Source organism: Acinonyx jubatus, chromosome D2, assembly GCF_027475565.1.
Source record: "Acinonyx jubatus isolate Ajub_Pintada_27869175 chromosome D2, VMU_Ajub_asm_v1.0, whole genome shotgun sequence".
NCBI classification, from domain to species: domain Eukaryota; kingdom Metazoa; phylum Chordata; class Mammalia; order Carnivora; family Felidae; genus Acinonyx; species Acinonyx jubatus.
Genome location: NC_069393.1, coordinates 10,779,032 through 10,890,607, shown reverse-complemented (window position 1 = coordinate 10,890,607; position 111,576 = coordinate 10,779,032). Strand labels below are relative to the sequence as shown.

At 46.7% G+C, this 111,576-nt stretch overlaps 2 protein-coding genes across 3 annotated transcripts; one reads left to right on the top strand and one right to left on the bottom strand.

Annotated features, from left to right (window-relative positions):
* Nucleotides 1–5,164: 5,164 nt before the first annotated feature.
* Nucleotides 5,165–53,715, top strand: STAMBPL1 (STAM binding protein like 1). 2 transcript variants are annotated; one of them, XM_027049856.2, is made up of 11 exons: nt 5,165–5,438; nt 29,560–29,642; nt 33,752–33,969; nt 37,177–37,252; nt 39,021–39,116; nt 41,598–41,955; nt 43,989–44,113; nt 46,342–46,479; nt 51,142–51,254; nt 52,143–52,242; nt 53,392–53,715. In XM_027049856.2, the coding sequence occupies exons 2-11, from the start codon at nt 29,613–29,615 to the stop codon at nt 53,446–53,448; spliced, it is 1,311 nt and encodes a 436-aa protein (XP_026905657.1). In that variant the 5' UTR covers nt 5,165–5,438; nt 29,560–29,612; the 3' UTR covers nt 53,449–53,715. The 2 variants fall into 2 exon arrangements, with proteins under 2 accessions (XP_026905657.1, XP_014934551.2); XM_015079065.3 differs by lacking the exon at nt 5,165–5,438 and adding an exon at nt 20,926–21,040.
* Nucleotides 53,716–61,923: 8,208 nt separating this feature from the next.
* On the bottom strand, nt 61,924–79,870 carry ACTA2 (actin alpha 2, smooth muscle). Its single transcript, XM_015079066.3, has 9 exons — nt 79,738–79,870; nt 75,796–75,950; nt 73,964–74,092; nt 71,354–71,464; nt 69,233–69,317; nt 68,261–68,422; nt 66,638–66,829; nt 65,061–65,242; nt 61,924–62,218 (listed from the first exon to the last, which is right to left on the bottom strand). Exons 2-9 carry the CDS (start codon nt 75,922–75,924, stop codon nt 62,075–62,077), a joined length of 1,134 nt encoding a protein of 377 aa, XP_014934552.1. The 5' UTR covers nt 75,925–75,950; nt 79,738–79,870; the 3' UTR covers nt 61,924–62,074.
* Between the last annotated feature and the right edge of the window lie 31,706 nt (nt 79,871–111,576).

The window sequence follows — 111,576 nt, the reverse complement described above, 5'->3', positions numbered from 1 at the left end:
GTGTTTATTTGTGCCTCTGAAAACATAGTGATATACTATGATAGAGTGACCTGTGATGGCAAAGTTTGACATTTAATCAGAGAAATTGAATAAATTATTGTGTACAATGACATATTCCTGATTATTTTGTCCCTTGGAGTGCAAAGAATCCTGTAGTTTCTTTCTTTTTTTTTTTTTTTAAGTTTGTTCATTTATTTTGAGAGTGAGAGTGGGAGCAGGGGTGGGGCAGAGAGACAGGGAGAGAGAGAGAATCCCAAGCAGGCTTTGCAATGTCAGCAAAAACTATGATGTGAGGCTCAATCCCCCGAAACAACAGATCATGACCTGAGCCAAAATCAAGAGTAAGACACTTAACCGACTGAGCCATCCAGGCGCCCCTAGAATCCTGTAGTTTCTAAGAGACCCGTATGAAGCTATGTGGTTTCATTTATGACTTATTGTGTACTTATTTTCAAAAAGCAAACAAGTTCTATGGACTGAACTGAGTCCCCCCAGATTTCACATATTGATAGTCTAACCTCCAATGTGACTGTATTCGGAGACAGGACTCCCAGGAGGTAATTGAGGCTAAATAAGGTCATAAGGTTGGGGTCCTAATCCTACAGAATCCTTATCCTAATCCTACAGGATCCTTACAAGAAGAGGGAGAGACAGATCCCCCCCTGCCCCTCGTGGGAGGACACAGCAAGAAGGTGAGCACAGACAGGCCAGGAGGAGAGCTCTCAAGAGGAAACGAATCAGCCAGCCCCCTGACCGTGACTTCCAGGCTCCAGAGCTGTGAGAAAAAATTTCTGTTGTTTAAAGCCACCCAGTCTGTGGTATTTTGTTATTGCAGCCTAAGCAGGCTAAGACAGAAGTGTTATCTACAGTATAAGCCTGAGTTTTAAGCCCAGCAGCACATGCCTAAATATATATTTATAGATCTGCTATTTTTACTATTTATCCTTGGAAAAGGTCATGTCTTTGCTTATGTAGCCATAAATTTAAGAATAGTATTTTAAAACAGTATTATTCGCTACAGAAAAAACGTCAGTGGGCACTTTTTCCCCCCATAAACAGAAGATAGTCTCTGCTGACCAAAGAAATTTTAAATTTAAATAACCAATATAATGCCAACTTGTGTTTTGTGCTTTCTCTTTCAGGAGGATGCCACTCAAACCTGCCGAGTAGCTGTTAAATAATAGAGCCTACCACGGAAGGATTTCTATTGCATGGAAGCAGTCCCAGGAGGGATGTGACTGTTAGAAGCTATGTTTTGGCAGTGAGAATCAGATGGTATTCTACAGTTTTCCCCCTTCCCTTCACCTTCCTACCTTCCACACACACCCTGCAAAAAAAGGTCTTTAGAAAAAAAGTCTAACAGGGGCGCCCGGGTGGCTCAGTCACTTAAGCGTCCATCTTTGGCTCAGGTCATGATCTAGTGGTTTGTGAGTTCGAGCCCCGGGTTGGGCTCCGTGCTGACAGCTCAGAGCCTGGAGCCTGCTTCGGATTCTGTCTCCTTCTCTCTCTGCCCCTCCCCTGCTCACACACTCTCTCTCAAAAATAAACTTACAAAAAAAAAAAAAAAAGGAAAAGAAATAAAAAAGAAAAAAGTCTAACAGCACCCAAACACTACTAATATTTTTTTAAGTAAGCTCTGTGTCCAGCGTGGGGGTCGAACTCACAACCCCGAGATCAAGAGTCATGTGCTGTACTGACTGAGCCAGCCAGGGGCTCCTATTAATAATATTTGTTTCACATTTAGCAATGTCTTACGTACCTAAAGCCAAGGGAATTTACATGTTCACCAAATGTCTGCCTGGGTGTTGACATGTTTGAAAGTAGTAAGTCTTCCATCCACAAAGCGCAGGACGGTTTTCAAAATGCTAGCATACTCGTTAGCTTCAGGACTTAAACCTTAAGAGCTGTCTGAAGCTGTCTGAAAACTAGGCTCCGAAAAATAAGTGGCAGGAAGACAGGGTTCCAGGAACGCCAAGCCTCGTCGAGTGTACTGGCTACGGGAACGTAACAGACACAAAATTCCCCGAGCCTAGAGTAGCTAACAGGAAGAGAGCACCAAAATAAATCTCACAAATGGAAAAAGTCAAATGTGCCTGCCGTTTCTGTTTTTGGAGCTCTTACTTCCTGCATTCAGTGACACAGACTAGTTGCCATAGTTATTGTGCAATTCCTCAAATGAAGAATAGGTCATTTAAAACTTACTAGCTTTGTAATAGCATAGACTGGTGGTTTGCAAACTTTTTTGGCCTCAGGACTCCTTGACCCTCTTAAAATGATCTTAAAAACTGTTGAGGACTCTGGAGAGCTTTTGTTGATGCGACTTCTATCTGTCCATTTTTGCTACATTAGAAAATAAAATTGAAGAAATTTTAAGTATTTTATCAATTTATCAAAAAATAATATACTGGTCTCACGTTAAACTAAACATCTCAGGGCGCCTGGGTGGTTCAGTCTGTTAAGTGTCCGACTTCAGCTCAGGTCATGATCTCACGGTTTGTGGGTTTGAGTCCCTCATTGGGCGGGCTCTGTGCTGACAACTCAAAGCCTGGAGTCTGCTTCGGATTCTGTGTCTCCCTCTTTCTCTGCCCCTTCCTCACCCCCTCTCTCTCTCTCTCAAAAATAAATAAGCGTTAAAAAAAATTTTTTTTAAACTAAGTATCTCATTGTCATTACAACATAACTATGTTTTCCCAAACAAAACAAAACTTGGTGAGAACATTGGCCGTGTTTTATAGCTTTAGAAATCTCTTCCACATCTGGCTTCAGAGATGGCTGTATTCTCCTAGAAGGCTTCTGCCTTCTGGCTGTGACGATATCACTCACATAGCTCCAGAAAACTGCAAGCCCTGAAAGAATGAGAGTGAAAAAGTCAAATGATGGGTTCATATTTTTAATGTTTATTTTATTTATTTTGAAATGGCAGGGGAGAGGGGCAGAGACAGGGGGGAGAGAGAGAATCCCAAGCAGGCTCTGAGCTCTCAGCGCAGAGCCCAGCGTGGGGCTCAGTCCCACCAACCTCGAGATCATGACCTGAGCCGAAATCAAGAGTCAGATGCTCAACTGACTGAGCCACCCAGGTGGCTCACTCACCACCTGGCTGAACACCTAAGGTATTCATGTTTTTTTTATCAAAATAGTCTTTGGTCTTCAAGTCTGTCTGAAAGGACTTCCAGGGTCACTGGGCTATACTTTGAGAACCAGTGGAATGAACAACAGCAAACCCCTTAATTTTAAAAACACATGTTTTTAAGAATATGATATTTATTTTCCTTTATGTATACAATAAACTAGACTCTACTATATTGGATATATCCCTTCTAATAGGATCAGCTGAGTATTCTAGTTCTTGTCTTTCCCTTGGCTTTACAGATAATCCAGAGCCAGGAAATTCTAAACAATGAACAAGGACTCCAACCCATAGAGTCTCAGTGAGGATCCCCCCGTGAGGGCCGTGATTACCCCAGGGACTATTGCTTTTTGTGCAAACACCAAACAATTACAGGAGTACACGAATGCAAAAGTGGGTTCCCTGATTAATGTGAATTCAACCAGGCACACTTAATCTTTGTACTGTGGGTTGTAACAAGTAAGATTCAATTAGGATGTCAACAGATGTGGAGACGAGAGGCTGTCCCCAACTCTCGGACTTTGGGTGCCCCAAAGAGAGGGGCAGACCTCCACATGGTGGCCAATCAGAGGCAAGAGAGGGCCTCTTTGTCTAGAACAGCAACACCCTGGTTCTTCCACCTTCTCAGATCTATCTCTGACAATGTGGGGCAAGGAAAGCTCTGAGCACTGGCTCCATATTACCCATCCAGTGAGAAAGGCATTCAATGTTTTGCCACATGCCACAACTGGGAAACACTCAAATGCACCATTACTTAATAGAGCAATTTAGAATGTACTGTCTTGGGGGCGCCTGGGTGGCGCAGTCGGTTAAGCGTCCGACTTCAGCCAGGTCACGATCTCGCGGTCCGTGGGTTTGAGCCCCGCGTCGGGCTCTGGGCTGATGGCTCAGAGCCTGGCGCCTGCTTCCGATTCTGTGTCTCCCTCTCTCTCTGCCCCTCCCCTGTTCATGCTCTGTCTCTCTCTGTCCCAAAAATAAATAAACGTTAAAAAAAAAATTTTTTTTTTTAAATAAAAATCAAGGCTGCCTCCAGAGTCAAATCTTTACATTTCATCTTGCACTGCCTTGTCTCGGCAGTCACATCTCTGTCTCGGAAATCACCTCCTACCCAAATTCGGGAGAAGTGGAACAGTGTCTGTTTTTCTTCCAGCAGTAGCCGCGTTTGCAAGACGTTTGGAAATGAACAGAATCTGCCCAGCCCGCAGAAATACCTTTTTAGTGTCTCGGATGAGAATTCACACCTTCACTTCTGCTACTTCCTAAGTGGGTAACCGGGGACAAATTACCCGTCTGTGTCCCAGGCATGGGAAAAGTTAGAAGGCCTTTCCATAGGCCGGGGCGACGATAAAATGAGAAGCCATAGTTAGAGTACCTGGCGGAGCGCCAAGACCACACTGAAAACACTGCCCAAGATACTAGACGATGCCCAGGAGGTATCTTCGGGGTGCACAAAGCCAGAAGCAAGGAGCGGGGGGGAGTCGGGGTGTGGCGCACAAACCCCAAGGCAGAATTCCGAACACGAGGAATAAGTGGGGTTCTCACCCACATCCCGTCCCTCTCTGACTCCGGCGCGAGTTGCGTCCAGCCGCCTCAGGCCGTCTGTACCCCGCAGCCTTCAAAGGCACCCCCTGGGGCCACCTGGGGTGGGGGTGGGGAGACCGACGGCGCAGCCAACGCGGGTCCCGGCGGTTCCGGGCTGGGAAGGGGACGCGCGGGGTCTCAGATGGCAGAGTGGCAGCCGGCGGTTTCCCAGTCGCGCTAGGCCCGCCGTGGGGACTCGAGGCCACCTGCGAGCTTTCTCTGCAGCGTGCGCGCGGGGGAGGGGCGGAGGCAGCGGTGGAGGCGGCACCCAGGGGCCGCGGCCGGGGAGGCCGGGACCATCGCAGTGACAGTTTCTTTCCTGCGGTGGCGGCGGCGGGGACGGCCGGCCTGCGCGTGGCTTCCCCAGGGGCCTGGTCGGCGCGGGTTCTGCGGAGCGCGACCGCCGAGGGGCACAGGAGGGGGAGAAGGGGGAGGAGGAGGGGGAGGAGGGGGAGGGGAGGAGGGGAGAGGGGGAGCGAGGCGCGGGCCGGCGCCAGTGCAAGGAGCAGAGCCGCGCGCTGCGCGCACGAGGAGCGGGGCCGGCGCGGCCGAGGCCGGCGAGCGGGCGCTCCACGCTGGGGGCCGCGTCACCCGGCCGCAGGGCCTTCTAGCAAAAGCCACCGCGGCCCGGGCTGCAGCGGCCAGACGGATGCCAAGGCCACACGGCAGGCGCGGGGACAGCCGCCGCAGCCGCCGTCCCACGCGGGCTCCGGACCTCGGGGGGCTGCGGGTGAGTGGCCGCGCGCGCGCGTGAGTGTGAGCGCGCCCCGGCACGGGCGGGGGCGCAGGCGGGGGGCAGGTGCCCGCGGGCCCCTCTGCGGGGCTCGCTCGGCGGGGAGCAGGCGCGCTCTGCCGCGGCTCACTTCCTGCCGGTCCTGTGCGCGGCTCCCGCCGGCCCCTGGGGGTTGCTTTCACCTTGACCGGGGAGGCAGGAAGCGGTGGCTGCCGGTGGCGGGGCGGGACTCTGGCGGTGACCTGTGCGCGTGTGCTTCTCGTTCCGACTCGGGGTGCAGCCTTGGGGAGGGTGCCGGCGTGCGGGAGGACCACCGCGCTGCTTCTGGGGTGCGCGGCGTGGGGGCTGGAGAAGCAGACCTTGACCCGCCCCTGCAGGGCGAGTGGGGCGCCTTCCTAGATGAGGTTGACTTTTATGCCATTTTCCCCTCCCCTGAATAATTCAAGCCTTAACCGAAAGCACAGAGAAGTGGATAGTCAGCTGAAACGTCATGTTCCAAAACTCTCTGAAACAACCCACAGTCCCGATCCAAGAGCCTAAGGTGCCACAATCACTGGGGGGTTGGGGGGGGGGTGTGTGTGTATTTAAGTTGTATAAGTAATGAGTAACTTAGGAAACAGAACCTCATCGAGAGGATCGAAAAAGTCTCCTATCTGGTTGGCACTGGGGGTGGGTTGGGGACGGCTTTCTGGAAATCAGTGTCTGATGTGAGTAAAACAGACATCTTTCAACGTAAGCTCCAGTGAGCACCCTGCTTTGCAAACATCCTGCTAATCACGGAGAATAAAACGAAGTCCTGGGTTTTAAGGCGTGTCCAGAATGATCCTGGATATCACTAGGGTGCCGTTTGAGGATCTCATGAGTCAAGGCCCGTCAAGGTCAATATGGCAGATTTGTTCTAACAGTTAAATTACACCTGGATGTTTGAGTTCCTGTTCCAAGGGGGCGGGGGTGCTTCCTTTTTCTATGGTTGTTTTACAACAGAGATGAAACCACTGTGTTCTGTTTCTTTCCAGACCTTGTTTTGGTTGGCAGTCTTACATTTGTGGGGTGGATGTTCAATTAAACTTCAAAAGTTTGGGGATTGCACTGTAGTGGGCATTGTGTAGGTGCACTAGAAAAATCTGTATTTTTCATACAAGTCAGTGTCTTTGAGAAAGAGGTTCCTCTTACCATGTGCTCCATTACAGCGTCTTCATTCAAAGACACAAAATGTTGGAGACCTAGAAAACGACCTGGCTGCTTGCGTCTGTCCAAGTACATATACGACAATTTGTTGGCCTCTTGGGATATACTTGAGCTGTGATTTATGTATCAGCTGGTTCTTGGGAATTTTAAGAACTGCGTTTTCTTATACTCCTTGCTAAAATATGCACCATTTAAATTACCAGGCAGATGATTCTAGTCCGTTATTCATATTGCCAACTTTGGGGCTAGTTTCTTGCCTGCTTTTGTGCCTGTTTCACAGGAGGCTTGGAGGGAGAGAGCACAGAACCATGGCCCCAGGGTATGTTCCGCAGAGAGGCTTCTCCTGGAGAGAAAAAGGTCTCTGGGGCTGCTTCCTGAGAAGACTGATAAAAATAGTTAGAGAGTTGTTCGTGCTAGCTGCCTCTTTTTACTCTCAGCACAGAGGACGTAACCGACGCAGCTTGGTCGTCGTGTTCCTCCGTTAAGGACTCTTCCCAAGCCAATTTACAGCTGCAATCCAGGAAGTGAGGTTGATTTTTACAGGGAAGCAAAGCCTGGTGATTCTTGCACAAACTGTGAGGGAGTAGGAGGAGTGTGAGAGGTGCCCCCAAATCCCAGCTGCCTACCTGGAAGGATGCATTTATAAATTGATCCATTTTAATCCACTGGGTTCGTGATTCTGCCCAACACTAGCATTTTTTGTCAATCCTGTGAGAGGTGTGTAAGTAACTTCGGTTGAGACCAGGAGAAATGACTCACGGTCATCCTGGAGAATATTTGAATCAGCTTTTGGTCCCTAAGGCTAATGGATTACAGCTGCTCCATAAAGATTTGTTACATGAGTACCAATTCTAAAATGTGTATCTTCCCAATTTAACTACATCATCACCTCTTCTAGTATGGATTCTTTTTAGCCATCCCTTGGCATGGATTACTAATCATTCCATCCAACTGAAGCCCAGTTGATACATTCATATAAGAAGACTGACTTCCTCAAAGGGACTGTAAGAATCCCTCCAAACAAAACATAAACACACAGCACTGTGTTTGTACCTGTTGACCTGCTCATTCCAGCTGTCCGAACATGTCAGTTGTCCGGTCGGACATGTGAGTGTACAGTCAGAAGTCCTGAGTTGACATCAGAATGCTCGGCTCAGGAATGATCTGGATGTAGCCACATCTAGATGTGGCTTTTGTCAGAAATTATTTGCACTTCTAAGCAAATCAGATGAACTTCTAGTCAATCCTGTGTCTCCTCATGCTAAGTGGAAAAGCCGGTTAGACATTTGGCAAGTTGCTAACTCTTCAAAGCACATGTTGTTTGATTTTTTTACATTTTAAATTAAACCCATGTTATGTTTGCCCATTGATGTGGTTGCCTTAGACACATTAATTCAGACTGCTGGTTACTTAGTAACTTGTATTTATTAAAAGCAGCCCCTTGATCTAAGTACCAATAATTCATATGTTTTGATTTGCTCTAGTTAGCCTTTCAAAGTACTCTTGGAAATGGGTGCATTGTATGATTGAGAGTGTTATACCTTCTTCTTCTTCTTCTTCTTCTTCTTCTTCTTCTTCTTCTTCTTTTTAATTATTCTGACTTTCCATCCCCAATCACTAGAGGTTTACCCTGTGGCTCATGATCTAATTTCAGGATGAAAGATTAGAAAGCTGTCTGAAATTTGCCCGGATATTAACATTATAGTGCATATTAATAATGGAATTTTTCTCTTGCATAGCCTTCCTTTTATGTGTTTCAGTCAAGCTTGTTTCATTCTGAACAAAAATCAGATGAGATCCTTAATCACTGAAATTTTTTTTCTGTTGGGTGGCGTTGAAAATAAATATGTAAAATTAAAAAATAGCTCATCGCTGTTCTGCAGTGACATAAACACTGCTATTCTCTGCGTAACGAAACATGGCCATTCTCATTAAGTAGTTGTTTGGGAAGTAGGCACTCGAGCACTTGAACAGGAGTTGAAAGCATGTTCCTGCCATGTCTTAGTAAGGCCCTTGAAAGCCAGGGTGTGCAATTTTGATTGGATGAGGTAGCCAATTCAAGGTAGGTTCCTTGAAAGCAGTAAGTGATGAAGGCATTCTTTCAGAAGAGTGTTTGGCACTTGAGTGGATTTGTAGAAGGGGGAGGGGGTGGAATCAAGTGTCAGTAATGACGGCCTGATGGCATAGCCTCCCGGTGACACTGAGTGGACAAGGGAAAATGCCAGGCAGTCAGACCTCATGTGCAAGAGGGACGGTGAACCTGGGCACGAGCGTGACCACCCATTTGTTCCATATCTGGTCGGTCACAGCATCCTTGAGCCCTGGTGTAACCTCAGAATCTTGCAAACATCTGGCAAATATTTATTAATAACTATTAATAAATATTTAACATGTGCAATATGCCAGACACTGGACAAAACCTTACGTGTGTTTTCGCAGGGACAATGGAGTAGTTAGAAGCATGGATTCTTTTTGCCATTTACCAGCTGTGTGTCCTTGGTCAAGTCACTAACTTCTCTGAGCCTCTATTTCTTCATTTTTCAATTGGGATATTAATTTCTGTCTCATAGGCTTTGGGGCAGGGTTGAGTAGATGTAAATGAAAGTGTTTAGAAGGTCCTGGCACCGAGTTAAGTGCTATATGTGTTGCTGTTGTTATTATTAATTCATAAAACAACCTTATGGAATAGGTATCATTTTGCAGATTAAAAAACGGGGGTACAAAGAGGCGAGGGAATTGCTCAGGGTCATAGGCTGCTAAGTGATAGAGTTGGGAGTGAAACCCAGGCAGTGACTCTGGTGCCTGCTTCCCGAACGTGTGTGTGTGTGTGTGTGTGTGTGTGTGTGTGTGTGTGTCTCCTGTAACCCATACCAGGTGCTGGGAACACTACAGGGAGCGTGGAAAGTGGGGGCTTGTTGATGGAGACTGAGGGCTCCAGTCATTTCCACTGTGGAATTTGCCATCTCCAAAAGAGAATACATACCCAGATTGTTGCACAAAATTTTTGCTGGTTTTCCTTGATATTTTGGTATTTTGTAAATCCTGTGTTTCATTAAGTTCTTTATTTATAAATATATATTTTTTAATTTTTTAAATGTTTATTTAGTTTTGAGAGACAGAGAGAGACAGAGTATGAGCAGGAGAGGTTTAGAGAGAGAGGGAGGACACAGAATCTGAAGCAGGCTCCAGGCTCTGAGCTCCGAGCTGTCAGCACAGAGCCCGATGTGGGGCTCGAACTCAAGAACCGAGAAACCATGGCCTGAGCCGAAGTTGGACACTCAACAGACCGACTGAGCCATCCAGGTGCCCCTTAAGTTCTTTATTAAGCATGGTTCCAATGTGTGTTTTCACCTGTGCTTGAAATACTGGTTATTTTTGTTTCTAACGGTTAACATATGCAGTATATATTCATTTGTTACATCTCCTTACATTCAGTGATTCTTTGCTGGAGGTAGAGAGGATAGGTCTCCTTAATATATACTATAATGTATACATGATCTATTATTTACACAATGCATAATGTGATACTATGTGTTTGTATAATATAGGGTATATAAGCTTTATGCAATGTATATAGTATATATATCATATAACATGTATTATATACATCTGTATATGTTATATAATATATAATATATAATACATTATATTAAGGAGACACATTGTATATAAGGAATCACTGAGTACAAGGAGAGATGTTACAGGGGCGCTTGGGTGGTTCCATTGGTTGAGCGTCTGACTCTTGGTTTCAGCTCAGGTCATGGTCTCGTGGTTTGTGGAATCGAGTCCCACATTAGTCTCCATGCTGGTGAGCCTGCTAGGGATTCTCTCTCACTCTCTCTCTCTCTGCCTTCCCCCCACTTGAACTCTCTCACTCTCTCAAAATAAATAAAGAAACTTAAAAAAAAGGAGAGACATTACAAATGAGTATGTGTACATTATATAGTTGGGCAGATACCAGCATGCTGGACCACGTCTATGCCCTTCACCTCTCTCTACACTCCCAGAGTCTTGTCTCCCATTTGTGAGCCACAGTGAGTTTTTAATGACATTTCATAACCATTTTTATTCAGAATATTTTATAGAATAACAGCCAAATAATTTTAGGTGTTTTTTTTCACTTGTTGAAGTTATTATGTTTAATTAGAAGAGGCCAGATTTTAATTATAGGTGGGAAGACTGCCATAGCAACAAAGAATAAAAAATCCTTAATTTCCCCAGAGCTACTTTAGAATGGAATATGTCATCACCGATTTCAATATTTTACCATTACGTTAGTCCTTGTAATTCTTTGTTCTGATAAATAACTTTCAGAAATCTGTAACTGGTATTTTTTTTCCTAGGGAGGCAAAAACTTTCCTTAGTCTTGTATAAAGTTAACAGGTACTATTTTGTTGAGGAAAAGTTTTAAATCTCATCTTAAAAGATATCATCTGTGTCCTTTGACTTAATTTTTTGTATAAATTGCACATTATTATTTAACTCAAGTTCAATTCCTTTTAAAGTGACTGTTTTAAATTTCTTTAACGTTTGCTTATCGTTGAGAGAGAGAGAGAGAGAGAGCGTGAGTGGGCGAGGGGCAGAGAGAGGGAGACACAGAATTTGAAGCAGGCTCCAGGCTCCGAGCTGTCAGCACAGAGCCCGACATGGGGCTCGAACCCACAGACTGCGAGATCATGACCTGTGCCGAAATGGGACACTTAACTGACTGAGCCACCTAGGGGCCCATGAAGCAACTATTTTCAGATTTTGAGAATTTAAACCCGATTTTGAAAGAGCAAGATGGTATTTACCACAGGCCACCACCTGTGGTCGTGATGGGCCCTGGAGGCTTCATACCCTGGATCCACCCCTGGGAGCCTGCCTGGGGTTGGGTTGGAAGGAGGAATCTGCTCACTAGTACTCTGTTTCTGACTACGCCTCCCGCCCTCGTGCGTCTAGCATCTCTAGGTTGGAGTGAATCAGGGGCTTACACGGCCCATCGGTTCCTCTTTCAGTAGCCTGGGTTGTCACCACGGCCCCCAGGATGCCAAGCAAGGCAGGAGGTTGAACGAGATGCCTCGTGGCCCTGTTCCCAAGAGAGAGTCAGGGCACGCGAGAAACACGTCTTCTGAATTAAACAAGAAAACCTCGTTAAGGATGAAAGAGTTTGAGTTTCGGTGGATTTGGTGTTTTACTGGGTAAACCTTTGCTATGCTTTTGTTGCGATGGAATCACAGAAGCTGAACCAAAGATCCCACTCGGGCTCATGCAAGAGAAAACTCTACGGGGACCTGCCAGGAATGACTCATTTTGATGGACTTGATGACTTTCTGGGTAATTTGGAAACAGGAGGCCAGCGATGACTCATCATGAACCCTTCCTGGCTCGGGGTGAACAACGCCTGCCTCTCTTGCCTTTACCCGTGCTCAGAAAGTCACTGTAGTGTGGGGGCCTTATGGGAGTGTAGCACTTCAGATGTGAATGGCTGAGGCGCTGACTGGCTGTGCACCTGTTAGTTAAAAGCAGAAAGAAAACTGTAATATGAGTAATAGCGGTTAGGGTTAAATGCAGCTCCTCCAAGGACCATGTGATTTTATTCGTCCTGTTGCTAGAACTGTAGATTTTAACGCCAGAAAGGTGCATTTCAGCCACCAAGAAGGCATGGAGACAGGTCTTCATGGCTGTGGGTTCATGCTTCAGCCTTCAAATTTACTTTTGAGTCTGTCTGTGAAAGGCCGGTTGATGAGCTGTTCCTCAGTCCAGTCGTCTTTAACAGGAGAAGCAGACAGACACGATGGGTGGAACGAAGTTAGAAAAGAGAGGCCTGAAATAAGCTGTTTCTTGTAAAAATGGGGCAGAGAAACTGCTCACTGAATCTATATCGAACGGCAAGCAAACAAAACAAAATGGAAAAGATAGAAATCACTTGGAATCCTTGGTGAGTGCGAAGCTTTGTTTTCCTGATTCATGAAACATCCAAGAAGTTAAAATACATGTTTTTAGGAAAAGTCTTTTAATGTTTATTTATTTTGAGAGAAAGAAGGCATGAGTACGGGAGGGGCAGAGAGAGAGACTGAGAGAGAGAGGGAGAGAATTGCAAGCAGTCTCCGCAGCACAGAGCCTGACGCAGGCTCGAACTCGTGAACCGTGAGATCGTGACCTCAGCCAGAGTCAAGAGTTGGAGGCTCAACCGGCTGAGCCACTCCAGGCGCCCCTGAAGTGTGGGTTTTCAAAGAAATCTTCTTTCCAGCAACTACATATTTCGTCTTCCTGTGTGACAGCAAGGCCACCCAGCTCGGCCATCAGGCTGGACCAGCTTCTGTGCATTTAGAAAGCCTCTGAATACCACCACTGCCTTAACAATATCGTGGAGGAAGAAAGGCACAAGTAAACTCTGACTTCATTCTGGAGAAACTTGACTCGGAGAGTAATTTACCAAAATCCACGCATCTGGGAACTGGCAGGGCCAGGATTAGCATCTGGAGCTACCTACTAAATTTAATTTAGTTTAATTTACCTACTAAATTTATCGACTTAACAGAAGGATAAGTTGTCTGATTATGAAGTGATACCTACTTGTGACAAACTGTACAGACATGAATGAATTGAATGCGAAAAGTCCTTCAGGATCCCATCGTTGAGAGAACAGCCTGAGAAACATTCAGCGTATGTTGGTCAGACTTTTTTTCTTGCAAATGCCCATATATATCAACTACCCACTGATGAGTATTGCAAGCATGGAGTCCTACTTTCTGTTACTCTACAACTTGCTGTCCCCCCCCCCCCACTTAATGCTATAACTGGGACATCTTCCTGGTTCCGTGCATATAGATGTAAGTCCTTTCTAATGGCATCCTCCATTCTACAGATTCTTTATTTTAAGTAACACCCTTTTGATGGCTATTTTTACTTCCTAAATTTTCATATTTTTAAACCATGCTGCAATGAGAGAGAGAAGGAGGAAGGGGTGTGCGTGCGTGTGTGTGTGTGTGTGTGTGTGTGGTATATTACTTGGTCTCAGGGGAAATCTTAGAATCGGAATTGCATATTATAAACAGGAATGCATATTATAAAAAACTGCCAAGTTTTCCAAGTTTTCCTCCGGTCCTCATCAATATTTATTCTGATCAATCATGAAAATGTTATTAATCAAATAACTGAAGATGTCCTGCTCAAATCTGTAGTTTCTTAACTATTAGTGAAATGAAGCATTATTCACCTTACTTGGTATTCATATTTCCCTTATGACTCGTTCATTCCATTTTCCTGCTTTTATTCAACTCTTTACCTCTTTCTTACTGCTCTGCAAACAGTAAGAGGTAATAGATGTTACAGGGTCGCAAGGGACGCAAACTCTTGTCCTTCTGTTCGTTTCCTTTCAGAGGGATTGTTAAGGTACTAATTGAACCTGAAAAACAATAGTTTAAAGTAATGTCAGACTTCCAAAAAATTGCAGCAATGTAATACATGGAATTTTTGTACGTCCTGTAGCCCGTTTTCCCAAATGTGAACCCATTTCATTATCACAGTAGTTGTCACATCCGGAAAGTAATACTCTCACGTTGCTCTGTCTAATGCACAGATCTCAATGCACATTTCTTCAGCAGCCTTCTGGCCCGGAGCCCCTGCAGAACTGTATTCTCTTTCAGTCTGAAACAGTTGCTCTGTCTTTAATCATTGTGACCCTTTCTTAAGAGCGATAGCTGGTTGTTTTATGGAAAATCCTTCCATTTGGGTGGGTGTGATGTTTCTTCATGAGAGAGAGAGAGAGAGAGAGAGAGAGTGTGTGTGTGTGTGTGCGCGCGTGTGTGTGCACAGTGGCAGATTGGCTGTGGAGTTCAGGGTGGCCATTTCCACGTTTCACCAGGTTTTGTGCAATTGACGAGATGTGGGTACCATTCACTGAGGTGGGGGAGACGTCTACTCTTCGCAAGTCGAAAGCACCAAGGTCTCCGGTTCCTGGAGATGTCACATGTACAGCATCTTTGCGTACTTTTGTTCCCGTGCTTCACGAAGTCCACTTACCTCCTAAGGTCTATAGCTTTTCCTCAGAATTTCTCCCAAGTGCTATTTGTTCTCCAGTCTTCTTACCGCTCAGCCCAGACTTGGGGGTACCTCATCCACAGCTGCATATCATCCTAGGGGGTGCCTTTTCCTCTCCTCTGGAATTTTATCCATTGCTGCCAGACTTTCTTCTTTCAGCTCTATGGAAGTGTAACTGGTAGAAATTACTTTCATTTAATAACTATGTCCTGAGTGCCTAGTTGGGGCAGATCACCTTATGGGGCAGAGTTGCGAGTTAAATAAGAAATTATGCATAATCGAAGGGTTCCAGGGCCATTTTGCCTAGTGGTGAAAAGCAACCATAGCCTGGACTTACTCCTCACAAAAAATTAATTCCACACAGATCAAAGGTATTTTTCCAGAAATACCCAGTCAGGAAAGTACTGGAAGAAAAGATGGGTGGACATATTAAAAAAATTTTTTTTGTCATCAGTGAGTTTGAAGACTTTCTAAAAGATGATGAAAAACCCAGATACCATAAAGAAGAGATGGAACCCCTTAACAGAGTAAAGTTTAAAGTTTTTCGTACAAAAATTAAAGGCCACCTAAACTGATAAATGTAGAAGGGAGGATGGAAATAGAAAAGTCACCATTTTCAAACACCACAGTAACAGCTGTTCCAGGCAAGAATCATCTGTGGATGCTGAAATTAGTGGGCAGACGCACGTTTGTATACTCCCGAACTCCCTACAAGACACTTTATTTATTTTTAAAATTAATTTATTTTTTAATTCACATCCAAGTTAGGGTTTGCACCAAGTTATGGTGCAACAATGATTTCAGGAGTAGGTTCCTTAATGCCCCTTACCCACTTAGCCCATCTCCCCTCCCCCACTACAAGATACTTTGTAACTACAAAGGGAAAAATGGTATCTTCACAGGGGAGAAGCCTGGCACTTAACCAAGAGATCAAAGTTCGCATCACGGATAAGGGGGCAAATCAACGCCTCCTGATGCATTGAGGAAGACACACTGTCATTTCTGAGGTCGTTTTTGCCCCCAAAAATGCACAACTCTCTGTGTTTCCTGTATTTTGTCTTTGTAGCAGTTACCACAGTGACCACACCTCTCCGCCTCACCCCTGCCCCAGCAGAATGTCAGTGTCATAAGATCGGGTGTTATCTCTTTGGTCACCATTGTATCACTGATTCTTAGCACAGACTATCGGCTTATAAATAATACTGTACAAACAAATGAGAGAGTTTACTTGGAGCCAGTGATATTTGTGGGAAAGATGCCTTTAGCCTTGGAACGTGGTGACAAATCCCAGTTGGAGGTCCCGGTGGAAATGGATGGAGAACATTTGAACCGTGTTGCTAACACTCACGTTAAGCTTCAGTTCGAGTCACGAAAAATAATACGTCCTATGGAAGGAAAGCACGTTCACAGAAAAGACAGAAGGTTAATAGTTGAGAGGCACGGTGAGGGAAGACGTAGGGGAACTTTCCGGAGGCCAAGGCCGGGGCTGGTTCTGCAGTAGGGAATGTTTGGCTGACGAAGGCCAGACTTCCACAAGGGTCTTTGTAACTGTCTTGGGGCAGTTTTATCGGTTTTTGATGTGCATCGAGGGCTGCGGGGCTGCTTAGTGAGAATAGAGATCTGTGGGGCCCCTTTCTCAGGAATTCTGACTCGGTGGGATCTAGAAATCTGTTTCTTGTGACAACCACGCTCCTCCTCTACCGAATAACTACGGTGCAGGTGGGCCGGGCACCACACTCGGAGGAGACTTTATGCCAAGGTAGGGGGATGTCAGCTACCGGGCAGGAAAATAGGAAGGGAGCGACTGGTGAGCAAACAGGGCCCTTGCCGACGACTCTGGCAGCACTGGGTAGGGGGGCAGCTCTCGAAGCATTTTTAAACGGACTGCGATGGAGGAAACGGAAAGCTATGGAGGGGAGGGACTCGCCTGTTTTGCTCGCGTTCGCCGCATTGCAAACCAAAACATGTGAGCGCAGCTCTTTGCAGGAACATGTTGAACAGTTACAATTTCTGTGGTCAGGGGCCATAGGGAGAGGCGCGCTGAGAAGTATTCCAGCCAGCACAGCTTTTGAGTAGTAGTGCTGGGCTCAATTCGTCTTGGTCAAGTCCTGTCCTTAGGAAATTGATGAAAATTAAATAAAACCGATTAATGATGCCCTAGGACTGACCTTACCTCTGAGCTTCAGGCAACTGGCGGGCAAGAAAATGATGTTATTTTTGTAATGTATTCTGACTCATTATGCTTCATTGAATTAGCTAACTCCTGGGTAGTATTCCGTTCCAAACTTATGGCAGCAAAAAAAGGAAGTATGTGAAAATATACATTAAAGTTTAGTGGCTTACGGATGGCCTATTTTTAGAATGCATCTATTTCCAGGAAATCTGAGTACCTCAACAGCAGAAAAACAAAATTAACATGCTCATATGGATTTAAGATGACGAAATAATTGGGTACAGATAGGAATTTCCCCCTGACCCTCCAATTCATTTTCTAAATGAATACAAAATGTTTTATGATGCATATTAATTGGATCATCTCATTAACAAGAAAACATACAGAATCCTAAATTAGCACATGTATGAGCATATGAAATGCCTTTTGAATACCACGATTTAGAACTTACACTGAAAACCAGCAAATATTTTGAATTGGTAGAATAATTATGTATTTGAATTTCTCGACTATGTCTTCCAGTTGGTCGGTCCACAGACACCGAATCATTCTGCCTAAAAAATAAGCGAGTGAATGAATGCCCTTTTATGTATTTGGCAGAGAGAAGATTGTGAATCAGAGATCTGTGATGCTGAACTGAAATTTCATTTCTTTTTTATTTTCAATGCTTAAATACATTTATTAAAAAAATCATAAATCATAGAAAACAAGGAACCATCCTCAAGAAGTTAAAAATGGTGCCTTAATTCTAAACATGGTGAAAGGGATAAAGTGGTCCAGATAAATTAATAAAATAAGGTTGCAAGGATAAACCAAGCCCAAAGCTGATTCTTGGGAAACATCAATGAAAACCTCATTTCTGACAATATTAACCCAGAGAGAAAGAAGAAAACCCTCCAATAATTAACATTAGGAATGAAAAGGGATCCCTAACCACAGAACCATTAGTAACTTAAAACCTCTGAAGAGAACACCATCTGCGTTTGGATAAAATGGAAAAAAATTAGAAAAACTACTAACATCGACTCCAGGAGAAAGTAGGAAACCTGAATATTCCCAATAACCATTAAAAAATCCAATCGGCAGTTAGAAGTTTCTCCCCAGATGCCCCAACTCCTTCCGCACCACCGACCTCCTCCATTTTTATTCCCGGATCAGTCGATTTTCAAGGAGTGACATTTCATTTCCGCAGTAAAGCCTGTCATCCTTATCCATGCCCCAAGGGTTTGACCTTCTCCCGATTTCACCATTGACCGCCCGTCAGATGCTATTTGAGCCTGAGCTCAGGGACCCTGTGCACCTGGTTCTGAGTCCCTGCTCTATCATTGGCTCACGGTGCTTACCTGTCCTGGGCTCTTGTTTCCTCCTCTGTCACACGGAGATGATGGTGGTCCTTTGTTGACACCAAGAGTCATGCTCTGTGTTCTTCTACAGGCATCATCTCACCTTCGCTCCTCAACAGCTTTTTCCTGGTTACTGTTCCCAAGCCCACTTCGCCGTCTGAGAAGCCGTGATCCTGCAGTGAGTGGTTGGAGTCAGAATTTGAACCCAAGTGGTCTGACCCTGGAGGTTGCCCGTCTCCTCTCGGTTCAGCTGCCCCCTCCCTGGGAAGGCTCTGGAGAGGCTCGAGATCCTGTGTGTTAGCCCATTCTAACAGTTAACCAGGGAAGGAAAGCTTTGTGTTACTAGTACTTATTCTGATGATGATAGATAGCTCCTTTGCTGTATTGAAGGTGATGTGTACTCCTACAGTCATACCTCACCTGCCCAGAACTTGGCTTGCTCTTATCTAGAAGACAGCGGAGGAAAAAAAAGAAAAGTAAGAAAATGCTCTTTGCACAGCCTGCTTGGAAATCATGGAGCACATTCACTGTGATCAGCACATAGTTTACTCACAGGGAGACTCCTTGAGATCTGTGTCCAGTCTACACTTTAATGTTACAAGTGAGTTTAAATTATTTTATCAGTGATCTAAGACTAAAAGGACAGAAAGACTGGGGCGCCTGAGCGGCCCAGTCGGTGAAGCATCTGACTCTTGGTTTCAGGGTCCAGGTCACGATCTCGAATTTCACGAGTTCGAGCCCCGCATTGGGCTCTGTGCTGGCGGTGGGGAGCCTGCTTGGGATTCTCTCTCCCCCTCTCTCTCTATCCCTCCCCTGCTTGTGATCTCTCTGTCTCTTTCTTTCTCTCTCAAAAGTAAACAAACATTGAAAAAAAAAAATAAAAGGACAGAAATACTGAGGTCAGAGACATTTCATAAAGAAGTTCTTTTTAAATTGATTTTCTACACAGGTGCCAATTAGAAATGGAGGGAGGCGTTGCTGTTGGTACGTTGAAATAGAGTGGAATCATCAACAGTTAAATAATATTTATATTTTAATCAAAGAAGAAAGTAATATCGTGGCGATCTTTCCTTCAAAAATGGTTAAATCTCACAAATTTCTACTGTTACTATTACTTTTAAATTTTTTAAAATTTTATTTCTGAAATGTAATAGACATCAAGACTGGAGGACAGAAGCAATTAACCTGACTTCTCTGAGAACTCAGTGTGAGAAGGGACTGCTTTTCTCTGATGTTTCTCCTGCACGCCAGGAACTATAATGGAACTTTTATTTATTACCTTATGTATTACCTCACATATATCTGCCTTTTATGTTTAAGCTTCCTCTGGAAAGGTGTTCCTCCCTTCCATTTCATAGAGGAAGATAAAACGCACAAAAAAGATGTCACAGCCCTCCCAACTCATACGTGGTCGAAGCTGGATTCTCCTACAAGTGTATTTGGCCCCAAAGCCTAAGCTGTTGGTGCTGAAGGGCTGCAAGCACTCCATTCTGGTGGCGGCGTAAAAACGATGTTACGCTATGAGAAATAATTACTTTACGGCCCACGGGAGACTCGATAGCTTTCAAGGTAGCCTAGACTTACCTCGGAGTAATTTCAAACATGCGTCGGGAGTGGTGATTTATTTAATAACCTTTCCTGCAGCAACCGCATTCTTGCTGATTGATCTGGTCTAAAGCCCAGTGTTGTGTGGTGTGTCTAACCCGGAATATCCCTCCCTCTAGGGACTGGAGATGAATGCCTCGTAGGTACTCATAGGTGGTACTCACGAGTAGAGGGGGAAAATGCAACCAAAGCTGTTTCTAATTTTCTTATCAAGTCTCATATTCACCTCATCGGTGCTGCAGTACAAATAAAGTGCCCTCTTATTTGTAAAGACATGTTTATCTGGACCAGCGCATTTCTGATGTGCAGATACCTACGATGAGTATAAAAGAATCATAGTAATCTTTGGTTTTCAGGTCTGGAATTTGTATAGCTTTTGAAAAGGACAGCAAGTGTGGGCCTCGGTCCTTTTGTTCCTGAAGCAGGTCCCAATCTGTAAGAGAGTGACTGACGTGGGGGAGGCATCCTTGCGTCTCTGTCATTTGAGGCATGCAAATGACAATTTACCCCCTTTTATCTGAATCAGGTTATGACCCTGCCGCTCAAAGCCTAGGTTGTGGTCGTTTCCTTTATTTATCTCCAGCAAAGTCAATGGCGCCATGTTCTTCCTGCAGGGGAGGGGCAGGGAAAGAGGGAGACACGGCACGTGAACTCTAACCCAGTGGGGACAAGAAAGGCTGCCGGCTGGCCGACTGGGAATGGGAGTCCAGGAGGTGGCCGTGGCATGGGGCTGCTCCGGCCTCCCTCACCTGCGGGCAGGACACCCCTGCTTTTCCAGTTCATACCACAGCCCTCTGGTCGCCCGCTGCGCCCCGGAGAAAACGGCCCGCTTGGGAACTCGCCTCACTGGCTCCTGTGCCTGCCGGGTCTCTAAGGAGACTGCTCAGTGCCTGGTCGACTCCTCTGTGTTCTGGAAAGTATGGTCTTGTGTGTGAAAGTGGGTCAGAGTTCTGAGCTTAGCCGCCTAAAAAGGTATTAAAAAAAAAGAAAGAAAAGAAAGGAAAGTTAAGGGATGGGACATGTCACAAAATACACACTGTGCTAGGTCAAATATTTTCTTCTTCATTCTTGGCATTATTTGCTGCTGGTTTTCTCTTTTTTAATGTTTATTTATTTATTTTTAATTTTTAAAATTTACTCATTTTGAGAGAGAGAGGAAGAGAGTGCACATGGAGGAGGGGCAGAGAGAGAAGTCATCAACAGAGAATTCCAAACGGGCTCCGCTCTCAGCACGCAGCCTGATGCGGGACTCGAACCCACGAATGGTGAGATCGTGACCTGAGCTGAAATCAAGAGTCAGATGCTTAACTGCCTGAACCACCCAGGCACTGTTTATTTATTTATTTTGAGAGAGAGAGAGAACGAGCAGGGGAGGGGCAGAGAGAGAGAGAGGGAGAGAGAATCCCAAGCAGGCTCCGCACTGTCAGCACACAGCCTGACACAGGGCTCGGTCCCACGAACGGTGAGATCATGACCTGAGCTGAAATCAAGAGTCAGATGCTTAACTGCCTGAACCACTCAGGCATGTTTATTTATTTATTTTGGGAGAGAGAGAATGAGCAGGGGAGGGACAGAGAGAGAGAGAGGGAGAGAGAATCCCAAGCAGGCTCTGCACTGTCAGCACGGAGCCTGACACAGGGCTCGGTCCCACGAACGGTGAGATCATGACCTGAGCTGAAATCAAGAGTCAGATGCTTAACTGCCTGAACCACCCAGGCACCGTTTATTTATTTATTTTGAGACAGAGAGAGAGAGAGAGAGAGAGAGAGAGAATGAGAGAGAATGAGCAGGGGAGGGGCAGAGAGAGAGAGGGAGAGAGAATCCCAAGCAGGCTCCGCACTGTCAGCACGGAGCCTGACACGGGGCTCGGTCCCACGAACGGTGAGATCGTGACCTGAGCTGAAATCAAGAGTCAGATGCTTACCCGCTGAGCCCCCCAGGCGCCCCTGCTGCTGGCTTTTAATTCAAAGGCAGAATTGTAGAGCTGCTTCTGCACCGTGTTGGGGAGAGTTGGGACTTGGTGACATCACATGGGGACCCCCAATTCCAAAGGACTCTGCTACTGGGCTGTAAAACTGGGGACGCAGGGAGAGTAAACTCTCATCACCTCAGAGCTGTGCAGTGTCACTATGGGGAGGGCTCCTGCCTCTCACAGGCCACCCTCTTTCCGTCCCATCCTCCCTGGGCAAGCTTGGGAGCCGTTCGTCGGTTCCACGAGGTCCTCGTCGGCTGGGACTGCTGGGACGGGAGTTGGCCTTAAGCTGTTCCGTGTGAATAGATGTGGTTCTGACCAGCTCCCCAAGCCCTTGTGTGCCAGGCTTCCCAGAAAGCGGACCCTCCCCTGACTCCTCTTTGAAAAGGTCTTTGTAAGAGGAAAACAGTGTGTGTTGGGAGGTGACCGCCAGGAAAGGGGGCCGGGGGTGCAGGCAAACAGACGGGGGCTCTAAAGCAAACAGAACTCTCGAGAGCTGCGGCGCAGGTCAAGTGGATCTCTGGGCTGCGGATCCGAGGTCGTCAAGTGGTGGGAAGGCAGGGTCCCCTTGGGGGTGGCTGGGATGGAAGCCGGCTTTCCCGAGGGGTGTTTGCAGTCGGCTGGGGGCCGCTGTGAAGTGATGGAGTGGGGCCACGATGAGCGTGGCTGTGGACGAGGGAGGTGACCCTGGGGGGGGGGGTGTCCAGGAGAGACGCCAGGCACGCGGACGATGCAGCCAGGCTGGCCCCAAAGGCCGCCCCTGCCCCGGGGCCCTCCACCCATGAAGGGAGACTCCATGTGCTGGTGCGTGAAGGTGACCACCGCCTGCGGCCTTCTCGGCCCCTCGCTCCGCTGATGTCCGGCCCTCCAGCCGCAGCGCTGACTACTCTTTAGCGCCCACGGTCATCTTTGCCCGGCTTCCCTCCGTGGCGGCTGGAGGGCGAGGAGCTGGACCGCACAGTGTGGCCGGCGTCCTGCCAGCCTGCCGTGCCGTGCCGTCGTCACACGGGTCGCTGGCTTCCCCCAAGTGCCATTTGCTTCCAGCAATGACGCTTCTGTTGTTTGCCCGTCCTCGTGGCTTCAGTGTCCTCTGCAAGGACTCCACATTCTCCTGGCTTCATGCGCTGTCACCACCTCCCCGTGTCACCAAGACACCATCACCTCTGCCCTGGATCCCTGCGGTGGCCCCCTCACTGACCGCCGGCTTCTTCCCTGGCACACCCAAGGGGCTTTTTAAAATTATAATGCCGGGGCGCCTGGGGGGCTCAGTCGGTTCATGCCCGACTTTGGCTCAGGGCATGATCCCACACGGTCCGTGAGTTGGAGCCCCACGTCGGGCTCTGTGCTGACAGCTCGGAGCCTGGAGCCTGCTTCGGATTCTGCGTCTCGCTCTCTCTCTGCCCCTTCCCCGCTCCTGCTCTGTCTCTCTCTCTTTCTCTCAAAAATAAATAAATACTACAAATTAAAAAACCCCACTTCTAAAAAATATAATGAAATTATAATGCCGTTTGCATCACGTCTTCGCTGAACCCCCTGAAAAGTCCCCCGTTTCAGTCCAAGCAAGAGCAGAGGTGGATATGAAGACCTGTATGCCTCCTCACCTTCCTTGCCCCTCTGGCTTCATTTCCTCCGCCTCCTCTCTGCTGCCGCCAAGCTTTCTCTCAAGCCTGCTGATGCGTCTACCCCAGGGCCTTTGCACCATCTCTCTCTTTCCTCTCCCTCACCTCCTTCAAGCCCTTGCTTCATTTTTGGATTCAGAGTGAGACCCCCTCCCCTGCCCTCTGCTGCCCAGTCGACCCCTCCCCAGGGCTCCTGGTTTGCTCTTTTTCTTTTTCCAAAAGCATGTGTTATCTTAACTTGCCGTACAATTTATGTAAGAGGTTTATTATTTATCTGTCTCTCCCGGCTAGATTGTAAAGGCCACGAAGGGCAGGAATCTTTGCCAGTTTTGGTCATGTCCCGCATGCCTAGAACAATGCCTCGTGCATCCTAGATGGTCAGTGGATGTTTGTTGAATGAATATATGACTGAATTAATGAACAGGTGTGTATTAAGAGAATTAAATGAGCTGCCCGCATGTTCTTGAAGGCTGGGGCATTTGGGGGACGTATTTTAGACCTTATTTGAGCCGAGTATTTACTTTTGCTGTACGTCTGGGAATGTGATGGGGGGAATACTGTAAACTTTGCTTCTTCATTCACTCAGCAAATACGCATTTGTAGCAGGTGCTGTCCTAAACTCAGGATAGAAGATACAAACAAATAAATGTCCCAGGTACTGGGCCTAACGATGCCAGATCCTCTGATATTTTATTTTTAAGAGCAGCTGAAACCTGAATTTGTACATGAAATCTCCCAACTTGTAAATATTGTCAACTCACTTAAAAATTGCTTAATTTACCCTAACAACCAAATGAAATATTCATAACAATCGAATGTTGCCTTTGGGGCTGTAACTTGTACTATCTGTTAGCTAACAGAAGGTTCGGACCTTCTAGAACCTTCTAGGTACGTGGGATCTCACAGGCTGGGCAGGATTTGGGTGAGCTGTGAGGACAAGAGGAGGAAGGGGGGATGTTTCTGCTACTCCCTGTAGCCAGGGCGGAGGGGTGGAGGCAGGACAGGCCCAGTGAGTAGGGGGCTATGACGGAGGATGTGTGTTTCCACATCCGCACTCGTCACAGTCTCCCCTGGGCTATGCTGAGTCATCCTTTCCAGGTAAAACTCGTTGCATCTGTCAGGATGCAGGCCCAGCTGCCTAAACAAAGAAACAGGATTGCACAAGACAGAGATGCGTCTCTGTCACCGTGGTCTGAGGGTCAGCAAGCTGCAAGGTTCCTTCTCTTCTGGCTTTGCCCTGGCTCTCGCTCCTGGCCGTGCTGGCTCACCTGCCCCTGTGCAGCCACATTCCAGCCGGCAGGAGGGGCAGGAGGAGGCGGCCCTTCCTCCAAGGGCGGGATCCAGACTGCGATCCCAGTACTTCTGGTCACACCCCCTTGGCAGGGCTTGGGGACACGGCCACGTCCCACGTCGAAGGCCAAGACAGGTTGGAAAATGTAGATTCTACCCGGGTGGCTACATATCAGCTAAACATTATATTTTCCTGTGAGGGAAAGAGAATGGGTCTCACAAATATCCAGCAGCCTGTGGCATCTGTTCTTCTGGGTCTCGGGTTCTGTGAGGTCGGGCACCTCTCACTGTGCCCTCGGTTTGTTTGTTTGTTTGTTTGTTTGTTTATTTTATTTTATTTTTCACTTGAGAGAGTGAGAGGATGGGGAAGTGGCACAGAGGGAGACAGAATCTTGAGAGAGAGACAGAGAGAGAGAGAGAGAGAATCACGCCCAGCGTGGAGCCCGATCCCGTGGGGCTCCATCCCCTGACCTCGGGATCATGACCTGAGTCGAAATCAAGAGCCGGATGCTTAACCCACTGAGTCACCCAGGTGCCCCCGTGCCCTCAGCTTTTTAATTATTTTAGCAGGACCCCAGCAGCACAAGTGGAAGGTGATACTCGACATGGAGTTTCTCTCTTTTAGATTCTTCTGGCCCACTGCGTTTCTGGTTAGATTCAAGGAGCCTGGCGAGCTTTGGTTTTGTCTTGTTTGTTCTCACGGCTGGTCTAGAGCGGCCGTCTCCAAACTTCTTGGTCTCGGGACCCCGCTGCACTCTTGAAAATTACCAAGGATACCGAAAAGCTTTGCTCACGTGGGCCATATTGATTTAGGTTTACCGTATTAAAAATTAAAACAGACATTTACAGGAATATGCAAAGAAGTATTCCATTCAGTTACACCGTCTGAAAGTCTCCAGCGCAGAGTTGTGAGCGAGCGATGGTAACGGAGCAAACAATGTTTTCACGGTATTATGAAAATAACACTGACCTGGCACATCCCTTACAAGGATGTTGGGGACCCTACACTTTGACAGCTACTGGTCTAGAGAACACAACCTGGTTATGCAGACTTGGGTAATTGTACTGAAACTGATGAGTGCTAGGGTTAGAGATTAAAAAGCATATTAAGACAGGAACGCTGCCACTGAGTAGTTAATGGTGCAAAAAAAAGAAAAAAAATATGTTGACCGAACAATCTATAAACGTCTTTCATCTTAGATTGAGGGGAGTTGGTTTCTATTTATGAACTAGAAATAACTTTTCACGTGGGACTTAACAGTGATCGGTTTGCATCTATGAGGAGTGACTAGATTCTGGTGTTTAAGATATACTGCATTAAACATCGGAGACATTGAGAAGCTCGTTACAGAGAGGTTGGTCTGAGTTTTGTGCGCGCTGAGCATTGTTTTTGGCCGCCCAGCCCTGAATTTACCTTTTCTTTTTCTTTTTTTTTAAATATAATTTATTGTCAAATTGGCTAACATACAGTGGGTAGAGTGTGCTCTTGGTTTTGGGGGTAGATTCCCTTGGTTCATCGCTTACATACAACACCCAGTGCTCATCCCAACAAGTGCCCTCCTCGATGCCCATCACCCATGTTCCCCTTTCCCCCATCCCCCATAAGCCCTCAGTTTGTTCTCTGTATTTAAGAGTCTCTTGTGGCTTGCCTCCCCCCACTCTGTAACTATTTTTCCCCTTCTCTTCCCCCGTGGTCTTCCATTAAGTTTCTCATATGTGAAACAAGTTTCTCATATGTGAAAACATATGATACCTGTCTTTCTCTGCCTGACTTATTTCACTTAGCACAATACCCTCCAGTTCCATCCACGTTGCTGCAAATGGCATGATTTCATCCTTTCTCATTGCCAAGTAGTATGCCATCGTATATATAAACCACATCTTCTTTACCTGCTGAATCTACCTTTTCTCCCAGTGGAATCTGCCTTTCTCACTCCTATGGAAATGTCAAGTGTCAGATATCTGCATTTTCTGGTGCCAGGCTGGAAACCTCATGAATCAAATATACCTGGGCCACATCTTAACAATCAATGCCTGTTGGAGGGCTTAGAACTGATGGATTCAGAATCCTTGTGGGTAAATCCTAGGAATCTGCATTAAGAATTTTTTAAATTTTTTTAATGTTTATTTATTTATTTTAAAAATTTGTTAATGTTTATTTATTTTTGAGAGAGAGACAGTGCAAGCCAGGGAGGGGCAGAGAGAGAGAGAGAGAGAGAGAGAGAGAGAGAGACACAGAATCTGAAACAGGCTCCAGGCTCTGAGCTGTCAGCACAGAGCCCGACGCGGGGCTCGAACTCACAAACCATGAGATCATGACCTAAGCCGAAGCTGAACACCCAACCAACTGAGCCACCCAGGCGCCCCCTCCCATTTTTTTTAATGTTTATTCATTTTTTGAGAGAGAGAGAGACAAAGCATGAGCCAGAGAGGGGAAGAGAGAGAGAGAGACAGGATCTGAAGCAGGCTCCAGGTTCTGAGCTGAGCACAGAGACTGATGCAGGGCTTGAACCCAACAACCGTGAGATCATGACCAGACGCTTAACGGGCTGAGCCACCCATGCGCCCCCTAGGAATCTGCATTTTAAACCAGCCTCAGGTTTACATAACTTTTAGAAACAGTAAAGTTTAAGAACTGCTGTTCTAATGTTTTTAACTATCAGAATTATTTGTTCTCCCTTTAAGGATCTGAGTAACCCCTAAAAAATAATTCTAGGCTTTACAAGACCCTAGTCAATGACTAACTAATAATATTTCCTTGTCCCTTCCCCCCTTCCCCCCACCCAGTCCCAAATACCCCATAAGCCTTTTTGTTCTGTTTCTTTAACTCTTTTAATCCTTCCTTCCTTCCTTCCTTCCTTCCTTCCTTCCTTCCTTCCTTCCTTCCTTCTCTCCTTTTCTTTCTTTCTCTTTCTTTCTTTCTTTCTCTTTCTTTCTTTCTCTTTCTTTCTTTCTTTCTTTCTTTCTTTCTTTCTTTCTTTCTTTCCTGGTTTATTTCTTCTCACTGAGGACTGGTGATTCCCCAAATGGGACTGCCTACATTCAGTGGCACCAGAATTAATTAGGGTTTTAAATGACACTGAGGCTGTGGCACTCTCCCGGTCAGTTCTGCAGCCTGCAAGCTTAGATCCCAGTGTTACCCCAGGCATCACTGGAGAGGATGAAAGGGAAACATTAGAACCTGCCAACCTGACTTTCCTTGAAGGATTTCTCGGGCATGGATTCGGGACAGAAAAAAGGCGCAGGAGGGTTGAATGATCTACGTCTGAGATTTCTAGAACCACAGAATGCTCTAATCTGAATGAAGATAGGCTAAGCCCCTCATACCATAAATGAGGAACTGCAGAAAAGCTACATGTCCAACATCACATAAACGATGAGTGGAGTAAAAGTTCAAAGTGAATTCACAAGTGGGAAGTGGTGATGCATTGCCTGACCCAAAGTAGCACAAGAAGGAAGGAGGCTAATGTTCACTGAGTGACTGTTTGAACTTGAGCACATTCACGTAACATCGCTGAGCCTCCGTTTTCACGACTGCAAAATAAAGATTCTAATAATAGCTAACACTTCTATAATATCGACTGTGTGCTAGGAACTCTCCCGAGCACTTTCTGTGCTAACGCATGTAATCCTTGCCCCCACTATGTGACATAGGTCAGTTTATTCCCCGCCCCCTCCCCCCCCCCCGGTCGGTTTGCACAAAAAGGCTGTAAAACTCATGTGCAGGCACGTAGCTGGCATATTCGTTTTCTGTTCCTGCTTTACACATCACCACAAGCTTCGTGGCTTGAGACAACGTACATTTATTGCCTCAGAGTTTTGTGGGTCTGGAGCCTGGGCACAGCAGAACTGGGTCCTGTGTTCAGGGTATCACATAGCAGGAATGGCATTGCTGACCAGGTAAGAATCTCATGAGGCTCCAGGTGCTCTTCCAGACTCACGTGACTACTGGCAGAATCCATGTCCCTGGGGCTGTGGTACTTAGGGCGACTGAGTCTTCAAGATCAGCAGGGGAAGATCTCACTCTTTGAAAGGTTTCACCTGATTAGGTCAGGCCCACCCTGGATAAACGTTCTTTGGATTAATTCAATGCCGACTGGTTAGAGCTCTTAATATATCTGGAAAACCACCTCATCCTTGCCATGTGACATAACATAAACATGGGAGTAGTATTCCATCACCTTTGCTATGTACAGTTGATTAGAAGTCAGTTACAGGTCCATCTACACTCAAGGGTACACAAACCCGTGGATACCCAACCGCAGGGGCCACAGGGCTGTCACAGTTCCACCTTCCAGAGCTAGTAAAGCTGAGCTTAGGCCCAGACTGACTCCAGGTGTAGAAGCCCACGGCTCCAGGGTCCATGCTGTTAACTCTTATGACCTTTCTCCCTTTGAAGAAAGTAAGAAAACACCCAGGGGCGCTTGGGTGGCTCAGTCAGTTAAGTTCAACTCTTGATTTCAGCTCAGGTCACGATCTCACGGTTCATGAGTTCGAGCTCTGCGTTGGGCTCTGTGCCGAGAGAGCAGAAACTGCTTGGGATCCTCTCTCCCTCTCTCTCTCTTTGCCCCTCCCCTGCGTGCACGTGCGTTCTCTCTCCTTCTCTCAAAAATAAATAAACATTAAAAAGAAAAGAGAAAAGAAAACACTCAGAAGACACGCCGGGTACTCTGCAATAACTCTCTTCACACCCCCACTTTTAGAGGTCTGCTTTAAGAGAAACCATAACCACCTGCAATTTTGTAAGTTCAGGAAGAGACTTCCAAAGTCTCTCCAAACACTCAGGTTATATAAGTCATTTCGATTTGTTTATATTCGGAGCCGGAAATAACCCTGGGGTTTGAGATTTGAGACTCGAATTCTCAAAAAATAACCGGGGCTCTGCTTTTTGTCTTTGAAACAGACGAAGTGATTGAGGAGACACCGTCAGCACCTTCCTTCTATAGTCCGGACAGCATGGATCAGCCATTTACTGTGAATTCTCTGGTAGGTAATGCCCACCGATAGCTTACATATGGTCTGAAAACCCAAAAAGAAGAACAGAAACATAGCGAATGTGAAATGAGTCACAATTACTTCAAGAAGTTTTGTGCTTGTCGCTTTTCATCCATCTGTGTGGTCCTCGCCTTTGAGGAAGTGACTAATAAAGCCATCTTTGCTGGAACTAAAAATAATGCCTTGGTCCACAAAAGTGTGAAATTTTAATTTCTCTGGTCAGACTCCAAGAGCGTGGTCCTTCAGCAGAACACCGGGGAAGGAGAACTACAGAGTTGACTTTGTAGGAGGGACCTCAGCTTCTTTCCAGATAAAAATGGGAAGCTTACCTTGTGTGGTAGGGACCCAGGGAAACATCCTGTGTGTAACACATAGACACTGCTTTGGAGTCTTGCGTAAATGGCTGCGTACTTGGAACTTCCTTCTTCTCTCACGTTTCCCCTCACAGCCCAACACCGTAGGCACCTTCTCCAGGTGCATCTTGGAAAGAACAAGATGGCGGAGAGGAAGTAACAGGGGCCCTGGGATCACCGAGGCATAGTCTGTGTCCCAGATCGTTCTCTGGGTGAGAATGTAGGCACATTATATAATCTCCATGGCCCCGTTTTTGTACTTTGTGCCTTTCGACAATTGGGAACAATATTTTTAACGTTCCCAGCTTGTCATGAGGGCTTGATAAAGGGGAGCCGTTAGGACCGTCCCCCTTCTCCTGATGAGCCTCCCACCCCGCTCACCGCAGCCCCGTGGCCCCGTGGACAGCACTAACAGCCGCAGTGGACTGAGCGCCTGACATCTGCAAAGCTTTAGCCCCAGAACACAGAGAAAGGCAGGGCCTGGTTCTTGCTCCAAAACAGGTTGGGACCCAAGTCCTCTGCCAAGATCGCCCTCACAGGTGCTTAGCTGCTCGGACAGGGTGAGGAGCAGAGAACTGTAGGAACTTCTTCACTTTCCGACCCCGTGTGGTCCGGGCACCGTGGGGGAATCGAGACGGCCCCCCTCATCCTTTTCGAGGGTCTTGTGTGTTTTCTAGAACATTATGTAGAAATGATTAAAATGTTAGTGGACGCGTCAGTGTAAAAATGAACAGTGAGGCATTTTTCAGCTGGGGATTTTGCGTTTTCATCCAAGAACCCCACACGCAAACCCAACGTTACAGATTGACGAAGGTGCCGGGCTCTTCCCGGTTTACTTCTGAAATCAGTTTTGCATTTGGGAAGAACAGGACCATTCAGTAGAGGAAAAGTAAATCATATTTTTACTTTCAGGGGAAAAGATAGTCTAGGTATAATCACATTGCAGCTTTTTCTCTCTTTCTCCTTTCTTTGGTACATTTATTATCATCTGTGCCGCAAGAAATACTCTACATCCTAGGCAAACAAGGCTGGATGGACAATGATTCTTGCCCCTCCAGGAGTTCCCAAGGAACTGAAAACAGTATCCACAAATAAATATAATTCAGTGCGGACTCTATAGTAATAAAAAGTGGACAAATTGCTTTTGCACGCCCAAGAGGCTGGAAACCCCCTTTGGAAAGCGTGCTAATTTCCACAGAGTTTTCTTTCTCCCCATCATGTTCTGACATCACTGAAGCCTTTATCTGTGGTCGAATGGTGACATTTTCCTTTCGTGCTGCTGAGCACTGCACTGAGTGGCTGTGCTGCTGGACTTCTCACCTAGTGACAACATGGCACCCAGTCAGGCACCTGAGGCTCGGACTCCACAGGCTTCCATTCCTGCCTCTGAGGAGCGGAAGCCTCTGACAGCTTCTCTGAAATTAGAAAGTCTTTTTTTTTTTAATGTTTGTTTATTTTTTGAGAGAGAGACAGAGCATGAGCGGGAGAGGGGCAGAGAGAGAGGGAGACACAGAATCCGAAGCAGGCTCCAGGCTCTGAGCTGTCAGCACGGAGCCCAACACGGGGCTTGAACCCACGGACTGTGAGATCATGACCCGAGCCGAAGTCGGACGCTTAACCGACTGAACCACCCAGATGCCCCTGAAATTAGAAAGTCTTTTCAAAAATGAGAATGGCACAGCAGGGTTTGGCTAGAAGGAAGTGTGCCTTAATTTAAGGTGAAGTCTCTTAGGAAGGGCTGAGTTCACTCACACCTGTCTGATCTCAGAATCCTGGGCCACGTGAGAGTAGATTTAAGGTGCCACGGTCACAAATCCGGTGTCCCAGGTTTTCTTCATAACTTGGACCCAAAGACAGGCTGTGGGAGGCTGATAAGTCTTATTTCTTCTGTTCTTTTTTTTTTTTTTTTTTAATGTCTATTTATTTATCTTGAGGGAGGTGGGGCAGAGAGAGAGAGAGAAGGAGGGAGAGAGACAATCCCAAGCAGGCTCTGCACTATCGGCCCAAAGTCCGATGCACAGCTCGAGCTCACAAACTGTGAGGTCATGACCTGAGCTGAAATCAAGAGTCAGACACTAAGCCGAATGAGCCACCCAGGCGCCCCTGTCCCTTCTGTTCTAAACTGACCTGGGCACCCAGTCCCGGGAGCGATAGCTGGAGACCTTCAAGGCAGAGAAGCCCAGGCCCTGAGTTTTCTCAGGGAGAAGGAAACAGAGAGAACGTGTTTGTGCTTCTCTGGCTGGTTATAGAGCATACTTTCTGGAAGAATGATTCCAGGTCCCTGGGGTCCTCTCTGCTTCAAAACTGCCACCAAAACAGACCTCAGGCCATTGCAAGACCTGCAAACGTCCGATTCATTGCACCCAGTCCTTGAACCTTGGCTCCGTCACTCACAGCCAGACGGAAACCATGTCTAGCTCGATTAATTGTTTAGCTGTCCACATACCTTTTCATCACGTGCTCTGCCCAGACTGTAGTCCACCGACCCTCGACTGACGGAGGCAGACTTGGAGACCTAATTCTGCTCTGGGCTAATTCCATTCTTGTTGCATCGAAGGGTGGTAAGCATGGTGAAGTGGTCTAATCCAGTGCTTCCTCGGCTGCGGCATGCGCGAGGACCTCTGGGGACATCAGTTCAAACACGGGCTCTTCGAGCCTGACTCCAATCTCTAGATGCGGACAGAGGCCTAGTAAGAATTTGTACCAGGGGCGCCTGGGTGGCTCAGTCAGCCAAGCATCTGACTCCTGCTCAGGTCGTGATCTCACAGTTCGTGGGTTTGAGCCCCGCGTCGGGCTCTGTGCTGACGGCTCGGAACCTGGAGCCTGCTTTGGATTCTGCGTCTCCCTCTCTCTGCCCCTTCCTCTCTCTCTCTCTCTCTCTCTCTCTCAAAAATAAATAAAAACATTAAAAAAAAAAAAAAACCTCTCTTCAACTGTGTCCTTCAAGGACAGCAGTACAATATTTTCTTTCCAAAGTAACTAATACAAAAATCTGCAAAGGCCATAAATTCATTTATAGGCTATGATTTTCATACAGGCATGTCATTAGATTCTTTCCATTCTTTCTTTCAGTTCTTTCCTGAGCTATTTTTTTATGGTTTGCTTTTACTGTCCCGCCGGATGCATTATCTTGACCACCCTTTCCTAAAATGATGTTTAAAGACCTGCAAACAAATTTTATTGCATAAGGCACTATTCATGACACAGAGGTTGGGAACTGCATATAAGTAGCATTGGAACAAGGCTTACAATCATTGCATTTTTAAGTGTTACATACACTTGCCACACAAAGGCTTCGCTTTTGTTGTATCGTTAACTCTTTTTTAAAAAAAATTTTTAATGTTTATTTATTTTTGAGAAGAGAAAGACAGAGCATGAGGGGGGGAGGAGAGAGAAAGAGGGAGACACAGAATCCGAAGCAGGCTCCAGGCTCTGAGCTGTCAGCACAGAGCCCGACTTGGGGCTCGAACTCACAAACCGTGAGATCATGACCTAAGCCGAAGTCGGACGCTTAACCGACTGAACCACCCAGGCGCCCCGTCGTATCGTTAACTCTTACGGAACTCTTTATCGTTAACTTACGGAACTCTTTATACGGAACTCTTATGGAACTCTTTATACGTTAACTCTTACGTTAACTCTTTCTCCTTGGGTACTGGTGTCAGGTACTTAGTACAGAAGATACATCCAGAATCGCAGTCCTATTCATTTCTTACCATAACCAGAGATTCAAATTTTGCTTTGCAGAGAAAGCTAGCTGCCATGCCTGACCACACGGATGTTTCCCTCAGCCCGGAAGAGCGAGTCCGTGCCCTGAGCAAGCTTGGTTGTAATATCACCATCACGGAGGACATCACCCCACGCCGCTACTTTAGATCCGGAGTAGAGATGGAAAGGATGGCTTCGGTGTATATGGAAGAAGGAAATTTGGAAAATGCCTTTGTCCTTTATAATAAATTTATAACGTAAGTCTTTAGTTTCGGAGGCCTTCAAAACGAGAAAGTGGGGAAATGTTCACAAGGTGTTTTGGTGAGACGGTTTGGATGCCGGGAATATTTTCCCACTCAGACCAGTTTTGCAGTCTCCAAAAGCGTTACGTGTCCAGGCTTTTAAGTCAGAAAGGAATGTATTCAAAGGCGTCCCCACACCATTTCTGAGGCTCAGGATGGAGTGAGGTTCGGGGACAGGAGATACCTTCTCTACAGGCCAGTGCAGTGACCTGCGTATCTTTCTCTTTGACACTTCTCACAAAGGAAATGTCTTGTTTTATGCCATTCTCCCCCACAGCAATGTAAGTTTTTTGTGCGAGTAGGAGCCAGATTGTAGCTCTGTCTACGGTGCCTAGAACATGCCATTAACAGGTTTTTTTTTTTTAATTTTTTAACGTTTATTTATTTTTGAGAGACAGAGAGAAAGCATGAGCAGGGGAGAAGCAGACAGAGAGGGAGACACAGAATCGGAAGCAGGCTCAAGGGTCCGAGCCGTCAGCACAGAGCCCGACGTGGGGCTCGAACCCACGAACCGTGAGATCGTGACCCGAGCCGAAGTCGGACGCTTAATCCACTGAGCCACCCAGGTGCCCTGCCGTTAACAGTTTTAAAGTTTGATTTGATGGGTTGCGACTGGGGGATAAGTTGGCAGTTATATGAAGGATCTGATTCAGGGATAGAAAGGAACAGTCAGTTTCTCATTGTAGTTTGTTTTGTTTTGTTTTTTTAAGCAATGGAGAGAGCTTCAGCAAATATGGAGCCTACCTGGCTCAGAGCAGAGCTATTTTTTTTTTTTTTAAGTTTATTTATTTATTTTGAGAGAGGGAGCACGTGCACGAACAGGGGAGGAGCAGAGAGAGAGGGAGAGAGACAATCCCAAATCCCAACCAGACTCCTCACTGCTAGTGCAAAGCCTAATGTGGGGCTCAGTTCAGGGATCTCGACATCATGACCAGAGCCACAATCAAGTCAGAGGCTTAACCGACTGAGCCACCCAGGCACCTCTAGCGTGAATGTTTTTTTTTACAAAAGCAATTTATTTAGGTGTGTAATAACGTTCTGTATAAAAGAGCTTCCAAGGGGCGCCTGGGTGGCTCAGTCGGTTAAGCGGCCGACTTCGGCTCAGGTCATGATCTCGCAGTCCGTGAGTTCGAGCCCCGCGTCGGGCTCTGTGCTGACAGCTCAGAGCCTGGAGCCTGTTTCGGATTCTGTGTCTCCCTCTCTCTGACCCTCCCCCGTTCATGTTCTGTCTCTCTCTGTCTCAAAAATAAATAAACATTAAAAAAAAAAAAATTTAAAAAAAAAAAAAAAAAAAAAAAAAGAGCTTCCAGAACGTTGAGTGGAAGTGGCCGCCTCTGAACAGCCGTGTAGAAAACAGCATCCTTCCCGTTAGACACTTTTTAGTAATGTGTCCCGGCTTAAGAATTAACAGAAGTGAGGTATGGAGTTTCCTCCCTCATTTGCCCGTTTACTGGTGGGAGGATCTGTTACCAGTAACTGTTCAATCTAAGCTGAAACTCGTACTTTTATTTTAACTGAAACTCACATGTTGGTTGATTTCACTAGTTCCGTTGGGGACTTAACCCGAGGACCTCTGAGAAGTTAGTGGTTCACAACGCTCAGCCTACTGGGGAAGACCATTAGTTTCTAGAGCACCAACCAATAAATGTGAAATTGGAGGCCACCAGGCATCATGGATAGTGCACGTGTTCCAAAAGTCTTAATTTCTGAACTCTAAGTTACCGATCGGCAATATTTCTTGTTTTGCCTTCTCCTTGCGTGTTTGTACACATTTCTGTGGAAACGTTAAGTGTGGTAAAACCAAAAAGCCACTATACTGAGTCATCAGAGTGTGTGAATTCCCTTCTGTCATTAACCACGTGACAACCTGTAATTCACTTGTCCTGTGCGGGCCTCAGTTCCTTATCTACAAATGGAAGACTTACGGGCAGAAATCTCTAAGCTCTCTTCAACTCTAAACGTTTGTGACTTTATTCTATTTATAAAGCTTTAGGCAACTAACACTTTACATAGTCTCTTTAAGCCGTAATTTTCTTGTTCAAAGAAATGAGAGTTATGGGCGCCCGGGTGGCTCAGTTGGTTAAGCGTCCGACTTCGGCTCAGGTCATGATCTTGCAGTCGTGGGTTTGAGCCCTGCATCTGGCTCTGTGCTGACAGCTCGGAGCCTGGAGCCTGCTTTGGATGCTGTCTCCCTGTCTGCCCCTTTCTCTGTCTCTCTCTCTCTCTCTGAAAAATAAACATTAAAAAAAAAAAAAGAAATGAGAGTTATTTTACCATTCCACTGTCGCCTGTAGGCAGCATGACGAAGGCAAGCAGGTGTGATCTATAAGGAGGAGAACACCAATAATGATAAGGTATCATATATTAGCTGATCAAAAATAGTGTTTATAGCCCACCATGATCCATCAAGGAAGGACTATTTCTTTATTTAACAAATATTTATTGAGCACACATTATGAGCTGGACACTATTCTACCAGTAGGGATACATCAGTAAGAAAAAAAAAACACACCCAAAATTCCCTGCCCTTGTGAAACAAAATGTTCATTTACCCTGAAAGTGATGCATCTGGTTTGCTCTTGGGATTTCCCTTTACGTCCACTGTCCCTTGTTCCTCAAAAAGGTGATGAAGAATGAACTCCTAGTGAGCACCTCCTAATCCACTAAGGATTCTGGCTGTTATTTCTCTTAGTTGCAAGTTTTCAGAGAAGAATTTTTGGTCAGTAGACACCATGGCACTACGGATTCATCAGTGGTCCTTTGAGTCTTTTTCAGGGGTGAGAAGAGATTACATTGATCTTTTCAGACTCTTAACGTTTTTCCACGACCCTCTGTATTGCCAGCCCCACAAGTGAGTAAGGTGGCGCTGTGGCGGGATTGAGCACCGCGCACCTTGAGAAGGACCAATGTGACACGGTCCGTCAGGGAGCAGCCTCACCCTCGTAACCTCAGTGCTCCGTCCGCTGAGCTTACCGCCCTGTAATGCCAAAATCATAGGTTCGTGTCCGCCTTCGGTGAAAAGGCCGATGGAAAGGATGTTGGGTAATAATAATGTAATAAACATGTCCATTTGGAAAAGGAGTTTCTTTCTCATACTAGAAACCACTGCCCACCTGCTGCTTCTGTTATATCATGCTAAGGATGTGCTTTCTCTTTTTCTAGCTTGTTTGTGGAAAAGCTTCCCAGCCATCGAGATTACCAGCAGTGTGCGGTACCTGAAAAACAGGATATTATGAAGGTATCGTGGGGTCGATTCTCTCCTGAGGGATCAAATGCTCCCCGAGTCTCCGTTATTGATCTGCCCCTACCTCCTTTCCTCCTTCGTCACGTCCTCTTGAGAGCTTGAGCGCAGAAAATTCCATTAGCCAAGATGTTTCGATTTCTTCTTGGACCTTTAATCATCGTTACTGAGCCAGTGTGGGATGTCTAATTGAAACTGGGAGGCGGGGGGAGAAAAGAAGATCAAGAATGTGTTCAATTTGCCTTGTGGCGTGACGAGGAAGTATTCACTGTTCTTCCCAGAGACTGTCAGAAAGCGTGTCCAATTCCCCAGATTCGTTTCAGAGTCATCTTGACCGGTTTTGATTATCCCATATAGTCCCGAACCCCAAAACTGTTTGAAAATCAGTGCTGATTGTTAAGGCGGCCACAAAGTTCTAGCTATTTTCTTCTTGTAGGATTAGCCGAAGGGCATAATAAAGTGTTTGTGGATAGCCTGAAATATTCTCAAGGAAAAGGAGAGAGTTGTTGAAAAGTTATTTATTTACCATCAACCTTTGCAACTGACATATCAAGCTTCAAACAATTTTAGCTGGAGAATATATCCTTTCAAAGAACACGTTTTTAATGTTTCTCCTTTGCCTTAAGTAGTTTGGGATGAACTTACTTGGAGAAAGATGAAACCGTATATAAAAAGCCAATCACAGCCTGGAATTTTAAATAACTCTCAAAAGATACTTGACCATATAATAGAAGAAAGGCTCTCTTACCAGTTACATCTGGCCTGAGGTGGCCTGTAAGAACCCAGATTTTGTCATACAACCATCTACATTTTTAAAAATCTCTATACACACTTCTCCGAAGGGGCCCTCATTGCCACACCTTATGTAGCATTTCTCTCAATCCTCTTGCTCTTTCGACCTCAGACGGTTCTATAGGGGACCCAAGGGCCCTGCCACCAAGCTGAGCCTTTTGCTCTGATTTAGTGTTATTCTTATTTTTGCTTATAGGAAAAAATTCTCTGAAAGCATATACGTTTTCTTTGTGTATGCTTGTTGAATAAATGGATGGATGGATGGATGGATGGATGACAGGCAATTAAAAGAAAAGACATTTTAGTGGGACAGCCTGGCCAGAGTTAGATTCGGATTCTAGTAATAATGGGGCCACCAGCTAGCTGCATGATACTGGAGAAGACTTCTCATCTCTGTAGGCCTTTGTTCCCTCATCTCTGAAAAGGAGGGTGGTGCTTGGACTAAATCAGATTTCCCGGATTTTCCGGCCACTAAAAATCACTGACAAGTTGTTTGAGGTCCAGACTCCCCAACCCTGCCCCGAAACACGTTGATTCGGGGAAACCGGGCGTAGGCCTGGGAATCTGTATTTGTACACGAAGCGCCCCGGTTGCCCGTTACGGTCTGTCAAGCCCAGCGGCCCCTCCCTACCACGCTGTCCAGTGTCTTAATCATGATGCCGCACCGTTGGCCTGCTGTGCGGTGTGCAGTGACAAACCTACCACGTAAACACGGGGTACCTAACTCAACAGAGCCCTTGTCTACCTAGTCGAGTCAACAGAGGCTCTTACAAAAGGGATAAGCCTTTCCATTTCCTACTGAAAAGTTGTGTTTTGGAGCCACGGCAAAGAGAAGTTTCTATTTCCGCCATCATCTTTGGTTACTTGTGTCTTGATTTCTAATACGCATACCAGCTTTTCTTTCTCAGCTGATGATCTGAAAGACTGTACTGAGAATCCCACTAATCAATATGTATATATATATTTTTAAAAGAAACTGAAGGAGATTGCATTCCCAAGGACAGATGAATTGAAAAAGGACCTTTTAAAGAAATATAACGTAGAATACCAAGAATATTTGCAAAGCAAAGTAAGTTCAATTGGTACATGTATTTCGCGACTGTTTTCTGTGCAGCTATTTTTTGAATTTCATTTTCATGTGAGTGTTTCAAGTGTCATGTGCCTTTCAATTAAAAATTACAGATACAAGGCTGTAAAGCCACTAACGAATTCATGTTGATATACAGGTTAAGCACTTGCACCAAAGAAGTGGTATTTTTATTTCCTTACAACTCTAATAACGTTGAGAATGACTTAGAATATGGATTTCTTATGGTGATTTAAATAGAGCTTTTTGACCAACTCTTGCCAGTGGAACCTTGAGGCAGATGACCGCTTTTTGGTGATGAATGGAGCCAGTAGGAGGTAGGGAAAACAGTGTACAGTTTCTGATTGTTCTGATCTAGATTATTCTGATCTAATTATGTAGGCCTTGGAAATGTAAATTCGATTCTTGAATATTACAGTCAATATTGCACTAAGAGAGATGAATAGCTAACCATATGAATGAAATGTAATCGTATCACCAATGGACGGTGGCTTCTGGATCATTATTATGTAAAGTGAGATCATGATAATGATGTCTAAGAGATTGAAAGGCACTGGAAGAAGAAATTGACCAGTCCATAGGGCCTCCAGTTCAAACCTTGAATTCTTCCTGTTTTTAGCGTTGTTATAAAGGTGGTGTTGCTTTTTTTGTTTGTGTGTTTATGTGCTTTGGGATTGTCGCTTGTACTGACTTTCGCTTCAGTTCAATGTCATGAACTCGGCACATGGTCGCAGAATGTCTCTGCTTCCTGGGGGCATAGCCAGGTTTGAGTGCTGAGCTTCCACTAAATGACAGCAGGAATGTTGAAATCTGAAATGTTGAAACTCCTCAAGTGTGCACATTGATGATTTGACTTGAACTATGAAAGATAAGAATGATTTGGGGGACCCAAAGGAGAGAAAAGCCCAATCCGGTCTTCCTTCATGTCAACGATGCATGTGGTTGCCCCCTCAGGATCTCCCAGGGAGGAAAGGCCTGGTCTGCCTCTGATGATAGCAGTTATATCACAGGCCACAACAGTGTCCCAAAGTAGATGTCATGTGGCAATCTCGGTGGAGACCAAGGGGCAGCCTTTATGCCTAGGAGAGAGAGAGAGAGAGGAGGAGAGAGGAGGAGAGAGAGATGGGTTTACCCATCAGTAAACCCTCACTGTAGGCAGCCCTGGAATCATCCAGAAGCTTGTTAGAAATGGGAATCTCGGCCCCTAGCCCACAGCTGCCAAATCGGAATCAGCCCTCATAACAAAACCCCGGGTGATTCGTGTGCACCCCAAGTGCTATTGGAAGCTGTGTGCGCCACCCCACCCCTATCAAAGTTAGTTGGTTTTCTTTTTGTTTTTTTTTTTTATACATAATTTTTTAAAAGTAATCTCTACCCCCAGTGTGGGGCTGGAGCTCACCACTGAGATCAAAAGTCGTGTGCTCTACTGACTGAGCCAGCCAGGCAGCCGGCAAAGTTAATTTTTTTTTATGTTTATTTATTTTTGAGAGAGAGATCCAGTGTGAGCAGGGGAGGGGCAGAGAGAGAGGGAGACACAGAATCCGTAGCGGGCTCCAGGCTCTGAGCCGTCAGCACAGAGCCCGACGTGGGGCTCGAGCCCACGAACCGTGAGATCATGACCTGAGCTGAAGTCGGACGCTTAATCAACTGAGCCACCCAAGCATCCCCAAAGTTAGTTTTTATCAAAATCATTTGAGGAACTTATTAAAGATTTGTATTCTCTGACCTAATAATGCCTAATAATGGATTTTTTTTTTTTTTTTTTTTTTTTTTTTTGAGACTAGGGAACCTGGGATTCATCATCTTAACAAAATTCCCCATTCGTTCTGATAGAGATGGCTGGACCGTTTCCTAGTGACTCCCCTTTCTCCAAAAAGCCCCAGAGTTCTCGAGTCAGAGGCAAAAACTTCTACGGCAGGGACTGTCCAGTAGAACTTCCTCTGATGATAGACACGTTCTGTGTGGCGCTGTTATGGGAGCCACTAGCCACGTGGTGCTGAAAAGGTGGCCGGCGTGACCGAGGAACTAAATTTCCGATTTCATTGCATATAACTTCATTTAGATTTAAGTAGTCCATGTGGCCAGTGGCTGTGATTTTGGACGGGGCGGTCTAGGGTGATGTGACCATTTCTGAGATATTTTGCTTTGGTCCGTCGGGCCACGCCGACCATCCTGACCTTGATTTCCTAATTCTTTTTAAAAGCGCGGGGTATGGAGGGAACTTGACTGCCATAGCCCGCCTCTGGTAAAACGCGGGTGGCTTTGGGACTGCCCCCTTGGCCAACGTAAGGGGCCTCGGCCGTGATGGTTGACATTTTCCTCGCTGTCGCGTGAGTGTCCCCGTGGGCGGACCGCGGCCTCTGTGTCTCTGCGTCTGCTAGAAGCCTGCAAGTGTCCAGTCCCGCTTCGAGGCGGCTGCCTTGGAAACTAACCTCTTCTTGTGGCCGCCACGTTTTTTTTCAGAACAAGTACGACGCCGAGATTCTCAAACGACTGGAGCATCAGAGCCTGATCGAGGCCGAGAGGAAGCGGGTGGCTCGGATGCGCCAGCAGCAGCTGGAGTCGGAGCAGTTCCTGTTTTTCGAAGACCAGCTCAAGAAGCAGGAACTGGCCCGCGGGCAGATGCGCAGCCCGGAACCCCCCGCGCTGTCCGAGCAGATCGACGGCAGCGCCGCGTCCTGCCTGTGCCCGCGCCATAGCCCTTCCCTGCTGCACGTCTCCGCGGACCAGCCTGGCAAAAGCGACGTGGCCAATTCCGCCAGCCACTCGCCCCCCGTCAACAGGGCTCTGAAGCCCGCGGCCACTCTGAGCGCTGTGCAGAGTAAGTGATGAAACACATCCCCGCGAGACACGGCTTCTCTTCCGCTGGAGCCACGGCCCCTAACCGCTGGGAGGTGCTCCTCCTTTCTCTCTTTTTTAAATTGTTTAAAATGTTTATTTATTTTGGAGTGAGAGAGAGAGACAGAGTGTGAGCAGGGAGACACAGAGTCCCAAGCAGGCTCCAGGCTCCGAGCCATCAGCACAGAGCCCGACGTGGGGCTCGAACCCACGAACCGTGAGATTGTGACCTGAGCTGAAGTCGGAGGCTTAACCGACCGAGCCAACCAGGCGCCCCCCTCTTTTCATCATCCACTGGGGTAGGGCCCCCACACGATGCGGTATGAAGGGTGCCATCCGGCTCTTCCTGTCCGTAACCTTAAAATTCAGGAAGCATGATTTGCCCGCCCGGATAGAACAGCACGCTGTAATCAACAGGACTATATCTGGTCATGGTATAGAGATTTGAAATGAGAAGAATTCCAAGCATTTATTTTTCTTTCATGCATTTTAGCCAAGAAACACATGAATCTTAAAGGTAAATACTTACACTGGAGAGGGAAGAAGATGCTAAGAAAATCGTTTGCTCAAAAATGTAAACATAAATGTTATGGGGCGCCTGGGTGGCTCAGTCGGTTAAGCGTCTGACTCTCGACTTCAACTCAGGTTGTGATCTTGCATTTGTGATATCAAGCCCCACATCGGACTCTGTGCTGATGGCACAGAGTCCGCTTAGGATTCTCTCTCTCTCTCTCTCTCTCTGCCCCTCCCCTGCTTGCTCTCTATCTCTCAAAATAAATAAAAATAAATTTTAAAAAACCCTGCATTTTAAAAAATGTTGGGGCACGTGGGTGGCTCAGTAGTGAAGCGTCTGACTTTGGCTCAGGTCATGATCTCGTGGTCCACAGGTTTGTGCCCCACATCAGTGCTATAGCTCAGCCCCTGGAGCCTGCTTTGGATTTTGTGTCTTCCTCTCTCTCTGCCCCTCCCCTGCTTGTGCTCTGTCTCTGTCTCTCTCTGTCTCTCTCTCTCAAAAATAAATAAAAGCATTAAAAAATACAAATACAAATGTAAATGTACACGTTTAGCATGTCCCTGCCCAGGAGGCTCTCCGACACACAGGTCGTTACCCTCCAGATGGATTATAAGCTTCTGCCAACAGTTACTTCTGCTTGGTGCCCCTCCGTCGGCACTGGCAAGCTCCCAAAACCAAATGGGGTGGATTTTCCCCACAGACACTGTCGGATTGCAGTCTGCGTTTCCATTTATTTTAAAAGAGTTACGATAGGCAACTATTTAATAAGTTACCCTATCACTAATGAGTTCTGAAAACAGTGCTTTTACTTAACGATCACCAACTTTCATGAAGCTATCAGAAACATACGGAAGACACAGGAAAGAATATCTATCCTATGCCTGATGGTCCGTGAGATCCATTCGCTGCAGCCTGTGCAAGTGAAGGTGTATTTGCTTGGTACCCTCCAAAAACCTCACACATCTATGCAGACAGTTGATCTGAGGCACAAAGATGGAAAAATGCTTGCACCTTCCCACTTGTTCACAAAATAATTTATATGCAAAGTGGAATTTTACCTTCCTTCTGGTCAATGTGTACTTTTAAGAGTTTAAAAATAAAATATAGGAAGTGGAACACCTGATAATTTCACTATATATATACACACACACACACACACTTTATATATATAGTGCAATTATATATATATATATATATATATATATATATATATATATATATAGTTTATTTTGAGAGAGACTGAGTTGGGGAGAGGGAGAGAGAGAATCCCAATCAGGCTCTGTACTGTGAGCGCAGAGCCCCATGCGGGGCTCGAACTCATGAACCATGAGATCACGACCCGAGCCAAAATCAAGAGTCAAATGCTTAACTGACTGAGCCTCTCAGGTACCCCTCATTTTTTATATTTATATTGCCCGGTAGTTGCTTGTCAAAAATAGCTCTGATGGATGGGATGGAAGATCTGGGTTTTTTTAGCTTTTTCTGCCTTTTCTGTTTCTTAGATTTAGTGGTTGAAGGACTGCGCTGTGTAGTTTTATCCAGAGACCTCTGCCACAAATTTCTGCTGCTGGCAGAATCTAATACAGTGAGAGGAGTAGAAACGTGTGGAATACTCTGTGGAAAACTGGTATGGTCTTTGTTTCATATCTTTCTGCCCAAGATACACGTTCAGTAGTAATGGCTTTCTTGCGATAAGCAGAACAGAATAAAAGCATCCTAAGAGCGGCAAAAATTATGAAATTATCTTTACCTGGATTAATGACACAAGACTACTGTCATTATTAATGCAATGAATCCTGGGAAATGGATTGCAAAATTTCAGGGATACCGTACAAGCTGGTTGTGAAGAATGAATGAAACCACATATTAAACCTTTGTTTAGAAAAATGATGGATTACAGGTCTTACAATTTCCAAAACCATCTAGTTTTCTAAATCAGAGTTCCATTGCAGTGGTTAGTTTCACATGTATTTATGTAATTAACTCTAGCGGGTTTGATGGGTGACATCTTGCCACCCTTTTCAGACACATGTGGGATAAAATGAGGGTTTCAGACGGTAGTCTCAGGAAGCTGAAATCTTATAGCACCGGTCCCATTTACATACGGAAGATTTCATCCGAAATATGCGATGAAACGACAATGTCAAAACAAGGAGGACAGAAGAGAGAATATGCATAAGCCTCACTTGCCTACTTGCAAGAAGGCTGAATAATGTTTCGTTGAAAGTGCCCTTCGTAGACTCATTTGGATACCAGTTTTCAATTCTGGGTCCAGGCACATTTTCTGTCCTGCGCATTCAGCTTGGGAACGGCTGCTTAGTTGAATAACACGCTTCAGTCGACACGCGTTCTCCTACCGTATTCCGGTTGTACATCTTCACTTTTCCTCCGGGAGAGACGAAGCACAGACAACAAGCACAAGAACACGGCCTGCCGCGGTCTCCCCACAGCCACCTTGTTTGCCCTTGGGGTGGGGGGCGGGGACTGTGGATGCTTCCTCTTCAAGACCATATGCTGTGCCTAGTTTGATGGGTTGATTGACTGATTCTTCATTCATTCTTCATCGGGCGACATGTGCTGAGTACCTGCGTTTGGCAGACGCTGGGCTTGGTGTTGGCATTTGTAGCCTAGAGCAGGCACAGTTTTTGCCTGTGACTCTCACATGGTGTCTGTGAAGAATCAGACAGGTGACTAGTTATCGGTGGGGCCGGTGCTCTCCCTGGGGGTGCAGGGCATCATGGCCGTGTGTGACTGGGAAACTGACCTTGTCTGAGAAGGTCAAGAAGGGTTTCCCTGAGAAGTGACGTTTACGCCAGGCCTGAAGATAATACATAAAGTTAGCCATGAAAGGCGGGAGGGGGGGTGGAGGGAGGAGTTACGATCCAGGCCGAAGGAATAAAGCCCCATCAGAGCAGAGGGAAAGGGGTCCTTAGGGAGGAGTGGGCACCCGCTGTCAGCATGACATCTCCCGCCTGAGGATCGTACCCGCTCTTCTCAGCCTTTTTCCTTCAACTCTTACCTTTTACCTGAAGGGAGTGGTTTGTTTTTCCTTTTTCTTTTTCTGAATGCAAATCCAGAACAGTACCTTAATTATGGGCAATCCCCGTGAGTAGCCCCAGTAGCAGAAGAAAATTAGGTCTGGAAGTGAAATTAAACATAATTAATAAAATAAAAACAAGACCATCGACCTCCACACGCCTTAGAAACGTCCTTCAGTAAAACCACAAAAGCACTTAGTCTCCCGCATCAACCTGCTGCTGTTTTGTTCTGCATTTTTTCCACGGCAAATGTAATACATCAAGGCATTATTTATTAACTGAGCTATCGTGGACCAGCCTGGGATGCTAAGAACTCCCGTTTATTATACATCTTCCATTGTGAACATAGGTTTTGAGTTCCAGAGAGCTGATTCTCAAGTTTTTTGGCAAAGAATCCATTTTTAAGAGTGAGGCTTTGATTTTGAGTGTCGATGGGTTGGGAGGTTGCAGGTGGGGGGACGGATGCTCTCTAGTCCTTTTCTTTTCTTTTTTAATATTTTTATTTATTTTTGAGAGAGACCGAGCGTGAATGCGAGAGGGGCAGAGAGAGAGGGAGACACAGAATCCAAAGCAGGCTCCAGGCTCTGAGCTGTCAGCACACAGCCCGACATGGGGCTTGAAGTCATGAGCCGGGAGATCATGACCTGAGCCAAAGTCGGACGCTTAACCGACTGAGCCAACCGGGTGGCCCGGACGCTCTCTAGTCTTACAGAAAATCATTGTATTTCCATTTCAGGTTGTGGGTTTTTGTTTTTGGTTTTGGTTTTTTTTTTTCCCTTTCAGATGCTTGTTATCCTTTGTGCCAATTGTTTTCTAGACGCATAATGAATTTACTATCACCCATGTGATTGTGCCAAAGCAGTCTGCGGGGCCGGACTACTGTGACGTGGAGAATGTAGAAGAATTATTCAGTGTTCAGGACCAACACGGCCTCCTCACGCTCGGATGGATCCACGTACGTGTGACCTTTTTTCAGCTGCAGTTTCTGCTCAGTTTTCTGTGGGGTGCTGCTTGTCTCCTTGAGGACATGTAGCTTCCTTCAAATAGTTCCTTATTTGTAATTTTTTTCAAGTGTAACAAATGTCCTGTAATAAATGACTTGCTTTGATGATTTTTGTATGGCCTAATGGAGACCTAGTCACAGTTTTAATTAATCTTGACTACACTGTTATTGTTCTCTCTGCGTGTGCCATGGGTCAAAAGTAGATTATTTTAAGAAGATTCCTAAAAAATATTTCTTTCAAACAGATGTTTGTAAATGTCCGATAGGGACCATACATTCTTCCGCATCTCCCTTACAGGCCAAGGATGAATTTATCACTGCATAAACAGCCATGGTGGGGCCGAATATATTGGGTTCGAACCTCCACCAGGCCATCATAGAATCAAGAAAGGGCTTACGAATGAAAAGATTTGAGTGTAAATCTCGGCTCTGCTAAGAATTCTTTACAGAAATGTTGGCGAATGAAGCAATCTGGACATCAGCTTTTATCATCCATAGAACAGATGTCATAATAATTGACTTCATAATAATTGTCTGCGTTAGAATGAGATAACGTCAGTGAATTTTGAAGCACATGTTTCTAGGAACTCAGATAATTATAGCCGTTGGTTTTGGTGACAGTGCTCTACTTTTCCTCTCCATGGTTTAATCTGTCTGGGAGGACACTTTGCTATTCAGTCTTATACATTTGGACCTGGGGTAGGGACAACTCATCCCGTGATAGTGGGAATGAGATATGGCCAAGATTTTCAGGGCACATCCAAGAGCCCTTAAAGAGATATTAATGACCTCTTTGTACAAATTTTTCAACATTTTTATTTATTTTTAAGAGGCAGAGAGAGAGACAGAGAGAGAGACAGAGAGAGAGAGAGGAGGGGGGAGGGGCAGAGAGAGAGGGAGACGCAGAATCTGAAACAGGCTCAGAGCCCTACTTGGGGCTCGAACCCACCAACCGTGAGATCATGACCCGAACTGAAGTCGGACACTTAACCGACTGAGCCACCCAGGCGCCCCGATTAGTGACCATTTTTTATTTTACTTACAAGGATGCACTGAGTAGGGGCAGGACACATACTTAGATCCCTCACTACATGCACACTCAAAATCACCAAGCACTTGGTGCTATGTAATTTCAGAGGGTACAAGAGACTTTAGTCCCAGCTCTGCCTGGAGGTTACTACATTCTCTTAGTCTCCTCCTTGTTTCTAGGCAGGGCTAGTGAGTGCCCTGTCTCCCTCACTGGATTTGTGTGAGCCATAAGTAAGACACCCAGTGTGAGAGCCCTTTGAAAAATACAGTCGCCTCCCAAATGAAAGAAATTATTTCTAATGACGAGTTTGCAAAACTTCCCGAATATGTCTATTTGTTTGATTTAACAGTAAGTAATGTGCCTTACTGTGCGCTTAGAAATTGCTGAATTTTAAAAAAGTGTTTATTTATCTTTGAGAGGGAAGGAGGGGCAGAGAGAGAGGGGGACAGAGGATCTGAAGCGGGGTCCCCACTGTCAGCACAGAGCCCGATGGGGGTGGGGTGGGGGGCTCAAACTCACTAACCATGAGACCATGACCTGAGCCAAAGTCAGACGCTTAACTGACTGAGTCTTCCAGGTGCCCCTAGAAATTGCTGAATTTTCAAGGCGCTGTTCAGTTTAATGTGATCTTCTGCGACAGGAATGCATTTTAAAGCAAAATAAATTGTAGCAAAGGAATTCTAACATCAACTGAGAAGGAATGACAGTCCATTATATTATACTCACATTGAAGAGTCAATGTTAGTTACTCTTACAAAACATTTGCCAAATTAAAAAACCGGTTTTCCCTGTATGACCTGCGTATATAGTATAGGCAATAAGGAAGTTACATCGTTTAGATTATGGATTTGGCCAAATTTTAGAAATCCGGGATTTTGCTTTTTGTTTATTTATTTCTCCACATCAAGTCATTGAAGTTCCGTGAAAACGTGTTCAAAACCTATTCCTAAATTGTAATGGCTGGAAATGATGTTTTGTGATTTTTATTGACCTAATGGTGGCAACAGGTTCCAGAGCTAGTCAGGGGAAAGAAGGCCTGAATCAGAATCAGATAGGGCTGGGTTCAAATGTAGCCTTCCCACCTTGACTGGCTCTGTGAACTTCTGCACGTTATTTACTCTTCTTCTTAGCTCAGTCTCATCTGTAAAATGGGGATAATAACAGCCCTTGTCCCATGTTGTTGTAAGAGTCGAAGGAGATAATATGTGGGAAGTGGTTCGTTCAGTGCCTGGCACGTTGTCCAGTTGCAGTGAATGGCATCGGCAGCCATCATCATCACGATCATGGTCACGGTCATTTTGATTTCCACAGGGGGGTAGGGTGGGAGCACCATCCTCCCATGGGACAGCTGCTGTTATCAGAGTAGAAGTGATTCTCTTGGCAGAAATGAGGGGCTCAGGACGCTCGTGGTGTGCGTTGAGTGTGCAAATAAATGGACAGGCTGCGTGATTTGTCTGTTTGACACTCTGTTTGCTTCTCTGCAGCACTAGAGTCCCTCTGAGTGACTCTTGCTTCCTCGCCAAGGCATGAACGGTTCTGCGCAGTGACAGGAGGTTTGCACGGAATCAGATTAACAGGCCGTTAGACCCCCTCTACTCAGACCCTCTCTAAAGATTTGGGTTTTAAAAACCAGGATAATTGCCAGTCTTCTGTTGACCTACATCTTTATAGACTAAAACCAAGGGTAACTTTTTCCTCGCAGAACACGTATCTTCTGTAAATAGATTTCAGTGGATTCTACCTTCATTCTATTACTTCTGTAAAGTGAGGTGGAAATGAGTTGTAAAATTTTGCATTTCTTTAGCAGACCGTAGTTTCGTGGAAAGGCCATGAAGCGATTTTTATCGGCCCATGGCCTTCAGTTAACAATGACAATATTAAAAGAAACAACAACAGCAATAATATGGCAACAAAAACAGCTAATGATTTTGATTCCTTTCCATGCGGTAGGCACTGTTCTAAGAACTTTACATGGATTGTCTCATTTAATTTTAATGTAGCAACCCCATGAAGAAAATGATTATTGATCTTATTTTACAGCTGGAGAAGGGGGCACGGGTGGTTAAGTAATCTTCTCAGTGTCATATAGGCAGTGAGGGTTGGGACCAGGACCCAGGCAGTCCATGCCAGGGACCTCGGTTTCCTGATTAAAAATGGTCACTTTCCTTTTTCAAGGGGAATTGGGGTTGACTGTGCATCACCCATGGCCTGAGCCAACATCAACACAGGTGCATGTATTTTCATACTCAAGTGTGAACCTCTGATTTGTCTCTCCTAAACACACATTTGTATAGAGCCCCAAACCTGCAAGATACTTCTTTAGGTTTATAACCTCCCCTTCCTTCTTATCATATGGGTATTTACTTGCTGCGAGAGATTAGTTCCAAACCCCTTCAACAACTTGGAGAGCTCCATTCTCCCATTTGTAGGGAATGATGCATCCACGAAAAGATACACAGCAAAATGTGGGAAATTCATTGAAAACTTGCTTTTGTGTCCATAGTTTTGCATAAAGTATCTGTGAGTTTCCAATCACAGCTCTTTCCTGACCAGCTGTGTGACCACGGGCAAGTTACTTAAAGGAGACTTGGGATCCCTGTGTGTAAAATTGAGATAATAATAAAACTATCCCTTAGCTTCATTGTCATGATTTAATGAGAATCTCTCTCTCTCTCTCTCTCTCTCTCTCTGTCTTTTTTTTGTTTTTATACATACTGTGTTAGCTAACACACACTGTAGTCTTGGCTTCAGGAGTAGATTCCCGTGATTCATCACTTACATAAAACTCCCAGTGCTCATCCAAACAAGTGCCCTCCTCAATGCCCATCACCCACTTTCCCCACCTCCCCAACCCCCATCCCCCATCAACCCTCAGTTTGTTCCATGTGAGTCTCTTATGATTTGCCTCCCTCTCTGTTTTTATCTTATTTTTCCTTCTCTTCCCCTATGTTCATCTGTCGTGTTTCTCAAATTCCACATATGAGTGAAGTCATATGATATTTATCTTTCTGTCTTATTTCACTTAGCATAATACATTCTAGTTCCTTCCATGTTGTTGCAAATGGCAAGACTTCGTTCTTTTTCATCACCGAGTAGTATGCCATTGTGTGTGTGTGTGTGTGTGTGTGTGTGTGTCTGAGTGGGTGTATATACCATATATAGAGAGAGACTACTATATATATATATATATATATCTAAATATCTGCCACCTGTAATTTCCTCCCGTGGGGCCTCCGTTTTCCACCCTGGTCTCACACGACAGTCAGCTGCCTCTTCCTCATTGTAGTCCAGCAGGTGCGTGGAGCTGTGTGTGTGTATATGTATATACATCTATATATACACATTAATTTCCAGTTCTGTCTTTTCCAATAAGCAGGAAGTACATGAACACTTCCCAAAGCCTCTTCTGCAAGTCTTGGTCATCCCAAAGATGCACAAAAGGAAGGGTGATGTCAGTGACCCATTTTCTAAAATCCTTATTTAATTAACGATGGATTAATCACTGGAGTTTTCTCTGAGCACGGGCTGTGGTCTTGGCTAAGACTCCACTTCTCCAGTGTGATTGTCCTCTTTTCTTTTTATAGACACATCCAACCCAAACTGCGTTCTTGTCCAGTGTTGACCTTCACACTCACTGTTCCTACCAGCTCATGTTGCCAGAGGCCATCGCCATTGTTTGCTCACCGAAGCATAAAGAGTAAGTGCGCCGATCCATGGGGTCCAAGTAAGGCTTTTGCTTGGGGCTGCTGGTGGCGCTTAGATAGGCAGGCGCACCGTGCCCTTGGGAAGAAGAGATTGGTGCCAGCCAGCTCCCTTTATACCTGTAGCTCTGCTGTCTCTTCCTTTCTAAGGTCCTTTCCGTAGTAGAATCACTGGCTCTATTTAGTGACGACATTATTCCGGGTTGCCTTTTGAGATCTTACTTCTACTGTATCGTCTCCTGTTGAAAGACAGTTTCCAGCCTTAGCTGAATTACCTCCAAAGCCTTTCTAGGTTTGGGAGACAGTGGTTATTGTCGAATGATTATGAGCAGAGGAGTCAGACGGACTTCGAGTGGAATCCCGGCTCCACACTCACGTGGTGTGTGTCTCTCGGGATACGTGACCGCTCTGAGCCTTGGTCTGTTTATCCTTGACACCTGCCCAGCGGGACTGACGTGAAGAAGCGGCTGCGTGGCAGTCGGCCTAAAGGGCTTGGCACAGTGACTGGCACCGTAGCTAGCGCTCGATAAATATTTGCTGTTTCTATAAACAGTATTCACGTTATTAGAAAAGTAGAAATATCCACCACCTGTAATTTCCTCCCATGGGGCGTCAGTTTTCCACTCTGGTCTCACATGACAGTTCAGCTGCCTGTTCCCCATTCTAGCCCAGCAGGTGCATGGAGTTGGCGTTGGCCCCCTGGGGGTTTCTCTCTGGGCCAGTTATTGCGAAATCGGCTCAAACTATCTCTGTGGACTTCCTAGTTTTGTGGTTTCTGTCTCCGTCCCGTTTTGAGGAAAATGTATCCTTGGGCCATTCAAACAAAGCCCCTGGAAAGCCAAATGATCCTTAACTTTTGTACATTTGTTCCCACCCTGGAACAGCACGGGGATCTTCAGGCTGACCAACGCCGGCATGCTCGAGGTTTCTGCCTGTAAAAAGAAGGGCTTTCATCCACACACCAAGGACCCCAGGCTGTTCAGTGTGAGTAGGCTGTGTTGACTATTTTTTTAATGTTTTATTTTTGAGAGAGAGAGGGAGGGAGAGAAACTGTGAGCAGGGGAGGGGCAGAGAGGGAAGGAGACACAGAATCTGAAGCAGGCTCCAGGCTCCGAGCTGTCCGCACAGAGCCCGACGCAAGGCTCGAACTCATGAACCACGAGATCATGACCTGTGCTGAAGTCAGACGCTCGACCAACTGAGCCACTCAGGCACCCCTGTGTTGACTATTTTTTACAGATACTTGTTTTTCACCTCTTCCTTTCTTTTTTTAAGGAGAGAAACAGTAGGAGTATGATATGGATAAAACACTGTACTGCTTAGTTTGTTGTTTTCTTATCCCGAAAATTAATCTTTGTAGGTACTTCTGGTTTCTTTGCACTATTAATTTATTTACGAGAGAATGCCAGTATTTCTATAGCAGAGTTGATATGCCTAAAGTTACTTTTCCATTTGGGCATGGAAATAGAGTTTTCCTCAGCCTCCTTACAATTAAAGAAAATGATGCTAAATGTCTTATGAATTATTTCTGCTCGATGTGGCCACATTAATTTTTTTCATAATTGTTCAATGAAAACTGTAATCGTAATTCTTTTTTAAAAAATTTTTTAATGTTGGTTTACTTTTGAGAGAGAGAGAGAGAGAGCAGGGGAGGGGCAGAGAGAGAGGGAGACAGATTCTGAAGCAGGCTCCGGTCTCTCAGCTGTCAGCACAGAGCCCAGTGCGGGGTTCGAACCCACGAACTGTGAGATCATGACCAGAACCCAAGTCAGACGCTTAACCGACCATGCCACCCAGGGGCCCCCGTAATCATACCTGCTGATTGGCTTGGATTCAGCCCAAAAGAAATATTATTTGACTCCATCTTTCCTCCTAACTGCTTGCGGGCTGGTTCCCTGGCTGGAACGTCAGAGAAACATTATTTTGAAGTTAGAATCTACTTAAAATGAAAACTACTTGGCAACCTTTGTAAATCCGTTCGTGCCAGAAATGAATGAACACGATTCTGTCCGTTCTGATCGGGAACCTTTTCAAAATTGGGAACATTTTTATATCAGGGAACTCCTATCCCCTCTCTGACGAGAACCGTGTTAATTAAACCTTATGATGTAAAACCAATTTCTTCTTACCTAGATATGCAAACATGTGTTGGTAAAAGACATAAAAATAACCATGCTGGATCTAAGGTGACGTGTTCTGAAGATTAGTACCGTCAACACCAGACATCTACCCATGGACGTGTGGTTGCCGAATTTTCTTAAGATGTTTCCTGAAGTGACTGATATTTTATATTTATACATTTTAGATCAGAAAGTTTGATATTTATTGCTCCTGCACATTTTGAAGTTCTCTTTTTGAGTTGCCCTGTCTCCGGAGAGGTCACAGTGCTCTTACGTCGGTACCTGTGAATGTACTCAAATACCATGACCAGATAATAAATCGTGCTGCAAACAACAATATGTCCAGTATTTGTAGAGGTCTCTGCGCATGTTTTCAGATCTTTAGCTGTTTCTCTGTATTCTTTAACTCGCTCCTGAAACATGTGATTCCAAACAAGAAATTCTGAGTGCCAGGAGGTCCACAAGACAGGCCATCTGGTTCTGCAGTCATTCCCCCCGGTGGAAAAAGATGAGCAGTTTTCACGTGCGAGAAGAACCATGCCCGCAGGTGGTAGAGCCGTCTTTCGTTCAATGTCAGCAAGTCCGGCTCAGAGATCCGTCTGCGGGTGTCCTAATGGACAAGACCAGAACGGTGAGCTCAGGGAGCAGGTGTCCGAGGGCTTGAGGTAGCAGACGATTCATTAACTTGATTTAGGTGACTGAACGCAGAAACGCTTGAGAGAAGAATAGAAAAAAAAAAAAAATCAGATTAAAGTGGACGGCTTGTTACCGTGAAAGTCAACGGGGGTGATGGGGAGGAGAAATGAAGTGTAGGAAATACCTGATAATTTTCAGCCGAAAAGAATAAATGAGAGAATAATTTGGAAAGCACGCTTGCAATGAAAAGTATCTGCATATAAATCAAGGCATGGGAAATTGGAAGACAAATCTCTTTACACTGAATAAGGTTAACAAATACGATGTTATGGTGTAATCAGGCTTGGATTGGGATTTGTGACTGGTACCTAGATAATAAAAACATTTACCTGGATCAAAAGATAGGGATGAAATACAAGGAATAGGAGGTTTGTGTGCTATGTAGGCAAATTGAATTAGTGGGAAAAACCTAAGAATGGAAACAATTGTGGAGACAGAGTGTAACCTTATTGAGAGGTAGAACATTTGAAGAGGTAATTAAGGTGAGATGAGGCCACTAGAGGGTCCTAATCCGATATGGCTGGTGTCCTGATGTGAAGAAGAGATTAGGACAGGGACCCAGAGGGAAGACCAGGGGAGGACACAGGGACCAGACAGCCCCCCACAGGGAAGGATGCTTCCGAAGAAACCAAAAGTGCCAATGCCCTGATCTTAAACTTCCGGCCTCCAGAGCTGTGAGAAAACGAACTTCTGTCCCTTACACTACTCAACCTGTGGTATTTTATTAGGGCAGTCAAGCAAACTAATACAGCACTCGATAAATGTTCACTGAAGTTGTTTGTTTTCTTTTTTCTCACAGACGGAATTGAAAATGACTTTCTTTGTTGTCATGCGGAAATGACTCTCTTGTCCGCAGACCTTGTCAGTTATAGACAAGCAAGGCAGGATGTCTGTGGGTTGTTCTCCGCTCCTGAAATTGCTCCTGGATTCTCTCGAGAAGTATTTTGTTTGAGGAGCGACTGGCATCCTATTTGAGGTGCGGTGTCAGTTAAGGTTGTATCATGGGGGTGGTCCGTGTCCCTCCCACTCCATTCCATGCTGCAGCCACACAGGTCACACTGGAGGATACGTTGTCACAACCACTTGGACCGGGACTGAGGTTTTCATTGGGAAACCGGCCACCATGGCCTCAAACCATGGGAAACAGGTGTTTCTCGCCTGACACATCTTACAGAATTAGGTAGCAAGCGAATGTCTTCTGTGAAGAAGATGCTTGAGACATGTCATGGGTTTGGCACAGATCAAGGAAGAGAGGCAGACAGCTCCTTTTTCTTCTTAGAAGAAGTTAGCTGGTTATTTGTTGAGAAAACAAATAGACGAAACACTCTTCTCTGTTCCTGTAAGCGACATGTTTCCTTTTTGAGTGTCTTGGCCCTTCATGAGGCAAGAAGGTGCTTTCCTTGGGGACAGCTGACAAAATCATTGGTTAGCGGCTTTTAGAGATTCATCATACGGATGTCCGAGAAGACTCGTTTTTTTGAATTATCGAAAGGCATGTCTTCGTCTGGGTTGCTCTCGTGGAAATACCATAAGCTGGGTGGCTTAACCAATGTTTACTTCTCACAGCCCTGGCGGCCCGAAGTCTGAGAGAAAGCCAGCATGGTTGGGTTCTGAGTGAGGGCTCTCTTGCAGGTTTACAGACCGCTGCCTTCTTGCCATGTCCTCACATGGTGGAGAGACCTCATCTCTCTCCTCTAGAGTCTCTTCTTATAAGGGCTCATCATGAGGGTTCTACCCTCATGATTTAATCACGTCCCAAAGGCTCCACCTCCAGACACCATCCCCCCAGGGATTAGACTTCAGCGTATGGATTTGGGGGGAGGGGAGTACAAACGTTCAGTCCGTAGCAAGTTAAGTGCCAAATAGCTAATAGTTTATCCATTTGCCATGTGTTATGGAAGCTGTCCTGTCCATCTCCCGAAATCCCATAATTACATTAAATAGTACCATTCATGAGAGTGTGAATCGCTGTTATTCTATTCCCTGTGATCTGGTGTTAAAATGCCTTCGAATAGTTTTACAGAATTACTCATTATGAAGATAGTTTTCAGAAAGAATGGCCGGGTGATTAAGTCATACTAGGTCTCAGATTTCAAGAACAGACTTCTTGAAAGAAAGGGTTTTTTTAAATTAAAGCAATATATTTTATACTAATAATGATTTATAATTATCTTTTAATTTTGTAACAATTAAAAAAATTTTAATGTTTATTTATTTTTGAAGGAGAGAGAGAGAGAGATACAGAGCATGAGCGGGGGAGGGGCAGAGAGAGAGGGAGACACAGAAGCCGAAGCAGGCTCCAGGCTCTGAGCTGTCAGCACAGAGCCCGACACGGGGCTCAGACTCACCAACCTGATCATGACCCGAGCTGACGTCAGATGCTTAACAACTGAGCCACCCCATAATTTTATAATATTTTTATATTTAAAAGAATTTAATAAAATCCATATGCATGTACAAGTTTGAATGGTCAAAGGGGAGCTAGAGAAATGGAAGGGATAAAAAATCTAGGGGAGAGAACATTATTGAGAAAGGAAACGAGCCAGAATTCAGGGTGAAGTTGTTTGGGACAGTACAGAGGATGAGGGACAGAAAACAGAAAAACAGAGAAGGGCCTGGGGAAGGGGAATGGGGACGGGCTGAGTGTTGTAGACTGGCTGTGCTGAATTGTTTGAAGCAAATACCGTGGGCATTATCTAGACCAAAAGACTGTCTAAAACCATGGAGATACTTTTTCTCCTCCGTCAAGGGAGATTACCTATACCCCTGCAGTGACTGTGAAAATGAAAAATGGTTTATTCCAGTTCTCACGGTCCTCATGGGTCCTGGATGTACCAGGGGATTGAGTGATGACACTGTACTCTTGAATCTGAAGAGGATGTGTAAAATTCTCCTGTGCAGTTATTCCAAGAGAGAAAAGCGTTGACAGATGGTTCGAAAAAAAAAAGTTCCATAACGTTTTCTCTCAATAAGACGCTGATGCACCAGGAAAACATAACAAAACAAGTAGAAGACATTTGCTGTATTCCTGTCTTCAAACCTACAGAAATAAAGTATATGTTTGGTTCAGCTTGGTCTGGAAATGAAGTGTATGAATTACTGATTTAGCAGGTTCCTTTCAGCAATAAAATTTTACACTTACTGAAGTTTTTTTGCAGGGCCACACGTTATTTTTATTTTTTTCTTTGTAAAAAACTATTTGTGGAGGTAAAATTCATGCAACATAAAATTAATCATTCTTAAACCTTCCGTCATCACATGCTTGTTATTGTGGGGCACCCAGGCCCAGGCATTCGTCAAGTTCACTAGAACATGTTCAGAAGAAGAATTTTATGTTACCAAGGATGGTCAACTCTTCTGGGGTGGGTAGGATTAGAAATACAGAAGACAGATCAACCAACAACAGCCATGCTAATGGCATCTAAATCCTACTTTGGCTTTGCGTGAGTCAGTGGTTTATGCCTTCGCATGGAAGAGGGCTCCCTGGGGACGTCCGTCTGAAATCACAAACTTTTCCTTTTTAAAAAAAAAAAAATTCAATGTTTATTCTGTGTGAGAGAGAGAGAGAGAGAGAGAAAGAATGTGAGCAGGGGAGGAGCAGAGAGAGGGAGACACAGAATTGGAAGCAGGCTCCAGGCTCCGAGCTGTCAACACAGAGCCCGATGCGGGGCTCGAACTCATGAACCCTTTGATCATGACCAAAGTCGGACGCTCAACTGACGTAGCCACCCGGGCGCCCCAGGGCAGGTGATGCCATTTTGTAGAGGAAGGTCTGATGTTAAACAATTTTAGGGCATTTCTTAAGGTGTTTCAGGTTGTGGCATATGCAGAGAGATCTAAAAGGGGAGGCAAGAATCAATCCAATGACAAGACAGAGGAATAAACTTCAAAACGAAATGTGGAGGCAAAGACAGAGACGTGACCTAAGAAGAATATGAAAATACCATGTTTTGACTGGTGTGTCTACAGTGCCCTATATTTTTCTCCAAGGATGGGAAATCTGCTTGAGGATTTCTGAACTTCAGGCTTCCGAAAAACTGCCCTTAACTACGCTACGTAAGAGCCTCTGTCGTCATCAGTTTTGCTTAAAGGTAGCCTATGTCACAAAGGCAACCAGGCAAGCTGTAATCGTTCGTATTCCCTTTGGTCTTCAAAGGGGCCATGAAGTTATCACAAGAACATTCTAGAATAGCTGTCACCACCGGAAACAAATTAGAGAGGTGACAGTGCCGGGGTGTTCATTTCCGAGATGCATTTCTGGAAAGGAGAAGAAGAATTTACGCCTCCAGATGAGGTGGTTGTGAATGGCAAATGAATCAGATACCAACTTTCTCACTCAAAATGGTCTTCATTTCTTACAATTGCTGTCTGACTTCGGGCCAGACATTTCACGGGCAAAATGTGGTGAACTCTGCTTTGGAAAATTACAATCAGGTCATAGTCAAACTTCCAGAGTGTGTGCTTGGTTCAGTTCTTGGGAGATCTCTTTTCTGTTCCACACAGGTGCACACTGTCCCTTCTCTGGGCCTCTGCCGGGGACCCACGCCACGGACACCACACTTCCCCTTCCCGAGCCTCAACACCCCTCCCTCCCCCACCCTTTTTTCCCAGTTAACGCTTATTCTTTACGCCTTCTCTCAAGCATTACCTCCCCAGGGAGGCCTCCCCTGAGCCCCTGGCTGTAAGATACCCCACATGCATGTGTCCACTTTTGTAATCCTCACAGGGCACCCAGCGACCTGTTCAACGTCCATCTTCCTCGTAGACTGAAAGTTCCATGCGGGCAGAACCTTGCCTCTTGTCTTCATGGCGCTCGCACCTGCCCCAGCCCTCACTGACAGCAGGTGCTCTGGAGACGGTACCTGAGTTAACCTGGGTCTCCCAGGGATGAACAGTGCTTGTACTCTGGTTTTCGTGAGCTGATGAGGAACAGCCACATCTAGGGCTGCCCTCCTCCTCCTCCTCCGCCTCCTCTTCTCCATCTCTTTTTTTCCCTCCAAATCTTTTTGAATAGGCTTAGTCGCAGCCATGGCTCCTGGTGGAGCTGTGTGCATTGGCTCAGACAGCCTCCTCCCTCACCGCAGTCAGGAACTCTTCTCCAGGCCATTGTGTGTCCGAAATCCTACTGGAGAGCCTCGAGCTCAGCCTGGCTGCAGGAATGATGCCACACTGACGACAAAGACTTATGTTGCTGGTTTTATCTCCTCGAGATTCATCTCGGGCTCATCCACGAGACCCTGTCCAGCCCTTCGAATCACGGGGCATCTTATGGAATCAAGGGGAGGAGGTGTTGCTCTAGGACTGTGCACGGTGCGGAGACGCTGAAGCTGGGTGCTCACAAGGAAGGGGCCACTCACTTAGGCTCATTTAGTGAGTGGTTCTGGCTCTCCTGGTCGCGGCCTCTGGCCACGGCTCCTTCAGATCCTCGGACTATTCCAAGCCCTCATTCGCTGACCAGAGAGCCCGCATCCTCTGATGGTGGATACGAGTAGGACAGTGCGGGGATTTGTTTTATTTTCTGTAAACTGCAGTGATGACGGGAACGGTTGGTGATTTCTGTCTCAATTACCAAAGCGATCTGGCTGCAAGGTGTCTGCACTAATGCCTAAGTTCAAGTGTAGGACGTAGGGAGCGCCCTTGCCCGGTAAGTGTAATCCTGCAACTGGGAAATTTCCTTCAGTCACAGCATGTTACAGTGCTTCTCAAATTTTGATGTGCAAAAGAGGCATCAGAGAAATCTTTTTTAAATATTTTGAGAGAGAGAGAGAGAGAGAGAGAGAGAGAGAGAACGAGCCTGGGAAAGGCAGAGAAAGAGAGGGAATCCCAAGCAGGCTCCACACCGTCAGCGCAGAGCCTGATGTGGGGCTCAAACCCACGACGGTGAGATCATGACCTGAGTTGAAATCAAGATTTAGATGCTCAACCGACTGAGCCCCCCGGGGGCCTCTCACCAGAGAAATCGGACAAAAACTCAAGCCCCTAGCCTCGGTTCCAGAGATTCTAGCTCAGTACGCTTTGGTTATGACCCAAGAATGTGCCCATTTAAAAGGAGCCCCGATGACGTTGACCTGTATGGCCTACTCCTTGAGACACAGCAGCCTAGTAGCTAAGAACCGGGCTTGGAACCAAGGTCAAGGTGCCCCTCTGCCAGGGGCAGGACCACTCACAGCTTCAGTTGCTTCATCTGTTAAAGGGCAGGAAGAATACCAAGTGCACAGGGCTCTTGTGGGATAAAATGAGGTCCTAGTGTAAAGGTTTGGTATAGAATCTGCTCAGGACAGTTCCCAGCACACGTCAGCTCTTTTTATGTGTGGTATTCGTCTTCATTAGCTCAAGCAACAGGGCCAGAGAAGCGTGGACCTTCTGGGCCAAACAGATATTAAATCTTGCATAAATCTCTGCGGTAAGATGCCGCGATGGACAGAGACCCCTCACTCGAAGGACCCCCAGTGGTTGCTGATCCCACTCGGACTTTCACACACAGGACGAGCCGCCCCCAGCTGGATTATCCGCCGAGGACGCCAAGCAGCCTGGGCATAAAAGCACTTGAGAGGAAGGGCCTTACGGGTAGGGAAGATGTCTCTGTGCACCTTGGCACCTCCCAGGCCAAATCGGTAAAAGAGAAGTCGAAGTTGGCAGCTCTTCCTAATGATGATATTAAGGGAACGTCTGTTTCTTCATCTGTGAAATGGACGCGATCACAAGATTGTGCCCACATCGTTCTGAAGGACACACGAGGGAGGATATTTATAAAATCCCCTGTATGATGACGGACACAGTGGTCCTCGGCTAGTATTGCCAACGCCCCCCTCCTTTCTCGTGTGAATAGATCCAGAGCCTCCTTTTCAGGCACAGATATTGATCGAGGGGAGGGGAACCGATGATCCAGATGTGTAATGAGAGTTTAGAGCGCTGTTTCTTGTTTTTGAAAAAAAAATCTGTTTCCTCTGAAAGACTTAAAAGTCACACTTTCTTCTAACATACAGATGGTCCCAGCTCACAATGGTTCGACTTAAGGATGGTGTGAAAGCAAAAGGCATTCAGTAGAAACCGTACTTTGAATCTGAATTTCGATCTTTCCCCGGGACTAGTGCTCTGTGTGGTTCCCCCTCTCCCGAGGCTGGGCGGGAGCAGAGAATACAGCTCGTGGGGTCAACGACAGACCCCTTCCCGCCACTCTGTACCCAGATCCTGTCTTTCACTTTACAGTATTTCATAAATTATATGAGACACCCAACACCTTTTTAATATATGAAATAGGCTTTGTGGTAGATGATCCTGCCCAACTGGAGGTTACTGTAAGTGTTCTGAGCACGTTTAAGGTCACCTGGGCTAATTTCCAACGTTCGGTAGGTTTAAGTACGGAAAATGCATTTCAACTTACGATGTTTTCAACTCGGGTTGAATTTGTTGGGCTGTAACCTTGTTGTAGGTCAAGGAAAACCTGTATATTTATTATGTTTCGTATGTGTTTAATATATATTATAATCAGACATCTGTGCGTGTGTAATACACAAAGTTACTATTCTGTATTCGCATATAAGGCTACCAGTACTGAGGTCGTAAGACAGCAAAGTGATATAATGGCCCGGCGGGTTGTGAAGTCACTGTGGGTTATCCTACTGATACACTTTCATCCCTGTTTCCATGTACCTGTGTATTTTCAAATTCTTTCCACTTAGAGCATTTAGTTGGAACTTCCCAGGTTAGTGTGAGTGTACCTTTTCCTGGGAAGCGTCCACGTCCACAGCCCTGTCATGTCCCGGGATGTGCCACCAGAGGGAGCCACGATGTAACGGGTAAGGTCCCCCTACAGAAACCTGAGAGGGGCAGAGGCCAAGGCCGCAGGTTACCAGTAACATATTTCAGATTTATTAAAAAACACGTAGGTAACAAGTCAGAGCTTTGGCTAGGAATGATTTGGAAAAGAATCGAAGGCGTTACTCCACAAAACATTCACAGTTGTGTGCCAGAGACAGACAAGAGAGCAAGGAAGTGTTTTAGAAGCATTTGCGGTGGACAATGGATGGCCCGGCCTCGTCGTATTCCTGTTTGCTGATCCACATCTGCTGGAAGGTGGACAGAGAGGCCAGGATGGAACCCCCAATCCAGACAGAGTATTTGCGCTCCGGAGGGGCAATGATCTGTTGGCCGGGAGGAGAAAGAAGGACAGTTAGCGAATTAGTAGGGCCGGACATGCCACCATGGTCCACACAGCTCAGGTTCCACGGACAGTGGGACAGTCTTGGCTGTCAGATGCCTAACCCCAACCCCAACCCCAACCCCAACCCCAACCCAAGGGATGTGACTAGGCTGTGAAGTTAGAGACTCTCCAATGAGCGCATTTGTTCCTCTGGTTTCTTTTACACAATCTATTCCAAAGCACCTGTAACAACTCCAAGGGGGTTGGTCTATGAAATGAGAAACTAAACGTGGGCCCCAAATCCTGCACGGCCTCCACTCAAGAACACTGATGATGTCTCAGATGCTGTGTCTCAGAACTCAGCACGACACCAGCATCCTCAACGAGAAGCTTTGATTGTGCCAGAACTTACGAGACGAGTCTTGCTCCACCTGATTATGTCTACTGAGACCGTGGGGTCCCCCGGATGGATGACCACTTCCCTGGGGTGGCTCCCAGTTGAGCTGCACTGACTGGCTTTCCTGCTGCACAGGCCTGACACGCAGGCCATGCTAACATTTCTTAAATGAATGGTTTGGACGCAGAGAGCAGTGAATCGGGGTCCAGGGGTCCCCTCCACCTGCTATGGCCCAAAACACAGATAGCTACAGTTAAGCCATTCCCAAATCCACTCCAGACTTAGATACTTGGGTAGAAACAAATGTGGACATTTGGGCAAAAAGACAAGGTATTTCTGAAACCCTGGGGGAAAGGTTTCATTTCTGTTTATCCCCCAAGCTCTGTTTGAACATTTATTTTTGAATACAAGTAGCTGCTTTTTACTGCGTACTTACCACGTGCCTACTATGCTCAACGTTTTACATGAATTATTCTCATAACCGCTTTAAAGAGTATTGAGTAGTGCCCTGCCACACGTGGGGAAACTGAGGCTGAGAGAGTTGCTGTTGTTGTTGTTGTCGTCTTTAAGCAGACTCCACGTCCGATGTGGAGCTCAAACTCACAACCCCAAGATCAAGAGTCACATGCTCTACCGACGAAGCCAGCCAGGTGGCCCCAAGAGAGGTTGGAGCAACAGGCGTAGGTCCCACTGGCTGTATGCCTGTCAGACCCAGTATTCAAACCCGGACTTCTCCCAGGTGGTTTTTTGTCTGTCTGTCTGTTTGTTTGTTTCATTTCGTTTCATTTTAGAAGTAACTTTTCCAGTTGGGGGTAATTTTAGATTTACGGAAAAGTGGTTAAAGCCAGTGCAGGGTTTCTATAGCCCCCTTCCAGTTTCAGTTTCGCCTAATGTCATAACCTTTACTGCCCCAGGTTTTTAACGGTTTTCTCTCACCGCACCGGAGCCCAAAGTTCCATATTCGTTTCATTCCAGAAGCTGAGTTTGGAGGAGCGGGAGCCAGCCAGCTCTGGCTGCAGCTGCTGTAATGCACCCCCACCTAGGCTGGCTTTGTCCGTGAGCCCGGAGCTCGTTTCCTGTCTCTCCCTCCAGTGTGGGGTGGGGCGGTGGGGGGGAGACAGCCGATCAGAGGAGCATCCAAGAAACACCAACCTCAGGAACCTGTCTCTCCTGTCACCATGCAGTCTTTCAGAGCCCAGGACGCAGGCCGAGAGCTCTGGTCTGGAACTCTGTACGTGATCTGCAAACCCTCTTCCCGAGAAAGAGAAGGGAATGCAAATCACAGAGAAGGTGCCTGAACACTTCTCGTGTGTGTGATCTGCACGTGGAATGCCCTTTCTCCCGCTCCCTGTGACAGGGGTCAGAGAGTCCCAGCATGGCCTTCTGATTTCAGAGAGCGATAACAGCTTTCGGGAATCACCGGGCACATGTTAAGTTGGCCTCCAAAGAACAGTGTCTGTTTAATCTCTGAGTTCGCTTCGCTGGGACTCGGAACACAATAGAAGGGTCTTTGGTGGCTTGGGGACTGAGCTGGCTCATCCTGGAGTGATTCTGCGCTTCTGAGCGCCCGGATCAAAAGGCGCACCAGACAGAGATAAAGACACAACTCTAATCCCGGCCACCAACAGGTGATCACTTTTAGTAGTGGAAGGAGGAGCGTATGCCATTGAACCCACGGCTTTTCAACCTCTTCAGAAATATGTGTGGCTCCTCTGATTTTTTTTAAATGTCTCTGTGAGGTGTGGATGCACTATTTTTGTGATGGGGAGAAACGACATGCATGTATTTTTAAGAGCAATGACGGAAATCGTCTAGACTTATGGTGATCGCTTCACAATATATACAAATACTGAATTAGGTTGTACACCTGAAATGAATCCAATGTTATATGTGAGCTATATCTCCATAAAAAAAATAAAGGGATACGCACACACGGGAGCTCTGGTGACCTTTACCCCTGAAAGTAGCTGATGGACAAGATAATTGTAGATTAAATTTTGTATAGAATAACTTAGCTTCTCTTATGAACTGACTTATAGCCAATAAAGAGTGGAATTTGTGGGGGTGGCTGGGTGGCTCCATTGGCTAAGTGTCCAACCCTTGATTTCTGCTCAGGTCATGATCTCGTGGTTTGTGAGATGGATGCCCCACGTCAGGCTCTGCAGTGACAGCACAAAGCCTGCTTGGGATGCTCTCTCTCTCTCTCTCTCTCTCTCTCTCTGCCTCTCCCTTGCTCATGCTCTCTCTCTCTGTATCTCTCAAAGTAAAATAAACATCAATAATAATAATAAAGAGTGGAACGTGTGGACATGGACCCACCACCACCTAGTCCTGGAACCCATGAGCACACGTGAGTAACACGTGTTGCTCTGAAGAACCCGTCACGTCTGGTGATGGGGTTGGTACCTTCAGCAGCAGAACCGTAGCATCTGACCCCGAACCGTACCTTGATCTTCATGGTGCTGGGCGCCAGGGCGGTGATCTCCTTCTGCATGCGGTCGGCGATGCCCGGGTACATGGTGGTGCCCCCGGAGAGGACGTTGTTGGCATACAGATCCTTCCTGATGTCAATGTCGCACTTCATGATGCTGTTGTAGGTGGTTTCGTGGATGCCGGCAGACTCCATCCCTGCAAAGGAGACCCAAGCCATGACCCTCGGGTGGTGGGCGACACCCAGGTCAGACGCAGAAGACCCGTGTGAGCTTCTGTGGGGGGGGGGGGGGTCTCACAGTGGCCTGAAGCTCGGCAGGAACCACAGTGTAAGAACCGCCCATCCGAGAGACCAGAAGGCTCTTGTTATGCTCCATGTGCTTCCATGTCTGATCTAGCCAGGAGGCCCTGATGGGGCACCGTAGGGGCGGAGGGTTACAACATCACATCGCTGATCTTCAACAGACTCACTTCCAGGTGGGGTGCAAGGAAGGGCAGAGCCTTCAGGCCCCCCACAGAGGGTCCCATGCAGAACCAGCACCCCCACCGTAGCTCAGGACCACCCACATGTCTCTTGTCCTGTTCCCTTGGGAACACCCCTCAACGCTAAAGGGCACTGACTCCCCAGGGAGGTGCTTCATCCGATTTGGACAAGGCTCCTTTCTCTTCTTTTTTTATGTTTCTTCATTTTTGAGAGGGGGGAGGGCCAGAGAGAGGGGGACAGAGGATCTGAAGCAGGCTTCGAGCTGTCAGCACAGAGCCGGATGCAGGGCTTAAACCCAAGAACCGTGAGATCATGACCCGAGCTGAAATCAAGAGTCCTACGTTTAATTGACTGAGCCACCCAGGGGCCCCACAATCCTCATTCTACACATGAAGACAAGAGGCTTGGGGACGTTAAGTGGCCTTCCTTCCCAAGATCATGAAAGTAGAACTGAGACTGAGCCCGGGCTCCCGAGTCCCAGAGCCCACCCTCTGTAAACAACAACGCTAACCTTTGTCCGAGGTCAGTGCTCATGTAGGAACAGGCTCTTCCATTTTTCTCTCTCCCGCCCCACTCCTCCCACAGTCTCAGCATTCAGTGTTATCCTCCCCATCTGTTGATGGCTCTACTGTGTCCTCAGCACAGGCAAGATCTGATTTGTTCACCATTCTCCAGACACACGGACAGTGTTTGCTTAGAAAGAAAATTCCTGGGGCACCTGTGTGGCTCAGTCAGTTGAGTATCTGACTTTTGGTTTCAGCTCAGGTCACGATCTCACGGTGCATGAGTTCAAGCCCTGCGTTGGGCTCTGCACTGACAGCACAGCCTGCTTGGGATTCTCTCTCTCCCTCTCTCTGCCCCTCCCCTGCTTGCACTTTCTCTTCCTGCCTCTCTCTCACAATAAATAAGGAAAAAACACTCCTTTCCTGGCCTCCTTCTCTCTCTAAAACTGTGACACTCTTTCCCTTGCCCTGGTTTAGAAATGCATTTGGTCCTGTGGCCCTGTCACATGTCCCCCCCATGCAGAAGGATGCTGATGGCCAGGGGCTAGGGGGATGCAGGGGGTTAGGGTGCCTTCCCCTTCCCGGGGACGGGACGCTGGGACCCACCGATGAAGGACGGCTGGAACAGGGTCTCTGGGCAGCGGAAGCGCTCGTTCCCGATGGTGATCACCTGCCCGTCGGGCAGCTCGTAGCTCTTCTCAAGGGAGGAGGAGGACGCGGCTGTGGCCATCTCATTTTCAAAGTCTAGAGCTACATAGCACAGCTTCTCCTTGATGTCCCGGACAATCTCACGCTCGGCTGTCAAGATACAGACACGAGGGTTTGCGCCTGTGCTAAAAACCCACCTGCCTCACATCAGTCTCTCCCGCGGTGTGGGTTCACGGGGTGTAAGTTCGCCATTCTGCAGCCCCACGTCCGCGATGGTAATGAAACTATAGAGAGTCCCTGAGGGAACCACTCTGTCCCTGGCAGAATGGTGGGCTCGTGGAAAAGATTGTCTGGGAAATGCAGGGCAGGAGTGAAAGGACCGAGCCAGAGAAAGGCGCAGAGGAGGGCAGCCTTCTGTACCTTATGTTTTCTTTTTTTCAGGAGCAACGATTCACTCTCTGTTATAAGTGTTTTATACTAGCTTGTCATATTGGATTTTCGGTTGACCAGGAAGTCTTATGCTGAAATCTTATGCTTTGGGGCCCCCACGGTTTTCAAAAAGCTCCACAGATCCACGGTGCTTGGCCCAGTAGCTACACCACTGGTGCATCCATTACCTTCCAGAAGGAGGCAGGCCCTGGCTCAGGACCAGTCCTAGACCAGAAGGCTCAGTGATGCACATTGAAGGAGGTGTGGAGGAAGCAGACGGCCAGTCCCTTCCAGACTCCTGCACTTGGAACTTCTAAGCTATGGGTTCCATCCAGGCCCCTGGAACCTTTGGGAGATATTCTGGGGTTCTTTGCAGGGAGAAGAGGAATGTAGGAAGTAATTCACCTCCCTACCCCAGAAGGAAGCCTGAACATCCACAGGGCTCAAGCTCAGAGTCTATAATAAACCTGAGGCATGTCCAGAAACTGAGACATTTGGACAGTGTCTGATCGATGAGTGGAGGGAAGGCGGTTAGGGCCGTGCGCACCGAGGACATCCCAACGTGTCTAGCACCATGGGACTCTGCCTCTTGTAAGTTCGCACTGGGGCCACCAACACAGAGGCCAAAGACACATGGATAGCTTCCTGCCAGGTTGGCCTTCATGCCAGCTAACAATCACTGAATTACTGACTTACAAATACCAGATTACTCAGTGTCGGTATCACTTAATCCGGCAATCACGTCGGGGGTGAAACCCTATTCACGGATGAGGAGGCTGCAGGTTGGTGAGTTGGGTCACCCCCACTAGTGCGTGGCAGAACTGGGCCCCACGCCCTACCTAGACGTCACCAAGCCCGCCAACCAGTGTGCCACATTCATTGCGTTCCATCTCTGCACTCTCAGCTTCCCACTTGTGAACAGAGGAGGTTAAAAAGTGTCCAAGTAACAGGCCCCTGACGAGCTTACGCTGGAGGTTCTCACCACTCTTCTCAAGAAAGAAGGTGCTTTGCTCTGAGCGTCCGAGGCAGGCCTTGCCAGCTGCACGGTCCCCTCCTGTCATGTCCCTGGATGGTGGCCAGGGTCCTCGAGGTTCCCGTGAAGAAGACGCGGCCCCTGCACCCCCGCCCCTCACTCCCACGGGCCTCACTCACCGGTGGTCACGAAGGAGTAGCCGCGCTCGGTCAGGATCTTCATGAGGTAGTCGGTGAGGTCGCGGCCGGCCAGGTCCAGACGCATGATGGCGTGGGGCAGGGCGTAGCCCTCGTAGATGGGCACGTTGTGGGTGACCCCGTCTCCTGAGTCCAGCACAATGCCTGGGGGACAAGTCGCACGACAAAAGTCACCACGGCCCCCGGTGCGTGGTCCCTGGCTGGCCCAGGAGAAGGGGAGTTTCTGAGCCTCTGACTTGAAAAAGAGAGAAAGCATGTGATAGGATAGGCGAGGCAGGACAGGCTTGGGGAACATAAAGAAAGAGCAGGAAGAGAGAAAAAGTCCTGCTGGAAATATGAGCTTGAGGGCTTATTTTCATTATTTCTTTTAAGCTTATTTACTTATTTGTTTGTTTATTGAACATTTATTCAGTTTTGAGAGACAGAGATAGAGCACAAGCAGGGGAGGGGCAGAGAGAGAGGGAGACACAGAATCCGAAGCAGGCTCCAGGCTCGGAGCTGAGCTGTCAGCACAGAGCCCGACGTGAGGCTCAAACCCACGGACCATGAGATCATGACCTGAGTCGAAGTGGGGCACTTCCCGACTTAGCCACCCGGGCACCCCTATTTATTTTGAGAGAGAGCGCGAGCAGAGGCAGAGAGAGAAGACAGAGAGAGAATCCCAAGCAGGCTCCACGCTCTCCGCACAGAACCTGACTTGGGGCTCGATCTCACCAACCGTGAGATCATGACCTGAGCCGAAATCGAGAGCCAGCCGCTCAACCAACAGAGCCACCCAGGCACCCCTCCAGGGCTTGTTTTTAAAGGTGGAAAGAAGACCTTTCAGGGCTGGGATTAGCCCTGTCAGTTCTAACTACCCCCCACCCCAGGCCATCCAAACCCCATGTTGATAACCATCAAAGCCCACAACGGATGGTGCTCCCAGTCGCGGCTCCCAATACCGCGTCCACCTACCAGTCGTACGTCCAGAGGCGTAGAGGGACAGCACCGCCTGAATAGCCACATACATGGCTGGGACATTGAACGTCTCAAACATAATCTGCAAAGCAACCGAAAGAGCTTAAGTTAGTGATGTCTCCAGTCTCAGCAAGAATGTTCAGGAGAGCACCTCTTGCAGGTGAGCTCAGAATACAGATGGGCCCACCTGGCTCTCTGGGCAGAGGAGACTGGGGCAGGGGGATGGTGCACATGTGACTGGCAGGGGCTGTGCAGGCTCTGGCCTTGGCCCTGGCTCCAGTGTGACCCAGGAGGGCTCGCCAGACTAACAGCTGACTTCTGTGGCCTTCCTTCCTGGTGTCTCAACTGTGAACGGAGGAGTTTGGTCTAGGGGAGCTCAAGTGTGGGCAGTCGAGGACACACGCATGATATCAAAGCCAAAAGACCAAGGAAAGACAGCATTCCAGTTTTGACGTCTCTAGTCTACAGGAGAAGACCTTTTAAACCAGAAGCTAAGATGGGTTTGGATTAGCCCAGTTCTGTGATTTGTCTGAAGTTCCTTTTAACCTCTTCCACTTTCCAGGGAGCTGCTGAGTCAATGCCAGCCCTAGACTCTGAGGCCACTTTGGCTGCTGTGAACGAGACCTTGATTCCTGGTAGACAAGATCTGCCCACTGATAGCAGAGGGCCACGTGTGAATGGCCGGGCCTCAACTCATGTGGTCTGGGGACAAGATCAGAATGGGAGCCCCTCCAGGTCACTCATGAGAAGTGTGTGCCCACAAACGTGCCCACGGGCCTCCATTTCTCCACCGGCGAAGCCCCCCCGGGCCATCCCCCAGAATGTCTGACATGGTTTGCTAGAGAGCCATGCTTCCCAAATATTTTTCTGCCTCCACACCATTCACAAGGATGATCATGCCCATCAGAAATGACATCGCTTGCCTCACGGAGTGACTCCCAGGCACACAGATGTCCCCTGGAGAGAATGACCACGCATGTGTTGGGGTAATCAGCAAGAGCTCTTCTGGGGAAGAAGCCATACAGTATTTCTATGATTTCTATGGATTGTTCTCCAAGGCCAAAAGATCCTAGGTCAGTTCCAGGCTCTGGCATGTCTAGCTGTGTGACCTTGGGACAGTCTTATGTATTGGATCCTTGAATGATTCATTTATATAATCAGATATATAATTATATAGTCATTTATATAATATAACATGCTTCGCATTGCTAAGATTTAAAGAGACCATGCATGTAAAATGCTTAACCCAGAGCTTAACTGTAGTAAGCGTTAAATTGACAGCAGATTTTTTATTCGATAGCTCATCCAAACTGCAAACCTTGTCCGGCTGGTGGAATGGATGGTCTCCTGCTATAAGGCCTTTGAGTTTCAGCCTAGTCACAAGAGTGCCAATAAAAACCATTGGGTGAAGCATCCAACTTCGGCTCAGGTCATGATCTCCTGGCTCACAAGTTCAAGCCCCGCATCGGGCTCTGTGCTGACAGCTCAGAGCCTGGAGCCTGCTTTGGATTCTGTGTCTCCCTCTCTTTGCCCCTCCCCTGCTCACACTCTGTCTCTTTCTCTCTCAAAAACAAATTAAAAAAATAAATAAATGAACTATTCTTTGTTGAATGTTTACTATATGAGGCACCATGAAACACATTTAACATTTTGCCCCATTGATCTTCACGTCAGCCCTTTGAAAAGTGATAGCACTAATATTATTCCCCATGTATAGATGGACAAGGAAACTAAAACTCAAAGAAATGAAGTGGCTTCATTAAACTCACGTAGCTGATGAGTGACAGATCCAGTTTGCAAACCTCTCTCTGACCTAAGAACCAACTTCCTGCCGTACTTTGAAATGATTTCTCCTTGGAAGTTTTTAAGCTAACGTAGCACCTTTGACAATGAAGTATTTTCATTTCCTATTGCTTTTGGAGTCACGGGGCAGTTTCTGCAGTAAGGATGTGAGTTACCACGGCCATGCTACTGTCTCTGGCCTCCCCAGAGTCCCTGGAAAGCTGTTGGTCTGTGAGGGGGCCGCTGGGCGCACCATCTCTCTGCTGTCCTGCCCCGCCCCTTTCCAACAGGACTGTCCCCTAACCCCAAATGCTGGATCCTGGAGTGGATGCTCACCTGGGTCATTTTCTCCCGGTTGGCCTTGGGGTTCAGGGGCGCCTCGGTGAGCAGAGTTGGATGCTCTTCGGGGGCGACACGAAGCTCATTGTAGAAAGAGTGGTGCCATATCTAGCGGGGGACGGAGGAGAAACACAATGATGCAACGTCATGGAAGGCTACAGACCCCAGAGAGGGGCCGGAATGAGCTAAATGAAACCAGGATCAAGCAGAATGTTACAAGCACTCATCAGATGTCCACAACTTTACTGACGTGGGCACCGCAGCCCAGAGATTGTGCGTAACTTACCCAAGGATTCACAGCTCGTAAGCGACTGAGTAAAATCCCAAACCCAGGTCTATGGGCCAGGATGGCACAGAATCTGAAGTCAACACGGGTTCAAATCCCAACTCAACCCCCATTTCTTGGTTGTGTGAGCTTAGGCAAATTTTAACCCTTCCCGGCTCACGTCACCATGGGTAATATCAAAATAACTAGTATGTCTTTGCAAGAGCCCTACGGTTACTATTTAGTCCAGGGGCTGGCCCAGAATAAATATTCCTGTTAGTCAGCTATATCTTTTTTTAAAGTAATCTCTGTGCCCAAGGTGGAGTTGGAACTCACAACCCTGACATCAGGCGTCTCATGCTCTACCGACTGAGCCAGCCAGGCGCAAACCGTGTCTTTCCTCCTCCTTCCACTTTAGTGAATATTCACGGCAAAATGGTTTCATTTAGCAAGCAAGAGGACAAATGAGTGAATGTGTGAATGGGAGAACGAAGCTGACCTGAAAAAATCTAGTTGCCTTTTTAATACATTTCAGGAAATTTCCCTCTGCGATGTATGCTAAGAGGACGGGTCTCCCTGCCTCCTCCCTCCCCTCCTTGCTCTCCAGGGCTGGCTGAAGCCTGCCTTCAGTGGTGCCCTCAGAACCTCCCATTCATGGTCAGGTACTTGACCTTCAGGTGCTTCCCAAAAAGCCTGCGCCTATTCATAGCGTGTTTGTATGATGTACTCCGGTCGTGAGTTTGCTTCATGGTTGAGCATCCTCTTTAATCATCAGATGCCAAAGAGAACACACCATTGCAAAGAAGTCTAAATTAATGATTTCTAAAGGCCTGGAAATTCTCCCCTGGCACCAGGAGTATTAGATTCATCCAGAATGAAAACCAAACAAGAACAGCTCGTGAAAATTGACAAATGGACGAAAGCTAGATTGATCTTGTCCCAGTCTCTCCGGTGTTGAATTTGCGGTTTCTAGAAAAGAACTAGGGAGCTTGAAAGTTATACCCCGCTGAGGGAGTAGAAACGGCAGAGAGCTCAAGAAATCCCGCCTGTCATATACTGTGGCTATTCTGGAACAGCACGGACGATACAGCTGATCCCCCCCAGCCCCGCCCACAAACCTCTCTGCCCACCCCCCTCGCCTCTCTCTCTCCCGAAGACGCCTTAAATTCAGATTTTAGACATGACGACTATATTCATCCCAGTGCTCTGCCTGCAGTCTGAGATGCTGCCAGCTCCACGGGGAAGCTCTTAAGAGCATTTCCTGCTGCCGTTAACAGCGTCTCTCAGCGCAAACTGCAGCCTTAACCAAACCCAGCCTCTCAGACTAAGCAAACCTAAGGAAATGCAATTTTTATAGAGAGCTACAGACTTCAGCATTATTGCTGATCAATTCTGGCAATACCACTTTCTGAGAGCGTGTGTACATGCGTGTGCCTGTGTGTGTGTGTGAGTCTGTGTGTCTGTGTGAGTGTGCGTGAGTGTGTGTGAATGAGTGTGCACGTGGGTATGCGTGTGTGTGCCTGTATGTGTATGTGTGTGAGCATGTGTGAGTTGTGTGTGCGCATGTGTGTAGGGAGCTGACAAAAGTCCAGATATTGTGGTTCTAATATATTTTGCTACCTTAACAGAATTAGTGTCATGTTCTCATTGGTCTTTCTGTTTTTTCTCCGATCGCTTGCGTGTCTATGATGCCTAATACCAAACATCAAAATCCTAGGATTTAACTCTTCTCAGAAGCTCTTTTATATGAATCTGGGAGGTTTTAAAGCACTTTCTTCATACAACACAGAGAGGCACTTTCTCAAATACTTATTTAAAAATGTTTGTCCGCTCCTTGTGCTTCAGTGCGCTGGGGAACTTTCAGGAATGTCCCAAAACCGCAATGCATGGTTCTCCCTTCTAGAGTGAAAACTAAAATACTTCAAAAAAAACGTTCAGGGTGAGTTAATGAAAAGCTTTCAAAGGAGCATGGGTGGGGCGGGGCTTCACCCAGCTCTCCTCCACTGGGAGTCCTTGCCTCCCCGCCTCCAGTAGGCGGTGGGGGGCAGGAGTGGGAGTGTTGTTCCCCCCTCCCCACCCACCCCCCCACCTGCTGGCCTTAGGAAGGTAATCCAGTGCAACAGGCTCTTAATTCCCACCACTGGCAAATGGCTACGGTTCGAATCCACAGAACACTATCCCTCTGATTAGTGTAGAAACCCTGTTAGGCAAGAGATTTGTGTGTGCGTGTTTTTAAAGACGTATTTCAGGATTTTTTTTTTCAACAGTAACAAGATACTATGAACCAGGAGCCACAGAAACCAGGCATCCTGAGGGCTCCGCGCACAGAGAACCTCCAGTACCTTTTCCATATCGTCCCAGTTGGTGATGATGCCATGTTCTATCGGGTACTTCAAGGTCAGGATTCCTCTTTTGCTCTGTGCTTCGTCCCCCACGTAGCTGTCCTTTTGTCCCATGCCCACCATCACTCCCTGCAGAGATTCACCACAGCACAAGTCAGCCTCCCCCAGGACTCGTGGACTGATGACAATCCAGTCACAAAGGGTTAAGTCATTGCGGTAGAAAGTTCCTCTTTTGGTATCAGGAACATGACATTCTGTCTTAGGGTCACTATGCTCTGAAGCAACATCCCTCAGTTGATTGGCAACAGGCCTGAAGCAGTCTCCAAATAGCAGAGGGCCCTGTGGGGGAAGCAACTTTACGTTGCGTTTTTTTTTTGTCTGCCGTATTTCTTAGCAAGCTCTATTAGGACAGAAGCTGTGTTGGCTTGTTCACCACGGCAACAAATTGCCAGGGACTTATGTGTCACTCAACAATTACTTGCTAAATGAATGTATGAAATTTTACATATTAGTTAAATGGCACTGTGCTCTTATAAATCCCTTAAGCTATTAAAATTGTCACCCACCCAAGAGTATGTGAACAAGCATCATATCTACAAATGACCACTCAGTGCTTCGTTTCTAATGTATAAATCCATACCAATCAACAGTAAGACATTTGCCTAAACTAGTCTGAAGTATTTTTATTTTTTAAAAATTTTTTAATATAATTTATTGCCAAGTTGGCTAACATACAGTGTGGATGGTGTGCTCTTAGTTTTGGGGATAGAGTCCCATGATTCATCGCTTACATATAACACCCAGTGCTCATACCAAGTGCCCTTTAACGCCATAAACAGAAGCTTAAAAAACAAACAAAAAAAACAAACCCAAAAACAAAAACAAAAGAAAGGGAATTCTCATTACTGGGATTTTAAATTGCACTGGGGTGATTGTTTTAGAATTGCAGAACAGCATGGCTGCTAGATATCCATAAATAGTGGCTTGTGCAAAATATCTCTATGCATACAGTTCAACAAAGAAACATCTCAGGTTTCATTCAGTGGAAGGGGCTATTATTCATTCTTGTGACCGTATGCCAAACTGAGAGCCACGAACATCAGTCAGATAGGGTCAACGAGCAGCTATATTTCTGACGTGAAGAGTTTCTAAAACTGAGAGGTTTTTTTTTTACCATATGGCTCAGTTTTTTACCATATGGCTGCCCCCAATATTTTGTTTATATGTAATGTTCTATGAAATTAACTTGTGGCTGTCTACATATATTTCACTGACACCTAAAGTATGTAAAATTACCTTCAGTAACAACGCTCACTTTCACCTAATATCAAGATCTTTGAGAGTGAGTGCCCTCGGCCTTTAATTTAGTTTCTTTCCAAAGAGTAGCTGAGGTACACATTATTAGGTACCTCATAGTATTTCTGATGATGATAATGATCATGAGACAAAAAGGTGAACTTATATCTGAGAGGTGAACTTTATATCTGATAGTCACCCACCAGATAATCTGTCTATATCATATGTGAAATTCACACTTACTCCTACACATCCATCACCAGAGGTGTATTTTTAACAAGGTCACATAATTTCTGGGCAGAAAGCAATAGACAGACTGTGGGTACTCATGGGCACCCCGTCACAGAGGGGCCTGATGTGTAGCCCTGTTTCGCTCTACTGCAATCCGACCTTCCTTTTCTTGAATAAATCTGGTGTGCGACATCGTGTGGTTTTAAGGTATACGGTTGTTCTCTGGATACATTTGTGTCTTGTCATGCGATGGTCGATGAGGCGATATTCATCACGTTACATAATCGCAGTACAATATCGCTCACCTGATGCCTGGGGCGCCCCACAATGGATGGGAAAACGGCACGGGGAGCATCGTCCCCAGCAAAGCCGGCCTTACAGAGCCCAGAACCGTTGTCACACACGAGGGCAGTGCTGTCCTCTTCTTCGCACATCTCGGCTGGAGCTGCTTCACAGGGTCCTAGGGGAACAGGAAGGAAGCCGCCCCCGCTGTCATCCAGCAGCCATGTCATTTCACTGACCACTCCCACCTTCCAGAAGGGATGTGGGGTCCTTCTCTGTACTCCCGGAGCGCATTCCACTGACCCTTATACAACACAGCATTTATCTGAACGTACCGGAATTAGACTGACGCCAGAACTCAGACTTCCACATTCATACAACTGACCTCTAGCACGGTGGCCAGCACGTCACAGGTGCTCCTGGGCACTTTAAAGAATAACCAAGCAGGTGAATAAATGAACAACCGCCGAACGCAGACAGGAAGATCCAATTAACGTGTCATGTGGGATAGAAGTTTCTGGAATATGCTGTCTGCATCGGCCCGAACACATTTTTCTAGATATGTTATAACTTTTAACTATTTTCTTTAAAAGGTAGGTTTTGAGGGCCAGGCTGCATGTGAATATTTGGAAATGTTGAATGGAAGGTGTTTAAAAGAAAAATCTCCGGGCTCCTGGGTTGGTTAAGCGTCTGACTTCGGCTCAAGTCATGATCTCATGGTTTGTGGGTTTGAGCCCCACATCAGGCTCTGTGCTGACAGCTCAGAGCCTGGAGCCTGCTTCGGATTCTGTGTCCCCCTCTCTCTCTGCCCCTCCCCTACTTACACTCTGTCTCTCACTCAAAAATAAATAAACATTAAAAAAAAAGAAGAAGAAAAATCTCTTTTGGTCCTGAGAACTTTTATTTTACCTTTGGAGAAACATTAAAAACAATTGAAACTTTCTAAGAAGGTGCTTGAAATTTTAGGGGCCACAGTTATTCTCCATTAATAAAAATCACAGCTAACCTAAAATCCAAGCGAGGGAGAGTCTAATAAGTTACACATACCATAGTATAATATTTTGCTGCCATTAGGAAAGATAAATTAAGAGATAGGGAAAAGGTATATTCTATGTAAGAATAATAGATTAGAGAAAGTAACATTGTATGGTCCTATTTAAAAATGTACATTTATGCATTGAAAACAGGTCAATTGTATTTGCCAAGATGTTGATGAGTATTATTTTGAGACAGTGGATTTTGTAGGTGTTTTTAATGATCTACCCTGGGTTTTGTAATATTTTCTAAATTGGGCATGTATTCAATATTTTGAATATCCAACTCTTAAGCTCCGAGCCTGTAACAAAATCTGAAAAGTGGGAGCAAAGCAGCAGCTTTGGAGAACAGGTCCATTAGAGAGACCATCTGCATGCAATGCCCTCATTTCTACTAATGAGAAAACCCAGAGGAAGTGTTTTGCTCAAGGGCACACAGGGCACTGGAGGCAGAGTTGAATCAGAGACCAAGTGTCCTTGGCTACCCCCTGGACTTTCAATTCAGATTCCCTTCCATTTTTCCAAGCAGAATTATCCCATAAAAAGAGGGACACCCACCGTTGTCTGCCCGACTTTGAGAGCTTAGGATTTCAAGCTGAGGAAGATTCTTCTAAGTTGGTGAACCCATTGCACACCCTGACCCAGATATAAAATGCAATTCTTTAAAGGAAATTTCTGGGATGTAGGAGAAGAAGAAGAAAAAAAAACAACTTTTGCTTTTGTTCTGGAGCTCTGCCAGATCATTGCCACGAAGTCAGTGCTGTTTCTTTCGGAATGCTGTGTAACCCTTCGCAAAAGCATGAATCTCCACTGAGGCGATGCGTTTTAAAATCCAGGACGGGTACTATGCTCTCCCATTGACAAACAAGGAAATCAAGACTCAAGGCATTGAAGTGACTTATGCAAGATCCCAATGCTGGTAAAGTTAGGACCACGGAGATGGCAGAGAGTGATGATTATAGCCTGCGACCTAGTAAGGTATTTAACATCTCTAAATCACAGTTTCCTTCTCTGTCAAACAGCAATAATATCAGCACGTGCTATGCAGAGCTCTTACAATGGGGGGTTAGATTTTTAAAAAGCATTTGAAATGCTTTGTAGTGGCAAACACATTACGGATGCCCATAAATGTTAGTTTTAAAGGGATGATCATTGATAGCATGATAGCACTATGATCATTATCCGGCCCTCTTTATTTCTAGTTTTTGCTTTCTTTCCACACTGCCTTCAGGCGTAGCATGGGGATCCTTGACCTGTGGATTCCGCTCCTAAGAACGGAAAACAAGACTTGCCAATGGCTTGCTCTTTCCTTCCCGCCCCTCCCTGCCCTTTCCAGATGCTGGGTACCGCTCGGCATTCCTGTGATTGGCTTCCGTCCTACGGAAGGACGAGGGGGGTGGAGAAGTGAGATGCGTAGAGGAGACAAGACAGGACAAGAAGTGACAGTCGGAGGCGTGTGTCAGAGGCGGCCAGCACCAGCGGCGGGCTCTCTGTGGATGCACTAAGCAGACTTTCCAAACCCAAAGAGCTGAAAACAGGACGACATACTTGGATATAGGACGCTCTGAGAATGTGACAGGACGGTCACCAGGAGTGCACGTCCCCTTCCCTAACTCTTTTGTTGGCCGGGAGGGCTTGGGGCTTGAACATACTGCAGAAAAAGCAGGCTGCCCCAGAGCATCAGCAAACATGCGGAAAATTTAAAAAATCTCAAAAGCCAGGAAACGTGTTTTTATTTGGTATAAAACAAAACAAACAGACAAAAAAGCCCAGGAGGGATTTTCTAATCTCTCAGATGAGCACTGTCATTGGAGAAGTCTCTGTGTCCCCGGAAAGAAGCCGACTCAGTGGTGTCCAAGCCTTATCTGACCTGAATGAGCAGCCGGGTTTGGAGCAAAGCATTTCCTAATTAGGTAAAACACAGGCGAGCGTCTGCGTTTGGAACTGCACCCTGGTCGGGGGGTTGTTCCAACTGCTTTGCCTGCATCTTGTGCCAAAAATGAGTAGTTAGTGTGGGGAAGGCGGGGTGGGGGGGGGGGGTAGTGGGGGAGGAAGAACACTACAGTTCCCAGCTCATCCGTCTTGAAATGCAAACCATATTTAGTCATGGATCACAGAATGAAGGCAAATCTCAGTGTGGAAAGTCTAGTCCGGGCTGAAGCGGCCAAGCCCCGATTTCCAGCGAGGTTCAGCCCGGGGACTGCCACTTCGCTGCGGGGAGAGAGAAATGCAAACCAGACGTCCCTTAGGCTGACACACAAGCAGCTGTCAGCCGCTCCCTCCCTCTTTATTCACAGAGAAAGATACAGCCTGTTTCCTGCTGCAAATGACCAGTGGAGCGTGCGAGGCACAGCCTGGAGTGTAAGTTCACAGACGTGCCTTTGCTGCAGAAGACACTACCAATTACAGCCACAGGAACCCTGATGCGAGCACGTAAACAGCCAATACCAAAGACGAGGCCACTAGACTCTGTTCACTTCTCAAATGCATTTCCAGGCGCCTCCAGCGGCCCCGAAAATACCATCCGATGAAAAATCTCCACGCCAAAGCGAACCACAAAAAGTACTAGAATCCCTGGTGCCTAAGTAGAAATAAACGCGTAACTCACTGGAAATTGCTAGGTTGCATCTCTGAAAGAGCACAGCCAGACCTGGGCTGTGGATGTAGCATAAACAGATGGTGCAGGGGACACACAGAATCTGTTCCGTCTTCCTTTCCTCCTCCCCCCACACCAAACCACATCTTAACTTTGTTCTTAATATTAGATAATGGGAAGCTAAAAGCTACAATCATCTTAGTACTACAATGTTCATTCAGAAATTGCAGAGGGCACAAGCCCAAGTAAATCTCTGCAGATGACGTCTGAGTGCACTGAGTAATGTCAAAGCCGCCGGGATGGGGAAGTCACAGCCCTGGGTCCGAGCCACTTACCCTGACAGCGCTCAGCTGGGCTTCTCCGCTCTGGGTGGTGTTCAGGGAAGCTGAACGCTGAAGGGTTATATAGCCCCTTGGCCTGCTTCCCTCCCCTTTGCTTCCCAAACAAGGAACAAAGACAGACTTGGGCCTGGCGTTCAGGCTAACACAACCATATAGGGACCTCAGCACAAAACTCTCTAATCTGGGTGGCCGGAGGTCTGGGTCTCTTCCACCAAATTCCACTGCTCTGCTCAAGAAACGGGAGGCAGGTCAGCTGCCTGAGGGGAGATAAACACCCGGGGCCTTCAGAGCAACTGCTGAGATGCCCGGACGCCTGGGGCTCGAGCGGTGGGGCAGGTGCACGCCCCGTCTACACATTCCGCAGAAGAAGCCAGCCCACGGTCTCACTGGCATTCCAGGGCATTTCCTAATAGAGCCGAGCACAGAGAGGAGCGGCCTCGAGAAGTAGGGACTTTTAAAACATTCTCTCACAAAGGAGGCCTGCAATGAAGAAAGGTATTGTTTCAACTGTTCATAAATAGAGAGAGAGCTCGCCATGATTTAATGGTAGTCATGCTATGTTGATAAACAGAACCCAAGCATGGTATTCGTGGGAGCAGGAATTGACACGCAGGCAGGGTTGACGGGCCCACGTTCTTCACAGAGGAGCTTGGGGGTCGGCATGGCCTCCACTACTTGGGGACATCAGCTAGGCCTATCGACGTGTCACTGAGTAACGTAGCCGAATGATTACGGACTGTTCCTTTGCCGCAGCGCCCTGTCATAGATGCAGTTTGGGAGAGAAAGGGGCGTGTTCAAGTTGAGGGGTCTCTCTGACCCTGTTCTCTACCTGCTGACACGTTTGACAGGTGAGAGAGAGAGAGATCAGGTGGCCCACTCATTTCTCAAAGACAGGTAGTGTCGTTGAGGCAGGAATCTGGCTTTGCTTTTCGTTTGTCCGCTCCCCTCCTCCAAGCCAGGGTTCTAACTAAATCCATAATAGAAATATTTGTGATGGATATCACGGGTATTTCTGGACCGCTGATCCGTGAGAAAAATCCCAGAACAAATGGCTTTATTTTACAGCTGTGGCCAGCTGTGCAGTGACCGTGTCTGGCATGTTAGACGTGTGGGACGCACACGCATACACATATATTCATCTCTGAGAAATTGCACTGTTGAATGCTAGAAGGTTTCAAATGGCAGGGGCACCTGAGTGGCTCAGTCCGTTAAGCTCCCGACTCTTGGTTTCGACTCAAGTCGTGATCCCACGGTTTGCGCGTTTGAGCCCCTCATCGGGCTCTGCGCTGACAGTGTGGAGCCTGCTTGGGATTCTCTCTCTCCCTTCTCTCTCTCTCACTCTCTCTCTCAAAATAAATAAACTTAAAAAAAATTTTTTTTAAAGAAAATTTCAAACGGCTAAAGACTAAATAGTAATAGATTTCTCTCTGTTTTTCAGGACTTTCTCAACTGTGTCTAGTTTTTAACAACCAGAAAACACAACCGTCTGAACGTTCAACTATGAAGACTATACAATATAATGTAAAATTGGGCTTGGGGGACGAAGCCAATGGTTTTTAATCACAGAGATCATGTGAAGCAAAAATTCCTTATTTTCCTGGTTAGGGGGCCAATCTGAGTATAGAGGTCATGTTCCTGTCTCAAACACAATCTGTGTCGTGCTTGGTTAACTTTGTAAAGTGAATGGTCCTCTAAACGCCAAGGACAAGAGCCTGGGTATTCACCTTTATGATTCGTACGTCATTTTCTTCCTCGTGGACATCCACCGCTCTGGCAATAACCAGACTGTGATATAAAGAGATACACAAGGAGACTCAAGATTTGGTCTTTCCTCCATGTTTCCCCCCCCCTTTTTTTCTTTCTCCTTCCCTCCTTCCCTCTCTCCCTCCCCCGTCTCTTTCTCTCTTTTCTTCATCTATGATACTAACCAGGGAGGACCTATAACTTAAAATAAACTTCCGAGCAAGTGATTAAATGGTCTCGCTGTCTGGGTTTGAGATTTATACTGTCGTGCCCCATCCAAGTCTCCCCACTGAGAGAAAACAGCATCGGATGAGTGCGTGTGTGCACGAAGAAATCTCCAGCCAAGCGGCCAGATACCTTCCGTATCCAAGGAGTTACGGGCCAATTAGGAAAACAGAAGTGCCTGATGACTTGATTGCAATTCAGGAAAACTATAAAATAAATTCCAAACTATAAGCACATAGTCAAGAATCCTCTCCAGACGTGCTGTTCTACAAACATCACACACACCATCTTGGTAACCTTATCCAGTGATGATTCACTGTAAATCCCTTAAGATCTGGGACAAGTGTAATGCTCGCTGGGGCCCAGTCCAGAGCTGAGTCAGCAGTGAGTATTCAATAATTGCCTACCAATGTCTTGCTTATTCTCTGTCCCCATCACCTGGTAGGTTTAAATTGGGCCACGTCAATGCTGGCGAACATCCATACAACCTGGATTCTGGTAGGAAAGTGACTTTTTGGCCACTGTCAAAAATTTAGGCCATACGAATTATTTCCTCTGGACGGATCGCACTCATTAGCTATTTTATTCAGCTCATACAATTCATTCTGTCTGAGAAGACACAGTGAGAGCAAGGCACCCCTCCTGTCTCCCATTCTTGAAATTCTCCGGGTCCTGGAATTCTCAGATCCAAAGGCTGAGTTGTCCTAAGACGGCCCAAGCGGACAAACTCCCCCAGCTCCCACTGCACACGCCCCTCTAACCACACCGGCAGGGCTTGGCCTGGCCCTGCTGTGCTCTGTCCCTCAGCATTTCCAGGCCCTTCGTGGCAAATTTGACGTGACGCATCCTTTCGAGGTGTAAGGGCTGGTATTTGGGGGCTAGGCTGATGCACAGCAGATGGTTTTAGTGTTCATAGTCTTCCCATTAATTCGAAATCTGAGAAACCCAACGACTCTCCCGTGTGAGAAGACGCTTAGCACGTGAGAGAAATAACATGCAACATCAGGAAGGAATTCAGTGACCTTGTCTTTGTGCAAAGGCAAACATTTTTGGAGCACTAGGGATTTTGGCTCGGGGTTTGAGTTCTGGACCTACTGCCTAGCAGTCCTGTGTCCTCTCTCTGCCTTAGTTAGCTTTGGTTTTGTTTTGTTTGTTTGTTTAATGTTTTTAGTTTGTTTTTTGAGAGACAGAGCACAAGCAGGGGAGGGGCAGAGAGAGAGGGAGACACAGAATCCGAAGCAGGCTCCAGGCTCCAAGCTGTCAGCACAGAGCCCGACGCGGGGCTGGAACCCACGAACCGTGAGATCATGACCTGAGACGAAGTCGGACGTTCAACCGACTGAGCCGCCCAGGCGCCCCTGGGTTTTTTTTTAAGTTTATTTATTTTTTTGAGAGAGGCAGAGAGTGAGTGGGAGAGGGGCGGAGGGAGAGAGGTTAGACAGAGAATCTCAAGCAGGCTCCAAGCTGTCAGCACAGAGCCCCACGCGGGCCTCAAACCCATGATCCGTGAGACATGACCTGAGCTGAAACCAAGAGTCAGACACTTAACTAACTGAGCCACCCAGGCGCCCCTGCCTTAGCTTTCTTATATGAAAAATCTGGTGAATAATACATTATTACAAGGTGGTAATGAGATGTGAAGAGTTAATAAAAAAGCAGAGCCTGGGACACGACCTCACCCTTGGACGGTCTGTAAGAGGAACTTGGGGGGCACTGGGGTGGCTCAGTCGGTTGAGTGTCCAGCTTCAGCTCAGGTCATGATCTCACGGTTCGTGGGTTCGAGCCCCCTGGTGGGCTCTGTGCTGACAGCTCAGAGCCTGGAGCCCGCTTCGGATTCCGTGTCCCTCTCTCTCTGCTCTTCCCCTGCTCGTGCTCTGTCTCTCTCTGTCTCAAAAATAAATAAACATTAAAGAATAAAAATTAAAAAAAAAAAAAGATGAACTTGGATGTAGAGGTGTGAAAGGCACTTTCCCAGACAACCAAGGCAGAGAGGATACCCTGATCGGAAGAACGTGCCGCCCTGTGTTTGTTTCCTGTTGCTGCTTAAGGACCTACAACAAACTGACTTCCAACAACAGAATTTATTACCTTACGGTTCGTGAGGTCAGAAGTGCAAACGAGGTTTCAGCGGGCTAACGTCAGGGTGGCTGTGCATCTTCTGGAAGCTCTGGGGCAGAATCCGTTTCCTTGCCTTTTCTAGTTTCTAGAGGCAGCCTGCATTCCTCGGCCCGTGGCCCCTCCGTCTTCAAAGCTGGCAATAGAGCATCTTCAGATGTCCTTTTCTAACTCTAACCACCTGCCTCCTTCCTCGAAGGACTCCTACGATTGCCTTGGGCCCTGCTGGATGGCACAGGATCGTCTCCCCATTTTAAGATCATTCACTTTTTTTTTGTCCATCTCAGGTAACATGTCTGTAGGCTTTGGGGACCCGGATGGGAACACATAGGGCGGGGCCCATCCCATCACACACACACACACACACACACACACACACACGACATTATTTCCTGTCGCATGTCAAGGCATTTGGAACAGTTTCTCAGTTTAAAAGAGGAGCTTTCTACCAACGGTGTTGACATTAAATACAGTTACGAACACTTAATAGACACTTAAGAGACGGTGCACAAGTCCTGCCTGAGGAGAGGACCGGAACAGTGTAAAGCTGTGTCTCCATGATCCCATAAAGGCCAACAACGAAAGCAGAGGAAGCCTGTATACGCCCATGAGCTTTTCAGAGTGTCTAGAATATGGGATGTGTTTCAAGATTGAGAGACCACCCTCAAGCGCTTTATTTTATTTTATTTCGTTTCACGGCATCGCATTTGTTAAAGAACAAAAGGCAGGTTGGGTTGTAGAATGACACCCTGTTGGATTTTGGACACAAACAACTTTAGCGTTCCCGTTGTCACCAAAAGATGGCTTGGGAGATGAGGCTTCACCGTGAAGAACAGAGAGCATTGGAAGCTGAGTTAAATCCCTGGCGGAGAAAGACACTCTCCATTGTTTCTTTGTCAGCTGCCCTTACGTTTTTCCTGCTTCTTCCACCTTATCTATCCCTTTAGAAGTAGTGTGCTCCAACATTGCCCCAGTAATGCTGAACAGAAGACTTTTCCAGTAAGAAAGCAGGCCAGCTCACAGCTCAGGACCTTTGCACATGCTGTTCTCTGCCTGCAGCAACCTTTACCCGTTCACCTCTCTACCTCTGCCTCCAACTCCGGCTCTTCTTCTGCTGTTCTACGCACCCTCCCCAGCTCAGGTAGGTGTCCCGGCCCTGTAGGCCTCCCCTGGCCACCTCCACCCCCCCATTTGGGGTAGGGGTCCCTCCTCTGGCTGCCTATCCCACACTCTGCTCACCTCCCTTGCCGGACTCATCACACTATTCTATAATAACACACTTCATTTCCAGGCTAGATGTAACGTGTCTGAGGGCAAAGACTAAACCGATTTCGTCTTTGCATTCCTAGAGCCTGAAACACCCAGTGTTTCTGGCATGAACTGAATCAGGCACAGAAAATGCTTAACGACTGACTTTCAAACAATAAGCGTCAAGAGTATTCTGAGAGGGTGAAAGGCGCTGTTATCAGATAGTACTAAGAGCTATTTTCTCTACATACCGGAGTTCATCTAAGCACATAGCAGCCATAGGGATGCCATCGTCCCCCTTTGTAGGTGGGACACAGAGGCTCAGGGAAGCTAAACGTCTTGCAAAAGCCTTCATCGCTAGCGAGTGCTGGACCAGGGACACACCTGAGTCTGACCAGAGCTGGAGTTCAAGCGCATACACAGAGGTGTGGGTGGTGGCCTGGGGTCAGCGTCTAGCACGGCAGCGGGGACCGAGAGGTGGAATTATCATGCGAGGGCGGGCGACCAGGCGACTGCACCAGTCACCATCCCTGCCTCGCGCAACCCCAGGCGCACGGGGGACAAAGCGGGGACCAGCTGGCTCGAGTGAGAGACAACATCTCGACACCAGCTCGTGCCTCCTGTCCTCACCAGGCTCGAACTCCCCAGAGTCCTCCTGGCTGAAGCTTTCCTTCGCAGAAGGCTTGGATCGCTAAGGTGACTGTCGTGGTTTGCCATGGACGTGGGACTTTATCAGTGCTTGTGAAAGTCCTGAGCGAAGCGGGACAGCTCGGGTATTCTGATCCTCACTAACGATAAGTGTGGCCTTTCCCATGTATGACTCGGGAAGTCTGGAGGGACTCTTTCCTCCTCTCAGAGGCTCTTGGAGAAGATCTCAACTTCTTTTCTTTTCTTTTCATTAAATTAGGGGCACCCGGATGGCTCAGTCGGTTGAGCGTCCGACTTCGGCTCAGGTCATGACCTCGCAGTTCGTGGGTTCGAGCCCCGCCTCGGGCTCTGTGCTGACCTCTTGCTCAGAGCCTGGAGCCTGCTTCGGATCCTGCGTCTCCTTCTCTCTGCCCCTCCCCCGCTCGCGCTTCGTCTCACTCTGTTTCTCAAAAATAAATAAGTGTAAAAAAAAATTTAATTACATTTAAATAACCACATGTGGCTACCATATTAGACAGCACACGGATAGTAAATCTTATTTATTTATTTATTTATTTAGAGAAGGAGAGAGACAGACTCCCAAGCAGGCTCTATGCTCAGGACAGGGCCCCATGAGGGGCTCCATCCCGTGACCCTAGGATCACGACCTGACCCGAAATCAAGAGTCAGATGCTGAATGAACCAAGCCACCCAGGTGTCTCCTAGGAGGTGATTTTTAAACTTGATTTTTAACTAAAATCACCTAAAGGGCTTTCAAAAATCTCAAATGCCCAGGCCACACCCCAGATGGATGAAATCAGAGCATCTGGGAAGGGACACCGGCATCCAGGGTGCCACCAACATGAGAACCTTCAGAAGAGCCCAGGGTTCTCAGAGCATCCAAATGATGGATGATTTGCTTGCATCCAAACCGTCCAGGCAGTGTGTTAATAATACAGACACCTGACACCCCTCCTGCTCACACACATCTTCTAAGTCAAAATCCCTAGGGAAGATCCCAGAATAAAACGTAAAAAAAAAAAAAAAAAAAAAGCTTTCCACGTTAGAGTACATTTAGGTTTACAGAAAAGTTGTGAGGGTAGTACAGAGAGTTCCCATATAGCCCACACCCACACCCAGTTTCCCCTATTATTCACATCTTACAGGAGTATGGAACATTTGTCACAGTTAATGAACCATTAGGGACCCCTTGTTATTAACTAAAGTCAATGCTTTATTCAGATTTCCTTAGTTTTCATCTAATGCCCTCTTTCCACGCAAGGAGACCACTTGGCTGTTTCTTAGATTTCCCTTACTTTTTAAAAAAAAGTTTATTTATTTGCGGGGGGGGGGGGTGGGGGGAAGGGGTAGAGAGAGAGGTGGAGAGAGAGATTCCCAAGCAGCCTCCACACTGTCAGCACAGAGCCCAACGTGGGGCTCAAACTCACAAACCATGAGATCGTGACCTGAGCCGAAATCAAGAGTCCGACGCTTCACTGACTGGACCACCCGGGTCCCCCTGCTGTTAGTCATAATCACGGGGCTGAGTTTGTCAGGTTTCTCTGCTGTCAAGTCACTCTCCTCCCAACCCCTCCCATGCTACACCTTCTGGAAGGAAGTCGCTAAGCACAGCCCACACTTAATGGGGGACCCACACGCCACCTCCTTGAGAGCTGAGGATCTACATGAATCTTCCAGGATGGAATGTATTTTTGATAGGGATCTCAGTGATTCTCATTCATAGTGATGGATGAGGATCCATGTGAGTGATTCTTAGTGATTCTCAGTGATTCTCATTCCAATCCAGTGGTTGGGAATCACTGGGCCAGAGGGGCAGAATCATATGATGTCCTGGGGTTCCGTCCAACTTGGTAACTCTTGGATTCTCTGAGCGTGGATGGCATGCAAATGGGTGGATTTGCTGGACTCCAGGGGAGACTAACTGATAGTCACTTATTTAGTCTAGAAACCAAGTCGCAGATCCTCTAGACACAAAACAGTGAATAAATATAGAATTGTTGATATTACCACCACGGAGTGTTTTGGAATTGGAACCCAGCATGTTGGGAGGAGAAAGAAAGCCATACCGGGGAGGATATACATACAGCGCTTGGGGCCGGAGTCAAACACATTGCGGAGCTAAAGAAAAAGTATCGGAATCAACTGGACAATTGGAGCTGTGGAGGAGCAAAGGATCCTGGGATATAGGAGGCTGTGGGAAGAGGGTCCCGTGGCACACGAGTGATCTCAAGCACTTCAGAGCTACTGTAGCATGAGGAACAACAATAACAAAGATGCCTACAGCCATTAGTACGTTCTAGGCATCAATTGTGCTAATAGCCTATCCATTCTTTAAGACACTGGAGTAGAGTTTCAGTAACTTACCCAAGCTCACTTCGGTAACCTTTACTGAGCGATGGGTTTAGGATTCAAACTCAGGTCTGTGGAAGTGCATTCTTAGAGGCACAGGACATTGCCAAAGGTATGCGGAGGAGGTAAAGGAAGGAGGGAAGCAGCCACGTTCCCACTCAAGGTGGAAGAAGGAAGTCCCCTTATTCGCATCACTGACTTCAGAGACACAATATAGGAGAGGCGGGCCCAAGGCGGAAACCATCAGCCAGAGTGTGGGCACACGAACTGCTGAGTTTGTGGTGTTAGACCTACTTCAGAAACTCATCTGTCACCAGTGGAAGCCATTCTGAATGTCCTGACTCTTCCCTTTCCCCACAGCACCCAGATTCAGAGTCCAGCCTCGGGGCCTTCATGGCCTTCCATTTCCAGAGCCTGAGATACCTTCTCACTTCTTATCCTGCTAAGTCATGTTCCTGCCTTTTTTCAAAAGCTTTCTTAGATTAATGTTTCCACGTGGAGGACGCTCTGTCGTTCCAGGGATCCCGTCATCGTACTTCCTTGTTCTCGGCTTTTGTATTTTCTCACGGGCGCCCTCACCATTGGGCTGCTAGAGTTTGGGGGTAGCCCGCCTCCCTTACTGTCACTCCCTTAGGGCACACTGCCCTTCCCACGGAGTGGGATCTCAGGAATGCGGTTAAGCAACAGCCTGTTTCCTCCAAACCTTAAAAGAGTCACAACGATCATCTCAGACATTGTTATTTTCAGAAAGTTTTCCTAATTTAGTTTAAGAAAAGAAGCGATAAGACGCATCAGATAGGGCAGTTCTCTGGCCCCAGGTTTTCTTTAGCACATTTCAGGGTCATTGCAATATGACAGCTTTGCCTTCTTTTCCTTAAACAGAGGGTGGCTGCCTAGGATCCCGACCTTAGGAGAACAAACACATTGGGCAAATCCATGTACATCAACTGCCTAACAAGGCACAGAACAGAGCCCTTGGCCAAGCAAACTGGACCAGTTTGGGAGCTCAGGTCATTAGTCAAACAGGCAAGAAGCCGTCAGGCTTCTCTTTGTGTTTGCACAGAGGGCAGTGTTTCCTGGGGACAGCTGGGTGGAGGAACCCCTTAGGAAGGGAGCAGCAGACTCCTTGAATGAGTCTCTGTTTTATGATACACCACTGGTTTGGCTGATTTGCAGCTAACCAGTTATCCATCACCATTGTGGTTGGTCTCTGAGTGAGCCCTATAAAAAGTACATTGTTCCTTCAGCGTGGCTGACCAGTGACTTTCCCGCCCCGGGAAGTTAGAGAGAGAGAGACAAAGTGAGTGAGCATGAGCAGAGGAGGGGCAGAGAGAGAGGGAGACAGAGGATCCAAAGTAGGCTCTGTGCTGAGAGCAGTGAGCCCGACTCGGGGCTCAAACCAACGAACCATGAGATCACGACCCAAGCCAAAGTCAGATGCTCAACTGACTGAGCCACCCAGATTCCCCCGGAACAGACTTTCTTAAAGCATGGCCTGATCTTCTAGAGCCACTATCATCAGAATCACTTGGGCAATTTGTCAGAATGTACACTCCCGGGGCTCCCCCGACTCAGATTTCCTGGTGTGGGGCCTGAAATGTGCATTGAGTCGAGAGCCACCCAGAAGCCCTGGGGGAGGTGGGGGGAAGGGGTGGGAGGAGATAATTGGGACTGAGCTCTCAAAAGTGCAGGAAAATAATGAGGATCCGTTTGTCATCACCATCGCTATCACCTCGCATTGGATTACAGGTCCCAGACATACGTCCTCAGACGGCAGCGTGGACAGTAGGCGCACAGACTGGAGAAGGTAACCTCTGGGCAAGACTGGAGACCTGTGTTCTATTTTAGGTGCGGCCACTGATTGCCCGTGTGGCTTCTAGCCTTGGCTTCGTCCCCCCATAACTATAAGGATGTGGACCTATATATTTTAACGACCGTTTCTACCTCAACTAGCCTGACTTCTTCAATTCTAAAACAGAAATATAAACTCTCCTGATGGCACCCATGGGGTAATAGGCCAGAGAGGTCGACCGTTTTCACAAAAGGACGATGTGACTCAGATATGGCGGGTGAAATTCTGCCCCAGGAGCCAGAGGCTTATCATCAGTGGGCGGTCCACGTGACTTGTACCTCTGTTTCCTCATTTGCAAAATGACAGTGACTCCGGCTCAGCCATCTCACGGGGCTCCTGAGCTGAGAGCTCTTCTAGAAAGAAATACGCTCCTCCGGTATTTCGAAAACTATAAAGTAGCAATCAAGGGGCACAGCGTCCACTGTCACCTAAATTAGGATTGATTCAGGTGAGTATCAGGCGACTGGAAGTGCTCGGAGGGTCACTGTCCATTGAGCACTGGGAACTCGGGGGTCCACTAGAAGATCCTGAGGCTTGATGTGAGAAGACCTAGAAGGAGGAAAGTGGTGGTGCTCAGGGAGGGCAGGCTCTGTGCCAAGGTGGCCCCGGAGCGTACCCAACACCGTTTTTAGCATCAGACATACTTTAGCTCCTAGAAAAGAAAGCCAACCGGAAGCACCCTGTGAGATATCTTTGGATGCTTCAAGAATTCCAAGAGTTGCAACTTGGAATTCGAGGCATCCACTTCCTCTTCTAACAAAATTGAGACCCTATAGGGTAATCTCATGCCGCCGAGCTCCCACTGCTTCTTTAAAGGCTGGCTGGAATTTGAGATTGTCGGAACAGGCCAGGACTCTTGTTCTCTGTGATGAAAGGCATCATGAAATAGGGGCCAACCCCCGGGCTTTGAAACGCGGTTGGCTTCAAAGACCAGCTGTGTAACTCATCTCAAGTCTTTGGGCAAACCATCCAGCAGCCCAGCTCCTCAGTTTCCTCATCTGAAAAACAGGGATGACGTGCCATCACTCCATCGGGGTTGTCGTGAGGAACGGCAGACGCTGGCGACTTTCGGTCTTCTGGCCCTCGGCCTCGCTCTGTTCCCCCCCCCCCCCCCCGCCTCTTCCCGCAGCCCACGCTGCCTAAAGGCGGCACATCCTGGCAGTGTCGAACACAAGCAAAAGCAAGCTTTGGGACACTACTTGGAATATACATAAATTGGAGTTTGGGTTTGTTTTTTTTTATTTTTTAAGTTTGTTTATTTTCAGAAAGAGAGTGCGTGGGCAGGGGAGGGGCGGAGAGAGAGGGAGAGAGAATCCCAAGCAGGCTCCGCTCTGTCAGCAAAGAGCCCGATGTGGGGCTCGAACCCACAAACTGTGAGATCATGACCTGAGCCGAAATCAAGAGTCAGACGCTTAACCGATGACGGAGCCACCCAGGCGCCTCTCCCCGCTGCAAGCCTACATTTTTCCCAGAATTCACACAACCATAATGTCAGATAACATCTGCTTTTTTGCTGTATATATAACAGTAAGTGGGATTTTCCGCTTGTGACCTTAAGGCATAGCACGGTCCGACAGCGTCTCCGAAGTCAAATGTCCACTGCAATAGTTTTGAAGATATAATTATTTGTATTTAACTTGCATATTGTATGCAAACCTTGTATTTTAAGTCTTTGAATACGGTTAATTCGCATCCATCAGATTTGGCAACTCTCATTTATGCAGAATATCAGACAAGCCCAGTATCTAATTATATATTGGTGTGGTCGGATGTGTGCACTTACTGGATTTTCTTATTTCACAGCAAGAATATATGATTTAGGTGACTTCTTTCGGGGAAGGAACCCGCCAAATCTGTATGCACCGTGTTACCTTAGTTTTAAAATTGCCAATAGAACAATTGAAACCATGTTCGTCTTCCTGAATCCATGATGAGAACTTTATCCAAAAGCCCGCCGTGGATATTAGTAACACGGGCACTCCACCGACCTGAAGGAACTGTAGGCGTTTCACACGCATATTTGTCGATGGAGTGCTTTTTTGGTAGAGAGGGACAGAAACCTCTGGCTTCTTCGGAGAACGCCTCCTCCCAAAGTAGTCAAAATACCACTCCAGAAAACCTTGACTTTATAAGGGAAGGCAGCTTCTGAGTCACAGAAAGTCTCTTCCTGCTTCCTTCTCACGGGCTGGCCCGGAAGGAGGCTCTGCTAAAAATGTCTCGGGCAACTGTTGATTTGGGAATTTCTGTCCTCTTTTCTAGTAACAGAATGTGTACATGGTACAAAGTTCTGCAGGTCCCCATACCTTGCTCATGCCTTTGAAAGCCTTCTTCTGGGAGAGGGGCATATGGAAGGGAGACTTCTCAGACTTTGAGAAGGAAATCTTTCTGTCCGTCAGAACTCTGTATGGGTGTGGCATGTGGGGCAAAGCATTGCAGTATTTTATTTTTTCCCAGACGACACACAGATGGAAAACGTGTCTGGGTAAAGGATACTTCTGGATGAGGAGAAACAAACATCCCAGTAAAAGAAAGCATTAAGGGTTTGGGAAGCGATTCTCTGTATTGTAGTAGGACTTTATTCTATTTAGTTAGGTTTTTGTTCCCCCACACCGAAGAGTACTCAAGGCAACTCGATAAGTAGGATTTTGATTGTTGAATCAAAAAGTATAATCCTAAGCAGTAGGAGTGGGTGAAGTCAGAATACAGTGTTGTTTCCGTAAGATTAAAATAGATTTTTTTTGATGCTCTGTTGGCCTCCTTTTCTCTCATCTCCCACAAAACTTCACTGACTGAAGTGTTAATACTCCATCTCAAACACGCACACACACACACACACACACTCCACTGTGGAAGAAATGAATATTTCTACATTCTGGTATGTTTGGGGCATCGGCGGGGCCTAAACCTATGTTGTAAACTAAGGAGTCACTCCGCCCCAGCGTGCTTTTGGAAGGAAGAAAACATACCCAGGATGGCACATCGTCTTTTGTGCATCAGAGACTTTCAGAGGTTTGGGCTTCGTCTGTCAAGGATCATCTGTGGGGGGAGGGGTTACTCCTACTCAGATTTTTCAGGTCTCGGGGATGATGGATTTCTCCAGGAAGCCTTCCCTGAACACCTCACACCCTCCTAACTAGATCTTGTTGGATACTGTAATAGCACCCGACCTTCCCCTGGTAGTACTTCTCGGTGTTTGTAGCAGTGACGATTGTGTACGATTGTTTCATTCCTATCCACCTTTCTCCCGGGGCCAGGGCAGGGACTCTGACTGTTCACCATCATGTCTCCAGCATCGATTACCATGCCTGGGCTCAAGCAGGTGCTCAGTAAACGCTTCTCGTGTGGGTGTTGGTAAATTATAAACTCCACCTGGGCTTTTACGATGAGCGAATGCTTCCGATCCTTCAGAAAATATACATGTTTTGAAAAATAAGCTGATGACAGACCCGAGCTGCCACTGAGCTGACAACTGGAAAGAACGGTAACGTGGGTGAGTTTTCACAGACAGATCATTGTTGCTAATATTCAGGCAATCCACAAATCTCTCAGGTTCAGTGTTCAGACGTCAGCTAGGATGTTTAAGAAAACTCTTCACTCTTATGTAGCTGGAGAGGGCAGACATTTTTCCTACCCTTACTTGTCCTACAGTTTAAAATGTCAGCTGTCTGAATGGGTGGGTGTCCCTCCAAGTGTGCGGAATAATGGACGGTGTATTTGTTTTTCATCTTGCTCACTGGAGGAAACAAGTCCAGCTAAGGACAAAAATACAAACACAAAATGAGCAAACTTTACGTGGAGTGTTTTGTAGAGGGCGTCGGTGGGATGGCACCATACGATTTTGTTTCAATTTTGTCAAGGCAGCGCATTAAAATTTAAGTTAGGATCCGAGTGTTTGGGTAAACAGAATAAACGCAGAACGAGTGGGAGACGCATTTCCTTATGTTCCATCTGCTAAAGGTTTTAGTTCCAAATCTCATTATCTGACTAACTCCTTCCTCTCTAGACCATTTGGATTTGATTTTTTTTTTTTTCCTGATGGGTTTGCCAGATGCAGAAGGAAGCAGCAATGCTAACCGCTTGAAGAGTTGTTTGTGGTTCTTTTTGATTTTGTTTTTGACGTTTGTAAAATTAGGACCATACTGCAAACGGGAGCCACAGCATGTCCCGGCTTTGGCCATTTGTGAAGTATCTTTCTTCTTGTTCTTGCTGCATTTTACCTTAGAAAACGGCCAGTGGGGCACCTGGGTGGCTCAGTCAGTGAAGCGTCCGGCTTAGGCTCAGGTCATGATCTCGCAGTTCGTGGGTTCGAGCCCCGCGTCGGGCCCTGTGCTGACAGCTCAGGGCATGGAGCTCGCCACTCGTGCTCTGTCTTTCTTTCTCTCAAAAGTAAACGTTAAAAAAAAATTTTTAATTGAAAACAGCCAAGAATGGGTGTTCGGGGTGGGGGGGGGGACGGGGGCTCCCTGATGTGGAGCTGACATAGAGATCTGGAGCTTTTCCAATAGCGTATTTCAGCCAGATTTATAGTTTCTAGAGAACTGAAGTATCTGGTGCCCAATGGAACCACCTGATAATTATCCATTTCTAATGAAATGAAACACAGTCATCAATTGCTAATAACTAAGTGGGAAGACTTTAAATTCAGCCGGTTTTCAGGCAGCAGGAAAACAGGAGATGGACTGCTATTATTTTTAACGGTGACTGATGTCACAAAAGGAGTTTGAGAAACAGAACACTTAGGAAAACAATCAATCCCTATTTATTCTTTTAGGTCATTAACATTTTGTTTGATGTTTATTTATTTTTGAGACAGAGAGAGATAGAGTGCGCGCGGGGGAGGGGCAGAGAGAGAGGGAGACACAGAATCCGAAGCGGGCTTCCAGGCTCTGAACCATCAGCCCAGAGCCCGACGCAGGGCTCGAACTCATGAACCGTGAGATCATGACCTGAGCCAAAGTCGGACGCCCAACCGACTGAGCCACCCAGGGCCCTTAGGCCATTAACATTTAATGCCATATTTGACATGGGTGGGTTTCGATCTACTATTTTATGACTTCTTTCTGTTTCTTTCCTCTGTTTTTTTTGTTGTTGTTGTTGTTGTCCTATTTCTTCTCTCCTGCCTTCTTTCGTATCATTTGATTTTTTTTCCTAAATGTCAGTTTAATTTATCTATTTTGCTTGAACTATATCTTTTTGCATTATGTTGAAGCAGTTGCTTCAGGGTTTACAATGTACATCCCTAAACACTCACAAGCCACTTAGAGTTAATCCTGTCCCACTTCATGGGAAATGTTGAAACCTTACAAGTGTCTAGGCACATTTACCTCCGCAGCCTGTTACAATGTACATACGATGCACACAGGGGTATAATTTCTGCTTTATAGTCTCTGCATTATTTCTATGTTAGCATATGTGCTGTCAAAGTGAACATCCTATGTATCTTTCGATCTATTTCTTTTTTTTTTTTTTGATCTATTTCTGATCTATCCGCCCCAAATCCATTTTAACCGAGAGCCTCAGAGGCAATTTTGTAGCATTCTAGGTATTGCAGGTGGCAGGTACAAAGATTGTGTGTGTGTGAGTGGGTATGTGTTTGTGGTACGTATGTGTGTGTGAGTGTGTTTGTGGTGTGCGTGTGTATGTGCATGTGTGTACAAGTGTTTTGGTGCGTGTGCGTGAGGGCTGAGCTATTAAAAAGTGCCACTGCAGAATACTAAAGCAGATCGAACCCGTACGGACTTTGTGGTTGTTTATTTTATTTTATTTTTTAACGTCTATTTCTTTTGAGAGAGACAGACAGCACGAGCAGGGGCAGGGCAAAGAGAGAGGGAGAGAGAGAGTCTCAAGCAGGCTTTGCTCTGTCAGCGCAGAGTCCGATGGGATGTGGGGCTCGATTCCATGACCCTGACATCATGACCTGAGTGGAAACCAAGAGCTGGGCACTTAACCGACTGAACGACCCAGGTGCCCCTTCTGTTTGCTTTATTCTAATAGCTAAATTTGTAAGTCCTTAGTTTTTCCAAAAATCAATTTTAACTTCTAAGTTTCTTTCTTCCACTTGCATCTTGCTGGGACCTTCCTCTCCATTCTCCGCACCCCCACCCCCTTTGCTCCCCATGACCCATTGAGTCAGAATTTCCTTATCTGGATAATTCCTGGCACTGCTTTGGAGACAGAGTCCATGAAGAGTGACCCTTGAGATTCCCGCCTGGATCTACCAGATTCTCACTCCCGGGGAACCTCCAGGCGGTCACCCTCTGAGCAGGTTCAAGGGAAACAGGAAGTGAAATGTCTTAATGGGGAGAGACAAGGCAGCCCCAGAGGCGGGGGGAGGAGGGGGGAATTGTGAAATCCTTTCAGAGTTCACAACAAAAAGAACACTTTCTTATTAGAAATTGTGTCTTCCTCCCGCTTTCTAAAGAAAAATCGATGGGGGCACCTGGGTAGCTCAGTCAGTTAAGTGTCCGACTTCAGCTCAGGTCACGATCCCACAGTTCATGGGTTCAAGCCCCACATTGGGCTCTGTGCTGACATCTCGGAGCCTGGAGCCTGCTTCGGATTCTTGTGTCTCCCTCTCTCTGCCCCTCCCCTACTCGTGCTCTGTCTCTCTCTGTCTCTCAAAAAATAAATAAATGTTTTTAAAAATTTAATAAATAAAAATTAAAAAAATAGAAAAAATCGATGGTTTCATCCTGGCTCATCAAATTACCAAGTACTCACGGATCTCAGGCAGTGTGCTCTGTAAGCCGGATCTGGGCACCTTGCTGGGCTTAACCTCCCACTCCCTCTGCCCCCCAAAAGCCTCCCTAACAGGGGCTAGTCTCTCTCCAGGTACAAAGTGCTTCACCTGGAAGAACCTCAAATGGCCCCTATTGATTTGCAGACATTTCAATAAAACCTGTATTCATTTTTGCAACTGAACCAAAGTCATCTGACAGCCTAGATTTTGTCAGGCTGCACGTAAGCAATTACATTTGCACATACATGCGTAATCACTGGTATGTTTTGCATATTACCATAAACTGGGACCTTCTGAGCTACAGATTTTTGTTAAACTTTACAAGGGGGACGAAACCAGGCCTCAAGATGAACTGGAAATACAGCCTGACTAAAGTGATATTTCATTTGACTTGAATCTTTGCTGAAGAAATAGACTCTCAAGGCCCCTATTTAAGAAACCCTCCGCAAATAGAAAGATATTCCTGGCATTTCCCCCAAACTAGAAGCCCCAAGAATTTGCCCTTTGAACCTGACGCTTGCTTTATGCTTTATGTGTTAAAAGTGAACTGAAAACTAACCCCCATCCAACCAATACATAGCATGCAACTTATTAGATGTTGGTGGTCTGTTTTCAAAATGAATTCCTCTAGTAGCCAGATACATCAGCTAAAGGTAATTAAGTAATAAAAATGTTTTTGTGAATTCCACCTGACCATTGACCTTGGCATTCACAGCTCACTTAAGACTCTGTTTGGTAAAACGAATCTCTCTCCTTCTAATTAGGAAGCATTTGGGGGAAGCTGACCAATGCTCTAATGTTGTAGGGTCAAAAAATATGAGGAATGTTGCTCCCCTTTGAAATAATGTTCTCAGTCAGTGTCATGAACAGGGTAACTTTCTGGGACAGACAGCAAAGGGTTAGAGTTGTCTAGGGCTCAGTCTCTGGAGTTAGCTGAGCTCATTGCAAACCCCAGATCAGCGGAACGCCTGGGTGGCTCAGTCAGTTAAGCATCTGACTTTGGCTCACTTCACAGGTTCAAGCCCCGCGTCGGGCTCTGTGCTGACAGCTCAGAGCCTGGAGCCTGCTTCGGACTCTGTATCTCCCTGTCTCTGCTTCTCCCCTGCTCGCACTCTCTCTCTCTTTCAAAAATAAATAAAACATTAAAGAAATTAAATTAAAAAAAAATTAGATCAGTTATCTGCTGGCTTTGTTAACCCAGGCAATTCACCTCTCAAAATTGCATCTTTAAAATGGGGAAAATAAGGTTATTTTGCAATTAAATGAGATAATGCGAATTGCTTGGTGCAATGTGTAGCATGCAATTAGTATTCAGTGCATTTAACTATTATTACGGATTGCGTTAGTATCACATTACATTACCAACTGAAGTGAAAGTAAAACCATGTTTTGAGTCATCAGTTTAAAAAAAGAGACAGCTATCAAGCAAGAGCGAAAAACCATGCCTCTACATTTCCTAAATCTTTGAACACTGGGTATGGAAGGTCTGTGAAGAAGATCGCTAAAGTTCATAAAGAGGGAGGAGACTGTGAAAGGACATGGAGAGAGTGAAGGCAGCCTTCGGGGACCCAACCTGGGGGTTCCAGGCTCCGCGAACCCGGGGCCAGGTCTGCTTGTCCCTTGGATTGTAAACTGCGTGAGAGTAGGCCTTTCCTACCCCCCCCCCCCCCCCCCCCCCAGTTTTCTTCATCACTCCAGGACCTAAAACAGTAGCTGGCACCTGGTGGGCTTTCAGTAAATATTCTAGAATAAAAGCAAGGCCACACACTAAGAGGTACTAAAATGTTAAGGTAGTCGGAGCCTCGGTAAGTTTGGCAACCAACAGCTGTTGAAGCACATCACTGTCCTTGGATGTGTCTTCTCCCCTTTGATTTGGGGAGTGTTTATTGTGGTATTAACACACAGTACTAACGAGAATACCAATACTGGGGTACTACTCCACAGGAGAAACAAGCATAAGTCAGTGACTTTAATTTGGAATCGGTATTGATGACAGAAGCTTCATCTGGCTCCTGTTCATTAGCTTCTCCAATTAACTGTGGCTGAGATCTGAGATCTCTCTCAAGCTTGAGGCCAGGGCCAAATGGCCCAGCCACAGAATCTTACGTCCTTTCCACATTAACACTCTATCACGGATTATTATTAGGTATTATTATACATTAACGATGCTAATCATATACTTATTATAGATAATAGATAATTAATATATTAATTCGTGATATTATTAGTATGCTAGAGTAAAGACAGGAAGGCAATATTGAGTCTTAAAGGGATTGATGGGGTTGAGGTCAACGTATTGGTTCATTTTGAGAGTCACGCAAAATGGAGAAACATAGTATATTATTCACATTTAAATATCTGTTCCATTGTACTGGATTTAATTCAAGCTTTTTGGCTCTCAAATTCTGTAATTCTATAGCTAAAATTCACTTCTTCAATGACTTGGAAACGACTAACATGTCTGTAAAAATCTTAAATAGCAATTGGGTGATATTGTATTTAAAATATTTAAAAATATCTCTAAGGACTGAGACTATAATTTTACTTTGTTTTTACCTTTTTTTTAATTTGAGAGAGAGAGAGCGTGAGTGGGGTAGAGGGGCAGAAGGAGAGAGAGCTCAAGCACACTCAGTGCAGAGCCTGACATAGGGCTCGATCCCAGAACTCTGGGATGATGACTTGAACTGAAATCAAGAGTCCGACGCTCAACTGACTGAGCCACCCGGGCACTCTGAGACTGTAATTTTAAATTAACGGAGGGGCGCCTGGGTGGCTCAGTCGGCTGGGCGACCGACTTCGGCTCAGGTCATGATCTCGCGGTCCGTGAGTTCGAGCCCCGCATCGGGCTCTGTGCTGACAGCTCAGAGCCTGGAGCCTGTTTCAGATTCTGTGTCTTCCTCTCTCTCTGACATTCCCCCATTCATGCTCTGTCTCTCTCTGTCTCTAAAATGAATAAACGTTAAAAATTTTTTTTTAATTTTAAATTAATGGAATTATATTCTATTGCCGTTTCAAAATATGTGTTCATAATTAAGAAGCTATGATGGAAAGAAAATTTGGAACAGAATCCCCGAAAATGTTTCATAAAATACGGCAAGATGCAACCGTCCAGGTACTAGGGTAGAGTTGGGGTTTAAATGTTAAATAATTATTTCTTTTATTAAACATTGTTAGAACCTCTTAGAGGCTTAAGCCAATAGCAACGTTTGTGGGAGATGTTTACATTGTTTGGGATGCTTACCTCTGGTTGAGGACACTTTGCCTGTGCCCCCCAGATCCTTTTGGATAAATCACAAAATGTACCCGCACGTATCCCAAAGCAGAAAATGTATTCCCTGCATCTTCGGCACCTAATGAATGAGTACTTTTGTGGGCTGAGTTATTGAAAAGCTAGAAGCCCCTACTCTTCCTGTCACATAAATAGACGAAGCTGAGAAAACATAATGGCAATACGTTTGTCGGAACTCTACAAATCTGCACGATCCTGTTTCCCTGTGGACACTGGGAGAGCTTCTGTCACGTCTTCTGGGACCTGTCAGCCCTCTGTAAGCAGTAGGAGACAGAAAAGGTCCCGTTCGGTGGGGACCCAACCACCAAGGAAAGAAGAAATGACACGCGGTCATCGGTCACGCACACTCCGTTGTGCTGCATAGACCACCGGGTCGCCCTGCTGCCGGGGAGCTCGGGACGCCCAGGGAGGCCGGGGAGCACCCTGTGAGGGCCAGGGTGTCAAAGTGAGTCTTCTCTCCCGCCGGCAGAGGCTAACGTGTTCTACCCCGAGAGACAGCGTCTCCATAAAAACAGACACCAGGAGCCATCGTCATGCTGTTGGCCCTCTTAGCAATACCGCCCCTCAGAGTAGGAACCATGCGTCTGACACTACGGGACATCTTCTTCATGAATTACCTGTCCACTCACACAAGAATATAAAGTACATCCTGTTGTTACCACCTTTTTCAGAAAGCCAGACAGAAAGCCAAAGCTCAGAAAAACTAAATAACGGCCCCGTGCTCACCTAACTAACGTGTGTGGGGCCAGAAGTTGATTCCAGAGTCCTCTAGCTCCTACTGGCCTGCCTGCACTCTTCTAGGCAACGAGACTCATATCCCCTTCATCTCTGTGGCCTAAATCTTTCTTCTCTCCTGCCACTGCAGAGATAGTGCCTTGTCCAAAAGTCAGTAAATACAGTGGGGCGCCTGGGTGGCTCAGCCGGTTAAGCATCTGACTTCTGGCTCAGGTCACCATCTTGCAGCCCATGAGTTCCAGCCCCGCGTCGGGCTCTGTGCTGACGGCTCGGAGCCTGGAGCCAGCTTCGGATTCTGTGCCTCCCTCTTTCTCTGCCCCTTCCCCCACAATCTCTCTCTCAAAAATAAATAAACAATTTTTTTCAAAAAGTCAATAAATCTTGTTGGAATGAAAGTGCAGAAGTGAATCGGTCTTCAGGTTGGACCAGGCCTGGACCGGGACAGACTGGCTTATCCTGGCTCCCTCACTGAGGAATATTAATGTGGCAGGGTGAACTACTTGGGGACAGAATTAAAATGGAAAAAGTTGTCTCCATATCCCATACACCTTCAGAGTTATAAACCAAGTGAGAATCCAACTGTGGTTGATTTTCAGGGTGACCTGGAAAACCCTTCTCCTTTACCCAGTTTAATAAGCCAACTGAGCATTCACCTGGCCAGCCCACTGTCTACACCCAGAATCCTAAGGTAACAGTGGACAAAGACTTTAACAGAAGGGACCCTTGAAAGCGGTCGGTGGGGGGAAGCGTGGCTCCCACAGACAGAAGGTCCAGTCCCGTGAGGATCTGACAGCTGACGATCTCCGCGAGCAGACGTGAGCACACTGTGCTTCCCTGTCCTGATCTAGGCCCACACTAAGTACACTATCCCCTGCGACCTCTGTTTACTGAAGGAATAAGTAGGATGACAAGAGGCAGAGAGAAAGAACAAGTTCAGAACTGATGGGTGTCAAAACATGGGCATTGGTGAGAAGCATCAACACCATGTCGTTCTATGCTTAGGAACGTGGTCCACTGTCCAAAACACTGAAAAGCCAAGCACCGGCCAAACTCTAGCGTCTTTAGCTGCTACTAAGTCACTTCTACTGAGCTACGCCGGTGTGGAGGAGGGAGGGAGGGAGGCAGGAGCTGTGATGAAGGGGAGGAAAAATGGGGTCAACGAGTTTCCAGGCTCCACAGCGCAGAGGACTCTGGCAGCCCCATCTCCTAAGGAAGCCAGGCCTTGTGATTCGTCGCGGACCAGATGCCTGCGGGCTTCAAAGACAGAAATTCACTACAACATTCCAGCGCTCTGAAAGGTTGACAGTCTAGCTAAATAATTGTCAAGAACCCTTACAACGTAGGCTACTCGTGTTAGGATGATACTAAACTCTGGTGAGTGTAGGTGGCAATAACCCTAATAAAAACATGAGAAAGAGAATACGAGGTCTCAAGCTGAGGCTAATCTCTCCCCGTCTCTGTGTCTCTGCGTCTCTCTCTCCCTCTCTCTCTGCCTTTCTCTTATTGACGATGACACCATCGCTTTTCTGAACACGTCTACAATCCCTGAGAGGTGGGGAAGGACGGCCTGGATGGATGGGACTGTTTTGATCTTTCTATCAAAAATCAGGACAAAACTCCAACCTCATTCAATCAGGAAGAGTTAAGGGTGTTTGACCTTATAATTTGCCAGCCATCGAGTCCTGACTGCACAATCCAATGTCAGGCGAGTCCATTCAGAAACAACAGCAAAGGCCATTTCCAGCGTCTGCGTCCCTGTCCCCCTCTGTGTCCTGTGTGTACCCCCTGTGTCCTCACGGGCGTACAAAGCCCCTGTAAGACTTTGGAGAAGACCCACAAGCATGGGATGATAGAAGATACACTCCCTACGTTGAAGGAGCTTCCCGCCTAATCATGAAGATTGACAGACACTGAAGGAGCACAGCACGGTTGCTTCAGAAAACGGCCAGACGGAACCCAAAGACTCTCGAGACTTCTTTCCGCTTGGATTCTTATTTTATCTTTTCTTTTGTTCGCTGCTTCCAATCTCCTCTCCCTTCTGGTCAGGTTGGAAATTGAAGAGCTCAGTTGTAGGCCCAGAAAGAGTTCGAGGTGGTAAGTGGAAAATGGGCAAAAATGAAAAATGGTGCAGGGACAGTGTCGACCTAAGTCAGAGCGCGAGGTAGAAATCTGAATGTCACCTGGGAAGAGGTGATGGTCGAAGCCTCAGGGCATCTTTGAAGAACTGAGGGCAGAGGGCACTGAGGACAGCGCTAAGCAGGCAGGTCACACATCAGGCATAACCGGAGGGAAGGCGCAGGGGAGGAGAGAACTCGAAAGCTAGTGTCTTGTTCACTACTGTTCCTAGAACCTGGCTGAGTCCGTGCCATGAAGTTGGGACTCATAATGTTTTACTTAATTCAGGAAAACTATTGAGATCCAGACTTAAGCTCAAAGCCTCCATTCAAAGACTGGAAAATAATGCCTTCTTTTCAAGCAACTTGCTTCCTGATCAGTAATGTGTCTCGCGCCATCTAAAGTCACGTATAGTTGTGGAGCGGTGAACTACCTCGGTCAGACCAGGGTAGTTCATTTCCAAGCCCATATGGATGTATCTGAAGTGTCCGTTTTTAAAAAGAGAGATACTTTTTGGAGACTCAAAATATGAAAATTGGTCTCCTCACTCCTCAAAAGTGCAGAGAAAGTTCTAAGTTTGGAAGGGTTGCAATGGCGGGGGGTGGGGGGGAGAGGTTGCAAGTCAGGGAAGGCTCCAAGTGTTTCATTTTGCTTCATATGAAAAGTGGGGGTTGGATGGTCAAAGTGGAGGAAGCAGGTCCTTCCAGAGGGGCAGTTTGGATGACAGCACGGGAACAGGGTGCGGGGAGGTAGAATATAAGGAAGTCAGCTGAAGCAAAGGGTAAGACGAGACACCATCAAAGCGGAAGGGGACTCTGTTGACAGAGGGGCACATTAGGAGCCGGGAGACCTGTGTTCCAAGCCCAGCTTTACCATGTCCTGGTACATAGCCTCGGGCAAGTTACTCAAGATCCTTAATCTGTAAAGTGAGGATAACACTGAATATTAAGATAATGTGAGGCTCCAATAAGATGGCATGTGCATGAAGCATTTTCTAGTGCAAGTGACCCCCTGGCAAATGGTAGCAATGGGTTCATCATTGGGTTGCAAGACGAATGGCTTTTTTTTTTTTTTGAAGGAATTGGCCAATGCTTTATCCTTCATCATCGCGTCTTATGAACCTATGCTATATTCAAAACAGGAAAAGAAGATAGTACATTCTATTCTGAGGTGAGGTCTAGACTGGGATCTGAGCGGGGGGAAAAGGCAAAATCAAGGGATGAGATCCTAGGGCATGATACAGCACCAAGGGAAGGCAAGAGAGGGACATTTTCCAATTTGATTCAATGTCTGCTTTGTAAATAGCACCACAAAGAGGTAGATGGGCCCAGGTGGGAGACATGATGTCATAGGAAGAGGGAACTGGGGGCAGGCGAGGGAAGCAAGCTGGGGAAAAGAGTGGAGAATCGGTTAGGCAAGGCATTTTAGATGCTTCCAGAGAGTGTCCCAGTGACAATAGGATATGCAATATTCTAGGTTGTGCTTTGGTGTATGCAAAGGTTTCAGATTGGCCCTCTATTAAAAAAAAAAGGGTGGGGGGCACCTGGGTGGCTCAGTCGGTTGGGCGTCTGACTTCGGCTCAGGTCACGATCCCGCGGTTCGTGGGTTCGAGCCACACATCAGGCTCTGTGCTGACAGCTCGAAGCCTGGAGCCTGCTTCGGATTCTGCATCTCCCTCTCTTTCTCTGTGCCTCCCCCGCTTGCGCTCTGTCTCTCTCTTTCAAAATTAAGTAAACATTTAAAAAAATTTTTTTAATAAATTAAAAAAAAAAAAGCACGAGGCCAGCTCTCTCAATCACTAAGAAGGTGGAAGACACCAAAACATTGTGCAAAGAACACAGGGTCAGAGACAGACAGACCTGAGTCCCCACTTGCCCCGGGAACTTGATCCAGGTACCTGTCCACGTGAATAAGATAAAGTGATCCTTCTCTCATAGGTGTGGATCCAAGGGCTCAGTGAGGTCATACATGGAAAAGGGTTTGGGACACAGTGAATGCTCAATTAGTTGGCACGTGCTGCCTCAGGAACAAGGGGGCCCATCGGTAAGGGCAAGAAACGATTCCTTGTCCTGGGTCGAACCCCAGCTCTGCAACTTACTTGCTGTGCAACCAGATCCTTAGCTGTTCAAGGCCTCACTCACTACCCTTCTGTAACAGGTGTAAGAAGACTTGCCTCCGGCCTTTGGACGAGCATTAAGCGAAAACATGTTTATAAAGCCCTTAGAATAGCACTTTTTAAGTGCCCTAAATGTGTCAGATTTTGTTAAAAGTAATCAAGAGCTGTGTGTGTATTAATACCTTTTAACATAAAAGACAATGGGCTTTTAGATGAGAGATTCTACAGAGCTTAGTTTTTTGTTTGGGGTTTTTCTTTCTTTCTTTCTTTCTTTCTTTCTTTCTTTCTTTCTCTCTTTCTTTCTTTTTTTAGGACAGGAGAGGAAAGACATAAAAGGCAGACTATGTGGCACAGAGCTGTAAGACACATGTCCCCACGACAGAAATAAGGAAGGCAGAGATTCACTGAGGGGGGAATTTATGGACATTTATGGTCACATTATTCTGATTGGCTGAGAGAATCAGCAGGCTTCTGGCCAGGGTTCTTACTGTTCACGGAAATAAAAGCTCAGCCTGTTTGAAAATGAACTAAGTTTGTTTGTCCTTTTTCTTGATAGGAAGAGCTTATTTATATAGTCAAGGCAGACTTGTCTCTGCTAAGTAAAAATTTGGCCTCAGCTGTATATAACATTAAGGTAAATGGAAACTGGGTAGAAACGCATGTATTAATTTTTTATGACATGAGTTAGTTTGTTGATCTTCCTAGATTCCCCGCCTAATTCCGTAAAAGAGGCACCTGAATAATAATGCAACTGGCCAAAATGGTAGACTCAGCTAGTTTTTATCCGTATGAGATCAAACCCCTGGACTGATGTGATGGATGGTGTCTCTGAGCTGGCTGGTCCTTCGCCCCTTCCGAATGGTGCCGTTGACCTCACACGGGAGCTCGGGAGAAATACAGAATTTCACACGCCTCTTCAGCCCTTACTGAATCAGAGTCCAAATTTAATCCTATCAGCAGGTGAGTCACATCCATGCTCACGTTTGGAAAGGCTCCGAGTTAGAGCGTGGAGTTACGTCCACACAGGCTTAGTCGTGCTGTCCTTTATTTCAACCCGATCTGCAGAAGCCAAGAGCTGTAATTTTTAGAAGGGAAAACGGATACAAGTCCAGCAAACCGTCTTGCTGGATAGAATTGTTAGCTCACGGCATTGCGGTCCGAGTGAATAAAACCTGCAATTGAAGAAAATAAAACGCTGTGTGCGTGGCATGAATCAACAGGAAACCACGCGTTCGACAGAACAGCCACACGATCAGGTTTCATACTTCCTTAGGGAGTTTATGTCTCAGTCATAAGGCCATTGATGTATCTGTTTTGAAAAGGAAGTAGATTCAGCAGGGACTTCAGAAGTTAGTTCTCTGCCACCTAGAGCCACGCGAGTCTGGGCAAGTTGCTACAAGTTGCTCACCTGAAATGGGATGGTAACAGGACCCTGTTCGTGGCGGCAGCTGGGAGGTTTGGATGAGTGAACAGGTACGCAAAAAACACGCCAAGGTCCCTAGCACTATATAAGTATTAGATGCTGCTAGTCGCGATTCCTTATTTTTGTCTGATTGCACAATTCCTAGCTCCTTAAATAATTCCTCCCCTTACATTTTCCTGGCTTAAGTAAAAATAGCTTTGAAAAAAGATCGTAAAGAATTTTGGTAACCTCCTGGAATGAACTGGAGACTCCACGGGGATTTCAAAGCCAGCGCGGTGGGGAATATCTGTTTCATATCCTTCCTCAGCGTGGACGCTAGAAAAATCCATCTCGCTGCGATCAGGGAGTCGGGCTGACTGGCTGGAAGCATCTGGAAAGAAGCGTCTCAAGACGTGGGTCTGTGAAGGGCTGGTGAGGAGGGTTTGGGTGGTAAAAACACCTCTTCTAACCTCGAGTTCAAGGACGGTTACTATCGCCCGTGTTTCATGGAGCATCAGGGAGCGTTTCTGACCGCTGGAAAGTTCTGAAATGGAATGAGCCACCTCGGGAGGCAGTGAGAGGCAGCACAGGAAGGACTGCAGCCCAGGCCGGGGTTTCACTCCCCAGGCTGTCCTAGTGGGATTCAAGCGGGAAGGGCCAAGCTGGGGTCCCAAAGGTTTCTCCCGCTTTGAGACTCTGTGACCGCAGGTCAGAAGCTGTCAGGAATGCCCCGCCGAGGGCCTCAAGTTTAGATTCTTGACACTAGCCCCACATGAGACTCTACATTGCAGTTTTAAGTGTTAAAAGTATCAGTCTGCTGAATGGAAGCACTTAAGAGACCCCACAGTTTTTGCCAACCCACGTTGATATTTGTGCTGATTTTCTCCCGGCTTGAATGCACCAAGAGAACTTCCAAAGGAAGTACAGATGTGGCCCAACTTCCATGAGCCGGACCTCTCCTGAACTCTGACAGGTGGTTTTTTTTAATTTTTTTAAAATTATTTATTTATTTATTTATTTATTTATTTATTTATTTATTTATTTTTTAATGTTTATTTTTTGAGAGAAAGAGACAGAGCACAGAATTCAAAGCAGGCTCCAGGCTCGGGGCTGTCAGCACAGACCCCGATGCAGGGCTCAAACTCACAGACTGTGAGATCACGACCTGAGCTGAAGTCAGACGCCTAACCTGCTGAGCCACCCAGGCGCCTCGATAGGTCTTTTTCTAAGTGGACATTAAGTCTCTGGGGTACATTGTCCCCTCGATCCACACTTCTGCTTGGCCCCTTCAGCCTTTAATAAGAAATCCAATCCAACCAAATATATTGTGATGGTCCACAAAGAGAGGACCCATCAAACAGGGCCCAACAGAGAACATTTTTTGGGGGAAAAAAGAAACCTCACCAGACAGGTCTTTCCCCAAGTCAGTCCTCCTGATCCCGTGTTGACATTACCTCCCTGACTGCTGCCTTGACCCACCTCTACTTCCCCCAAAGATCCTCACCCTCCCTGGCAATCTCCCACCCCTTTCTTCTGCAAGGCCAGCGCCCCCCAAACCAGCAGACTCACACAAAGTCCCAAGTCTCCCAGAGAACCATCCTTCCTAGAGGGCGCTGTGTATAGGGGGGAAGGAGATGCTGGAAAATTTAAAACTATTTTAAATCATATAGCCATGCCTCACCCCCTTTTTGGGGTGTTTCTCCTTTACCATTTTGAACTATTTTATGATGATCATCTAGGCACGTCACAAAGATATTCATTCTTTTCTTCACCAATACCTATCTGGTAGACTTGAGCCAGTAAATGACGCAGAGAGCACAGACTGGGGGCATGTGGCTTGCAGTGAGCTTCTGGAGAAAACCCTGGGCGTGTCTGAATGATCACATTTGTATGAAGAGAGGCAGAGAGAGATCGGCACCTCCTCTCCTTCAGGCCACACCTGACCAGAGACAACGACGGACGGTCATGGGAACTAAGAGTCTGATCCCATGATTCCATTTTAGTTCTTTTCCAGAAAAATGCAACCGAGCTATTTTCCCTGTGGAGAGGCTGAGCTGACGTGGACCATTTGCAAATTGCAAAAATTAAATTAAATTAAATTATACAATGCGAGACCAACTCCCAGGCAAATCATAACAATTCAAAGGGCTCATGTTTAAAGTGAGATGGAGACAGAGAGGGGTTAAATATTATGCAAAGCTTCTCGTAGCTAGCGAGGTAATGAGGATTTAAATCTACGGGCCCAACCTTGTCACGAGTCTATTAGTGAACTAGGGCTGCCTTCTGGGGAAAACCTTCCACTTATCCCTTCTGTGGAAGAGACCTGTGCTCTGGACCCGCCTCCAACCCCCCCCCCCCCTCCAGCCCGGGCTCTGTGGGACTCACTTTCCTCCTCTCCCAACCATTGTCTCCCTTAAGCTGACTCTCAGCCTGTTCTTTTTTATCATTATTATTTTTTTATTTTTTAATGTTTCTTTGTATTTGTGAGAGACAGACGGACAGAGAGAGACAGGGGGAGGGGCAGAGACAGATGGAGACAGAATCCGAAGGAGGCTCCAGGCTCGGAGCTGTCAGCATAGAGCCAGATGTGGGGCTCGAACTCACCCACTGTGAGATCACGACCTGAGCCGAAGTCGGACGCTTAACCCACTGAGCCACCCAGGTGCCCCTGACTCAGCCTGTTCTAACAGGGAAAGGCAGGTGCCTGGCAGAGGGTCCCCCCCCCAGTGTAATGACAGCACCCCTTCCAGTCTCCTGGGGAGGGTCTGGGCGTCAGACCAGAAAGACTGGTCTTTCTCCGGCAGTCACCTGAGGGCTGGCAGGAAGGCCAAATTGGACAGAAGTCACCTCTGCACAATAAGTCAGCTTCTCCAGAAGCCTGTTGGCCTTTCCACCCGCGGGCTGGGAAACAATTCCTAGTGGTATGCAGGCGAATATTTTGTTTCAATAGTTGTATATTTATTTTTATGGATGCCCTCTGTGTTTGGTAAGGAATGTTGATTTTCCATTTATGGCTATATGACAATATAATTTTTTGTTTTAAAAATAAAGTCATCTTAGAAACCAAGTAAGTTGATTTAAAAATATAGAAAGTTAAATAAAAGTACAAGTGAGCCACACAAATGGCAAAAGGGGGACTGAGGCTGGAGGAGCATTGTCTTAATCTAAGCCTTAGATCTCCTCCCCCACCCCCACCTCCCCACCCCCCCACCCCCGCCCCCGCCCCCAATGGACACCTCTTGGGAAGCAGCCCCTATTTTCCCATGGGCCAGTTTTGGACAGCAGGAGGTGATCACACTTCTCATGCGTGCTTGGAGGGCGCACCACAGGCGGCCGGACCCAGCAGGGAAGGGCCACTCAATGGCATCATGATCCCAGGCGTATGGAGGACCTGTTTCTCCCATCACTGGTTGCCCACGTGTTCCCTGCAATCTGGCCCGCACACTCTTAACGTTCCTTAATCCACTGTCTTCAGGTTCTTGCCCAGGAAGTAGGCTAGTAAAGCACTTTTCACACTGGGGGAACCTGGGAGCTTGAATAACGAGCTCCACATCTCCGTGGCCGAGCTTTCCAGCTCCGGGCCGCCGGGCTCCTAGCGCCTTTCCCTGGGCAGCACCTTCAGGCACGTGAACGCGTTCATACAGGAAGTGGTGTAGGAAAGGAGCTGCAAGCCCTGTAACTTGTCTGGCTTCCCATCTGAACTTTGACCCCAAATCAGCAACCCGCCTCCAGAAGGCCCCACATTCACGAAGAGCAATGAGCAGTGAGAAAGCATTCACTGGTATTCTTGGAATGCGCCTGGTGCTCGGTGATTGTCTTATCTTTAACCCTGCAAGACCTAATACGTTGTCAGGGAGATGAAAATATCTAGGTGATGAGGCTCGCAGACTGCCTATCTAAACCGAAGCTCTCTCTCCTCCCTCTTCCCTCTCCCAAGAACCGAAATATGTTTCCATTAATTGATAGAAACAACATTCAAGTCATCACTTGACTGGTGTGGTATTTGGCGCCCTCTAGTGGTAGGAAACGCTTCCGTCATACGTAATGTCTCCCCATCTCGAGCCATCTCGACAGGCTTGCTCAGGCAAACATCCCCTACGTGAAGCTGAAAATGTAACAGTTAATTTGTAACAACTAATTTTGGTACCAGAGGACTTCTGAGGCTGATGAGAAGCTCTGACGAGATATCATTCAGGATTCTTTTAGTTGCAAGAATCTGGCTTAAGCAAACACTGAGAATGGTAACTGAGTTTGGTAACTGGGTGGTGCAAGGTTCCGGATCGGGACCAAATGAATCCAGGATTCAGCAACACTACCAGTCTCTGCCTCTCAGCGTGGTTTCTGCTCAGCAGGAGCTGACTGTTCCTTCAGCCCTGGCGGGTCCACAAGCTCTCTCAACAGCCACATGTGTTCTGCATTTCACGTCTTCCCACTTCAAATCCAGTGGAAAAGAGAAAGTGTGTCCTACTGTTTCCAGCAAAGGTCACAAGGTTTATGACCTTCGACACAAGGTTTATCTGGTATATGCCTGAATTTCTATTATTGAGATTGTTATTTTCCCTTGAAGGCTTGGAGGCCCTTAGGAACGTGTTGTTAAAAATAAAAATAACTTGTAGAAATGTCCAAACTGTTTTCCCTAGGACGCCAACGTATTCATGAGGTGTTCACTCGATACGTGGTCTTGAAAGGATCCCATAAAGAAGACACACAAGCGTGGGCCACAGTGTATATCATACCCCCTTGTAGACAGTCACAATGCATATTAGCCTATGAAAGGCTCCGAGAAGTCTCGGATTAAAAGACCTGTTTACATTTTTTAAATCTAGAACATTCTAAAATCGTTTGGCCCCTCACGAAACACCCGTCTCCCCACCAAACACCTATTACCATCTCACGGAACCTGAGGGTAATTGGGGGAGTGGGGGACAGCAGGAGCAGGGCCCAGGAGCAAAAATATCTAAGCTAATTCTTGGCTCTGCTATTGATTAACCAACTTTGCCAATGTTGCCTAACCGTTTTTGGCTACAGTTCTTTATGTGTCAAGTCAGCTTAATAATCACCCACCTTGCTGGGCTAAAATAGTAAGTACCACGTCAGTAGGAACCATTTGTGAAAGTTGCTGGCTCATCAGTCACACTCAGGAGATGTTGATGTTGTCATGGCCTCTCTCTCTCTCCTTCCTCTTGCCTCATTCCTTCCTTCTTCTTACGGTTTTGTTTTTTTGTTTTTTTTTTTTTTTATTTCAGTGAACTTCTTT

Excerpts from the sequence above, each read along its gene's own strand:
- ACTA2 (XM_015079066.3), bottom strand. The coding sequence starts at position 75,924 with ATGTGCGAAGAAGAGGACAGCACTGCCCTCGTGTGTGACAACGGTTCT. Across the intron at positions 71,465-73,963 it reads ACTGGGACGATATGGAAAAG|ATATGGCACCACTCTTTCTA; the intron begins GTACTGGAGGTT and ends GTCCCCCGCTAG. Across the intron at positions 66,830-68,260 it reads CTACTCCTTCGTGACCACCG|CCGAGCGTGAGATTGTCCGG; the intron begins GTGAGTGAGGCC and ends GTATCTTGACAG.
- STAMBPL1 (XM_027049856.2), top strand. The coding sequence starts at position 29,613 with ATGGATCAGCCATTTACTGTGAATTCTCTG. Across the intron at positions 29,643-33,751 it reads CATTTACTGTGAATTCTCTG|AGAAAGCTAGCTGCCATGCC; the intron begins GTAGGTAATGCC and ends TTTGCTTTGCAG. Across the intron at positions 37,253-39,020 it reads AAAAACAGGATATTATGAAG|AAACTGAAGGAGATTGCATT; the intron begins GTATCGTGGGGT and ends TATTTTTAAAAG.